Source organism: Dryobates pubescens, chromosome 9, assembly GCF_014839835.1.
Source record: "Dryobates pubescens isolate bDryPub1 chromosome 9, bDryPub1.pri, whole genome shotgun sequence".
Taxonomy (NCBI): domain Eukaryota; kingdom Metazoa; phylum Chordata; class Aves; order Piciformes; family Picidae; genus Dryobates; species Dryobates pubescens.
This window is the reverse complement of record NC_071620.1, coordinates 30,422,750-30,566,928: the sequence shown is the minus strand read 5'-3', so window position 1 is coordinate 30,566,928 and position 144,179 is coordinate 30,422,750. Positions and strand designations below refer to the sequence as shown.

The 144,179-nt window shown below is 42.9% G+C and overlaps 3 protein-coding genes across 3 annotated transcripts; 2 read left to right on the top strand and 1 right to left on the bottom strand.

Annotated features, from left to right (window-relative positions):
* Positions 1 to 43,076: 43,076 nt before the first annotated feature.
* On the top strand, positions 43,077 to 51,469 carry NRSN1 (neurensin 1). The gene is made up of 3 exons (XM_054164015.1): positions 43,077 to 43,229; positions 48,144 to 48,341; positions 49,910 to 51,469. The coding sequence occupies exons 2-3, from the start codon at positions 48,153 to 48,155 to the stop codon at positions 50,306 to 50,308; spliced, it is 588 nt and encodes a 195-aa protein (XP_054019990.1). The 5' UTR covers positions 43,077 to 43,229; positions 48,144 to 48,152; the 3' UTR covers positions 50,309 to 51,469.
* Positions 51,470 to 67,974: 16,505 nt separating this feature from the next.
* Positions 67,975 to 125,829, bottom strand: DCDC2 (doublecortin domain containing 2). The gene is made up of 11 exons (XM_054164014.1): positions 125,537 to 125,829; positions 123,309 to 123,360; positions 114,920 to 114,937; positions 111,027 to 111,103; positions 110,798 to 110,929; positions 105,314 to 105,460; positions 103,983 to 104,037; positions 101,169 to 101,370; positions 87,176 to 87,276; positions 69,335 to 69,673; positions 67,975 to 68,112 (listed from the first exon to the last, which is right to left on the bottom strand). Exons 1-11 carry the CDS (start codon positions 125,827 to 125,829, stop codon positions 68,005 to 68,007), a joined length of 1,524 nt encoding a protein of 507 aa, XP_054019989.1. The 3' UTR covers positions 67,975 to 68,004.
* Positions 125,830 to 130,496: 4,667 nt separating this feature from the next.
* Positions 130,497 to 142,838, top strand: MRS2 (magnesium transporter MRS2). Its single transcript, XM_054164017.1, has 11 exons — positions 130,497 to 130,708; positions 131,007 to 131,080; positions 133,019 to 133,055; positions 133,426 to 133,538; positions 134,007 to 134,180; positions 134,855 to 134,985; positions 135,664 to 135,780; positions 138,396 to 138,548; positions 139,671 to 139,788; positions 141,054 to 141,167; positions 142,257 to 142,838. The coding sequence occupies exons 1-11, from the start codon at positions 130,546 to 130,548 to the stop codon at positions 142,365 to 142,367; spliced, it is 1,305 nt and encodes a 434-aa protein (XP_054019992.1). The 5' UTR covers positions 130,497 to 130,545; the 3' UTR covers positions 142,368 to 142,838.
* The last annotated feature ends 1,341 nt before the right edge of the window (positions 142,839 to 144,179 follow it).

The window sequence follows — 144,179 nt, the reverse complement described above, 5'->3', positions numbered from 1 at the left end:
TTATTTGTCCTCCTCCTGTTGATATTAAAAATAAGGAAGTTTTCATTTGACTTTCAAATCATATGAAGATGATAATGTTAAGCTGTTCATCTGGTTTGTCTGGGTTTTTCTGGATACAGAAGCTGAGACATAAAGCACTGATTTGGGACTCAAAATACTACACTTCTATTCCCTGTCCTGGCTGGGGGCTGAGAACCATTGGTTTGGTTGGAAAAGGCCTCTAAGATACTTGAGTCCAATCATCAACCTAAGACCACCACATCCCAAAGTGCCATGTCCCTCTTTACACTTGTCCTGCTGTCCACTGGCTTCTGCCTTCCTTCAGAAATAACTTCAGATTAATTTAACTGTCTGCTCGAAACAATGTCTGTGCTGCCTGATACCACATTATTTGCTTTACAATAAGAAATTCCACAGCAGTCACAAAAGCTGCAGCTCCTATGGCACATTTTCCCACCTTTCATGCCTTTATTTGCACCACTTTCAAAGCCTCAGACAGAAGGGCTTTCATATGCAGAAATAAGAGAATACTTATCTTCTTTTCTAATCTATGTCCTAAATTAATTGCCAAAGTGAATCATGTCTTGTTTTCACTACTTCTCTCTTGGCAGTAGTCAGCTGTCTCATCAGTGTTTGGGAATATTTGCAGCCACCAGACTGAAGGCATTCTAGAACAGCAGAAGTGGAAGTGGTGCAACACTTGATCATTTAAAACCTTAAAGACTGAGTGTGGTAGTTTAGGTCACAGCAGTAAAGAAACAATTCATTGGGGTGTTGGGAGGAGGCTGCTGATCCTCTTCCAATAATAATGCCTTTGTTATAATTTAATGCAGAAAATGAATGATGGTTTATACATTGAGCCCTTGGAAGGAGTGTGACTTTTGCCCTGCTTGAAAATTAATCAAATCTTTAAAAGCACCTTGACAGAGCAGAAACTTCATTAATACACACATTAATACACATTTGTGCAACAGCATTCAAAATCATGTGCAGTAGGTAGCCCAAAGGGACAGGTGGTTACTCTGCTAGCAAGCCAGAGGCTCTTGAATGAAAACTAAATGATGAAATAAGACGACAAACCCCAATTTCTCCCCATTATGTGAAACAACACCCTCAAAATCTGAAAGGTCAACTGGAATGCAGCTTTACAGGCAGCTTCTCCACCTAACTGGGGAACTACTGGCATTTTTTCAATTATTTCTCTCATGCCAAATAATATTCATCCAGTAGAATATTAATAATGCAGTCTCAAATATTACAACTGAGATTATTATAACCCTCACAGACTGAGGGGTTTCTTTAGCAGGACACATTTCTCAGAAGGAACTATTTCACTTCCTTTTGTTGAATGGCTTTCAACTATCTTATACTCTCTTCCTACTTCCAAAAGCCCACGGAATTTACTAGTTATTTCCCTGTAATTTCATACATCACCCTTCTGTTCCTGCCTGGGCATTTCTTCTCTTCTCTTCCTTCCAAACCAACAGTTACCTTCTGTACATCAGCACAAGTCACACAGCTAGAAGTACAAGGTATGTTCATGGTAGGCATGTGTCAAGAAGTAGGTGCTAATTGCTTTTCCATAGTGTCCTGCGGCAATGGATAGAAACTGCAATACAGGAAGTTGTACCTCAACATGAGGATAAAAATCTTTACTGCAAAGGTGACAGAGCACCGGAACAGGCTGCCCAGAGAGGTTGCAGAATCTCTTCCTCTGGAAACTTTCAACACCTCCCTGGATGGGTTCTGTCCATGATTGTGCTTTGGCAGGGAGGTTGGACTTGATCTCCAGTGGTCGCTTCCAGACCCTGCCATTCTATGATTCTTTGTCAAGGATGAGACCTTGGGGTAGGGAGAAGCTCATTGCAATCACAGAAAATGGATCACAGAAAAATTAAAATCAAAAGATATATTAGGAGGTCTTTAGTCAGTTTATATTTGATATGTTGTCCTTCCATGACTCCCTACTGAAAAGCCTGGCTCCATCCTCTTGATAAGCTCTCCAAATGTATTGAGAGGCTGCTATTAGGTCCTCTTGATGTCCCCTTCTCCAGGCTGCACAAGACCTAGTCCTTCACATTCTTCTAACAGGGTAAGTGCTCTAGCCCTGACCATCTTAAGTGCCCCCTGCTAAACTTGCTCCAGTTTATCCACCTTTCCTTATATTATCCACATATCCTTATATTTGAGGTGGAGAAGAAACACAGAGTTCAAGATTTGGTCTAGTTCTATAGAATGTGATAACAGATTTGTCAATACTTAAAAGTAAATACATTCATTGCATAAAAGCTTTCAAAGGAACTTTTTCCAGCAGTGTGACATTGAACTGAAATGAGTCTTGCATCAGGGGAGGAATAACACCAGGCACCAGTACACACCAGGGGTCATCCTGCTACAAAGCATGTCCATGGAGAAAGCTCTAAGAATCCTAGTGGACAGCAAGTTATCCATGGGACAGCAATGTGCCCTTGTGGCCAAGACAGGCAATGGCATCCTGAGGCACGCTAAGGAAAGTGTGTCCAGCAGGTCTATGGAGGTTCTTCTCCGCCCTCTCCTTTGACCTGGTGAGACCTGTAATACTATATCCAGTTTGAAGCTCCCCAATTCAAGAGAGACAGAGAGACAGAGATCTGCTGAAGACAGTACAATGGAGAGCTACAAGGACAACTGCAGGACTTGAACATCTCCCCTATGAAGAAAGACTAAGAGATCTGGGACCGTTCAGTCCTAAGAGAAGGCTGAGAAGGGATCTTATCAATATCTATAAATATCCAAAGAGTGGGTGTCACAATGAAGGTGATAGCCTGGTTTTGGTGGTACCCAGTAATAGGACAAGGAACAATAGCTACAAGCTGTGGGTTCAATCTGCAAGCTCTACTATCTCAGGTGCGGCCAGCTGGGTCCTGGGGTGATGGACATGAAATACAAACTCACTTAACAAAGTTCATGGAGAAGTGGCCCTTGCCACAGGCAGGCAAATGACCCCAATCTGTGTAACAGGCACCTGTTTATTAGGAGATGTTTACACACTTTACTTCCCTTCCCACCACCTACAGACCTTCAGATTCACTGTTTATAAAACACACTCCTTCTCACACACTTAACAGGTGGTTTCCCAGCCTGCTTTTCATAACATTCTGCAGTACAGTTTCCCAGTATCATTATACTCTCATTCAATTCACACACACACACATCCCTCTTATCTAATGCTCAGCTCACATTCCTATTATCTGCCAACCCTGGGTTTCTGCATCTCCTCCTTTTCTGTTTTAGGCTTTGAGTCCCTGGCAATCATGGCATTCAGTTCAGATTCAGATGTTCTCTGATTTCATTTACACACAATCAGTCTCAGTTCAGTCTCGGTCAGCCTCGTTTTGTCAACAGACAATAAATCTTAGTTCAGCACAAGCGGTCTCAATTCAGGGCAACCAGGCTCAACTCAGGTGTCTCCTAGTTTCTTTTACATGGCAGTCTTTGCTACTGGATTTCAATTGTATCTCTTGTTCCGTAATTAATGACTCTATAGACATCACATTTAATTGGTATTCTTATTTTGCCAATGGTCTGCTAAGAGTTATCATATTAATTAGCAGTAATGAGACAGTTCTAACACCCACTGTCATTAATGTCTTAAATATGTACAATAAGATGCACACTAACGGTGACAGGTAATTGGTACCTGCCCACATTCTGCCTCTTAAAATTGCTCTGAAGTAAATCAAAGAGTTAATCATCGTAAAACTGTACGTTTTACACTGATCAAGTACATGCTTTTCAAGCAACACACTTCTGAATTCAAACTGAAACATGTTCTTTTATGAGAAGGCAGAATTTGCCTGTAGAATTCCTGACTCAAATATCTCATTATACAGACAGGAAGCCTAAAGGATTTTTATCCAGTTACACACTTTGTGGAAACCTACCCAAACCTTAAGAGAAAACCAAAAAAAAGCCTTTTGCATTTAAATGAGTTTGGTCAAAATATCCTACTGGGTATGACAGGCAGGCCTGTGCCTAATAAGACAGAAGAAACACCTACAGCATTGGTGATACAGGCATTTACCCAAGAAAGGAATTCAAATCCCTTTGTCTGAAAGGAAGAGCATGTGATTAAACCTGAGCATTCCCACCAGAGACCTGTTCCCCACATCTGCTCTGGGCCAGGCAGAAAGTGTCTATCATTCTGGTCTGTGGGAGCTGCTCTCCTTATTATTTGGTGACAAAGGGATAAAAGAAAAACAAACCCAGAACGGGACAGAGCTTCAAAACTGGGGTTACACCTCTTGCTCTCATTCTTTCTTTGTGTAAGTACCGATTTATTCATCATTTACACTGCAAATATTTTTAAAATAGAAACAGCTGCCCATGCTCCTCTGATTGTCTTTGAAGTTCTCCATTGATAACCAGCAGAGGTGAGTCAGTGCAGCAGGGACAGCCATCTGTTAGAGATGCTCACTGTGACTTGATGATTCCTCAGGAAACCACGAGGGAAATTCATCTGACAGACACAGGCTCTGTCCCACATCGCCACAGCCAAACCAGCCTAATAAAAGAAGGCAGCTGAATGCAGTGACTGAGAGATGTGGAAGGAAAAGGCCATTCTCTGTGTTCATCCACAGTCAGAAGACATAATATTCTAAGGACTGATAAACTTTTCAGCAGGAAGGGGCTGGAGGGAGGAAAAGAGACCTTATGCATACTTAGCTCCTGCCAATAATCAGATAGAGTTTTCTGTGTATCCTTAACTGTTTCCCTTTACAAGCAACTCAGTTTTAATGTAAACAGTTCTGTGCTCCATCTGCTTTTAGGCAGTGGGAGGTGGGAACAAGGCAATGCACAGCAAGAGGAAACCCAGTGCAAAAGCCACATTCTTCAATCTGCACAAGAGAAAAAAAGTCTTTCTTCTGTGTTAGATGAGTGTCAGGAAAACGGTTGTTCCAGCATGTAACATCCTATCCATGCTTGATTTGAAATCACATCCTACCTCCTATTTTGCTATCTATAAATGTATGCATCTCTAAGCACCTTCCTCTCCTCCCAAAGAATGCTTGCAGCAGGAGGGATATGGCTTCCTACAGCATAAGTCCCTACTTCATTTAAGAGTTCTAGAAAAGGAGTTACAAGCTGCTGAGCAAATTCTGTGCTGCTCCTAAACCCCTGCAGCTTTGCAATTACTCTGAATCTTGTCTCCTGCTTTGGCTGTTGTAGACAGACAGATTCTCTAGCCCTCTAAATTACTAACCTTCTACCGTCTTTTTCAGCTCAGTTTTCCCCATTGCTGAAGGGTCTTCATGATACGAAAGGAATTTCATGGATCACTTGCAAGAATCTTTACTTCCATGTGTTTCCCAAACCCAGCCAGCAAGGCCTTAGGGAACTATATTCCGTAACCAAAGTATCTTCATGTCCTTGATTTGTCGTCATAAATAAATCAATTATCTTTAAGGCTATTTTCAATGAGGGTGAACATCAATTCTCAATTGAGACCAGGGTTTTCACAATTCAGCTTCTTCAGTAAATCATTCTGTAGTGTTGTATTGCAACAACACTTCTTAGCATTTTAAATTCATGCTTCCAGACATTGGCACAAGAATTTCTTTTAAATACTACGAGTTTCAAAACACAAGCCTAATTGATGGAACTGACTTCAAATAAAGCACAGTCTGAAAATACCTACTTCTGATTTCTCTGCATACTTTTATCTTCAAGATTGCAGCTCAGAACCTCAGTGGGCAAGGTAAAGCAAAGAAGCCTCTGAGAAGACTACCACGGGATCACATCTTGACTCAAATGCTAATGAACGCTGTGTTCACATTCTAATGTCTGAATCAGGAAAGAAGTTTAATTCCTTTAGAATAGAATAGAATAGAATAGAATAGAATAGAATAGAATAGAATAGACCAGGTTGGAAGAGACCTTCAAGATCACCGCATCCAACCCAAAAACGCAAAATATGTGCCAGTTGGTGAAACCAAGACAGCCAACAAATCCAAAAACCTGCAGCTGCACACAAAGATGATGACCATCATGCCAGTATATTTTAATGAAATGAGCAGCTATTAAAGACTCTTGAGTGTGCTTTTTCACACAGTCTTATCTGAAACAAAGAATTCCAACACAAACGTTGAGACTTAGCTGAGGTATAGAGCTGTGGTAAAGGCCGCATTATGCCTAGAATTATGCCCCAAATATTGTCAAAACATGTCCCTACCTCTTTTGCTCAAATTCCCCTTCCCCCTCCTTTCTCAAGTGGGTACTCAGCCTAGAGCTGAGTAAACAAAGGGCCAGGTGTCGACAAGCCTGGGTAAAGAACCCAACCTGCTTTGTTTGGGATAGACAAGAGCATGCCCCACCTTGTGGGATGCTTGTGCTTCTTCCAAACATGAACATATTCTGGCCATATGCTTTGCTATTGGTTAATGATGTGTGGACCAAGTGTTTGACTATCAGCTAAATCCAAGCCTTGAGCAAATTGTAAATATTACCCAAATTGTAACAACTCACTCTTTCACTGTTAAGCTCTTTGTGCTCTCTCGCTTCTTGCACATGCTCTGCCCTTGTGCACGTGCTCTGCCTTTGTCTGTGGTCCAGAGAGAAGCCTTGCTACCCTGGAAGTGCCCTCCTGCCTCAATTTACCCAGAAACCAGCCAAGAGTTCTTTGCATAAGATGCCTGCCTGTGACACACAGTGGGGCAGCACAGCAGAGGGCAGAGGGATGGAGTACTAGTAAGGGCTCTCGAATTGTTGCAGTGTGGCAAGCTAGGGACAGTGCACCAAGATGCCCCAAGGGAATCAAGGGGGATCTGCCTAAGAGGGTGACATGGCCAGCCCAGCTGAAGTGCCTTTACGCAAATACACACAGCTTAGGCAATAACTAGGATGATTTAAGGGCCACTGCTGCTGCAAAGTCACAACATAGTGGCTATTACTGAAACTTGGTGGGATGATTCCCACGATTGGAATGTAGGGATAGAAGGGTACAAGCTCTGTAGGAAGGACAGGCAAGGTAGGAGGGAAGGAGGTTAAAAGATAGTTTCCAGAAAGCACTATCTGCCCTTGACAACTCAGAACAAGCTTTCTCAAATTCTAGACCTTTTCTCTGAGCATGTGTGCACATGCATAATCCTATATAGTCACAATGCACATTTGCACAGTACACATCTACAAACTCCTAGGTATTTTTCTAGCAAATGGTTATTCTCAAAATGTTAATGTCACTTCTTACAGTATATTGTCAAGTTTCATTCTAATACAGTAGATGCTTGTTATAAATGCTTTATCATACATAAACTATACAAATGAAAAAAATACATGCTATGCTGAAATTGTCAGTCTGTTATCTCCCCTAAAGACAAAAAGAATGGATTAACAAAGCAGTCAGAATATAGCCCAGTTTCACAGCTTCCTCTGTCCAGCAAAGCATGGGGGGTTTCAGTTTTGCTGAGAGAACAAGTTGGTTTGGTTTTGTATATACCTCCAACCACTTTACCAAAACAGTCAAAACAGCCCAAGACTGACTTCACTTTGACACTTTGAAGGTGAAATTTAACACACCAAGAACAGAACAGCTGACCACCAGCACTATTTTGTGAGCTTGACAGGCCTTCAAATCCTTGAAGCCTCAACCTGAGATGAAGGCAGAAGTTGCAGGTGCTGATGCCAGTTACCGGGCATGCTGAAGTGCTACAAACCAAGCCATCATTGTAACATGATGACAGAGCACTACTTTATGCACCAACAAAGAAACATAAACTCAGAGTATTTCAGCTAAGACACCAGGAAACAAGATTTTTAGTCTCCTGTTTAATTCTACTTAAAAAGGATTTCAGACCATTTCTGTACCACATACTGGGAAGACCTCTTACTGAAAATCCAGTTGTCCTTAGACACTGCAAAATTACCTTAGCAAAGAGCTAGCAAGCAGAATGTATATATGTGGTACCAACTAAGAAGGCAATGCATTATTAGTCAAGTAAGAAGAGTCTGAAAGGATTTAGCCTCCTATAGCAAAACCAGATTGCAAATACATAGCAGGAAGGCCACCCTTTGAACCTCCTTCCCAAGAGTCACAATTTGGAATTCAGGGTGACAACCACTGATTCTAAATCCATATTTCTGCCTCAGCCCAAATTACCTTGAAGGCTGCTTATTCCAACCTGACAGATTATAAACTGCAGTAGTTTAGCTAATCATTCCAGTATTAAAACCATGGATGAACAACCTCTCTAAAGCATCAGTCTCAAGACTGCTTTTACCAGAAGTAGATGATAAGCTTGATCACTCTGCAAAGATCCAAGATGCTCTCATAGAGGGTTTCTCCTGATCCTCAGAGTTACTAGCCAAACCCATCCTGAATCCTTCCAGCTGCAGATGGAAGAGCTCCATTTAGTCACCAGATGGCACTAGTACAGAAACTAAGAGACGTGGACAATCACGTTGCCCACAATAGCATAAGATAAAACCATCTGATGATTTATCTGTAAATATTTATTCTGAAAACCATAACTTCAAGTCAATCAGTGTTCTGAAAGCCTTGGTAGAGGAAGCTGCAATGCTTTCTGATCTTTAAATATAGATGAGAAACTTGACATAGCCACTGTGGATTTTGCTTGCTTTCTTTTAGCTACACAAGAGTGAATACAGTCCCCTGCTGTACCCGTGACTACTCATACTGAAAAATCAGATCACTGTGTTCTCATAATTAGCTGCATTTAATTCCACTTAAGCATCAGCTATAATCAGAAGTAACAAAAACTGAATCTTCAATGCAATTTCTATGTTCACTCATCCCAGCCTACTTCTAGCAACAGTAGAATAATACACGGTCATGTAGAATGAGAACAGCAATAAGAACAGCAGATAAACCCTTAGAAGGCAACAACTGCTTAGAGGGAAAACAAAACAAAACAAAAACAAACAATGGCATCATGCAAGCCCAAGAACATTGGCAAGATTTGGACACAGGTACAGAAACAACAGAGGCCACTCACACAGTATCATAGTAGTATCATCAGTCAGGGTTGGAAGGGACCACAAGCATCATCTACTTCCAACCCCCCTGCCATGGGCAGGGACACCCCACACTAGATCAGGCTGGCCAGAGCCTCATCCAGCCTGGTCTTAAACACCTCCAGGGATGGGGCCTCAACCACCTCCCTGGACAACCCATTCCAGGGCTTCATCACTCCAACGGTGAAGAACTTCTTCCTCATGTCCAGCCTGAATCTCCCCACCTCCACCTTTATTCCATTCCCCCTAGTCCTATCACTACCTGATATCCTGAGAAGTCCCTCCCCAGCCTTCTTGTAGGCCCCCTTCAGATACTGGAAGGCCACAATTAGGTCACCTCAGAGCTTTCTCTTCTCCAGACTGAACAGCCCCAACTCTTTCAGTCTGTCCTCACAGGAGAGTTGCTCCAGCCCTCTGATCATCCTCGTGGCAGTACAAGAAGAGTCTGACCAAGTTTGAAGAGAAGTCATCTCAAGAAACTGAAAAAATAATGATTTCACAGACTAATTGGGGCTCATTTATCTAAAGATTTGATCCAGTGTGAGAAGATAAAAACACCATTTCAGAATTTCAGAGAAATAAGCATAAAATAATAACTGACAATGGAGCAGGAAGAAAAGTAGAGAAGGGGGGGAAAAAAAAGAAAAAGAAAAAAAAGCAGCACCAAAACCCTGGCATAACTAAATTATCTTTGACTGGTAAGCCTCAGGAAAGTACCTAATTCCCAAATAGATTATGATGGGAAATTGACTGTTTAGTGCCTTGGTTTCTGTTTGTTTTGATACCCACTCTGAGAGAAGAAAAACCAAATGAGTCTAATACTCATTTCATGTCAGTGGAAAAATGTAATCTTTGTTAACATTTGTGCACTAATGAAAGTTGTTTACATATGCTGTGCTATTAAAGGGCAGCAGACAAACCCCTTTCAAACCTAGAGGGGTGGGGTGGGTTTTTTAAAGTTACCTTCAGTTCTTGAATGCATCAAAATAATCTCAAGATGTCTGAATATCAGCTCCCCCTTAAGCTCAATAAGCCATGCCCTTTGAAAATGTTGCAGCAGCTGAAGCAAGAGGATAAGATAAGAGAAGATAAAATGCAACTGCTCTCTATCAGGCTCCAGACTGTCCAGCCAGCTCCTCTGACAGCATCTGCCATAGTATGCGCAGACAGGAAGGGTCAGGCATGAAAATGATCAGAGAAGGGCCACAGAGATTTGGCCGCTCTTTGGAGGCAAAATCATTTCAGCCAAGCATTTATACATACTGCCCAGATTTCAGAAGGATTCAGGGCTTGTTTTTAGCTTCTTTGAACCCACAAGTATCGCTTCACATTTGTAAGGGTATCAGGTGTGGAAAGGTATGATTTTACCTTCACCCTTTCTCTGAATGGAGGGAGTTTAGTGATCCTCCGAGACAGGGAAACTTAGAGAAAAGAATCTGTGATGCAAAATTGTCCCCAAAATAGCTGCCAGATTTGGATTCAGCTAGAAATACTCTCATTGGTACTCTTATTTGCTCTCAGCATGAAGCAGCTGTCAAAGATGATAAAGATGAAAAATGTCACTCTGCTGCTTTCCACTCTCCCTTCACAGCCCTGGTTTGGTACCACACTAGAGCACTGCTGGAAAACTACACTCTTTAAGTACATGGCACTATGAAAACCTTGACAACCTCGGAAATCACAGCAAACATGCTTCTGCACAAGTACCTGGGTCTCTGAGCACAAGATTCCAAAGAAAACAAGATGAGGAATTGCAGTAGCAATAGGTAATTTTTCCACACGTGAAACAGGCAAATCAGCAGGCTACCACCATAGTCTTTCATCTCTGGATTCCTCCTCACTGGTCCTGATCCTTGACCTTAGGACTAAATTACATTTACTTTTGCAAACTACTAGTGCAGCCCCATGAGAATCAGCCTTCAAAGCCACCATCCTATCAATGTAAGGATAGAGGTCTGCTTGGCTCTCAAATTGAGAGCCTCTAGGAAACACTGTAGTATATCCCAGTCTTCCCTCCCTCTAGGGAGTAGCTTCTCTGATCTTTTCTCTAGCTAGGACACAAATCCAGGGCCTGAGTAGCAAATGGAGACAAATGAAGGAGACTACTTAGCAGTCCTGCAACAGTGAGCTAAAGAAGCCAGAGGGCAAGAGAGTGTGTGTAGACACAGCTGCCTCCATAAAGGCCTGGAGCACAAGCCCTATGAGGAGAGGCTGAGGGATCTGGGGTTGCTTAGCCTGGAGAAGAGGATGCTCAGGGGAGACCTGAGCTACCTGAACTACCTGAAGGGAGTTTGTAGCCAGGTGGGGGTTGGTCTCTTCTCCCAGGCAACCAGCAACAGAACAAGAGGACACAGTCTCAAGTTGTGCCAGGGGAGGTTCAGGATGGATATTAGGAAGAAGTTCTTCACAAAGAGAGTGATTGGCCATTGGAATGGGATGCTCAGGGAGGTGGTGGAGTCTAGACTAGAAGAGACACTTAGTGCCACGGTCTAGTTGATTGGACACAGATGGGTGATAGGTTGGACTGGATGATCTTGGAGGTCTCTTCCAACCTGGCTGATTCTATGATTCTACGATTCTAACAGTTCTGGGATCTTTCTCCACCTTCCTGGATAGTGGGAGCCCATTTTCCACAGATCCACTTCAGGTTTCTATCTTAATACACGCCTAGCAGTGGAAATCAGCAGACAGAATATTTTCAGTGAGTGTCCCAGGAACAATTTTTTGCTGTGACATTTCATGGTATTTGGTGATTCATTGGAATCTCTTAATTATGCACATTTTGATGAGCTCTTGTCATTGTGCAGGCTTGGGGAAAGAAAGTATAGATAGAAAGTAATGACAACGTTGTCCTAACTTTTCCAAGTCACTCCATTCATTTTGAGAACATCAGCTGTGATTACTGTATTCAGCTTCTCCTAAATGTGAATTACTTTTATTTAGGTTTGCTAACATGAGCTAAGTGGGGAAGAAGGGACACACATGACAGAACAGATATCACAGTCAGATTTACTATATGTAAAAAATCTCCCAGCATTCAATCAAACAGCAAATTCGGAAAGCCAAGCTCCCAGGGTTGGGAGCTAACTCAGAAGTTAGGCTGAAATCCTTTCCAATTCACTGACCCAGCACAACACCAAGGAGCATCCCTGGCAAAGGCTGATGGAAGTTGTGAGGTTTCTGGAGAAGGTGATGCCCTCTCTCTTCAGCAGGCAATGGAGTACATGTGAAACTACTCCACAGCATTAGTGTTAACAAATTTTAATTCAGATATTTTATTTCAAATTTATCAATCACACACCACTGTTGAGATATCCTCATATCTCAGGGTACTATAAAATCTTCTAGACAGTTTCCTTTTTTTTTTTACAAACACCCACAGGAAGCACATGCAAAGTATAATTTTAGTGCTACATAATGGAAACTGGTCCCAAATACACTGCCAAAACTATGAAAATACTGCCTGATGGCTGAGTTACTTACTAGTCATCTTGGGTGCAGTAGAAAACTTATTTATTTGCTTTTTGTTTCAGAGGATAATAAAATAGAAGTAGAATTGAATTAACCAGGTTGGAAGATACTTCTGAGATCATTGATTCCAACCTATCATCCAGCACTATCTTATCAACTAAACTGCGGCACCAAGCACCCTATCAAGTCTCTTCCTAAGCACCTCCAGCGAGGGTGACTCCACGACCTCCCTGGGCAGCCCATTCCAATGGCCAATCACTCTTTCTATGAAGAACTTCTTCCTAACATTCAGCCTGGTGCATCTTGAGGCTGTGTCCTCTTGTTCTGGTGCTGGTTGCCTGGGAGAAGAGACTGACCTTGACCTGGCTACAATCTCCCTTCAGCTAGTTGTAGACAGTCATGAGGTCTCCTCTGAGCCGCCTCTTCTCCAGGCTAAGCAACCCCAGCTCCCTCAGCCTCTCCTCACAGGGCTTGTGCTCCAAACCCCTCACCAGCTTTGTTGCCCTTCTCTGGACATGTTCAAGCAACTCAACATCTTTCCTAAACTGCGGGGCCCAGAACTGGACACAGGACTCAAAGTGTTACTGAAACGTTGCCTTACAGTGTGCCATCCTGAAACTGAGGATAATTTTCAGCTACTGTGGTTTTTCTGCCTGCTGTAAGTCTTTTTGATAAATGGCAGGCTAAAATATTTGACAGTGACACAGAAAATGATGCAAACCCAGTCCTGCGGCAAACACTAGACTGCTTCTGAACACTTAGCTGTAAAGCCAAAATCTGACACAGACTATCACCTGGCCTACACAGCCACATCTGGCATAGTGCATCCAGTTCTGGGATTCCCAGTTCAAGAGAGAACTACTTAAGAGTCTCCAACAGAGGCTACAAAGATGACCAAGAGACTGGAACATCTCCATTATAAGGCAAGTCTGAGGGACCTGGGCATGTTTAGCCTGGAGAAGAGCAGATGGAAGGGATCTTCTTAATGCTTATCAACACTTAAAGGGCAAGTATCAGACTTGATGCCCAGCAACAGGACAAGGAGCAATGAGTACAAACTGGAACACAGGAAGTTTCATCTAAACAGAAGAAAAAATGTCCTTACTTTGAGGGTGACAGAGTACTGGAACAGGCTACCCAGAAAGGCTGTCGAGGCTCCTTCTCTAGCCATTCCAAACCCACCTAGACACACTCCTGGGTAAAAACTGCCTTAGGTAAACCTGCTTTAGCAGGGAGATTGAACTAGGTTTCTTCTGGCTTCTACCATTCTGTGATTTGAGCAGAATGCCCCCAAGTTTCTCAGAGTAGGATGAAAAATCCCCCTATTTTACACCAGAGCTATTCTGTTAAACATGACAGTTTTATAAAGAAAGCTGCATAGAAAGAACACAGGGAAAGGTGAATATATGGATGTTAGGAAAAAGTTCTATACAGAGAGAGTGATTGCCCATTGGAATGGGCTGCCTGGGGAGGTGGTGGAGTCGCCATCATTGAAGGTGTTCAGGAGGAGACTTGATGGGGTGCTTGGTGCCATGGGTTAGTTGTTTAGGTGGTGTTGGATTGGTTGATGGGTTGGACGCGATGATCTTGAAGATCTCTTCCAACCTGGTTTATTCTATGTATTCTATTGTATAGATCCAGCATTCTATTGTATGGATCCCCACTTCAGGGGAGCTAGGCATTCATGAATTTTCTTGGCAAAAAAGTAATGTCTGCCACTACTAATAACTTCTTGGCTTTCATATACCCTGCAGAAGCACTCACTGCACACAGAAAACAGAGTACTTTTCTTTCTAATTGCATCAGTTAGCTAACAGGGTAGCACTTTTACAAACCTTTCCTCTAACCTACAATGGTTACAACTGGGGAAAAAAAATCATTACCCCAAAAAAATCTCCCATCACCCCTTAAAAGCTGCAAAACATAATAGTACCTAGACCAAAGCATAGATGAGAGAATGCATCCTTTGATCTCATTTCATTTCTAATTACAAAACGACATGTAAACAGAAATCCAGTGAGTCATATCTGAGTGACTGGATTTTGCACACCATAAGGGAAGAAACATTAAGGGTGGCTTGGTTTCCTTAATACCCAAAGCTAAAACTTACATGTGGATGAATTTAGGTCTTTTCAACGGTGACAGCAAGCATTGCTGTTTGGCTAGGTGAGAGTTAGAGAGATAGAATGAGCACAATACTAAACGTGGACTATTCCCCTAAATGCTCAGATTGCAATTCCTCTAGAGGAAACGTCCTTGATTACAACCTTTACTTAATATTTTTAATGATGTAGCAATAAGGGCACAGCAGCACTTTTCCACAGTAATCTTTCATCCAATCTTAATGATCTCCACAGATCAGCAATGCACAAAATTAAGAAGTAATTGATCATTTTGTAAAGCCTGAGCTGGCTGAGTCATTTCTGACAGACTATTAAACAGCATCAGGAGCTCAGCTGCTATAAAATGCCTAGAAATCCCCAGTTCTTTCTGCAGTCAGAGCTGCACTCAGGCTGAAGCAGTGAGAAAACAAACAAATTAAGGAAGGTCTTAGTGGTACAGGGTCTTTTTTTTTTTTTAACCACCTTGAGTGAGGGAGAGTCTTCCTTCATGCAGACTTTGTGCAGGGTCCTGGCACATGGCTTGGGGAAGGGTCCATGTGTCCCCCACTACAGTCTAGGAGGATAAGATGCCTTCCCCCATCCCTTTACTGTGCTTTTCTCTTTCCCCTATCCTGACTCCACAAGGAGGGGGAAAGAAGGGGTTTGAGCACCCTACCACACTAGGTGTTTAAGCTCGTGGAAAAACAGGTTTGCAAGAGTGAAATCTAATTTCATATTTAATTATCTATCATATCTATTCCTTTAAAGAGGCAGAACTTACATGTTCAGAAAAAATAAGGCAACTGCAGCACTTATTTTGAGGCATAATTTCACTCCAAAGTTTTACAGCAGCTTATGTGCTGTCTTCTATCTTCAGGAGATAGTAAAGTACTTCACAAACAAGATTAATTCTGTTAAAATTCTAGCAAAACCAAGATGCTCCTTCCCCAAGCACATCACAGTTGGTATATGACAACCTATACCAAAGTGCAGGACAAATGTATCAGGAACAGTGTGGCCAGCAAGAGCAGGGAGGTCGTTCTGCCCCTGTACACTGCACTGGTTAGGCCATACCTTGAGTCCTGTGTCCAGTTCTGGGCCCCTCACTTTAGGAAAGATGTTGACTTGCTGGAATGTGTCCAGAGAAGGGCAACAAAGCTGGGGAGGGGTTTGGAGCACAAGCCCTATGAGGAGAGGCTGAGGGAGCTGGGGTTGCTTAGCCTGGAGAAGAGGAGGCTCAGGGAAGACCTTATTGCTCTCTACAACTACCTGAAGGGAGGTTGTAGACAGGCAGAGTCTGGTCTGTTCTCCCAAGCAACCAGCACCAGAACAAGTCCTCTCATCAGAACAGTCTCAAGCTGTGCCAGGGGAGGTTCAGACTGGATGTTAGGAAGAAATTCTTCACCGACAGAATGATTGCCTATTGGAATGTGCTGCCCGGGGAGGTGGTGGAGTCACCATCACGGGAGATGTTTAGGAGGAGACTTAGTAGAATGTTCAAGGTTCTTAGTAGCAGAGCTGCCAGGTAGTGATTCCCATTTTTGCCAGGTAGTGATTTCTTAAAAGGAAAAAAGTGTTTCTTTTGTATTTTTAAATCCACACACCATTTTTTTTTCCCCCAATAAAAATATCTGAGATCAATGTGGGAGATACCTTAAAGGAAGGCTGTTTGCAGGATCATTGCTCTGCTAATGGCACTTCTTTCCCAGAAGATCTGCTTGCTAAAACTCAGTGGCTGTGAATACTTTAAGACAAGCAAGCTGTATATTTCTACCACACTTTGAGAGACAGGAATTCAATCAGGGTATGCTCTTAAAGAAGAGCTGATGGCAGGCAGCTAACTCATTCCCTCTTCCAGGCTGGTTGCTCATTTCACAGGATAGTTAACAGAGCCTCTCATGTCAAGGATGTCTGCTCAAAGCACTCAGAGTGATGTTTTAACACTAAATCTATACTGAGGTGGTTGACACAGTGACATGTAGTGCCTGAGATTTAACATAGTTCCCAAGAAAAAAAGAATCTTACAAAGGTTAGTGGGGAGGGACAAGATATGAAACTTAACAACATTCCTGAGTTTGCCAAAATGTAATTCCATCTCTTGGTGCCACAGATATTTCTCAAATATGATGCTTTCATCCAACATTTTAGAGCAAATATAACTATGCTCAGACCAATTTGCTGGATGAAGATTTCACATGCAAGCTCAGCTAATATTCTTCCAATTCTTTTAATCCCTGCATGTCTAAATATATGTGGTCCAAGATTGTTACCTTAAGCTTGCATTTCTAAGGCCAGGCCTTAGGCCTGCCTGCATCATCAAAGAGTAAAACTTTGGTGGTTGTTTTTTACCAAGCAAGAAAACATAATGTGCCCTTGGTACTATAAAAGGACATGTGAGGAGGGGGTCTGGGAGACTCCAGAATGCTTGCACAACAATTGACAAATAGGAAGGAAGAAGACGGCACCACATGCTGGAAACATCACAGGGCAACACAACAGATCTTGGACTCTGAAAACCCTCTCTCCACCTCTGACTGTTGGTAATATAATCCCTTTCCTACTTTCTCCTTCTTCTCCCTATTCCTTCTTTTTCTCCCTCTCTATTTTCTCTCTCTCTCTCTGTTTCTGATCCATTCACTTTATTTGTGTAATAAATAGTCTAGCTGTTGATATTTTGGCCTCGTTCGTGCCTCTAATTTCACAACATGGGAATATTCGAAAGAACTGAGTCTCTTTCCCTCTCCAGACCAAGACAGTTGCCCAGAGAGATGAAGGTCCCTTCCAGCCTAAAGCATTCTGTGATTATATGATTCCCTCCACAGCCTTTATTTTCATACACAATCTCATGTCACTTGGTCAACACAGAATGAGTCACTTGTTATGCTTCACCTTTCACTCTCCCGTTGTATTAGCAATTGAAAAGCACTGAGCATACGGATGCTGCAGAAGGTCACGGCTCAATTTTAACTCATACCTAAGTATTTGTTAGGAGCCACAACTGAACTGCACCACCACTATGGCATCTGTATGCCAAGTGAAAAACTTATATTACTTTTGTCAATACCACCTTGTTGCATCAACTACCTAGAAATATCACTTCTTTTTCACTATGGAAAAGAATAGAATAGAATAAACCAGATTGGAAGAGACCTTCAAGATCATCATGTCCAACCCATCATCCAAAACCATCTAATCAACTAAACCATGGCACCAAGCACCCCGTCAAGTCTCCTCCTGAACACCTCCAATGATGGTGACTCCACCACCTCCCCCGACAGCCCATTCCAATGGGCAATCACTCTCTCTATGAAGAATTTCTTCCTAACATCCAGTCTAAACCTCCCCTGGCATAGCTTGAGACTGTGTCCTCTTGTTCTGCTGCTGGTTGCCTGGGAGAACAGACCAATTAGATGCAAGTTATTTGGTCTGTGACACTCTGAGAGGGAAAAGTATTCAGTGTGCATAGAGGTTTTTTCTTCTACTTTATACCAGGGTGTATTTGGTTTGGCTGAGCAGGAGTTAATTTTCCTCAAAGCATCTTTCTAGTGCTGTGTTTTGCAGTGTGGTAGCTGAGTGTTGATAACACAGCAGTGTTTTGGCTACTGCTGAACAAGCATCCAGGCTGTGCTTTTCCAACATTTCCCCACCCCAATATTAAGCTGAAGGGTGGGCAAGATCTTGGGAGGGAACACAGCTGGGCCAGCTGACCTAACCTGACAACAGAGGTATTCTATGCCATATGGTGACAGTTCAGATATATAAACTAAGTGAAAGAAGGGAATAGAATAGAATAGAATAGAATAGAATAGAATAGACCAGACCAGACCAGACCAGACCAGGTTGGAAGAGACCTTCAAGATCATCTTGTCCAACCTATCATCCAACACCACCTAATCAACTAAACCATGCAACCAAGCATCCTGTCAAGCCTCGCCCTGAACACACCCAGCAACGGCGACCCCACCACCTCCTCGGGCAGCCCATTCCAATGGGCAATCACTCTCTCTGTGTAGTGTGGGGATATTCATCCAAGGCATCTGTCCTGCAGAGCAATCACTATGCATGTTAGAATCCTGCTTCCTGGGAGTGACCAACCACCATCTGCCGATGGGAAGTAGAGATTAACATCTCTGTTTGCTTTTGCTTCCAGGTGTGGCTTTTGCTTGTGCTTCCCATTATTAAATTGCTTCTGTTTTATTACTGGCTTTTTGTCATATTTTTCCCCTCTCCCCTGTCCATCTACGAAGGGGAGTGATAGTACACATCTTTGATGGGCATTTGGTCCTCACCCAGGGCCAAACCACCACACAGGGTCAATCCAAAATGCCAGCATTCACATGAGGTGTTGAGAAACAACACTAAAAGGCCTAAGAGGCCGTGTATTTTTCCTCCTTCACCTCAGATCAAATGAGGTCATATACTTACATCCTGACAAGCAAGTGTCATACTGAAGTCCCACTAGAAGCAAGGTAATGCTGCTGGAAGACTGCTGAGCTGCTTCCAACATTTGGATTAGCAAAACAATGAAGACACTCTTACATTTTAAAACAGTTCACGGCCTCAAATACGTTGGAATATTAAAGTTCTCTTTGGCCATCATTCAAGCTTCTGTTAGCTACTTTACGGCAACTATAGGAACTGAATCATGAGGCTTCCAGGGGAAAGCAGAGTCCCAAAAAAGCCTATGATTCATTCTACAGAGACCTGTTATTTCAGTGGGGGTGAGTACTATTGCCAGCACTCATGACAGTGAGCAAGCCTGATTTTTTCCAACTCTGATCTCAGAAACCTGCAAGAAATCTAACTCATGGTTGCAATGCTCATGGGCTTAGAGACTAATAGAACCAATAGAGAAACAGCTGGACTTTTGCAGCTGTGGTCATCAGAATGAAGTATGCCATGCATTTATTTTGTTAATGCACTTTCATGTTCTCTGGTTAGCTTGGGTCAGTCCCCACAGGAACCTGAAAGAACTTCTGTGCCCACTTCAAGTGGTTTGATAAGGCTCCTAAGAATCTAAACCAACATAAACATAAAGCAATGGTTCTATCTGTGCTTCTAGAGTAGCAACTGAAAGTCATGTTTTCATCTTATATGTTGTATCTCTTCAGAGTACATTAGTTGTCAGATTTTAAAGAAATTAAGAACAATCATATGAAGAAAAAAACCCCAAACCTTTCCTGGTGAACATTACAGAACTTTCCCAGTAACTCCCCACTGTATCACTACTGCCTTCCTTGCTGGTATTTTGATAATGACAATGCAGTGCAAGTTAAGAAAATAAGCCTTTCTGCAGACAGAAACAGACTTAGAAGTTGGCCTTTTATACATCACAGCAGGACTCTAAACAAGTGGAGACTGAAGGACAACTTAAGGACATTTGCCATTCACTACTACTATTGGGTTTCTGGATGCCTTCTTCCAGCAGGATGTGAGTGACAGAAAACCCAAACTGCACAGTGTCCCTTTGTATGAGAAAGGAATGTAGGACACAGCAGTACCAGTCACCTCTCCTCTGCCCACTGGAACAAGCCAAGGCATGAACTTGATGATGGAAGTTTCTAATTAACAATCCAGAAAGAAAGAAACACCCAATTAAAAATACAAAACTTAAGACAATTTCCAAACTGTAAAGCTCAAAAAGAGTCAGCATTAAGTATCACTGATGCACAAGCATGGCACAGCTTGAGGAGATTTGTGCTTCATCACACACCTTGGAACTCATAATATTGAAAGAACCAGAGAAAGAAATAAAGCTGGTCTGCAGACAAAGAGATTCCAGCCTACCTGCTTAGTGTACTGGGAATGGAATGAAGCTGGAGGTGGGAAGATTCAGGCTGGATGTGAGGAGGAAGTTCTTCACCATGAGAGTGGTGAAGCCCTGGAATGGGTTGTCCAGGGAGGTGGTTGAGGCCCCGTCCCTGGAGGTGTTTAAGACCAGGCTGGATGAGGCTCTGGCCAGCCTGATCTAGTGTGGGGTGTCCCTGCCCATGGCAGGGGGGTTGGAACTAGATGATCCTTGTGGTTCCTTCCAACCCTGACTGATACTATGATACTTCTGTCCATAACTCTAGCAGCTGGGGCTTTTCCATGCCATTGAAACTGCCATTGAACTGAATGCCTCAGTTGCCAGGGAAACCAAAACGGGTGGTGTTAATGGATACTATTTAGGACACTGAAAAGCTTAGAAAACAAAATTGCTTGACATTTGAAGCATGGTGTCACTAGTTAGTTAAACGCTACCTTGAGTCTTAGCACAGAAAACAGAACTAGATAGGATGTTTTTTTTTTTTTTTTTTTTCCCTCTATTTTTTTCTCAGATACTTATAACTTTACACACTTCAATTGGTTTGGCTGTCAGCATCACTTATCAGTCATTTTTCTAGCCTTATTTCCAAACACAGTCATTGTCATCCTAGGCAGTAAAGTCTAGACTCTTTTAAAAGCATCACACATAACAGAAAATAGGATGTGACTTTAGGAACACTGTCCAGAAGTAAGAATTAAGTCAAAGACATTTGAGATGCTTTCACCTTTGCCCTCGGGAGCTATAACTCACCAAATAAACCCAACCTACGTGTTATAAAACTATTATATTTTCAGGACCTTGTTTCCATTAAAGCATAAATAAACAAATAAATAAATCTCTGTTAAAAAGAGAGATTTCCTAAAAATGTAAGAATGCCTTGGGGAACTGTGCATTTTTTTCCCCTTTTCCACAAGTTACATGTTCACAGCATGAGTCATACCAAAAACAACCACACAATCTGAACTTCTATCAGTGAAGAATCAAGTTCCAGGCACATTTATTTACAGAAGGCTTAGGGAGTTATTTCTGCACTGGAGTCACAGATGACCCATAGTTAGACACCTTGTTGCCATGGAAATGTCACACCACCAGCCCCTGCCTTGCTCCCATGCAAGATCCTTTCTTGCATCCCTTGTGATCCCTGCCTGACACAGCTCCCATGGGCCCCTTGTTCTGGGCATGCAGCTGCTGTTGGCAGAACTGAAGCATATTTAACCCTGCCTGGCACTCTCAGTTGCAGGAAGATCCATAAAGAGAATCTTCAGGTTTACAATTCTTGACTGAAAATCCTCTGCCACCTGATATTCTTAGACACAGATGTCTCTAAAGTTGCGTCTTACTGCTTATCTAGTGTTACACCAAGGACATTACAAAAACTAGTGCCCCTCTGCACCAGATATGGGAGCTGCTGAGACAGTAGGGAGTCTTCACCAACCAACAAAAATTTATTCCCAGAGAAAGGGAAACAACATCCTACAGCTGCTCATTCACATAGGAGAGGTAGGCAGTGACTATGATATGACAGAATTTTCAATATGTGGTGAAGTTAGGAGGGCCATCAGCAAAACCTCTACCTTGGATTTCACCAACTTTGTTCTATTCAGGATGTCGGTTTGGAGAGTCCTTTGGGAAGCAGCCCCCAAAACCAAAGGGGTCCAGGAAGGCTGGATTTACTTTAAGGATGACATTATGAAGGTGCAGGAGCTGGCTGTCCCCATGTACTGAAAAACAAGACAGTGGGGAAAAACATGTACTGAAAAACAAGACAGTGGGGAAAAAGACCAATCTGGTTGAGCAGGGAGCTTTTGCAAGAACTCAGGGGGAAAAAAGCAAGGATATCAACTTTGGGAAAAGGCACAGGTCAACCAAGAAGCCTTTAAGAATATTGTAAGGTCATGTAGAAAAAGAATTAGAGATGCAAAAGCTCAGCTAGAACTTAAACAGGATCAGGAGTAAGGCCAACAAGAGTGAAACTGTAGTGGGAATCTGTTGTAGACCACCCAACCAGGATGAAGAGGTAGATGAAACTTTTTTATAAGCAGTTGAGAGAGATTTCACAATCACTACCCCTTGTTCTTGTGGGAGACTTCAACTTCCCAGCTGTCTGCTGGAAATACAATAAAGCAGGGAGTGAACAGTTCTGGAGGTTCCTGGAGTTTGTGAAGGATAACTTCCTGACACAACTGGTGAAGGAGTCAACCAGGGAAGGTGCCCTCCTGGACCTGCTTCTTGTGAACAAAGAACTTGTGGGGGAAGTAAAGTGTCTAGGGCTCAGTGATCATGAGATGATTAAGTTCTCTACCCTTGGGGAAACAAGGAGAGGGGTTAATAAAACTGTCACCTTGAACTTCCAGAGGGAAAACTGGCCTGTATAGGAGACTGATTGACAAGGCCCCTTGGGAGGCCATCCTGAAGGATATAGAAGTCCAGGAAGGCTGGACATACTTCATGAGGGAAGTCTTAAAGGCACAGTTGAAAGCTGTCCCTGTGTGCTGAAAAACAAGTTGGTGGGGAAGGTGTCTGGCCTAGCTTTGGCTGGACCTCAAGAATAAAAGGAAAGTCTATGTCCTTTGGAAGAGGGGACAGGTTTCTCATCAGAATGTGGATAATGCAGCATGATCCAAAGGAAAAGGACCCACCAGAATCAAAGTGTCTCTAGACATGGCTGCTATGAGGGGAAACTCGTGAGCAGTAGCACTGCGAAAAAGCCAGAGGTTTCACAGCAGGCAGGGTCCAGGAAGAAGCCAGGTCCAAGTGGAGCAAGCAAGCTGAAGGCAGGAGCCAGAGCAGGATGAGGGCAAGAGTGAGAGCAGGAGCACTGCAGCAGGATAATGGTGAAAGCCAGAGCAGGAGCGAGATGATGGTGAGACCCCAGATCACTTTCTGATCACTCTATTTAAGGCATTTCTAGACATTGTGTCCAAAGCCAATGTATAATGGGTGCAAAGCACCCCACTTCATCATAGATCTCAAACCCAGTGGACTTCCTCCATGGGGAAGGAACCTCTGCCCTGATGGGAAGAATGGGTGCTAATTACCTGTCCCAAGGCAATTTGCACCTTGGAAGGCAATTTTGTGCCTTTGTCTTTCCCCATTCAAACCTCCACTGATGGAGATGGAGAAAGGGAGGGTTGGAGCACACTGTAACAGAGTAGAGCTGTTCTGAGAATTGGAGCATGACAGTGTTTCCTGAAAAATGTGGTGAACCCTCTTAAGCCTATACGTGGAAGGGTTTCTATCACTGTACAGGTTTTTATCAGCAGCAATAGCTGTTGCTGTGGTGTGATCAATAGAAGAAGCTGCATTAAGATCAACAGGGTGATAAACAGACCTAAGTGAGCATTAGAGGTTTTGTAAAGACAGAGCCACTTAGCAGGCAGTACATTTCTGGTTTTTTCTCTCCTAATTTTCTCCCTGCATAGCTTTACTACATCTTTATAGTCTTGAGAACACAGTCACTACATCTTTATAGTCTAGAGGACACAGTCTCAAGCTGCGCCAGGGGAGGTTTAGGCTGGATGTTAGGAAGAAGTTCTTCATAGAAAGAGTGATTGGCCATTGGAATGGGCTGCCCAGGGAGGCTGTGGAGTCACCATCACTGGAGGTGTTTAGGAGGAGACTTGATGGGGTGCTTGGTGCCATGGTTTAGTTGGTTAGATAGTGTTGGATGATAGGTGGACTCAATGATCTCAACGGTCTTTTCCAACCTAGTTAATTCTATTCTATTCTATTCTATTCTATTCTATTCTATTCTATTCTATCTCTACTGTGGCAAAGGCCAATTTGAGTGTTTCAAGGAATGACAATTCATTTCAAGTGCATTTGTCCAGATGGAGCACTGGGCCTTCATTTATTGGTTTCTCAGTGTAAAGGGAAAGATACAGCTCACCAGCTCTTTCTGAAATGCAAAGAAAAGAGTGTCTTGGTCTGAAAAGGAATCATAAAAATGTCACTTTCACTCCTCACACATGCACCCAGACACACCAGGACTCTTCTCTTTCTGCACATTATGAACATTCAGGATTGCAATTTGGTATCAAGATTGGTTTTCATAACAGGGATAAGCATATAACAGTAAACCAGAAGCAATAAAGAAAATGGTGAAGTAAAAGTAGCAAACCAAAGAACCACTTCACAGTCTTTAGTCCTCCCTAGAATAATCTTGAGTGTAACTACCCTTACATCAGTAATATGAAGCTTGCTACAGTGGCACTTCATGCCTCTCAAAGCAAAATGTTCGCTTGCTCCAATTTCCCTTAGACCAAAATGTAGCCAAAAAAAGTGCCTTCTTTGCCCCAGTGTACAGACAGAACTATACTTAGATGTTTAACAGAAAGGAGCACTACAGATCCTGTCATTTCACATTAAAACCTTAAACTTTCACATAAAAGCAGTATCACTTAAAGCAGAAGTGCTGTATCATTATTCAGGCTTCTGAAATCCATTCACCATTGCCCTGGCACTTGTATACTAAGTTAGAGAAATGCAAGACACATGTAAAACATTAGAAAATCCTACATGGATTTACATGGAAATCAAAGTAACAGAAGGGATGAAGTAGTGCATAAGTGACATGGTAAACAGATTTTTCTCCTACCATGGACAAAAGAAAGCTTAATTCCAGAAGAGAGCATGGGGAAGAAAGGAAGACCGTGTGTATGGTACAGTTAGAAGCTAGTTTAAGGATTGGAATGCTGAATACACACACTTGCTTGATACTCAGAGGTGTACAATCAGTTTTCTTACTTCCACACTTGTGTGCTTCCCTTCCTAGAGAAGTACTGAAAACCTAAGAAAATATTTTTAACACACCCAGGAGGAGCTCAGAGTACAACAACTGAGTTTTACAAGATTACTTCAGATCGCTGTGAATCATTCAATCATTATTCACTACAAACTTTCATGAGGACCTTGGCAGTAGGTCAACTGCCACTCATGAAAAGCCAGGAAACAGAGTCAAGTGCTCAAGCAGTGGCAACAAACAAGGCCCACTTTGCTCACAGGTTTATAAGCTGCTCATAGGAAAATAGAAGGCAGGACACCGCTCTGGTTACTTCACTGTGAGCAAAAGGAAGGTGGGTGAAAAATGAAAATGCACAAGGAGGACAAAGGATCATCATCTGCCACCATTTGCCAACAAAACATACTTTTCAAAATCTTGGCTGACATGTAGTCCCTGAATTTCATCCCAGCTTTTCCTCACATACACCTCCCACACTGGCAGGTGCTTCCAGTATTCTCTGGATAGCTCCTGTTCTTCACAGAACAGGTGCTCAAGAAGGAAACACCAGTACCTCTCATTCCAGGCACATTGCAGAAGAGTGGTCTGCTTTTGAGTCAGGAGATGATGACATCAGTGGAAGAGCTGAATCACAGGTTCACTTTGGTTGGAAAAGATCTTCAAAATCATCTCCATTACCTAATTCTACCAAGGATGATCCTAAACCACATTCCTTAGCACTACATCTAAAGGAAGAAGACATGCTGGCTTTGAGAGACAGTGCCAGCTTGTAAGTGAAATGGAGTAAAGAACTTCTACCCTTGAAACTGAGCACATCAGAAATCTTAGTCAGGGGCCTTGATCCTCTCTAAACACCCAATCACAAGAGGATCACTTGTGCCTAAGTGCCTTGCCAAGGTCCATGGCCATATGGTTCCTAATCTCACATTCCAAACACCAGCAGAACCATGTGGGATTTAAATTATATCAGCAAATCAACACACAGCAGCACTATGATGAAAGGAACATGCAAGATGGGTCTTGATGGGTTTATTTGAGGATGTGGGGTGGGTATTTCTAATCTTCTTCCTACAATGTTCTGTCTTCATCTCATCTCATCGGGTTTTTTTGGAGGATGGGTATTTCTAATCTTCTTCCTACAATGTTCTGTCCTCATCTCATCCGAGACAGTTGCTCATATCAATGAAGGTGCCTTGGTGTTACAGTCCTTTCAAGATTATATGCTCTATAGCTCTACACTGCAAAGAAGTGTGATTTATACAGGAAGCATGCTACTAAAAGAATGAATTAGAGATACACACTTGCTCTGTATTGTCTACAGAGAACGATGAGATTTCTGTATTCTAGTACTGAGATTAAGAGTCACAGATGCTAGATGATTAGGATGACAGCTATAGATTTGACATTGAGCTGGAAGCATTTCCTCTCACCCTCCATGATTGCCGCACATATGCACTGAATATTTCTGTACCGTATCCCACCATTACAGGTTCACAGCTCTTACACAGTTACAAGGCCATCCAAACCCCTAATGCAGTTATCACCGTGCTTCCTTTTCTGCCTCCTGCTTTTTTTTTTCCCCCATGACTGTTTCCAGTTTGATATTATTTACTTCCATCAGTGCCCATGGTAACATCCATAGAAATAGCAGGCTAGACAGTGGCCACATACCACTCCCTAAACATGGAAACCTACCAACATTTATCACTAATATAATCAAATGTGTCAAGGAAGCAAAAAGCATAACAGCACTTCTTACAGTCTCTTGCATGTCCTTGACACATCGTGATAGCCAGAGCAATTTGTGAACATTGTGAGCCACCTCTCTGGCCTTTTTACATTCATAAGCATATGGATGCACCTTAATGGCATGCTCAAAGAATCTAGGACTATAAATACAACTAAACAGATACCTTCACACTAACCATCAAACACCTGAGTCACTGTGCTGTCAAAGATGCTACTATGATAAAGACATGCAACACATGGTCTGCCTCATGATGAAAGAAAAACTTTTACACTGGAAAATATTTAGGTATCAGAAATTAGGAATATGGCTTTGGGGCATGAGGGGTTGGTTGGATTTAAGTAACTTGTGATGGAAGTGATACCATCCCAAAGAATTGCCAACAATAGCCTGAAATCCTGCTGCGATTTCTTTTCTAATAAGCACCAGTTGCCTCCCAGAGTGTCTGTTTACTGAGAACATCAAATAATTAAATTTGCAATAGTGAATCAGAATGAGCAACAGACCCAGGCTTATTTGGAAAGCAACTGAGCTATATTTAGACTGGAAGATGATGAAGGTAATAAAACACAGATAGACAAACTGTTAGGAGGTTCCACACAGGGACTGGAACTTTCAGTATGCAGCAGCAAAGTGACCCATCTAGATCTGCTTGAGAACAAAGTCCAGATCTACATGCACTTCAAAGAGAAGCACAAAGAAGCCCATGCTTCACTGTCACATGACACTCAACTACTCAATTTTCTTCTCCTATTATTTCAAGATAGTTTGTGCTCTCAAGCAGAGTTTCATATCCCTTATCCAACAATCAAGTTCCTCAGTCACTGTTTAACAGGCCTTGCCTTGAAGTTACATTTTTTCATTTGAATGCTTTCCACTATTACTTGGAATGCTTAGCCACCTGTAAAAATGCTTCTCCTTTTTAAATCCCTGTCAATTTACAAGTTATAAAAGTCTGTGAATGCATCAAGCCTGGTACACACAAAAAAGTTTCTAATATGGAGACTTGCTAATTGTTGTATGTTAGCATTTCAGTATACAGGACTGCCACCTAGACATTACTGTCTAAGAAACTGCTGTAGAGTCGGTAATATCAAGAGAACTGTATAGTTAGTCTCTCCATAGTTTCTAGCACTTCACTAATTGGGTAAAGGAGCTGAACTTTTTCATACAGCTTGATATTACTGCAGAAATTTACCTGATGTAGTCTAAAGACTCAAGAACACTGCATTTCCTTAGGAGCTAAAGAAAGGTTAATATCAATGCTCAATGTAAAGAATTTTATTTTTTCAATTTAACTTTCATTGTTTTCTAATCTCTTAGGATTTTGAAGATCAAAACCTAGCCAGGCAGATGAGAGAACTTCACTAAGTAACAAAGCTGGAACATCAAGACAGAGTAATTCAGTACACTACCATCCTCAAGAACAGAAAACAGCAATAAATGGAAAACAAGTCATTGTAGGGCTTGAAGAAGAAGGGTTTATGAGCATTTTAAACTAGCAATGGAATCGTAAATTATCATAGTGATTTAAATATCAGTTATACACAGTCATAAATGTCAGTTATACACAGTCTCAAGCTGCACGAGGGGAAGTTTAGGCTCGACGTGAGGAGAAAGTTTTTCACAGAGAGAATTGTTAGCCATTGGAATGGGCTGCCCAGGGAGGTGGTGGAGTCACCGTCCCTGGGGGTGTTCAAGAAGGGATTGGACGTGGCACTTGCTGCCATGGTCTAGTCATGAGGTCTATGGTGACAGGTTGGACTTGATGATCTTTGAGGTCTCTTCCAACCTTGGTGATACTGTGATACTGTGATATACAAAAAAAGCACTGTTCCCTGGACTTCTGTAAAAAGAGCATCCTCAGAATGTGACTCAGTGGTTATGGAAGATTCCTCCTCAACATTCCCTTTCAAAAGCAGTTGGAAATTCATTACAACTCCCAAAACATTTCATATAGATACATGTATAAAAGCAAACACAAACTGCATAGCACTTTTTGACCATCTGGGCTTGGTTTTTATGTATTAGTTTATGTAAAGCAATTAAATTGCCAATTCCTGATACATGTGTGCAGCCTGCAACCTGTCACCAGGCTTCAGCTGCATGCATTTGTTTCAATTTTAAGAAAGATGTCACCTTAACCTTGAACCCAGGGAGCAGCTATCACATGGGTAATTGATGTTGGTTACTTTCTTCACTTGTTTTTTCAGTGAACACATCAGGGCCACATGCCCCTTTACTTTTCTTTTCCCCAAATTAACAACCTTCCTTTCCTTTTAACACCCTTTCCATTAAAAGTATGTTTGGCAGAAACAGTCAGGGGTTGAAGCTGACTCAAGAACACACAAGGCTGATTAATGACCAAGAACACAGAGGCTACCAGCACAAGTGACTTTGATGGAGGACACACACACACTTCTTAAAATGCAGCAAAGCATGCTGCAAACTGTAAGGGATAGAGACAGCATGATTTTTGCTACAGAGGGAGTAGTAATGTATGAGACAAAGCTTAATCCTAGTCCCAAAGGATTTTCCATGATCTTTGGAATAGCATTCTATTCTGAAGGACATGTAGCATCTACTATCATCACATCCATCACTTGGTTTTGGCATCTTGTACTCCAAAGGCATCCCAGCTTTAGAACACCTACACATCCACAAAAGCAGTGCCTTACACTTCCTTTACTGATGAAAACTACATTGTCACTTCACTTTTAGAGCTTGTCTCTTAAAGTCTTCTTCAGTGATAGAGGCAGAGCACTGCCAGATGGTGAAGCCAACATTGATTTTTAAAAAGGGCATAGCTCTGTAGCTATGAGAAACCATGGCTTTTGACAGGACTAGCAGGGGATTTGTTCAAGGTCTGCTTCCAAGTTTCATTTATGTTGTTCTAGACATAACTCAAAGAAACAATGCAAAGTACAATTCCTTGCCCCACAGGGGCTGCATGCAAGAGATCATGGAATGCTCTCAGAACATCATCGTTCCTTCTCCAGGTCCTCTGAGCCCCAAAAATCTCTTATGTTATGCAGTGAAGCTGCATGCAACTTCCATTTCTTGCACTAGAGACTTCCAAGCTCAAAACTGGAAGCCTACAGATTTAAGTTTCATGACAAAGCCTGCCCAACCTCACTGGAAGGAGATGCACAGACACTGCAGGAAGTAGAGACATTTGGAAGAAATCCTCTCCCCAAATAGAATATGTACTTACAAGAAATCAGTACAAGGAAGGAATTGAATTCAACATCTGTCGTGTGAAGATCTGAGAAAAACAGCAGAAGCCTTGCTAGCTAGCTTCAGCTTCCCCTTAAGCCCTCTCACCACAGCAAACAGTTTGCAGAATTTCAAACCATTCACTCTGATTTGGAAACAAGTAAATCTGATGCAGAGGGGCTGGGAGGGTTGGCAAGCTTAACATAGAGGTGTTGAGCAAGTTGTACATATGTACCAACATGCAGAAGGTACATGGTATTAGGAGGGCATCAGTGATGTTGATTATAGCTGTTATGAGACAATGAAAGAACAAGAGAAGCAAAGGTCATAAGCTCTATTACCATGCCTGACTATCAATCAACTCAAGAAGACCTCTGCAGTGAGGAAAAAAAAATTGCCTCACTGCAGGAGAGGTGTTTCTACGAGCCAACTATCCAAAGTAGGATCATCATCTTATAGTAAAATGGGCATTTCCAAAGCCAGCTGGGTTTGAATAGGAGTTGTAGTATCCTTGACAGAACTTCTAGTAGCCACTTTGAGGAGCACATGAGAAAAATATTTTCAAAAGGCACCTATGATGTGTTAAGAGTCAATGGATGTTAACTTTCATACATAGCATGGTTTATATGTCAGTTCATGCTAGTATATGGGACTGAGGACCTCATATCAGACATATCTTGGCACCCATACCACAGGAAAAAGTGTCTGAGGATGTGGGGGTGGACCTCAAAGAGCTAGAACAGCCTGTTGAGATATTCAGTACTTAATGAATTCCATTTTCAGAAAAATAGGAACAATTTATACTCCTATGCAGAATTCTGCAGGCATTGTTTTTAAATGATGGGAGGCCTCATATTCAGATTTCTCAGGGGGATTTTTAGTATTTCAATTCCATTATCAAGTAGGCACTTTCACAGATCAGCACCTCAGCATGTAATTCAGATTTCCAAGCATGCCTTTCTCCAATTGGCTCCTACAGGAGTTAGTCATTAAAATATATGTATATATAGGACAGGACTAATTATAGAGAAAACTTCATAGGGATGTTCTATCTTGAGGAATTTCTTTGGAATAACATTTAAGAACAACTATATTTAACCATATAGCTGAATTCACAGTTAAAAAGTTATCCTATTATTTGAGACAAACTCTTCCTGTGCAGCATGTCTTGTTCTCTGCAGCTGATTATCCCTATTTTTGTAGCAGTCTTGAAATCTTATGCCCCCACTTTAGTTACTTTTTTAAATGAGAACACGATTATGGAATTGTAGAATTACCAATGTTGGAAAAGACCTGTAAGATAATCAAGTCCAAACATCAACCCAACTCTGCTATTCCCCACTAAACCATGTCATAGAATGGCTTAGATTGGAAGGGGTCTTAGAGATCATCTACTTCAGCCTCACTGCCATTAGACTGAGACACCTCTCAACTAGACATGATTGCTCAGTGCCTCATCCAAGCTCACCTTGAACACCCCCAAAGAGCAGGCACCCACAACTGCTTTGAGCAACCTATTCCAGAGTCTCACCACCCTCATACTGAGGAACTTCTTCCTAAAATCCAGTCTAAATCTGCACTCCCTCAGCTTAAAACCATTCCTCCTTGTCGTATCACTAGACACCTTTATGAAAAATCCCTCTCCAGTTTTCCTCTAGGCTCCCTTCAGGTATCCAAAGGCATCTATAAGGTCCCCCTGGAGTCTTTTCTCCAGGCTGAACAACCCCAGCTCCCTCAGCTCATCCCCATAGCAGAGGTGCTCCAGCCCTTCAATCATCCTTGTGGGCCTCCTCTGGACTCATTTCAACAGTTCTACATCCTTCTTATGATTGGAATACCAGAACTGGAAGCAGTATTTGAGGTGGAGTCTCTCTCACAAAAAGTAAAAAAAAAGAGTAAAGGGCAAGAACCACGTCTCTTGACCTGCTAGACACTCCTCTTGATGCAGCTCAGGATACAGCTTGCCTTCTGGGCCTCATGAGCACACTGCTGGCTCATGTTGAGCTTCTCATCAATCAATACCCCCAAGTCTTTTTCTTCAGGGCTACTCAGTGCATTCTGCGTCTAGCCTGTATTTGTGCCTGGGATTGGCCCAACCAAGATGCAGGACCTTGCACTTTGAATTGCTGAACTTCATGCAGTTTGCACTGGCCTACTTTTCAAGCCTGTCAAGACCCTTCTGGATGGCATCCCTTCCCTCAAGTGAGTCCACTACACCACACTTCTTGGTGTCATCTGCAAACTTGCACTCAATGCCAATGTCCATGTCACTGACAAAAAATGGACCCACAACAGCCCCTTGAAGAACTCCACTTGTCACTGGTCTCCACTTGTCCATCAAGCTACTGATTGAACTCAACATGTTGCAATCATCTATCCAGCTCCTTATCTACTTGGTCCATCCATCAAGTCCATGTCTCCACATCTTAGAGACAAGGATGGAATGTGGGAGAGTGTAAAATGCCTTGCACAAATCTAGGTAGATGACATCAGTTGCTCTTTCCATGTCTACCAGAGCTGTAACTTGGTCTTGGTCATGTGGTCTGTAGCAGATTCCCACTGCAATGTCTCTTACCCTTCCTTTCATCCTTACCCATAAGCACTTGGTCTTCTTGTCAGGCGACACATCCCTTCCATGCCTGAGCCAAAGAGCACTGCTTAGACCAGAGTTACACAATGGTAGATCCCACAGTGCAATCCCAAGATGTGATGGCAAATCATACAGATACGTTCAGGGCAGACTTAACACTGGTTATGTGGCTCAGTTTCCGTGGTCATACCAAGCCACCACATTCTCACAAAAGCTCACTGGCACCTGCTTAATAGCTCTGAAACTAGGAATTAAGAGACCACAGCTATGCATTCATCCTAATGTACAAACACTGCAATATTTAGCTGCTAGATTCTCTAGCAGGTATCTCCTGAACCACTGGAAACAGAATCTTACATGTTTGCTTAGGTGAGATCTGTAGTAATGCCCAAACACCACAAAACATGAATAGGAGGTGTACAAGTCCGGTGTTTATATATTCTCCCTTAATGTGCATAGGGGAAATAGTTAAACAAGACAGTTAGGTGTTTTCAAAGGAACCCCACATTTGTTTCACATCATAGGATTCATAATATGCCTGTAGGTATTTGTCCACATTCCTGAAAATTCAAGTGCACAGAATCTGAGGACAGAGACCAAAGAAAGCAAAGCAATGAGAAATGTTGTATTATGACCTTACCACCTGAGGAAGGTGTTAATGCCTAAATGGAAGACATCTCTGGTAATCCAGTTAGCTCTTAAAGTTATTTGGTCCAGGCTACTGTAGAGTTATAATTCACAGCTTCAGTACTTCAAGGATTCTGGCAGAATCTTGGTGCAATCAAGCAACTTATTTCTTGATTAGCAATGAATTTAACAAGCACATTTGACATGGAAGAAAATATGAAAGTGTAGGCTTTTGAAAAAGTGAGTCAATTAAGGAGTTTATTAATTTACATAGTGAGTCGTGCTCAGCTCTGCTGAGTCAGACCACAGACTCTTTGCAAGTAACTTAAGGAGGAAAAAATTATCCTCTCTGTACAACTGGCAAAAGAAGTTTAACGTGCAAAGGCTTCAGGCGACCGAAAAATCATCCTCTGGCTACATTATAGCAAATACTTCAAACAAAATAAATTTGGAGCACGTCAAGCCTTCTTCCAGTACACCCTGACCACAAGGGCTATTTTCTTCAGCCACAGCTGGTTGATAAGCTCTTTTGGGCTCAGAGCTGAGAGAAAATTAAGGTCATTCTAACTCAGACAAATGATCTGCATGCGAACGCAGGAGCAGCAGAAGGAGGTTCCCCACAGCAAAGTCCTGGCCAAGCTGTCAGCCTGTAGCTTGGACAGCAGCATTCTGTGCTGGGTTAGGAACTGGCTGGAGGGCCGTGCCCAGAGAGTGGTGGTGAATGGTGCCACATCCAGCTGGCAGCCAGTCACTAGTGGTGGCCCCCCAGGGATCAGTGTTGGGCCCCATCCTGTTCAATATCTTTATTGATGATCTGGATGAGGGGGTTGAGTCAGTCATCAGTAAATTTGCAGATGACACCAAGTTGTGAGCAGATGTTAGAGGGTTGAAGGGCTCTCCAGAGGGACTTTGACAGACTGGACAGATGGGCAGAGTCCAAGTGCCAGGTGCTGCACTTCGGCCACAACCCCATGCAGCACTACAGGCTGGGGTCAGAGTGGCTGGAGAGCAGCCAGACAGAAAGGGACCTGGGGATACTGGTTGACAGCCAGCTGAACATGAGCCAGGAGTGTGCCCAGGTGGCCAAGAAGGCCAATGGCATCCTGGCCTGCATCAAGAATAGTGGGGCCAGCAGAAGCAGGGAAATCATTGTGCCCCTCTATTCAGCACTGGTTAGGCCACATCTTGAGTACTGTGTCCAGTTCTGGGCCCCTCAATTTAAGAAGTACATTGAGACACTTGAATGTGTCCAGAGAAGAGCAACGAGGCTGGTGAGAGGCCTTGAGCACAAGCCCTATGAGGAGAGGCTGAGGGAGCTGGGATTGTTTAGGCTGGAGAAGAGGAGGCTCAGGGAAGACCTTATTGCTGTCTACAACTATCTGAAGGGTGGTTGTAGTCAGCAGGGGGTTGGTCTCTTCTCCCAGGCAACCAGCATCAGAACAAGGGGACACAGTCTCAAGCTGCACCAGGGGAAGTTTAGGCTTGAGGTGAGGAGAAAGTTCTTCGCCGAGAGAGTCATTAGTGATTTGAATGGGCTGCCCAGGGAGGTGGTGGAGTCACCATCCCTCGAGGTCTTCAAGAGGGGATTGGACGTGGCACTTGGTGCCATGGTCTAGTCATGAGGTCTGTGGTGACAGGTTGGACTCGATGATCCTCGAGGTCTCTTCCAACCTTGGCGATACTGTGATACTGTGATACTATGACTTATGCAATTTATCTGTTATGTTTAAAAAGCAGTTCTACTGTACATGTTTTAAGATCTCATGGTTGCATTTTTGTATTAGTAAGGATATTCTCTTCCATGATATATAGGCACCTTGTGAAAGAGGAAACTGCTTACACTGTGTAATGAATTGCACAAAAATTGCTCTCAAATATTAGTGAAGGTAATTTCTTATTTGTGATTTAAGAGTACCAAGCAAGCTACAAAGACAATGATGTCTCAAAACCTAAGATATTTCTAGGCAAATGAAAGAAAGAATTCAATTCCAGAATCTTTGTAGTGAACTCTTACAAACATTTTGTTTTATGGATGTGTTATCAGGGAGGACTCAAAGTACCAACTGGCATCATATCCTTCTAGAGTAAATTGATACAGCTTAGTGTTTGTAACATGGATTAATTTAATCTCCTGGGACCCATGGCCATAAAACCAGAAACTATTTGAAGTTTGAACCACACTGCAATACTCTTTATCGTGTGTTTCAAGATGACTAGATCCTGAATATTGCTTCAGGAAAGTGTCTCAAGCCAGTGGCTGGCTGTTGGACTGCACTGGAATTGTTTCTTGACACAGTTACAGGAAACAGCTGTGAATGACCTCTAGTTTAACAGAATTGTCAGCACACAGTGTTGATGCTGAGCAGAGTATGGGATAGTCCCTTGTGTGGAGTGCTCAAAGCAAGAAGCCTTTGCCAGGGAAAGATCAAAATGATCCAGAGAAGATGCTTTTGGTATAAGACCTACCTAAAATTGGGTAGAGTGTGACAATACAGAGCTACATATTTAGCTACTGGTTTGTTCTTGTTCCAGCTGAGTACCCATGTTGGAAAGTTTCCCAGACTTCTTGTAGAAGTCATCTCCTCTTCTCATATCAAGTAAAATACAGTTTTCTTTTGTTCACTGTTGGAATACTTCAGGGAGTATGGAGCTGGTGATTAGCAATGCTGCTTGGGTGATGGGGCTCATCACAAACAATGCATCGCTTTGTTCTGTATGAGGAATGAGGCCTGAGATTTTTTTACTTCTTCTTTCTGTGTCCTCTGGTTAAGTTGCTATTTTGGGGAAGTGCCTTTCCTATCTGCTGACTCATCCATGTAAAAGATAGAAATGTTAGGCTTTTTTTAGCCCAAGGAAATGGCTCTCATTTTTATAGTACTTGGCATCTCTTGGAAACAGAAGCAATTGGCCCTGCAGTTACCAGTATTTGTATAAGGTACATGTCTCAGTAACTAAAATAGGTCAAGTCCTTTACTGTGGTCTTGAGGGCAGCTTGACCTGTCATGGCTTCTGTCTGTAGGGCTCTACACATCTGTCTCCACTTTTCCTGCCATGGATTCTGCATATGAGAAGCATGCTTTGTGACCATGTGTCGCATTGTCTGGATGACATGAACCAAAATGGAGTCAAGCAGCCTTACAGGTGTTAACACAAGACAGTGATCGTGCCTGTGCCCTGGCTGGTTCACACAAAATTCCAAGTTCATGCTATAGAGTCACTTGTTCATAGAATCATAGAATAAGTAAGGTTGGAAGAGACCTCAAAGATCACCAAGTCCAACCTGTCACCACAGACCTCATGACTACTAAACCATGGCACCAAGCGCCACCTCCAATCCCCTCTTGAACACCTCGAGGGATGGTGACTCCACCATCTCCCTAGGCAGCCCATTCCAATGGCCAACAACTCTCTCTGTGAAGAATTTTCTCCTCACCTCGAGCCTAAACTTCTCCTGGTGCAGTTTGAAAACAAAAATCTTGACATATTCATATGGATTTCAAGAGGATCTGAGCCTTCCATTTTGGCCATTGCTTCTCATGCCTTCAGGATAATGTTTGCATCAAAGGAAGTGATAGAAACTGTTCTCAGACCAAAAGTCAAGAACAAGATTCTCACACCCCCCACCACCCCACCCCTCAAGGTTATAGAGCACAGAGCCCAGTATCTCTTGCAAAATGCATTTAAAGCCTGTTGAGTAAAAGATACAAATCAACAGGTAATGTACTAGAGACAGAAGACACCAGGAATCTATAAAATACCTGGTCCAATTAAACAAAAACTGATAGCAAAATCCAATTTGTCTTAGCACTAATGGATTTCAGTACCATTTATTCCAAGTTTCCAAGATCAGGGTCAGAAAGAAACATGCATAAAGTATAAGAGAAAAATACCTACACATTTCTAAAGGTTAGCCTTTCCAGACCAACCTTTTCCTTATCAATAAGAGCACAGCACAAATGTAATTAATATACAAGGAGAATAAGAGTCAAAACAAACTAGATGAGGAGAGGATAACATAGCAGCAGTAAACATTAAAGATGCTGGCAAGACCCACTTCTCTGGCACTGCTGAAAAAATATTTATTCAGAGTTAAAAATACATAGTTAATGGTCAACTTACAATGGAAGCATTCTCCTGAATGGTAGCATTGTTAAGTGTACAAACTCAGTGAAGAAGTACATGACATTACAGCCAACTCATGTGACTAGTGAATGAGCTTTCTTCCATTCAGCACTCTCAGGGACCAAACTTCTTCATGAAGTAACTTTTATTACGCAACATATGATTTAAGCCAAGGCTTGATAAACTAATTAGTAGTCACTATACACACACACACACCAAAGAATGAAGAATGGAAAGAAATGGTGCCAACTGTCTCACACTCACCACTTCAGATTCTACAGCCCTTCTATTGACTTTACCAGGAAAGCAGGTAAACTTTTCTTCCCACATACTATGTTTTTGACTCAGCAACCCCCACAAAATTCCCCCACATTGCCCTCTGTAAACCATGTGAATAATCAGTGTGTGCTCTCCTCAGTTTGGTTTTGTTCCTTCTAAATATATGTTTAAGGTTTCAGAGAGCCTTGTAGCAACACAGGCACTGTCTTTGGGTTGCAATTGCATACAGATTTGCTTGAAAATAAATATATAGTTGGTTGCAAAAGCTGAGAAGGAACTAATCTAATCCTTCTCACGACTTTCAGGGAAATAATTGTTTGGAGACTTTCAGCGCTAAAATCCTGCAACATTTTCTAAACAAGAAATATAGATTAACAGACAGTCAATGACAGCTTGGGAATTAGCACTTGATATAGCAGCTAATTACATTACAAATGCAGCGTCATTATGCTGTTCCAGACAACAAAAATAGCTCCGTGAACCAGAAGATGCCTTTTCACAGCGGTTCATACAGTGTCCTCCAGACAATGTGGTTCCTGTCTAATAACAGCCACTTGCACACACTGCCAGTATACAGAGGCAATAAAAACATCACAGTGTCATCCTTCCCATCTTTGGCCCTATTAATAAAAAAATGCTTTTGAAAACTCTCTTAACACTGATCACTCTGCTGTGCCATCAAAGCTTGGAGTATATAAAAAGGTATATGAAAGACCAGCCACAGAGTAAATGCATTAAAAACTTACCATGACTGCTTTATAAAACCCATTCTGTATCTCAAGAGCTGATAGGAAGCAGTGTAATGACTTCTGGGCTAGTAATCATCTAGATAAAACATCAAGAGTCCAAGGCATTTGGAGAGCAGTTATTAATGTTACCTCATGACCCTCAACATTCCCAACAGCCATCAAGTTTTCAGATGACCCCATTTCCACGGGGGCTCCAAAACAGAAGAACTTGGCACATGGCATGTGGAGCATTTTTAGCAACCTCACCTATGGGAACCGAAAGTACATGCATGCAAGAGTTACCAAAAGATGCTTTGGTTCACAAATTTCCCTCACAAGTGCAGGAGGCAGGAGTACAGCAGAGAGAGAAACTCATCTGATGTAGCATAACCAACTCCAGAACAGTGACATGTGCTCATGATAGCCACAGCTCAGCACACCAAGAATTTCAGCCCCTGGCTGGTTGTCCCACTGAGCGCTGAGCATTCTTGAAAGTCTTCTTGTGACAGGGGTGTTCAGCACTTTGAATTTACCTTAAACCACATCTGCTCTCAAGAAAACAGAATTCCTTAGACTGATTCTGGATAGTTTCCACCCCCACCTGCCCATGGCTTTGAATTACACTTCCCTTAAGAACCCAAATTCTATAAATTAATCCAAGCTCCTAGGCACTGGGTCTTCCCAGGCAGTATATTTTAAAACAACACAGCCGTCTAGCGGTAATAATAGCTGCTGCAAATAAAACACTGTTGCACACATTTGCTGTCCAACACTTTGCAAAAATGATAGGTTTGATATTTTGGCATTTCATCTAGATCTAAATTAGGGCTTTTTGCCTACAGACCCTTTAGAGACACTGTATCTGTTGGAATGGGTCCAAAGGAGGGCCACAAAAATTATCAGAGGGCTGGAACACTTCTCCTGTGAGGACATGCTAAGAGAGTTGGGGCTGTGCAGCCTGGAGAAATAAAGGCTCTGGAGATACCTTATTGTGACCTTTCAGTATTAAAAGCGGCCTATAAGAAAGATAGGGAGAATTTTCTTAGAAGGGTTTGTTGTGACAACACAAGGGGTAATGGTTGAAACTAAAAGAGGGTAGATTTAGACTAAGATAAGGAAGAAATTTTTTACAATGAGGATGAGGAAACATTGGCACATTGCCCACAGAGCTGGTAGATGCTCTAACCCTAGGAATATTCCAGCTCAGGTTTGATGCGGCTCTGAGCAGCCTGATCTAGTTGAAGATGTCTCTGCTCACTGCAAGAAGTCCCCTTCCAACCCAAAACATTCTATGATTCTGTGATCTGCAACAATGTCCTGGGTTAACAAAACCCACTGTCACAAGACTCCCCCTCCCCCCATACAGATGAGAGGAAAAGTAACACAACAAAGTCTGGATTGAGATAAGGAATTGAGATAAAGAATTTAATGAGATGACATGATGCACGATTGCCTTAGCCTATTTGCAGAAAACTGCAGCAAAATGCAGAAGCAGCAGCAGTCAAGGCCTCCAGGTGAAGATGAACCATGCACTGAGAAGGGAAGGAGAGGCAACAGTGTCAATTATGTCATTAAAGCAGAACTATTTAGTCCATGCCTTTCTGTCACATGTTAAACAGAAGAGCCTTTGGAAGCATGCCCTTGACGATAAGCAAACAGGGGCAGACAACCGCAACTCAGTGAACATGAGTGTCATACCAATTGCTGCATTTTGCTACAAGAGAAATGTGTTTTCCAGGACCTGCAATTTCTTGTATTCAGCACAGGCTCTTGGAAGCTAACTAAGCTACATTCACCAAACTGGGTGAAATACTCACTTCACCTCTCAGTAAGAGAAGCCTGTAAATTTCTGTGGCAACCAACTCCACCATATACAGAAGTTCTTGGCAATGCAGGATTTTTTTTTCCTTGGCATACTCATTCTGTCAATCATACACATTTAGTACAGCAAGTAGAAGATAAGGAAAGCACTAGGTTGGGTGGAATGGGCTGCCCAGGGAGGTGGTGGAGTCACCATCATTGGAGGTGTTCAGAAGGAGACTTGATGGGGTGCTTGGTACCATGGCTTAGTTGTTTAGGTGGGTTGGATTGGTTGATAGGTTGGATGCAATGATCTTGAAGGTCTCTTCCAACCTGCTTTATTCTATTCTATTCTATTCTCTCTGCACAAGGGGGGAAAAAAGTCAAAATAACAACAAGTACAGCTCGAAGTGGAATATTATACATGCTCCTTATGCCACTCCCAGCTGAAGACTTCAGGATAAAATCAAGGTAAATTTTGTAAAAGCTGAAAACTGAGAAAAAAAACCTTAAATTTGGAAATTCTGTCATATATCAGCAGCTCACATCCTGAGACATACAATGACCTATAGGCTCTGGCATTCAAAAGTATCTTTGCATTGATGTTACCAATTTTAAGACTAAACAAGACATCTACACTCTTCTGTTTGACACCTCTCATAACCAAGCTCAGCTATACTTCAAGAACAGCTCTGATTTCAGACTGAACTTACAGCTTCCCTGAAGCACTAAAAGTGCCCTAAAAGCAACTTCTGAGATCATCAATAGTTAACCTTTAGGGTTGCTAATTCAGAGTTCACAGACCATTTGCATTACTGCAAATATCCTCATTGCTTCAATACTAATTTATCCTGGTTTGCTGAGCTGACACTATTGTGTAAGGGGGGAAAAAATGTACTGGGCCAGCACAGGTATTTCATATTCCTTTTATTTATTCTCTTTGTCAGTAGGTAAGTAATCAAAATAAGCTATCTTTGTGAACAGAGAGAGAGCAGCTCATATAGATTAATTGTATTCTCTACAGCAGACATCTTCCTGATCTGGGATAAAGAAGCATTCGGTCCTCACTGTGATACTACACATAAACCAAGTGTTAGTCTTACAGGACAATCAATGAGGAAATCTCTTTTAAGATTGATACTCCAACCTGTTTTTTACTCATTTATCACTTGACTGTATTTTCCACGATTTTCACCAATAATTGTCAGCTCATTACTTTGTTAGTTGTGATGGACTGGGGTATGCCAGCACTGCTCACTGAACAGCACTCTGCTGTGGAATTGGCTCTGCTTAGGTCAGGGAAAACACTTTTGGCATTACTCATTACTTGAAACAAGAAAAGCATAAGAGCTTTGGAAGGACAGTATGAAATCCACTGAAATCAGCATTTCTTCCTCCAAATGCAATTCCTTAGTTGCTCTTTTTCAGCTGTTTTTATGATTTGCAATTGCCCATCACATGCATGGTTTTTTTCCAAGGAGCTTGTGCATTGCTGTAAATGAAACCACCATTAATCTCACCTTCTTTATGTACTATGCTTATTTAAGCACTTTTAAAATGCCTTGTTTTTCTTTTGGCTAATAATTATCTATTTTGCTTTAAAGCACTTCTTTCTTTTTTTACCCCTGTATGAAATGATACTATTTCTGTGCATATTTCAGTACACAGCATTGAAATTCCTATCAGTTTTGCCCTTTATGTTGTCATTTTTTTCAGAGGAATTCCATATTGCCTCTCTTTGGGATACATTTCAGCAAGTTCAGCTCTTAGTGCCCTTCTCTAACTCTTCCCTCACTGGCTTCCTTAATCCTTGAATTTACCTATTTTTCCAATGAACAACCAACCTGTTGTTACCAGGGCAGACCCAAGACACTCATGTTTAGCTCTCAGCCTCACTCTGTTTCTCTTAAAAATCCAGGTATGTCTCCTGGTAGACTGATTTATTTCCTCATCCCCCAGATCTCAGTGCCTTATTCTTTGTAGGTCATGTCACATTATTGTGATGTCTGTACACTTAACATTCTATTAAATTGCTGGAGTGTGTCTAGAGAAGGACAACGAAGGTGGTGAAGGGGCAGGTCTCGTTAAGGAGCAGTTGAGGGAGCTAGGGTTGTTTAGTCTGGAGGAATCTGAGGGGAGACCTTCTCACTCCACAACTCCTTGAACGGAGGTTGTAGTGACACAGTGTTGGTCTCTTCTCCCTAGTGTCAAGTGATAGAATGAGATGAAATGACCTCAAATTGCACCAGAGGAGGTTTATATTTGATGCTGGAAACAATTCCTTTAAGAGTGGTCAGGCACTGCAACAGGCTACCCAGGGAGATGACGCAGTCACTGTCCCTGGAAGTGTTCAACCATGTGGACATGGCACTTCGAGCACTTCACGTGGTTTAATGGTAATGGTGGTGTTGGGTTGATGATTGCACTTGATCTTAGATGTCTTTTCTGACCAAATAAATTCTATGAATGACAGAACATTGAGTCTCCAAATTATTTAGCGCCGATTAAAGGGAGAAGAGAGGTGATTACAGACTTAGCCCCAAGGTCCCTCCTACTCCCACCACCCAGGGAGGACACCCCGGTGACCTTGGTGGAACAGAGGCATCCGCTCCGTGCCACCTGCCGACCGGCACGTTCCCGGGAACGGGCCCGCCGATGCCGCGGTCGGAGGGACCCTCCTCAAGGCAGCGGGCTGCGGGGAAGAGCCAGACATCCCTTCGTGTATCCCCTACTCAGCCCAAGCCACCGCCCCGGAGGAGCTGGCAGGGAGGGCGCAGACAGGCGCCCCTAGGCGCCCGGCGGCGGCAGCAGCGGCGGCGGCTCAGTGCGCAGGCACGGCGCGGGAGCGAGCAGCGCTCCGGGCCGTACATAATACGTGGTGTCTGGGGCTGTACGCGGCGCAGAGAGGAGATGGGACCAGGGTGGGAGAGCCGCAGCTAGCGCCGCTGCGGTTGCTCAGCCGGCTGAGGGGAGCGCCAGAAGGGACAGGTAACCCTGGCGCCGCCGCTCCTGGCCTCTCGGAAAACTTGGGCTCGGCGGTTTGGCAGGGACGGTAGTGACTCTTGTGACAGTCGGCGTCCTCACGGGGGGGAATACAGCGCCGAGGTTCCCGCAGGGAAGGTGGCGGAGAAGAGCCGGGCGCCAAGCCGCGGGGTGGGGTGACGGGTACGGCAGGGTCCCCGGACTTCGCCTCCCGGCTCGAGGAAGGAAGCGATCTTCCGGGGGAAGGCTGGTGCCGCGCTGACCCGCCGCCGGGAGGGGGCTTGCATCGCCGCCCCGCGCTGCAGGGCAAGGGCAGGGCAGGGCGACGGCCCGGCCAGGCTCTCCTCTGCCCTCGTCGTCTGGGTACGCGGGGCTGCTGGCGCCGGGCCAGGAGAGGTTAAGGTCGGCAGTCAGTCACGGGAGACGAGATCGCAGCCGAGGTGCCGGCGCTGCGGAGTTCTTCCGCTCCGCCCGGGAAGCGGACTGTCGAGTGTCTCCTGTTGTGCGGGCGGAGCAGCCCGCGCCTGCCTGTCGCAGGGGTCGCGACCTGGCGGGGTCGCCGCCACCCGCTTGGGAGGCCCCGGCCTATACCCCCGCGGGGCCCTGCGCACTCCCCGGTGCATGGCAAGGGCGCTGAGCACCTCAGACGTCCTCAGGGAACGGCGGCGGCTGCTCTTGCCGGTCCCCCTGCCCAAAGGCCGGGCACTGAGCCAGAGCCGCGGTGCCATGAGGGCTCGGCTGGGTTCTGGTGGGCTGGGTCAGGCCAAGGACAGCTTGTCTCAGCCTCTGAACTGGGAAAGTGCTGGACAATGGCATGACAGGTAGCTGAGGCATCAAAAAGCCCATTTTGGAAACTGCCGTTAAAGCCAGGTGAGTTATTCCAGTATTTGCCCTTCACAGGCTCTTGCTTTGTGCAGGTAAAAACTGGAAATGTGGCCTCTGAACAGAAGGATCAAAGTGTGTACATCTGGGAGAGGGGGGCTTCACCTGTGCAAACCCATGGGTATTAGAGGCTGTGTGGTGTGGAGGAGCAGTGGTGCATCCTTATTGGCTTTTCCTTGCGTTTCAGATGCTGATTCCTTACACTTCTTTAAATGTGTCAAATCTGTCAGTAAGAAGGCAAAGGAGTTGGAAAATTTATTGGGTAATTTTTCTTGGAGCTTGCTCATCTTTTCATCTTCCTGTTCACCAATCCAGTCACACCTCCCTAGATCAGTGGAGAATAGTAAACAGGACAGCTTTTGCCATGGAAACAAAAGTTGCTAGGGGATAGATTGCTACTATGCAGTGTGTGAAGCTGTGATCATACATCCCACATGCTCCTAGGCACCTCGGGTTTAGGTACTGGAAAAGTTTCAATGATTGAACCACTTTTGTGGCGTGGATGCATGTTCTGAGCTTGTGCATAACAGATTCGGGTAATTGACCTTCTTTTAGCAAAAGTTTCCCAACGTTTCAGTGTTTATCTTCTTAGCCATGAAGGTGAGACGCACGTCAACACTCAGGAAATCATAACTACTGCAGTATATATTCATCCAGTATAATTTGATGCTGTGACACATTTCCTTCTTATTTATGGAGAACTGTTTTCTCACACTATACTCTGACTGTTTCAGTTCCTCTGACCCGTCTGTAAGGAGCAAGAACAACGTAATTATGTTTACATTGGAGCTGAGGAAGGAGACCATCAAATTACTGGGCTGCTTCAATGACTCATATAGGGCTGAGAAGCCTTCTTCTCTCTAAGGGACAAGATATTTTGCAAAAGATAGGAGATTACTTAAGTGGAAGAGTCTGAGCATAAAGAAGATGTTCAGTAGCACTTAATATTATGCAGTGGTTGAAAAGAATGATGCTGGCAGTGGTTTGTTTTTTTTCCTCGCATTTTAAAAGGTCATGCTACTTGATGCTATCACAACTCTCTCAAGCCAAAGATCATTCTTTTGTTTTCTATTCCACCTCCTAGCTCTTATTTATCATTTTGCTCGTATGCCTGACCAAAACCACCTACTAGCATTTTAGATTGCTAAAGAAGAAGAATCCATGTAATCTGTGTGCAATGCAAATCATTCCAGGCTGTGTTCCTTACAGGCAATCCTTCACCAAGCTGTTAGAAACACTACATCCTCCTTTCTCTCTCTTGACTAAACCTACAGACAGTGCAGTGAATGTGTGATAGTGTTTATACAGCCTTCTGTCACATTACATTGAGTTTTCTGAAATCAGTTATAACTTCAGTTGCTAGTTCAGACTCAGCAAGTGCTTCATTTACTGGAGAAACCAAAGAAGCTCTAAAATTGTCTTCTGGTGGCATCTGGAGTAATGCCATCAAGCTTTGTTGACATTATCTGGTCCTTCCTTGTGTTGGCCTTATGGAGTTACTTCCACTTGGGGGAAATGCCTCCCTTTCTGCTCATTATATGATGCTGAATGTGTCTACCTGAATGAATTTAGTTGGCAATGACTTAAACATAAGTTATTGAAGGGTTAGGATTGATGCAAGAATAAACATCTAAGTAGGGACCTGAGAGAGTGAGTTTCTGCAGGGCTTTGATTGGCATCTTCCTGAAGTGGGAGAATGGGTGCTTGTTTACTTCAAACCAAAACAAATGGTGAGGGAAATGGACATAAACTGTTCTTATCCTTGAAGCATGAGCTGTGTAATCTCATATGGGAGAGCTGGGGCAGTTTTGATAAGCTACACTACTACTTCATCCTCTCCTTTCACCCTAAGCTAGAGGTCTACCTGTGGTCTGTCTACCTATGCAGTAGATGGAACTCTGGTTCTATGGAAATTCTTCTGTGCTTGTCCTGTGGAAGATGGCACCTAGCTGTTGAGGAAATGGTAGTGGCAGTGAGAAAAGAAAACTTCTTTTCCTTCCTTCAGGCAGGGCACAAACAACAGAAGGAGAGACTCCCATGGGAGGTGAAAAGCTCTTTCGCAAAAGAACCAACAGGCTTCAAAATTAGAGTAACACTCAGCATTCCCCCAGCGTTTGAGATTGTATACTTGTATCCATACCACTGGGACTTTTTTATACCTCAAAAAGTAATAGTGTTCAAGAGCTCGTAGCATTGTAACAGTACAACAAACAATCTTTTTCCCAAAATAGTAACTATAATGGGAAACATCACTGTTAGCAACTTGACACGGGGTGGCCCGTGTTCCAGGCTCTCCCTGCTCACCAGAGGGGAGTTCCCTGCTGTCTCAAGGTTTCTGTTCATCCTGTCGTAGTTCCTTGCCTGGGAAAACCAGCATCTTAAGCACACTCTGGAAGGCACTGATACTGTTACCAGAGGACAAAAGCCCATCAATGGAGTCAGAAAGCACTTTGACTTGTCAGAAAGCACTTTGACTTTCTGACACTTCATAGTGGCCAAAGTGGAAAAGAGGAATCCACAGGGCATGCAAGGGCAGTTCCAGATTCAAAGAAGGAGCTTCTGCCAGAAGCCATGCCTTGTTCTGTCCCTGCTGTTCTGCAAAGCTTAGCCACCAATACTGTCCCCTCTTCTCCTGAAGGGAGCTCTGGCCTGTGCTATGGCCACCAGCATCATGTGGGCCTCCTCCTACGCTTGGTCATGACTTCTGTGAAAGCCTTGAAAGAGATATTTGCAACTGTAAGATGCTGAGAATCACAAACTAAATATGTAGTAGCTATACAAAATAAATAGAAACTAAGATTAGTGGGGTTTTTTGAAGAGGAAAACCCACTTTGTCCCTGAGCCAAAAATGCAACCATATTCCAAAAGGCTGGAAGACCACTGCTTTGCCAGCCAAGAGCTTCATTCAAATTGTTGCCATTCCCTATCGATACTTCTCTGGCTTCTGTTTAATTTAAAGGCAGCAGTGTTTGTTTTTCATGCATACTCAAGAATTTCTTACCCAGAAAGATCAGCCATTCCTAAAGGGCCACAGGGCTGCAAAATCTTGAGGTTCTAGGTGCCGTGAGCGTGTCAAACCTTCCTCCCTTCCTTCCCTCCAAGTAAAATTGTTGTGGCAGTCAGATTAACTGCATGAAGCTGATATAAACGGAGCTGTGACATTCAGATGCAAGTACTGATTATGATCAGCAGTTTCCTTTGGACTAAGACTTTCTGAACTTCTTTAAGGAGAAGTCATTCAGCTTAAGTAACATTGACATGTTGCTTACATTTTTTAGAGGCGAGTAGAGAAGATTGTTGGTAGTTTTCACAGCACACTAACTTCATTTTATTATAGTCAGATGGAGTTTGGGCTTTGACTTCTCCATGGGAGCAGTGGTTTGCCCGAAGTTTGGTGTTTGCATTTTCCTCTCTTCAGTGAGCAGTTTGGTGCTGTGATGACATTCCATGTTTTCAATTTTTAATCATCCATATTTAAGTTCAGGATATATACAGTTTGAATCTGTCTAGGACTTAGTTTGCCTCTGTTTTTCATAGATATGAATGTTTTGTCAATGCTTAGTCCTGCACTTCAAAAGGTCAGGCAGAAACGTTTTAAAAATCCCCACCTTACCCAGCAGCTTGGCAAGTTCCTAAGGCTGCAAACTATTTAACTGATAGTAGCAGTCTGAATGAGAGGCAGTATGAACCCTTGAGGGATGCTGGCTTTTGTTACCTGATGTCGTCTGCTTCCTTCAGTCTCCATGGAAACACAGTAGCCTGCTGGTGCAAAATATGGGGAGCCAGCACTCTTGTGTATGGAAGAGAATGTTCTCTGCAGCACCTTTAGGCTGTGCTGAGCCAGGAAGCTGAGTGCCTTGGTTTTACTTGAGCTGAGTCACCACATGCAACTCTTTTAGGCTCATTTGTTTTGGAAAGAAGTGAAGGACAGGGCCCTCCTGGGCCGCTTTACTTTGTGTTATCTGGAGAGTTTGTAGGCAGCTTTACTCTTCTACCGCACTGATAACAATCTGCTTTGCATGGAACCTCTCATTGCAGGTAGGAAGGATGAGCTCCTATGCTGACATCTGCGGGTCCCGGCACACGCAGGGCAGCACTGATGGAGGCTACCAACGCTACGGAGTTCGGTCCTACCTGCATCAGTTTTATGAGGATTGCACAGCTTCAATTTGGGAGTATGAGGATGATTTTCAGATCCAGAGATCGCCTAGCAGGTGGAGCTCTACGTTCTGGAAGGTATTGCCCACTGCTGTTTCCTGAAGAGAAAAACGCCCACTTCAAGATTTTTCCCGTGCAACTAATGGGTATAGGTATCATCCAGAAGGTCCTTCTGTTGCTCAGTTTTCCCTGAGATGACAGAATAGCCAAGCAGGGTGCTCTTACCAAAACAGATCAGCTTCCCAGGTAGTTGTAGGGTCTTTGGATGCTGCCACTGAAACATCAAAGACTGGTGTAGGAAACCCCACCTATAGCTTGAAAGTGTAGTTTACCTCTTTCTGCACCCATAGTGGTACTGCCAGATTATTAGGAATAAAACTGGTAGGTTAACAGCAGTAACTCTGAGACTGTGTAACCTAGGAATCAAGCAAGTTACAAGGTTTCCATTAAGGTGAGGGAACTTGATGAAATTTGAGAACACCAGCGGTAAGAAAGGATGTGCAAGGCCATCTAACCCAATCCCTCTGCTTTGTTGCTGGGGCCATTCTATAGGAACTGAATTTTACACTTAGACTTGAAATGTGCTAGAAATATTCTGTGATCTGTTCACAAGAATAAAAACTTCCTTCTAATCCTTGCAAAGGAATTATTTGTATGGAGTGAAAGCAAGTGGTAGATGTGACACAGACTACAGCAGGGACTGAACTGTTGGTGCTAACCTCCACCTAATGCAAAAGGAATAGGCAGAAATAGCACAGCACTGGGATTAAATGGTGATCCTCTCTGTGATGGGGCCTTTGAACATGAAATGTTACTTATATGTATAAAGACATAATCTATTGTTTCCAGAAAATTCAGTACTGAGTTGTATAAACACGAGTTGTAAAAAGGCAGTTTCTCCCTATACAATAGAATAGAATAGAATAGAATAGAATAGAATAGAATAGAATAGAATAGAATAGAATAGAATTAACCAGGCTGGAAGACACCTCTGAGATCACGAAGTCCAACCTATCATCCAACACTATCTAATCAACTAAACCATGGCACCAAGCACCCCAGCCAGTTTCTTCCTAAACACCTCCAGTGATGGCAACTCCACCATCTCCCTGGGCAGCTCGTTCTAATGGGCAATCACTCTTTCTATGAAGAATTTCTTTCTAACATCCAGCCTAAACCTTCCCTGGCACAGCTTGAGACTGTGTCCTCTTTTTCTGGTGCTGGTTGCCTGAGAGAAGAGACCAACCCCCACCTGGCTACAACCTCCCTTCAAGTAGCTGTAGACAGCAATAAGGTCTGCCCTGAGCCTCCTCTTCTCCAGGCTAAACAATCCCAGCTCCCTCAGCCTCTCCTCATAGGGCTTGTGCTCCAAACCCCTCCCCAGCTTTGTTGCCCTTCTCTGGACACATTCCAGCAAGTCAACATCTTTCCTAAACTGAGAGGCCCAGAACTGGACACAGTACTAGTATGGCCATGTAGGACCTTAAGGAAAAATACATACCAGCCTTCTCCTAGGAGAGATAACAGTACCTTCAAGCTACACTGAAAGCTGAATGCCTCCTAGGGCCACTTACCAGCTGAAAACTAGAAACTAGACAGGCCTAATAACTGTTTCTTTTGTTTCTTTGTTGTTTTTTTCCCCACAGGTCGGACTCATCTCCGGGACGGCTTTTTTGCTGATAGGTTTAACGGTTCTTGTAGTGGGTTTTCTTGTGCCGCCGAAAATCGAAGCCCTCGGGAAAGATGATTTTGTTGTGGTGGATACCCGTGCCATACAGTTTAATGGGTCCCTTGATATATGCAAGCTGGTAGGTGCAGTCTTGTTCTGTGTTGGAGGGTCCACCGTCGCAGCGTGTCTGATGATGTCTGCTTTTGCTAAAAGTTACTCCAAAGAAGAAAAGTACCTCCAGCAAAGATTTAAAGAGAGAATAGCCGATGTGAAAGCCCACGCAAATCCAGTCACAAAAGCGCCAGCGCCGGGAGAGTCGAAGATACCTGTCACTTTGTCCAAAGTTCAAAATGTCCAACCTCTCTCTGAAACTTGACCCTGTCCTTGGGTTTTGTTTCTCACTTTAACTGGAAAACAGCAGCTGTTGTTGGCATATGTGCTAGTCAATTACAACATCGAGTGCTCTGCTATACAAACAGACAGCTGATGAGGAAGCCAATCCAATGCAAATTTAGGATTGAGAAAAGGGAAGTGATGTGATTAGACCGGTGACCAGTATTTTCAGTGTGTTCGAACTTCCTAATCTGTGTTGAACCAAATGAGTCCCTGCAACAACAATTTGCTGTTCAGCTTATAAGATTGCATCCCTACAAAAAAACCCCAGGGTGATTATGCCAGCTGTACTAGGAACGCCCTACATCCCATGGTTCAGAGTTTAGATGAGTTGGCTTTTTGTTTAGTTTTTCTTGCCTTTGAAATCCTGTTTAGTCTTACTTTCACCACCTGATTTTGCTGTCTGGGAAGCCAAGATTCTGCCCTTGTAATTTGCACATGTCCTTCTGTACAGTCTGTATCAAAGAAATACTGCACAGGTAAAGCATACGTGACAGTCAGTGGGTGCCCTCTTGATCCTGGTGCACATCACTTCCCAGCAATGCTGCTTTCTGGGAAAGGCAAGTTATACTTGATCCCAAGTTAGAATCAACCTGTATGAAACTGCCACTTTTGTCTTAGTCATTGCCATGTTACCAAAAAGTACAAAATCAAGGGAAGGAATTCATATGGGAGGAGGAACATCATACCTGCACCTCTTTGGTTTGATGCTGTTTCTTTCATTATGCTGCGTTACCTTTGAAGCTCATACAAAATGTTTTCGTTTTGGCTGGGTGTGGATTACTGAAAGCAGTTTGACACGCCCAGGTCCCATGTTCTGTCAGTACATGAATGCCATGTTAGATGACCTTAACCTATTTATCTAAAAATGTTTTGAAATGCCATTTATATTTTTATAGAGGATAGAAAAAGTTCTGCTTAACCAGATAACATTTGTGTGGATGCTTACCTGAAGACGTGTCCTTTCGTGGAAGACCCTTCGTTATTTTCCCAGCCAGGACAATTATTTCACTGTCTTAATCTATGGATTTAAACTGTACAAAGACAGATGTGACATTTGTACTTCCTGACAATATGTGCCACCTTATAGTTCTGTCTATTTTTTGAATGGATTGAATAAAATTCTAGGCGCAAGCCACCCATGGATTTCGTGAAAAGTCTATTTCTGTCAGACAGGTGTGCATGTAAAATTTGGGAGGGGGAGTCAGCAGTTGAAACAAATCTCTCTATTGCATTCTGTGTTCAGCTTTCACAAGTGGGGAAGTCACTTTAGAATAGAATAAACCAGGTTGGAAGAGACCTTCAGGATCATCATGTCCAACCCATCATCCAACACCATCTAATCAACTAAACCATGGCACCAAGCACACCATCCAGTCTCCTCCTAAACACCTCCAGTGATGGCAACTCCACCACCTCCCTGGGCAGCTCATTCCAATGGGCAATCACTCTTTCTATGAAGAATTTCTTCCTAACATCCAGTCTAAACCTCCCCTGGTGCAGCTTGAGACTGTGTCCTCTTGTTCTGGTGCTGGTTGCCTGGGAGAAGAGACCAGCCCCCACCTGTCTACAACCTCCCTTCAGGTAGTTGTAGAGAGCAGTAAGGGCTGCCCTGAGCCTCCTTCAGGCTAAGCAACCCCAGCTCCCTCAGTCTCTCCTCATAGGGCTTGTGCTCCAGACCCCTCACCAACTTTGTTGCCCTTCTCTGGACACGTTTCAGCAAGTCAACATCTTTCCTAAAGTGAGGGGCCCAGAACTGGACACAGTACTCAAGGTGTGGCCTAACCAGTGCTGAGTACAGGGGCAGAATCACCTCCCTGCTCATGCTGGCCACACTTCCTGATACAGGCCAGGATGCCATTGGCCTTCTTGGCCTCCTGGGCACACTGCAGGCTTCCATGGATTCCATCACACTAATAATGGGTATGTAGGTAAAAGCTGTGCCCTTTTCCTTCCTGATAAAACGTTTTGTGGTCTGTGACTCAAGTCATACTTCCACAACTTAAATAAATCAGAATATGCATCTTTGGAAGTTTCAGGTGAATCTGCAATTATTATTGTGGTCCACAGTAGCGTTGGAAGTAAAATTTTCTTCTGCAAGGGCAGTGCCTATGCTAGCAACAGAATTGCAGTGTCCAAACACTGGCACTGAAAAGATAGGCAATCAAGATCTCATCACACGCGCATGGTTACAGAGAATAATACGAAGCAGGTTTTGCTGCATCAAACAGTTCCACTGGCACATATGGATTAGAAGTGTAAAAGTGCATTGCAGCCAGTGCTTAAAAATAAGATTGCTATCTCAGTGGAGCAGCAGATGAAGCAGTGCTAAGGAGGAAAAGATGTGAAGGCTGATAAGGTGAGGAGCTGTGTGTTATTTATAAAGCAAGGCAGCAAGAGCAGCAGGGGTGATAGGTAGCAATTACTCACAAAGCACATGGCAGGACTAGGAGCTGCTGCTGTTCATTAGTTACTCCAGGCAGAGAGGGTCCTCAGCACTTTCATTTCAGGTTGGAGGGAATTTTGTTTACTGCCACTGGTTATCACTGCTGTTAGGTTATCGGTGTGTGGGAAGCAAAGAGTCAAGCTGTCCTGACCTTTTCAGTGGAGAGTTTTTAATTAAAAACTGTGCATGGAGGAAATGTGGCATTTTATAGTGAAGTTCACCAAAGGACATGAGAGGGAAGGCTTCCCGTAGCTATTATTGAGTCCCTTCTCTCCACCTACTGTTTGTTAACACTGTACTGAAATTTTGAATGAAAATCCATGTAGCAAAGAAAGCACAGGTTGGGCTTGTTTATCCAAAGTAGCTATATGGGTACATGGTTCTTAAAACACACCCCATGGCTCTGGGGAGACCTTGTAGCAGCCTTCCAGTATCTGAAGCGGGCCTACAAGAAAGCTGGAAATGGGCTGTTTACAAGGGCATGTAGAACTGGGCTGAGGGGGGATGGGGTTTAAACTAGAGAAGCATAGATTTAGATTGGACATTAGGATGAAGTTCTTTACTATGAGGGTGGTGCTGGAGGCCCCATCCCTTGAAACATTGGTCAGGCTTGGTGGGGCTCCAAGCAATCTGATCTACTTCAAGACATCCCTGCTTACTGCAGGGGGGGTTGGATATATGACCTTTAAAGGTCCTTTCCAACCCAACACATTCTGTGTAGACAGGGCTATGTAATTGTTGCTAAATTTTTGTACAGAGGCCAGCTGACCCTACAGATAGTGAATAGAGCTGACCCAAGCACCAGGCAGTCAGTCACACTGCAGATTTCTCCTGCAGAACTGAACGTGCTTTGACAGTACAAGAGAGGATGAGTCATGCATGGCATTACCCAGGTGCTAGGGAAAAAAGACAAATTCACATGGACCTTACTGAAGCTGGCAGGGATAGGAAATGCACTTGGGATTTAGCAGCAGCAAAGCTCTCATAGTTAATGTTGCCACACACATTTCATCTCATTAAACCTTTGTTTCAGCTGCCAAGAGCTTTTCCAAAATTGGGACCACTGGAGGCTGCAATCCTTCACAGCAGAGAATCAGTGCCACAGAGGGCTTTTGTGGAAATGCTAAGCAAAATATTACCTTTGTTACTATTAAGAAGCCACATACTGGAAAGGTTAAGATGCATTAGGAATGTTTTCAAGGTCCATTTCCTTGTAATGGTTTAACACCTTCATCCTTTGATGCAGGAACTGAAGCATCACCAGAAGAGCAGTGGAGTTTTGCTGTTCTCGTGGGAAATGCTTGTGATACGGCCTCCATCTGGGGAGCAGTGAGGGGCAGCCTAGCTCTCTGGGAACATTCTAGTGAGGCTGAAGGTCCCTGAACAAATACTTTCTTGACCATATATCTTCTTCCCTTTTCCCATGCAAAAAAAAAAAATCAGCACATGCTCCACTCCAGCACTGCCTGAGACTTTGGCCCTGGCTGCCATCACCTTCCCAAAGGGCACATTAATCGCCACTCTAGTGCAAACAAAATATGGTTCTAGCAGCCAAGCTCTTATTTTTCCAACCCGCTGAACTCCACACTTAAGGTGCTTCTTTCAGTTTCTTCATGCTTACCTTGTTTCTTGCCCCCTCTTTAGCCTCATTTGGCAAAGCATTACAATGCAACCCCTCTTGGCCCAACGCTACTTCCTCTGCAAATGTGGTGAAAGAAAGCCCATTTTTCAACCTGAGTGGTAATCTCTGTCTTCAGTTTGGTTAATACATGCTCTCCAGAAGGTTAGATCTGCATCCTCTACTACTCTGCAGAAAAGGCTTCTCTTTAGCATCTCTCTTGTCCTCCTTCCTCCAGGCTGTCTTCACCCCTTTAGTTTCCATCTAGCTCTCCGTGCACAGTGAATCACAGGCAAAGGCAGAGATGCAGAAACATCCCCTCCTCCTGAGCTGCCTGCAAGCAGATTTAATTTCCAGTTTCTGCAACAGCCTCAGCCTGCCATTTCCAAGTATTCCAAGAGATTTTTAATCATGCACAAGTGCAAGCAAAGAACTCTTCATGAAAGCAGCAGTGGCAGCAGCAGAGTGGGGTGGCTGCAGCATCCTGAGTGGTAGGCATCAGAGAGAGGCTTGATAGGGGGCAAAGCAGCAGCAGAACCTGCATGCTGGGCAGGCTGTTTAGCCTCTGAAGATGTGAAACCTAAGAGAGACAGCAAAAGACTGCAAAACCCTTAGTTGTATGGATGCACTTTGCCAGCAACTTTCCATCAAAGGGCTAATAGCAGTTTTGGTAAAATAAAGGACCTAGCAGTTTGGCTCATTCAGCACTGACTGATTATCCTGCCATTACACAGCAGGCTGCCCTCTCAGCTCACTGCATGTCATGGGTAGAGAGACAATGTGCCGCTCCCTGAGCATGCTTTGAAGGCACTGCCTCACTCCCTCCTTGTCCTATCACTTCCACAGATGACAGAAGCATCATCTCTGCAGAGCATTACCCCACACTAGTTTTTGGGGGTTAATGCCCATGCACCATTTACAGAAATGGTGTTTGAGTTTTGCCGTGTCATCCCCATGGCACAGTTTGTTCCTGAGGAACATCACTGCAAATGGGGAGATTCACATAGCCTCCTCCTCCTCCAGATATTTGGAGACCATGTGTGCACCCTCTGGAGCAGCCTGATCACTGGGCAAACAATCCATCCACACCCTGATTTTCCTTTGGCTCTGATCCGAATGCGTGGCAGACCACACAACGCCCATTTCCTGCATGAGTTCACTTGATGTACATTAAGCAGGGCAAAGCTCAGGTTTGCTGTCAGGTAATTTACAGAGAGGGATTGCTATGAAAATAATCCCTGCATATTAACAGCAGGTCAGGCAAATACTTCTAACAGCCCTGTGGACAGAAGAGACAGCACCAAATAACTTCTTTGACTGTTTTTCGAATCATTTGCAGCTGTTTTCTGAAAGCTGGGTTTTTTCCATGATTTACCATTCATGTGCTTTTGCCAGTACAGATGGGAGATCATTTTTAAACATTGCTAATGAGCTAATCAGTTTAACAACATACTAGATATGCTGCTCCAGCAAGTTCAGCCTCAGGACCCACAGCTTCAGGCTGTTGCCTAGCTGAAGGCACCCCCTAGTCTGAAACTGGGAGGATGGCAGACAAGAGGCCTTTCTAGAAGGCCATTATTTATCTGCCTCAGCTCATCTAATGGCTTCAGCATCTGCTGTCTTTTTCCTCCCTGCCTGCTTCAGGAACCTCAAGCCCTGGTATTTTCTTCTGAAGCCTCTGCATCTATTTTTGGGACAGTAGCAGGGGTGAGAGGTGAGAGGGACCCCTGCCTCAGGCACGTCTTGGAGGGGGTCCAAAACATCCCTCCCTGAAATGGTGGCACAGGGGAGGCAGGTCTGCAGCTCAGGCAGGTGGAGGGTGACAGGGGAGAGAGGTAATCCCAGAGGAATCCCCTGGGGAGAGCTGTCAAAATGTAGCATTTCAAGCATCAATATGGGACATCTGTCAGTAAATAGAAGAAGAAACAGACAGCAAATATGGAAAACAGAGAAAACCACTGCAGGTCTACTGCAGAACATAGAACACACAGAATAAACCCGGTTGGAAGAGACCTTCAAGATCATCGCGTCCAACCCATCAACCAATCCAACACCACCTAAACAACTAACCCATGGCACCAAGCACCCCATCAAGTCTCCTCCTGAAAACCTCCAATGACGGCGACTCCACCACCTCCCCGGGCAGCCCATTCCAATGGGCAATCACTCTCTCTGTATAGAACTTTTTCCTAACATCCAGCCTGAACCTCCCCTGGCGCAGCCTGAGACTGTGTCCTCTTGTTCTGGTACTGGCTGCCTGGGAGAAGAGACCAACATCCGTCTGTCTACAACCTCCCTTCAGGTAGTTGTAGAGAGCAATAAGGTCACCCCTGAGTCTCCTCTTCTCCAGGCTAAGCAACCCCAGCTCCCTCAGCCTCTCCTCGTAGGGCTTGTGCTCCAAGCCCCTCACCAACCTTGTCGCCCTTCTCTGGACTCGTTCCAGCAAGTCAACATCCTTCCTAAACTGAGGGGCCCAGAACTGGACACAGGACTCGAAGTGCGGCCTAACCAGTGCAGTGTACAGGGGCAGAATGACCTCCCTGCTCCTGCTGGCCACACTGTTCCTGATGCAGGCCAGGATGCCATTGGCCCTCTTAGCAACAACATTGATTGATACAGTAGCTAAAATCTTCATAGAAGCAGACGTTTAAAAAACACAATTCATCTTTTAACATTAATTATTCTGCCTGCCACAGATGGCTAGAAAAGCATGTGGCCATTATTGTTGGACAAGTGCATTATCTCCAGTGTGAGGACACTTTTTTTCTTCTCTTTAATACAGTGTGATAAAGAAATCTCTTCTGGTAGGTCTTGCTCAGACTGGGTTCCACCTCTCACCTAACCCTTTGCAAAGGCATTTCTCCCGGAGCTACAGTAAGCTGATGCCAAGACAGACAAACCCCCTCGCTTCAAAGCTGACAGTGCTGAACACTGTCACTGTCTCCAAGAAGTGTGTATCAGAGTCCATGTGTCCATCACATACAGGCTGGCCCAGTCTCTGGCTCACTGCTTTGTAAGGCCATAACCAAGCAGGTTCATCTGCATTTCCCCTTGCAAAGCAGAGGTGACTGAGCTGGCCCAGAGCAATGCAACTGTAGTGCAGAGCAGTCACTAACACCCAGGCTAGTCACAGGAGCTACTGTCAGCTCCTTGCAGCTGCATCCTGTAGCTTAGCTCCAAGGACAGGGGCAGGTCCAGCATATTTCCAAAACCACCATAAAAGCCACATGAGCTTTGACCTGCCTTGAGGGCCAGGTCTTGGATTCCCCCAAGGTAAGACATCACCATCTCTTGGAGTACTTATGACATGGGCTGTGGTAGGAGCTTGGTCCCTCATAGTGAACACCCATTTGTGAGGGATGATTTCAGCACATGGAACTAGCCCATGTGTATCTGAAAATCACAGAAGAATGGCCTGCCACTATCTTGTACTGATCTCCAGGCAATCATGTAACTGGAAAACAACAGGTCAAGTTAGTTGGTTGGTTCAAATGTGTCTTAACTGTATGTTTACATGAGCTGCTATCAATTCCTTGCTGTGACACAGAGCATTCTCTGAATCTTCAGCAGTGTACATTGCCCTCTGAAAAGTGGTCCATTGTGACCCTTTGAACTAAGCTCCAAGGATGAGGATTCAACTACCTCCCTGGGGAGCCTATTAGAGTGTTTGATAACCCTTTCAGTGAAAAAATTTCTTCTAATATCCAACCTGAACCTCCACTTGTGCAACTTGAAGCCATTCTCATCCTATGACTTATTACTAAGGAAAAGAGACCAACACCCACCTCACTACAACCTCTTTTCAGGATGTAGAAAGCAAGGTCACCCTTCAGCCTCCTCTTCTCCAGACTAAACCACCCCAGTTCCCTCAGCCGCTCCTCAGAAGACCTGTTCTCCAGACCCTTCACCTGACCTCTAGTTGTCTGGTATGCTGTCAAGTCTAGTCACTCAAGCAACCCAGCAGGCAGGCTGGTTGCAGGCTGGTTCCCAAACCACTGTCCAAGAAGGTGTGGACCATGCCACCTTCACAGCAACCATCTGTGAATCATACAGATGTTGGTTTAGAAGAACCCCAGAGTACACATCAAGGTATTTCCAGATCTGCTCTGCAAGCAGGGCAGTGGATCTGTCTCCTGCATGTCACTCCTGCATTCAGGAAGGTGCATAGCAAAGCTTCACACCAGAGGTGTCAAGACTACAATATGCATTTCCTAACTAAGGGAATTCATATAGTGCTGGCATGCTGCCTGTAAGCAGGAGTGAGCAGTAAAGGGAGCAGGGCTGCTGGGAGCATCATGTGCCTAGGAAATGAACCGTGGGTGGATGGAGCTGAATAGCCAGAGATACATGTGCTGCTGAGCACATGACATACATAGCTCCTTTGATAAGGGAGCCCTGACAGGGAAGTGTTATGCACAGTCCTTTTAATTTCCTAGTGGAAACAAACAGTCTTCCAGAGCAGGAGGCATTTGTCTGGAAGCAATGGCAGGCAATATGAGGTCAGTCAGCATGTCACTTGAGAAGGCTTTGCTAGGAAAGGACTTTAAGCCCTTGAGATACTCCTCCAGCAGACAGCTACCTCCCTTCAGACATGTGGGACCATCTGCAAGCATCAGCTGTGCTTAAGGGTAAAGTCAGAAGCACCCAGGAGGTTTAGCTACCTACCTTCCTGGTCCTGGGGTAAGCCACATGGTCAGAATACTTTCAATTATAAAACCTTTGGTCATCTTGAACTAGGATTTGTGTTACATGAAAAGGAGCCTTCAGCCACTTCTCTTTCTCTGCAGAAGGAGACTGCTTTCAAACAACAGCTGTAAATCCTAGCCCTTGGCTTACCAAGTTATTACCTACTTGGTGCTAATTCTGAGGGTGCAGTGGAAGCAAGAGGATGGCAGGGGAAGGTGTAAAGCTCAGGTTCCTCTGAGGATACCAGCCTTGCACCAATAATTTCTAAGGGGGAAATAATGTGGAGCACAGGCATTATTTTTAGAAATATCTTTTCACACAACCACAGTGGAAAAACTGAATGCAGTAGAGAAACAGAAGGATGCAAATATAGTATGTGGTAATGAAATCGCGACCTGTGAGCAACTTCTGCATGAGGATACTGAGCTGGGTATCTGAAGTGCAGCAGCTGCATGACCAATCATCTCTTACACCACCACTTCATCACTGAGACAGAAGAGTTTAAATCAGTCAAACCTCCAGTCAAATCTGAAGTCCTTCCCAACTGAGACAGGCATAAACATCTACATATCATTGGGGTCTGAAGATACTGCCTTCCATCAAGAGCAGGAGAATCCACTCACCCATGTGAGTGCAAAGAGATGGTACCCACCCCATAAGTACTTGCAAATAGAATAGCCTTTCCCTCCTACCTCAATACCAGTTTTGTTGTCTTACTAAATTCCTAGCTCCTTGCCCTTATGACATTCAACTGGTTCTTCCACAAAACTGCTTCAGCTGAAGTAGGGGTACTTATGCCCCCCCACCCATGGCTGGCTGTTCCAAGCCTCTCAAACAGGAGTCACAGAATCACAGAATTGTCAGGGTTGGAAGGGACCCCAAGGATCACCTAGTTCAAACTCCCCTGCCATGGGCAGGGACACCCTCCACTAGATCAGGAGTCCCAAACACTCTCACCAGCTATCTCCTCCCACCTGGGCTGCAGCTCTGAGAAACAGAGGATCTGAGCCTCAGTTGCACAATTCATCTGTGCCAGGAGAGTGAGACAAGGTGGGAGGTAAGGGGCATAGCCAGCCAGCACTGCTCCACAAGAAGTGTGGCTACAGCCAAAGCAAGGTTGAAGCCTGTAGAGCCAAGTATGACCCCATGTCCCTGAGAGCCAAAATCTCCACATCACAGGTTTCAGCTGGGAAGTTGCTGGAACAGTCATCAGCATGCAGCACACTCACAGTGTGGGCAAGTTTTGCTCAGCTACAGAAGAAATGGGGGTTTGGAGCAGTTTTCTTAATGACTAATTTCTTTAAGAAGGATCTCGTTTTAAAGAAGAAAAGAAAAAAAGTATTGCTTAAAAACAAATGATGTAATGTCAGGTTTTATCATTGGGACAGGATCAATCATACCAGATGATGCATTGGATGTGGAACAAGCACTTCTTGCAGCACTATTTCATTCTGCAGAGCTGAATAGGTTTTGAAAGAGAAGGAAACTCAAATGTTTTCACATGTGAAAGCTGAAAATCCAAACTGGCAGGGGTTGGTATCATAGAATCAAAGATCATCAAGTCTAACCTGTCACACAGGACCTCATGACTACTAAACCATGGCACCAAGTGCCACGTCCAATCCCTTTTTGAACACTTCCAGGGACGGTGACTCCACCACCTCCCTGGGCAGCACATTCCAATGGCTAACAACTCTCTCTGTGAAGAACTTTCTCCTGACCTCGAGTCTAAACCTCCCCTGGCACAGTTTGAGACTGTGTCCTCTTGTTCTGGTGCAGGTTGCCTGGGAGAAGAGACCAACCCCCTCCTGGCTACAACCTCCCCTCAGGTAGTTGTAGACAGCAATAAGGTCTCTCCTGAGCCTCCTCTTCTCCAAGCTAAACAATCCCAGCTCCCTCAGCTTCTCCTCACAGGGCTTGTGCTCGAGGCCTCTCCCCAGCCTCGTTGCCCTTCTCCAGACACATTCAAGAGTCTCAATGTCCTTAAATTGAAGGACCCAGAAATGCACACAGTACTTGTTTGTTTGTGATATGTATGGGATAAGAAAGGAGAAGGAATGGCCCTGAACTGGCCAGACTTGAAAACAATGCAGAGTCTTAAGAAATGTATTTTCCCTTAGACTCTTCTTTAAAACTTTCTGGTCCATTTCTCAACACAGTTTTTCCCACCATGAAGAAAATGTGATTTCACTACAAATAGTGAGGCTTGAAACATTTTAGACTTTGGGGCACAAGTCACTCGAGTTGTCAGTTCACCATGCAAGCACCAATTTGATCTGTAACACCCAGTTTGACTCTGCCTCCCTTCTTGCATGCAGCCAGCCAGAGGATGCTCTTATACCACTGCAGGCCAATCCACATACCCAAAGGCCAACTCACTGACTGTAAAAATGTTGAGTTGGGGCTGCAAGGCCTTCCTCTGTTTTGTCATCTCCCCCTTTATTTGAGCTGCTACAATCTGATTACTTACCATTCCATGCCTAACTTAAACCTCAGGAGGCCTCACACACCCAGTGTGTGGGAACAGGCTGAAGGAGAAGAAAACCCCAAACCACAAGTACCACAGTGAAGCATACAACTCTCTTTATAGATAAATGTCTTTTGTTAACAAAGTTTACATTCACACTTTACAGCACTGGTTTTCATTTACATACCACTTTTGCAAGATACACTTCATTTCACACTTGTTTTCAAAAATAAGTGCCAAACTTTGTGGCAAGGGCAGCTACAGAACAGCTCTTAACATTCCTTTTCTTCCTCCCTGAAAAGGAGGCAATCAGACTGTGTTGAGGAGGTGAGGGCATCATGCATCCAACACTACCAGAAGTTGTTACAGGGTCAACCATGCTTTGGTGGTTAGTTATTTATGCTTTATTGCATGTCATTATTGCCCTTTGCAAGTGCCAGCCAAAGTTTCTCCTTCTGTGAGTCAGCTTCTTCAAAGCAGGAGAGGAAGAGGATTTTGAAGCAAATACCAAGTGGACATTAACCTTCCACGTCATGGGATTTTTAGGCTAATTCTTAAGCTGTCTCTTCCATTAAGGGTGAATCAGACAAGATCTCAGACATTTTGCATCCTCCTCTGAAGAGCAATTTTTCTCCAGTGGTGGGCTGGAGAGCACAGAGGACCAGAGGCAGTATAATCACAAGGTCAAATCTGGTCCTTTTTTGCACACCTGGAAGCCTGGGACAGGGCAGGACCACTCTTCTGGAAATCACCCGATTTGAGGCTGTAACTTGGGTGTTCAAGCATCAGACAAAACTGTTTCATGTTTTATCTTGGAGGGTGAATAAAAGAAAATTACTTCCAAAATGATTCTACAGAGGGAGCTTGGATTAGGAGCTTGATTTAGAAAGTAGAAGCTGTCAACTAATAAAGCCTGTGTTTTGAATCAAGTTTTGGTCCTACCAAGGGCATTAAGGATAAGGAAAAGTCTAACTAGGGATTCATTTAATTAGGGAGTCATTTAAAAATCACAAAGCTATTGAAGCTAAGTATCACCACTGCTGTAGGTGACTGCAAGAAAAATACAAACATTTAAAGGCATGTCACATAGGTTGTTGGAAGGCTGTCTACCATGTCAAAATATCCCTTTCTTTAAATCAGGTGTTCCCTGCACTATAGCTAGTCCTAAAGAACTTTGACAACCTTGTTACCGTGTTGCAGTCAATACTTGCACTTTCTTTCTTGCATTTTCGAAATGCTGTCCATCTCCTTATGGCACACACAGCTCCCAGTCAGTTTTAGGCTATTTCCATTTTACTTCAGGGCTTCAAGTATTCTAAGATGGGCCCAGCAAAGTACCACAGTGTACACATAACTTAGAAGGATACGCCATCATTTTTATGAAGTTAGTTACTACTAGTTTTAACTTTATATTCTTACACAATTATAGCAAGTTTCAGCTACAATCGATAGCTTTTTTCTGATCACTAAGCACACAAGAGATTAGATGGTGTATGCCCATTATTTGTGTGCAGCATGTGTGAGCCCACAGTAAATGCAGTGGCAGTGTTTTGTTAGTGTTCACACACACGCTTGTAATTTAATGCATTCAAATGTGAACAGACACAATAATCTAGAGACAGCAGCCAGCTTCACTGCCTATTGCCATGTCTAAAGCACTTCTCTTGATTAAAGCTTGGAAGGCTATCAGCTGCACAAAAACAATACATCCTTGAGCTGCATCCCATTAAATCATTCTGATGGCTACTACTTAATGAATACATCCTTCCTTGAGATACTTCATCTTGTACTCACATTTATGACCTAACCATTATTTTAATGTACCTTTAGGATAAGCAAAACACCCAAGCAACCATCCCTTCCATATATTTTTAAGTAATCAGAATACTTACACATTCTTTTCTCATTCTGCACACAGGTTTTTGGGAAGGAATTCAGTTTTCCTTATTTTCACCTATTTTTTTTTCCTCCAGAAACTGACTTCATTTTAGTTCTGATATGTCAAAGCACCAGACCCTTAGATAAAATTTAAAGCAAGCTGCAGTCTTCAGGGATTTAAGCACATGCTGTCATGCTTTACTGAAATTAGGAATTTCAGCAGAGAGACATCTAAAGGGTTTGCTAGCTTTCTCAAGTATTGCCAGTGAACAGCTAAAACTAATGTTATTTGCTGAGTATCTGCCAAACAGTATAGATGTACCAATAATTCACTCCTAACTTGAAAGGTGACATTAAAAACCAGTGGCCAATTTAACTGCACTGTTATTCTTAGACTTGTAACAGCCAACATTTTCAGCATATTTTCTTTCACAGTTGCAATACAAAAAATCTACCAAATCTTATTGCTGTCTACAACTACCTGAAGGGTGGTTGATAGCCAGGAGGGGGTTGGTCACAGTCTCAGGGGGAGGACACAGTCTCAAGCTGCACCAGGGGAAGTTTAGGCTCGACGTGAGGAGAAAGTTCTTCACAGAGAGAGTTGTTAGCCATTCGAATGGGCTACCCAGGGAGGTGGCGGAGTCACCATCCCTGGAGGTGTTCAAGAGGGGATTGGACGTGGCACTTGGTGACAGGTTGGACTTGATGATCTTTGAGGTCTCTTCCAACCTTGGAATCACCAGGCTTATAAAGCCAGTCACCCAAAAATAGACTTAACATCAAACAGGTCTCAATATAAGACAAAATAGAATCACAAAAGGGCAAGGGCTTGAAAGGACTTCTGAAGATCATCTAATCCAGCTCCCTGATCACTTAAAATAAATCACACAGGAACATGGCCAGGTAGGTTTTGAATGCCTCAAGAGATTTTACAACCTCTCTGGACAGCCAAATGTTCCAATGTTCTGCCACCCTCAAAGCACAGATGTTTAGATGGAACCTCCTGTGTTCCTGTTTGTGTCCACTGCCCCTGAAGAGTCTGACTCTATCCTCCTGGTGCTCACCTTTCAGATATTTATAAGCATTAATGAGTGAGACCCCCTCAGTCTCCTCTTCTCCAGGCTAAACAACCCCAGGTGTTTCAGCCTCCCAGATACTCCAGTCCCCTCATTATCTCAATGGGTCTCTGATAAGACTCTAGTAATACCTTGTCCTTCTTGAACCAGGGAGCCCAGATTAAGACAGTATTCTAGAAACCACAGGAATATCTGTATGGTAGTTCTTTATTTTGAAACATAAAACCAAAGCAAGAAAACATGTCTTTACAAAAACTCAGAACATAAAAGGACAATACACAAGCTTCATGTCAAAAAAACCCATATTTCTCATGTAAAACTGAGTTAAGCCATAACACACAGCAAATCCAGACAGAAAAACTGCTAGCAAGACAATCTACGTACTTCTTTAATTTCTACTTTATGATCAGAATTCTGTTATGCGTAAACCAATTGCCCCTATATAAAAGAGCTTGACACAGAATTCATGTTGTCAGTGTTGTAAGGTGAATGACAAAATGGTTGTATCTCTATTCCCAAAAAAGAATTTTTATTTGCCATTATGAAGAAATATAGCCAGTCTTTCTTACAAGAAAACAGAGGGGGAAACATTATAAAGGCTGAAGAATGCTTAGAGGGATTTCATATTCCCATGAAAGAAAATCAAATTACACTTCCCTAGAATTTAGTTTCAGATTTTCAGTTACTCTTACTTGTCTCTCTGTCTCTTAAGCATGGAGGACACTGAACATTTGGGGGGAAAGGAAGAAGTGACAGAAGCTGTTGATGGACATTTTCAAGCAAACATTCTCCTAACTAAATATCTCCATCAGATATTTTTCAGTGTTGACTTCACCTCAAGCTTTTGAGAATGAAGAACATCTGAGCAGTTGGTTCAAGTCTTTATCTGCAATAAGATGACAGTAAGTACTTACTGCAGGCCAACTCAGAGTCAGCTCTCCTGGCTGACTCAGAACTGCTAATGGCTTGCAGCTCATGGCTGTCCCATGATGCTGTCTCAGCAAAACCAGGAAAATTTGGTACACAATTAACTTCTAGCAAATAGCCCATTCATAGTAGTGTCAATACAAGATTACTGCCACTTGTCTTGATTCAACAACAGATATAAGACCATGCTGAATATGAGCTATTCAGCTCTCAGTGAGCTGAGATGCAGCATTAGCCATTTACCTTGGTCAGCTTTGCACAAAAGGTTTAGTGGGCAAGTTTCCCTTAGCTCCCCAGTGAGACAGAGATGCCACCCCTGGCTGGTTATGCCTTGTATGAGGGCTCTTAATGTACTGCATCCCGTGCAGGATTAATTGTAAAGGCATCTAGAGGTTTTCTGTGTGTCATTTTCCCCCTCTACTAACAGGTACTTTATTTATTCTGTTGTATTTTGGTTGGGTTTTGTATTTGGGTTGGGGGTGAAGGGGTTTGGCTGGTTTTCACTTCTGCTTAACTTTAAATGTTCTCTTAAATCCCAGTGGATCATGGGCTTAATTGCTGTATCAAATAAAAGCAGCACACATACTTGGTTAAGAGCTTGGCTAAAGCAGGAGCTTATTTTGATCTGATCATAAATACAACATTCCCTCAGATCTTTGTCTGACAGTTCAGCAAAGGAGACACAAATCATAGGCAATTCAAAGATGCCACAGGGCAAAGTGTTCCAACCCTGCTCATATAAAAAATAATGTTGAAACTCACACTTAGATTGCAAATACTCAGAAACATGCTGAAGGTTTTCTAAGTATTTCTATTCCATTGGGGAAAAGATATTTAACATTTAATAGAAAAAAAGTGAGAATGTTTATGAGTTTCAGTCATGACAAGTGTTTCTTCACATTCCTCACACTGTGCTTCAAGTTCAATTCATTCATATATGTAATCTTTGTCTTAATATCATGAAATCACCAAAAGTGACAAGTTCTCCAAGTAATCATTCACCAGCATTAACAATAAGGAAACCTATTTCTTTTGCATAATTAATGAAATCATGCTCAGGGCTGTGTTTCTATGAACTACAAATTCTTCCCATTACTAAAAGAAAAGCTAAAAGCAACAGAATTGGTGTCATTAGGAGACCTACAACCGGGGATCAATGCCTTATTTGCTTCATCCAAATTAAACCACAGACTAGCAGGAGCCAGCTTCCTCAAAAAGACGACACGCTTCCAACCATTACAGCTATGTAAACAATTCATAAATGCAGTTGTGGCTAACTTTTACAGAAAACTGGCAGGCCTAACCCCTAACATGCTTCACATTAAAGTGGCTCCATTTACTGCTATGGTTTTATGGCAATTTCAGTCTGAATGCAGGCCCATTCATTTATTTTTTTTTATATTAACAAATTGAACCTCACATAGACAGACTTACTTACAAATCCATCCAAACTCCACTTCTGAAACTACTCTGCTACATACCTTTACTTTCTGCTTTCCCCTCCCCCCCCCCCAATATGATGAGTCAGTTTTTAGTCAATGGGTGCAGGACAATCAACAGCACTTCTTGCTGTAAATGGGAACAAGCTGCACTATGGTAGGCTGTCTACGTGCATTCATATTGTGAAATAAGTATTATTTATGAATGGGAAAATGAACTATCCTAATTAATATTTTGAAAACCCACTACCTAATAAGGCATCAGTCCTAATATTAGTAGAGCACACCATTTTTTATGGGACTAAGTCCATTAAGTGTGGAACATATTCTAACTGCATCATAATGTTATGTCAGGAAATCATACATATTGTGTGGAACCTCAAAGGGAAAAAAAAATACTTCTGTCCTTGTTAAAAGTCAATAATCATTTCTCTTTTCTGAACAAATCTGCAAAGAAGTTTTGACACTGATTTTAAGTGTTGGGTTGGGTTTTTCCTCCCTCTAAAACTGTAAATTTTGTGGTTATGGGAGGTTGTAGCCAGGTGGGGGTTGGTCTCTTCTCCCAGGCAACCAGCACCAGAACAAGAGGACACAGTCTCAAGCTGCACCAGGGGAGGTTTAGGCTGGATGTTAGGAAGAAGTTCTTCATAGAGAGAGTGATTGCCCATTGCAAAGGGCTGCCCAGGGAGGTGGTGGAATCACCATCACTGGAGGTGTTTAGGAAGAGACTGGATGGGGTACTTGGTGCCATGGTTTAGTTGATTAGATGGTGTTGGATGATAGGTTGGACTCAATCTCAAAGGTCATTTTCAACCTGGTTAATTCTGTTCTGCTGCTAGCCATCTTATATCACAGAATAGTTAAATTATTTCTAGTACTACTATACAGTACTCTTGTATTTCCCTGATCAAATTCTATTGGAAAAAAATCTCACTTCATAAAAATAATTCTGTGTTCTTCTAGTAGCTATTAATGTTTGTTTTTTCTACCAGCCCGTATGGCAGTATCATCTCAAGACTCAATATGTGGGCAGGCAACTTATCTTTCCCATCATAAGTTATCAATCACACACAGAAAAAATAACAGGTTCTATTTTTAAAGTACTCTAATGATTCATTTTCTGCTCATTACATTTTCTCTATCTATGAAACTGCAGCATAGTCATTGCTCTGGTCATTTTTTTCACTTTCCTGTGGGCTGGTGATTGTCACCCTTGGATTTGTGGATGTTTTTTCAAGGTGGGAATCAACCTAGAGAAAAAGGACAAGCACTGTTAACTTCATTAGGAAATAAAGATTTCACTTCATTTCAATACAGTGGTAGCACTTCATACTAAATTTCCCACAATGTATCCTTGATGTGAAAATATGTTTTCTGAGAGTGCTCACATTAATGTTTCCTTTTACTTTATACACCTTCCAAAGCAGAAAGCACTCCCATTAGAGGTTCCCTCCCAGTTCTCCCATCAAACATCCAGTCACCCACATATCCCTTTGAAATGAATTCTCACTCTCTCTACTTCCATAAATAACTTCAGCGTTTCTGAAACCAAAAGCCATAAATCAACGTATCAAGCATTGAATAAATTCAGGGCCTACTGAGCTGCCACTTGGTGCTCTTCATTGAAAAATGTTCCTGCCTGTCATACAGAGGCAGAGACAAGCCCAGATGCAAGGTGCAGGAAACCATTGCCAGTGGCAGAAGTCTGCTTCTCAGCAAGCTGTTCTGGTTCTGATACTGAAGAATCTTGCTTTTCCCAGATCTGAATTCTCCCCATCAAACAAAACGCTTTGTTTCAACCATTCTGTTTGTTGGTCAGTTCACCTGAATCAGGGTAGTCCACTTTCTTTTTCAGGGCTGCATGCCTCCATCTAAGCCAAACGCATGTTACCACATCTCCTAAGCTAACAGTGTACTTGCTTTTAAGCTGACTAAACCCCCTTGCTTTGAGAATCTTGTTCATCCCCACTGTCTTTTCCAATTTCTAGGAAAAGGAGATCAAATTTCCACAAAGCAATGGCAAGAGCCCTTTATGAATTGCAACTTCTATGATAGCCAACCCATCAAAATAATGAGGCACAGTGGTTGCCTCCTTACACCCTTCCTCTCCATACTAAAGGGCAATGGAGTGTGGAACTACATAATGATTATGCTTTATGCTTTTCTGGAGATTGCAATAAATTTTAAAATTCCCCCCCCCCCCCCCCCCCCCTCCAAAATTCAGCATAGTCAGGAAAGAAGGATATGCAGATTGATCAAATAGTGAGAAACAACTGCTTTCTCATTTGGAGGGACTATAATATAATTACTGATGCAAATGATCTATACAAGAGGTAAACACCTTTTCCACAAGATGATGTTGTCATAAAGGCTCTCAGGACCTTATCAGAGGTGAGCTGCTTAGACTAGCTAAGAAACCTAAGGCTGAGGACAGTAACTTCAGAACAACAAACTGAAAGCATAAGCACTTACCTGGTTCTGACTGTCAGAGTCCTCTTTTGTTTCCTCTTCAGCCTGAAGATCATTTTGGTAGTTGAAGTGTTCCATTCCCTCACTATTTTCTTCATTTTTCTTGCTGTTTAAATGGTTATGTTTCTCTTCCTCTGCTTGGTCAACACTCCCTGTTTCTAGAGCTTCATCTTCATAATTTTCATTTAATTTCATCCTGCTTTCTTCACTTCTTTCTTTAAGATTCTCCCCACTTTCCTCTGCATTCACATCTAGATATTCTTCCTCTCCTTTATATGCCTCCTCTCCCCTGTCAACTTCCTCTTCTGCATTTTCTTCTTCATCTACAGTTTCTGCTGGCCTCTGGGGAAAAGAGCAGCAGCATTATGAGGTATTTTAAATCAGAATGCTCTAGGCAATCCTGAAACGTGACAGACAGTTCCAGTGACATCATTACTGGGGAGCAAGTATGCTAATTTGAGGTTTGTCTACATGGACAGACAATTATACTCCTGTACAAACACTCCATGATACAATCTTATCCTACACAAAAAAATGTTAGCAAGATTTAAACGAACTACCCTGGATTAATCTGTTTTGGCCATACTCAAAACAACTGGAATGAGCTAGACTTAACCAATACAGCTATTCCAGGTTCTCCAGCAGTCTGGAATTTAGTGTGTACTTGTTTATAAAATGCTGTCACAATAAAAAGTGATACACTGCTAGCCCACAAACTGCTCTCTGGGAAGCATTGTGTGTACTGACCAGGCCATGCCACGCCACTTGGTCCTATGGTGTAGCCTGCTGCCTTTGCCGTCACAGAAAAGGCAAGATAGATAAGACAGACTTACTGGTCATTTCAGTAACTTCATTACCCTTCCCAAAGACCCCTGTGTTGGTTGGCATGATTAAGATCTGCCTGACATTTAGCAATTATTTTTTTCTACAGAGTTGGATCAGCAGCAGGGGGAACAAGGTCTTGCCCAATACTGAAGAAGATTAAGCAGAAACTTGCAATAGATAAAGCTGCTAGCAGCATAATTTCATGACACTCTAGAAGACTAATGCATATACGAACTAGCTTTCATCTTTTGTCTTCCAGTTTCAGCTTTGAAGATTCACTTGACTATTCAGTGAACCAATATCCCCACTGCCAAGTTGACTTATGCACTTGTGATGGTTTCAGGATGAGGAAAAAAATATCCCTTAGGAGTGACAGGGTGTCTGCCTCCCTCACAAAACCTCATCTTTAAAGCAAACCAGCTGAGCACAACAGATTCTCTCAAAAACATTTGGAATTTTGCTATCATTAGCAGCTTCTTTATGCAGGCAGCCATGTGCTACAGACCTGTAAGTTACATCTAAAATTCTCTTTCCCTCACTAATACTAACACCTCAAAATAATTCTCTCATTGCCTTCAACATATTAGTAAGACCCAGTTCAGCAATATCAACAATTCATTACAGCCTCTTGATGAAACACCTTGCTTTTGCTTTGGTATCTAGTAGCAACATAAGACCATTTTATTATGCCAATGCACAAGACTGCCTTGAGACAGCCCCCAAAAGAACAAGTCATTGCATTGTAATAGTCCATGGAATGACAAGTTGCTAGAAATATTACATGGTTACCTGACCAGATAAACAATGACTCAATAAGTAATTTTCAAAGTACAGTACTGTGTGTGGTTTTTATCCAAGCTTTCCTGACTCACTTTCATCTGGTAACATCAACCTGGCCTTACTGCTACTACAACAAAAATTAAATAAGCCAAGTTTTCACAGACACCTTCAAAGAAGCTGCCATCCAAAGCAGACTTGAGCCAACTTTGGTAACCTCACAGAATTGTTTCAGTTAGAAAAGAACTAAGATAGAGTCCAACCTCCAGTACAAAGACAAACAAACCTGTAGATCTATAAATTCCCAGATGTTACCTGCTACTCTTACACAGGTTACCTACTAATTTATTTTCAGTGTGCTAAGGACATTAGGTGTGGATTCTGACTAGGAATAGAGGGAGGCAGGACAAATTAAACACACCAGACACCACTAGCTAAAAGTAAGTGGTTCTGCTTAACGACACTTACACATTACAAATGCCAAGTGAAGAAAGGGTAAGAAAGAAGTAAAGCCAGGCTTTCAGTTAACTGCTGGAGTCATCCAAGATATTATCATTTACAACTTTATTACTTCCTGATAATGGGTACAATCAGAAGAAAATCTCTACACTTGCCTGAACTGCTCTAGCATGGTGGCTCATCCTGGGCAGAAGGTGTGTAGACTTTATGGTATAAACATATCTATCCTAATACACAAGCTTTTACTGATTCTGCTTCCACAGCAATGATCTTTGCCATAAAAGCACAGTGGATGTTCAAACAGCAGTAGCATCCTAAGGTGCTGTGATGGCTAGACACATTAGACCTCGCCTGTCTAAAATAGGAGTGGATGCAAATTTAAGTGTTAAAACTGTAACATAGATGAATACAGCATTACTGAACTGTATCCAGAAACTCACAAGGAACAGGCATGAACCAACAATTCACATTTCAACTGATATAGCTTGACTAGTCAAGCTAAATTGCCTGAAAAATAATACTGCAAAACAAGATCAGTAAAGCAAATCCCATCAGTGTAAGCGTAATGTTTTTATAGTAACTGAAAAGTTCAAGATAGCCAAGCATATTACTACAACAGCTATTGCTACTGCAGGCAAATAAGAAGTCATGTTTACATCTAGTAATTGGAAAGCAAAATTGTGTAATCTCCTTCCAAGCTGCCCTACATTAGAATGGACATTTTAAACAAGTTAAAAATCAACACTGATCCAGAGGAAAAGATCTACCATGAGGTAATTTAAGATGCAGGACGGTAGCCTTGGCATGCACAGTCACAGGCAACCTTTGAAACTGGAACACGAGCAGAGACAATGCATTTCAGAATGCACAGCAGACCTAAGACAACTGTAGGGAGGGAACTGAAAGCCAAATTAATCTACTAGCCATGCATAAATCAGTCTCTATTTTCATAGAATCAATAAGGTTTGAAAAGACCTCAAAGATCATCAAGTCCAACCTGTCACCACAGACCTCATGACTACTAGACCATGGCACCAAGCACCACATCCAATCCACTCTTGAGCACCTCCAGGGACGGTGACTCCACCATCTCCCTGGGCAGCCCATTCCAATGGTGAACAACTCTCTCTGTGAAGAATCTTCTCACCTCGAGCCCAAACCTCCCATGGTGCAGCTTGAGACTGTGTCCCCTTGTTCCGGTGCTGGTTGCCTGGGAGAAGAGACCAATGCCCTCCTGGCTACAACCACCCTTCTGGTAGTTGTAGACAGCAATAAGGTCTCCCCTGAGCCTCTTCTTCTCCAGGCTAAACAATCCCAGCTCCCTCAGCCTCTCCTCATTGGGCTTGTGCTCGAGGCCTCTCACCAGCCTTGTTGCCCTTCTCTGGACATGTCCAAGTGTCTCAATGTCCTTCTTAAACTGAGGGGCCCAGAACTGGACACAGTACTCAAGGTGTGGCCTAACCAGTGCTGAGTACAGGGGCACAATGACTTCCCGGCTCCTACTGGCCACACTTATTCTTGATGCAGGCCAGTATTTTAAGTACATCTTTACTGAGAAAGGAATACAGAATCATAGAATCACTTTGGTTGGAAAATACCTACGAGTTCATTGGGTCTGACCATTAACTCTACCAAGTCTGGTGCTAAACTATGTCCCTCAGCACCATATCTCTCTCTTTTAAACTTAACAGAAATTTTGGGGTTTTTTTTCCCCCATATTTAAGGAAAGGGAATGTTTATGTGCATATATACATGCAGGGAGGAAAACAGAAAAGTTAAGAAAACCAGAGGTTTTTACAGTCCAAAGCCTATAAATGCTGTACATTAACTTCACCTTCTTGAACAGTTCAAGTGATTGCAGTGAACCTGAAATAGTGAGCTAAAGCCCATATCAAAGTTCTTGCTGAGTCAGGATACTATTCACAGTACATTAGAGGTTGGAAGAGACCTCAAGAGATCATGGGGTTGAACCCCCTGGTCATAGTTTCATAGAAGGCTATCACATTAATCAGGCAGGATCTCCCCTTGCTAAATCCATGTTGGGTACTCATGATAACCATCTTGTCTTCCATATGGTTAGAGATGACCTCCAGGATGAGCTGCTCCATCATCTTTCCAGGGAAGAAAGTGAGGGTGACTGGTCTGTAGTTACCTGGGTCCTCCTTCTGCCTTTTTTTGAAGTCTGGAGTGACATTTGCTTCTTCCAGTCATCAGGCACCTCTCCAGTTCTCCATGACTTCTCAAAAATAATGGAGAAGCTCAGCAACATTATCAGCCAGATCTCTCAGCACTCTAGAATGCACCCCATTGGGGCCCATGCATTTGTGTGTCTTTAGCTGGTGTAAGAGATCTCTAACCCAGTCCTGACTGACCAGCAGAGTGCCCTCTTCGCTCCAGTTCTGCTCCCTTGCTTCTGGAGACTGAGATTCCTGAGAACTGGTCTTCAGAGTAAAGACTGAGGCAAAGAAAGCATTCAGCAACTCTGCCATCTCTGCATCAGTTACCATATCATTCAGTAGTGGTTCCACCTTTTGCCTGCTCTTCCTTTTCTCATTAATGTATTTGAAAAAAAAAACCAACCTCTTGTTCTCTTTTACCCCCTGGCAAGATTCAGTTCCAAGGCGGCCTTGGCCTTCCTTGTTGCATCTCAACATTCTCTGCTTATCTCTCTCTAATCCTCCCAATTGACTACACCTTTTTTCCACATATTGTAACCCTTTTTGAATTTTACTAAGAGTTCCTTGCTTATTGTTGCAGGTCTTCTGCCTGCCTTACTTGATTTCATTTTCAGGGAATATATTTCTCTTGGAAAAAGACAAACATTAACTTATACAACCAGTAGGTGTACAATAGACAAAAATACACACTTTCTGCTTGTGGTATTGGATTTCCTGTTATTCCATTTCCAGTTACTTCTCCAACCCCAATCTTGGTAGTTAGGTGCCAAATTTCCAACTGAAACAATTATATGGTTCTATAATAACAAGTCCCAACTATTTCTTGTCTCATCACAGAATGTTAGGGGTTGGAAGGGACTTCTGGAGATCAGAGTCCAACAGCCCTGCCAGAGCAGGGGCATAAAATCTAGTGCAGGTCATGCAGGAATGCATCCAGAGGAGTCTCAAAAGTCTCCAGAGGGGAAGACTCCACAACCCCCCTGGGGAGCCTGTTCCAGTGCTCCATGATCCTTACAGTAAAGAAGTTCCTCCTCGTATTATAACTCAAACTATTCTGTCCCGAATTATTAATCTCCAAGCTGTGCAGAAAGCATGAATAAAATGTTTGGAAATAAAAAGAGAGTAGCTTGGGCTCTACAAGAAGACTTAGGACTGAAAACCTCAGCTGTCACTTTAAAGAGATGCTAGAACACAAACCCCAACCCTTCCACACATGTGCAAACTCTCAACTGCAGCTGCAGTAAGGCTTGAAACACAAATCTGTAGTGATAAAATACTTATTATATCACAAGGCATGTTTCATTTTGACCTTGCTGAGAAGAGCTGCTAAAAAGTAAATGAGGTAATTGTCCTTCTTTACATCTTTATTTCTTACAGAGGCACAGCAGAATTCCAACAAGTTAATTTACTAAAGCAGTTACCATTTTCTTAGCTCAGAAGACAAACTTGATTTCTGAGGTACTATGAAGGAAGGCTTGTAAAGGAAAACTGTTTAAGTAAGACTCAGAAAATTTTGAGGTTAGCTGCTGAAATAATCACCTTTAACATATGTCTGGGGGAAAAAAAATTACATCAGTAGATAAGAGTATTTGTTTCCACATATTTCAGTGTGTTTGGAGGCAAAGCTAGCTATTAACAAATGCCTGTCACAGAATCAGGGAATGGTAAAGGTTGGAAAGGACCTCTGAAGATCATCTAGCCTAACTCTCCTAGAGTATCCTTCCTACCCTTTTTCTGAACCAAAACTATGGAGTCAGGCTGCAAAATTCAGCAGGGATTATGGAATTTTCTTTCTAGGATGACATAATTTAATATATTGTTAAAACAACTTGTCTGAGTTAGGAATTTACTTCAGTGTTTCCACCACCTACACTTCAGAGAAAGGCTAACTTTTGCTGAGCAATAGAATTGAAATAGCCAAACCCTTTCCACAAACTTGATGGGATTTCAAAGGGTTCACATGACAATTTTTATTCACTCTTGAATTTCACAGAATCATTTCATTTCTCATGTCAGCACACAGAAGACTATTTTTAAAATAAGGTCACTTCAAATCCAAACTCCAGCAGTTCATCATAGCCACCATATAATGTTTTGACTTCTATATACAGTTAAAAGACAACAAACAAACAAAAAACCCCACAACCTTAAAAGTGCTGGCTTGGTCTAGTGGAGGGTGTGCCTGCCCATGGCAAAGGGTTTAGAACTAGATCATAGAGTCATAGAACCACCAGAGTTGGAAGTAGCCCCTAAAGATCATCTAGTTTAACCTCCCTGCCACTTCCTGAAGTGGCACCTGCTCCATGCTCCCCCACAACTTCATCTTCCCAAAGCAGCTCCTGCTGCCTCTACACCATCCTCCACCCTGCCTCAACAGCTCCTGCTCCACCACTAACATTTTTGCACCCATCCCAAAGCCACGGGCAAGACCCTCGACCAGCCAAGATACCACACAGAGGAGCTCAGCCCCACTAAGGAGGCCCAGCCAGCATGATGATGATATTGGAGTAGATATTGATAATTGCCCTAGCTGACCGGGGGGCCACCAGGCCCCCCGGCCTTTGTTGTCACCACCACCATCACCCAGTGTGCACCATGGGTACTCACCAGTGATGAGAGGAGGATCCTCAGCCCAGAAGGGCTCAGCTTAGGGGCTCTGCCTTTCCTGGGCGCAATTAAAAAGGGGAGTGGGTGGGGAGGGCCAAGTGGCCACACCTGGGGTGGGAGGAGACTCCAACAGAGCCCAGGTGCTCTGGGATTTGAAGGGAAAAAGGGGCAGGTGGGGTGGATAAGGGGCAGATATGATGGGAAAGGGGAGGTGGTGGTGAAAGGAGGAGATTTTAAAATAGCTTTATTTTCCATAAATCTTTCATAATGCACAACTGCAGTTCATGGTTTGCTTTGCCTCCATGCAAAAAGAACAAACCCATCAATACTTCACAAAATAAAGCACACCAGTGGGATTTGAGGGGGAAAAAGGGGGGAAATGGGGTGGAAAGGGGGCAGACTGTGAAAGCAGTATTATTGAGAGTGGATATTAAAATAATATTCAAATATGAATTATTGACTTTTAGTGATTGGTAGATGCTTAACATGGCTAGTTTCAGGATCTTCCACTACTCTTGGGTATTAGATAATTTACTGACAAACCCAAACATGATTTTGATAGGCCAAAATTAAGTTCAACAAACAAAAAACCCACACACCTTCTGACCTTCTGCTAAGGTAATTGTGCAGCATATCATCTCAATAAACTCTTTATCTCAGCCTGGAGGGGTTTTGTGGGGGTTGTTTTCCCACCCATCTGTGTGTGGGGGAGGGGGCTTGCTTCTGAGAGCAGACTGTGCAAAGCCAGGACACTGTTACGCTTAAAATGAGCCAATGGGTTTAGCTAGCAGAGTTGAACTCTCCTACAGCTAAAAAGGAACAGTACATGCCACAGTGAACCCTGTGGTGTCTCCTGTATGAGTATGGAGACAATATGAGTATGAGATGGAAACCCTTTGTTCTACAGGCACAAGTGCACGAGTTAGAAAGAAAAGTAAATAGAAGAGAGAGTTCTTCCAGGAGGAGATCTGCCCTAGTCTCCCATGAGCGGTTCTCTGGTCCTAGTACATGGGCATCATATCCAAATTTGAGTAGGGGAAGATCTCAAGAACTGACTGTATTGGAGCCTGAAGTAAGCATAACTAGGAATAAGTGGGAAAAGCACCCCTGTAGAATCATAGCATCATCAAAGTTGGAAAAGACCTTTTATACCATTGAGTCCAACCATAACCCAACTACCATCACCACTAGACTGTGTCCTGAAGCGCCACATCTACATGCTTCTTGAACACCTCCAGGGCTGGTGACTCCACCACCTCCCTGGGCAGCCTGTTCCAACACCTCACCACTCTTTTTCTGTAGAAATTTTTCCTAATGCCACTCCCAATTGGATGCACTCCAGCCATCCCTTCACCTATAACTGCACTAAATGCCCACTTATGTACACATCTGAGTTACTGTAACCTGTAGTCTCTGAGTCAGAATAAATTGGGATGGACGTACTGTAAGCAGAGCAGGTATGCCAGTTCACCAAGGACATGTCCTTGCAGAAATTATCACCCATTGCTAGAAGCCAGCAATGATCTTGTATACTTTTAAAAATGAAGTGGCATTTCACGTCTTAGTTTTTAGCTTTTCATCAGTCATCCTTTAAATATCTGTAATATTCCCAGCAAGAAACTCCTTTATGGAGTGCATTGACTGGCCGTGTGTTGGCTCACAGGAAGTCATGCATTGCATTTATGATTCCTGTGAAAGCTCAGGGCATCTCAAATCCAGAGGATCATTTGTATGTCCAGACCTGAGTGACTCAGGCCTATCACCACTGTCTAACACAACTAAATGGACATGAGCATCAAATATCAACACACTGACATGAGAGGCTCCAGAATCAAAACAGAGAACAAGGGGCAGGGCAAAATGTATGCTGAAACCACCTAGGCCATTGTAGCCCAGGATAACCACACATGTATACTGCAACTACGGAGTAAGTTTTCCTGTGTTACTTTAGTCCACATGGCAAAAACCAACAGCATGACTTGAACCTGACAGCAATAAATTCAGGACCTCCTAGAAAAGCATGAGGTGACTACATTCTTATTCCTTGAGGAAAATTACACAGACAAGTGACTTCTAGGACTTTTCTGGTGACTGTGATGAATTACCCTCATTCCCCCTATAGTCAGAACTACTCTTGGTAAGGTTTTGTCCTGTTTTTTACTCAGATGGCAGCTGAGCCCTGGCAGTCCACTCACAATGGATGAAGTTTTCCCACCTTCTCTCAGGGTTGGGCAAGGAGGAAAGAACCCAAGAGGTGGAGCTGAGAAATTGATAGGAAGGTTTACTATTGCAGATAATAAAAGAAAACAAAAATACTGGCATATGGAGCAGCAGGGGAATAAACAAAATGAGAGCTGAAGTACAGGAAGGTAGCACCCCTGCCCAGAAGTGGAGAAAAAGATTCAAAAACCTGGAAAAGGAAACTTTACAAGCTACAGAATACACTCCAAATCCCACAACCCCTTTTGGCCCCAGCCAGCCTTTGTCTTTGCAGTGAGCGTGACATCAGCATGGTATTGAATAACCGTTTTGGCCTCCTGGCTTTTGCTGCACCACTGTGGGGAGGGGTGGGGAGGAGAGGTAGCCCTTCCTGTCCCCTGTCCCTTCTAGTGGGACCAGCCAGCTAAAACAAATACAGGTTAGTAATTTTGCCTTTTGTAATGCTGTTAAAAACAGGGAGTAACCTTTTACCTTCTATTGCTGGCTGCATCTTTTAAGTGAAGAAAATGCTTTTGCAGTTTTCCAGTTGAAAGTACAGCAGTTAAACTAAGAAATTTTCAAACAATACCTGCATGGATGCGAGCACAATGTTTTGCTTGTCATGAACTAGCAATAAAATCTCACTGACAAAAGACTTGTATATGTATGATGACAGACATATTCGATCAAAGGCACAGAGAACAACTGAAGTATTTCTCAGCTTCATGTTGGAAACAAGGATCCATCTTGCTTCTGGAAACCTGGCTTGCTAGCAGGTTGACAAGGAACAGAGTGAATTCATTTTTCATTCAAGAAGCATGATTGCTTGATGGTATTTTTAATCTCAGCAAAGCCATGAATGTTTAAAAAAGAAAGATGTATTCTAATTACACTCATCGTGTTGTCATTCATTAAGAGCTACATTACCAAATGCCATCATCATTCAAAAGCAATAAGTCAGGAAATCTACAGATATTGAAGCATTTGGCTTCTTCTCCTTTAGGGGTACTGATGTAACTTCTTAGAGGGTTGGTATGTAACTGGTATTAGAATACTGAAAAGTGCAATAACACAAATCATTTAAAGTGGAAATTACTTTGTACCATTAATATAAAACATAATTTTGCTTTATTGAAGCCATTTGGAAATGTTTACTTGGCTAATGGCCACAACAGACAAAAAAAAAAATGAGATAGACAATGAAAATCTTAATGATCACAAATACTGGCATGAAAACATCTCACGAATGCAGCATCAGGAATACTTAAGTTTGATTGCATCAAACCTCTCCAGAACAGAGCTATCTCTGCTTTTACCCAGTCAGGAATGTTTTGTAGCAGCACTGCACAGATTCCAACAGCAAAACATTTTGTTCCTGAACCAGACAGGGTTGCTAAGTGACAGCAGCCCTCTTCTCTTGCACATCATTTACAAAACCCAGGCTCTTAAAAACAAGCAAATGAATAGTTAAGGGTTCATCAGTCTTATACTTCCCACATAGTAAATGTGCTGTACCTGAAGGTGAAGATGTCTTTATCCCCACAACATTTAAACACCAACCTTTATATGAGTGTGTTGTGGGTTTTGTTGTTTGGGGGTTTTTTTGTTTGTTTTAATCAACAAATGCAGCACCTGAGTCTTAGTTTTTCAGAGGAAGCTACGTAGCTTGAAGAGTAGAAAACAGATTTTCAAACTCCATCCCTCAGTCTTGTGTGCTAACTGGATGCATGCATAATACCTTAATCACAAGATAACCATGGCAGAGAAGGAAATATCTGATTGGATTTTTACTCTTCTAAGACACATTCAGTCAACAGTATTTTTCTTCGTCTGTTTCACTGACAATCATTGCTAGTTTTTCCTTAACATTTTCTATGTGCACATTAAAATTTGCCTAAACTTCACGCCCTACAATACATTATGATCTGTTGAGCATCCTGTAGACCAGAAGTTTGGTAAGCATTAAAAAAGAAGTCCTACTGAGGCTGCACAAATACAGAAATGTGGTTTGTTTTTTTTCCAGAAACAGACTCTTCAACAGTGAATGGAAAATGCCCTAAAAGGTAAGCAGTTTGAGAGACTGTCTGCTCTAGGACTGCTAGATTTTTTTCAAGACAGGTGCACATAGAGAGACAAAACGTTTTTCAAAGTGGTATCACAGAATCACAAACTGTTAGGGGCTGGAAGGGATCTCAAAAGATCCTCCAATGATGGTGACTCCACTACCTTTCCAGGCAGCACATTCCAATGGCCAATCACTCTCTCTATGAAGAATTTCTTCTTCATCCAGCTTAAACCTCCCCTGGCACAGCTTGAGACTGTGTCCTCTTGTTCTGGTGCCGGTTGCCTGGGAGAAGAGACCAGCCCCCACCTGTCTACAACCACCCATCAGGTAGTTGTAGAGAGCAATAAGGTCTCCCCTGAGCCTCCTCTTCTCCAGGCTAAATCTCGCATTACAGCCCAGGGAATGGGGAATAACGAGTGGCATCAGGACTGCATTAATCACTGGGCATGTCTATAATAATAGAAAACAAATGGCTAGAGGAAGACCCAAGAGTGTGAACATCCACAAAAAGAAAAAAAAAATTCACTGCCTGATGGAGAAATTTATCACTCAATGATTTTTACAAACACAGAAAAAAAGAGGGAGATGAGGATGTTGAATCTAGAAGGGAAAAACCAAAACACAACAGATTCATTCTACATCACTTACATTTTAATAGCCAGTGTCGTATACCCCAAGGCAAAGCAGGCTGGCAAAACAACGTGCCTCAATACCATGTAGGAGTCACACACTGGACAACTTTGTATCTCATAATTCTCACACTTACACCACCTCCCAGGGGCTCAGTGTAGGAAAAGAACAACCATGCTTATGGAAATGGATAAATCGATGCAAACTTGCAGTGTTATTTCAATGCCATTACTACCAACTGCTGCCTTTGTATTTCAGAACCTACATAAAATTAAAGAAAAAGTAGTAGTTTGTTCTGAAAGCTTTACAAGACAGAAAATGTTCTGTTTCAGAAAGAGTTACTTTTAATATATTTATCAGTAAACTCAAAGTAACACAATTATCATATAAGAATCATAGAATCAACAAGGCTGCAAAAGACCTCAAAGATCATCAAGTCCAACCTGTCACCCAGGATCTCATGCGTACTAGACCATGGCACCAAGTGCCACATCCAATCCTCTCTTGAACACCTCCAGGGATGGCAACTCCACCACCTCCCTGGGCAGCCCATTCCAATGGCTAATAACTCGCTCTGTGAAGAACTTTCTCCTCATCTCTAGCCTAAACTTCCCCTGGCGCAGCTTGAGACTGTGTCCTCTCATTCTGGTGCTGGTTTCCTGCTTTTGTGTTTACATTAAAATATCCACAAGAAAATTGCTGCCTTCCTACCAAGGACTACAACCCAATCACCTTGTTCCTCTGCTGTTTGCACACTTAATTACCATTTTATCTAATAAATTTGTATTGTTTTCCTGCCTCCCTACCTATACCATCAGCCTGTTTCCTTGCTGTTTGCACAATTGATTTCATAGCTGCCATTAGTTCCCACAGGTGTTGACATAGTGATGCAAACAACCAGTCTGGAGTAAGTCTGCATGTCAAAAGAAGAAACTATCCATTTTGCATTTGGGAGCTAAAGTCTTTGTACAGAATATAGAACAGATGAGTCTGGTTTGGCTTTAGGCAAAACACTGATTTTTCTTCCTTGATGTTCAATTACAACTGTCAGCTAGTCAGGAGGAAAGCAAGTCCTGCCCTGTTAATGTATTCTCAACTGGCAGACAGCATTTTACAGAAGAGGACATAAGCAGGTGTCTAGCCAGCATTACATTAAGTTTAGTTAATGGCTAATCTGGCATTTGTTCAACTGTGTACTCCAAATGGCAAGACAGAGAAGGTGCATAAAAAGACAAAACAGTAAGCTCTATCTTCACCATCTCATTTGTGTGGCTGAAGGAAATGATGGCTTATCAGAAGTGTCAGCATCCTGGTGAAAGCTGGCATGTAGATATTTATGCATTAAGAGAGACAGTCAAGCCCTGGCTGTCTGTCCTTTTCCATGTTTCTAGCAATAACAGAAACTGCAATTCAGATAAGAAAAAGCCATAAAGCTTTATATCACAGAATTTAAAGTTATGTAAAATGGTCATTAATAAGAACCTGAACATGCAAAATGTTAAAATGCTTCTGAGGTTTCAGCAACCTCAGTTATCTGGGAATAAAAAGAACTCTGTGCTACTCAGAAGGCCCTGGCTTCTGACCAGATTACCTAGGAAACTATACATGAACTTTTAAAATTATAAACCAGACACAGCTTGAATTGGAATAAATTTTGGTGGTTAGTTTGTCTTTTTGGAAAATATGAAAATCAAATGATTAATAGTGTGCATGACTGATTTTCACAGAATCACAGAATCACCAACTTTGGAAGAGACCTCAAAGATCATAAAGTCCAACCTGTCACCACAGACCTCACGACTAAACCATGGCACCAAATGCCACGTCCAATCCCCTCTTGGACACCTCCAGGGATGGGGACTCCACCACCTCCCTGGGCAGCACATTCCAATGGCAAACGACTCTCAGTGAAGAACTTTCTCCTCACCTTGAGCCAAAACCTCCTCTGGCACAGCTTGAGACTGTGTCCTCTTGTTCTGGTGCTGGTTGCCTGGGAGAAGAGACCAACCCCCTCCTGGCTACAACCACCCTTCAGGTAGTTGTAGACAGCAATAAGGTGTCCCCTGAGCCTCCTCTTCTCCATGTTTTTTCCCCCCTCACATACACCTGTTTTCAGTTCCTCATCCAGCTAGCAACATCAGTTGGTAGCAAGTACAGAATATTTCCATTTGAGATAATGCATGGGTGTTGGTACACAAATTCAGAGGTACTGAGCAAGTTCCTAGCATTGCAAGTTTGCCAGAACACTGAATGTTCACTGGCAGCTGTGTCAAACACAGCAGCTACTTCTGCCAAGTACAGAGGTGGTAGTGGAGAATTAACTATTCTCCCACCCCTGATGATTTCCCCTCATCTTCTGGCTGAGACAAACTGGAGACACACAGCAGAATGGACAGAGTTGCTGTCCGCACTGTATGATCTCCACGGAGAAGTCAGGCAGCCAACTCTGGGGCTCTTGCATTTCATATGAATTGCAGTCAAGCTGAAAACTAAAACCTCACAACCTAATGTACACCATTAAATGCTTTTCACTACCAAGAAGAATTCTTTACTCACCTTCAGAGGCCAGTAAACAAACAGGCTAGTAATTTCTCCATTTGCTTGTTTACACTGTCAAGACCAGGGCAGGATATATTTCAGAATGTCATAAGAAACAGAAATTAAGATGACAGGTGGCATGTTCTTTCCCAATGTCAGTGTTATCAGTACAAGACAACAGAGCCTAATTATCTCAACACCTCATGAGGACAGCTGTGATTAACAGGACTAGTGAGCCAAATGGTGTTTAGGACATAAGCCTCCGAAGCTGGGGCAGGTATTTGCTGTGAAAAGACAGAGCTGTAGCATTCCTTATACCAGAGACCAGGACAGTCATGCTCTTGCCTCTTTCACTCACCTGACTCACACATCTTCAAGGACAATATCTATAAAATAGCACACTTCTTCCCATTACAGTGAATAAATGACTGAGAATTATCATTCTTAGAAGCAGCAGCTTAGAATAAAACTGAGAGACCTAGGTGGTTGGGGTTTTTTTTCAGATGGTATGGTGCCATTCTTCAAAATGGCTACAGCTGAAACTTCCTATGTGTTTTTTGTTAATGTACAGATTAGTAATACAGGCAGAAACTAACACACAAAGTAGGAGGTTATAAAACTTCTATTTTCCCCTCAGGAATGTTTTAAAAGGAGAACACAATGTATATATGATTAGTATTCTTTGAGTCAATGCAAACAAGTTGAAGAAAAAGCAGCCAATTAGATAGCAAGCATAAGAAATCAAAGCTTACTAAAAAAAAATGTTGATTATAGGACTGAGATAATCAAATATGGACAAACACAGAATCACAGAAGTTACACTAGAAGAGACCTTCACAACAGTGGTCTCCAAACTGTTCTGATTGCACATCCCTACCCTTAGAAATTATTTGAGCACAAACAGCCAGTATGCTTGTTCATTTGTTTATAAATCATATACATGTACTACTGAAGTTCTAACATTTTACTCCTGTACCCCAATGGATTGTCTTTCATTTCCCCTGAGCTCTGTACCTTCCACTCAGAAGACTGCTGCTCTAGAGGTCACTAACTTCCAAGTAAAAATAAGTCGTTTGAGGCCCTATTTCATTTAGTTGTAAATATCAACAAAGACAGAGATCCCCTATCCAATCTGGACAGAAAAGTGCTCATAGTTCTCATTGCTGAAAATATTTATCTGATGTCCCATTAGAATTCTCCTTGCTGCAACTTTTGACCATTGCCTCATCCTTTTGCTGTGCAACACAGAGAAAAGCCTGGCTCTGTCTTCTCTGTTACTCCATCTGTAGCTGAAGAGAGCAGTTCGATCTTCTTCCTCTTGCTTAGCCTTGTAAGATGAAACCAACCCAGATCCCTCAGCTACTCCTTATGTCATAAACTCTAATCCCCTAAACTCTTTGAGATAGTGAAACACCAAAGACTCACCATCAGCTTGCTAGTCACAAGAGCTGCATGGCCCTTTCTGCAGTTGTTCCCTAGCCTACCTGTGCCAACTGTTCTAAAACACTATTGCTGTGTTCCAGGTGCCCTACTTCATATTTTCTTTGTCAAACCGCATGAGGCTCAAGCTAGCCCATTCCTTCAAGCTGTTGAGATTGCTCTGAAAGGCAGCCCTGCATATAAGATGACAGTCTGGCATTACTGCTGGCTTGCACCCCATGCCATCATCCATATTACTGATGAACATACTAAAAAACATCAGAGCCAGTATCAAACCCTGAGGACCACCATCCATAAATACGTGTCAGTTAAATTTCAACCAATTGACCTTTTAAGATCCATGGAGCCAGACAGCTTCTCATCTACTTTGTAGTCCACAAGGCCAGTTCCAACCTGTATCTATCACACTTCTTCCAGTTTGTACTAATACAGAATCTACATTGAAAGCAAGATAAATGACCATAACTGCTTTCATCCAGAGAGCAAGTCAGAGCCAGCCACTGGGGCAAAGAGATTGGTTATATATGATTTGCCCACAGTAAATCCATGCAGGTTAATTCCTAGCACTTTCATGTTTCCATTTCTCAGCAAGCTTTGGCTTTCCCAGTTCCATCCCAGCATGCCCAGGCAATCTCTCTTTACTACTCCCTAGCAGTCCCTCACCTTTTCTACCAAGCACACTCTGCTTCTTTTAGTATGAGATCAGGAGTCTTCTGTTCAAACCAACCATGTATTATGCCTACTTGTTTTCTTGCACATGGGGATAGTTCTTGCACTTTGAAGAAGTCCTTGGAGATCAACTAGATCTCCTGTGTTCTTCTGCACTTTAGGGCAGCCCTGCAGTGTCCCAGAAAAAGACAAAGTCCATTCTCTTGAATTCCAGGATATTTATTGTGTTATTTTCCATTCTCACTTTCTTCAGGGTCTTAAACTTTGTCCTCTCATGGACACTGCAACTAAGGCTGCCACTTTACTCCTGAGTAGACACTTTACTCCTGAGTAGAAAATACAGCAGAACAGCTCTCCTAATCATGTATCCCATTGCCTACATCAGAAAGTTGTCTCCAGCACACTCCAGAAATCCCCTGGACTGTTAGTGCTCCATCACATTACCCTGAGTAATTATAGTGTATTTAAAACCAACTATTTTTAACTCTCTCCCATTTGTTTACAATCTCACATTAACAACTGTTCCTCAGCACTAAGCTGACCACCAGAAGTCATAAAAATGCCCAAGAATTCCTTATGTTGTCAGGATGAATTTTAGCCTTAGAAATCTATTTGGCAAAATGTGGTTCCTTACACTGCAGCATGGATCAAAAATACTATCCTGTGGCAGGCCCCAAACCACCAGCAGATACTAAAAGCACTATGCATCATATTAAGGGAACAAGCTGGCAAAGTCATAGAATCACAGAATCATAGAATCAATAAGCTTGGAAAAGAGCTCAAAGATCATCAAGTCCAACCTGTCACTCAAGACCTCAAGACTACTAGACCATGGCACCAAGTGCCACGTGTCATCCCCTCTTGAACACTTCCACGGATGGTGGCTCCACCACCTCCCTGGGCAGCACATTCCAATGGTGAACAACTCTCTCTGTGAAGAACTTTCTCCTCACCTCCAGCCTAAACTTGCCCTGGTGCAGCTTGAGACTGCGTCCTCTTGTTTTGGTGCTGGTTGCCTGGGAGAAGAGACCAACCCCCTCCTGGTTACAACCACCCTTCAGGTAGTTGCAGAGAGCAATGAGGTCTCCCCTGAGCCTCCTCTTCTCCAGGCTAAGCACCCCCAGCTCCCTCAGCCTCTCCTCATTAGGCTTGTGTTCCAAACCCCTCACCAACTTTGTTGCCCTTAGTCCCTTTACACTGCTCCACCAAGTGTAGGCTCTGACAGTAGAGCCTATAAAGGCTCTCAGAGCAGTTCTAAAGCTGATGAAGAGGTAACTGATGTCTGACACACTAATAAAGAAAGGAAGATTTGCCTATAGCTCCCATAAAAGAAGCCATCCCATTGAGCTGTTACAACCATCCCCATAGAATTCTGCTGTACACTTGAAGGAAACTGCAGTAAGCAAATCAACCTGTGATCCTAAAAGAAAAGCCGCTTATCTAAAGCTTGATCAATACCTGGTCCAGTGGAACTTCTACATGAGTATCTTCATCTTCCTGCACCTCAGCTGCCCCCCACATTTCAGACTCTTCTTCTCTTGCTTTGTAAAGATCTTCAGCTACAATGGGAAAAGATAGGGAACAGAACGTGAAGACCAATTGTGACACTGTGTGGCACAGCTACTGAACTGCAGTCGATTTTGTTTCTGAGAGCAGGTTTCTGAGCTGACCCACCTTTCCCTAGGCAGTTCTTCTAATGAAGTCTTCAATCTCCCATTATTGTCAAATTGATTTCCTTCCCTTTTTAAAAAGAAATACTTACATGCTACACCATTTAGGGAAGGGGGGAAGGGGAAGGGGGGAAGGGGAAAGGGAAGGGGAAGGGGAAGGGGAAGGGGAAGGGGAAGGGGAAGGGGAAGGGGAAGGGGAAGGGGAAGGGGAAGGGGAAGGGGAAGGGGAAGGGGAAGGGGAAGGGGAAGGGGAAGGGGAAGGGGAAGGGGAAGGGGAAGGGGAAGGGAGACTGAATAAATCTGTAGATCTGAAGTTCCTTCACTTCTGGCAAATGTCAAGAGTGAATCTGAATTTTATATATACATATTACTTCTATTTCTACAATCAGTGAACCAGGACAGGAATAGAAGATTAACAGAAAGAGTTGAGATGAATCCTACTTCCCACTCCTGGGCATGTGCAAGTAGAATTCCAGCTGCAACTCCACATCCACATTAAAAAAGCAAATACTCTTAGCTAATAAGGTTAATGGTTACAATAATATTCAATATTGCAAATATTTTACACTATTTCATGTGAGTAGTTTTCTCCTCCCAAGTGTAAGTAATAACTTCTTTGAAGTTTCTAATACAGATCTTTCAGTAAGACCTAACTTGGAAAGTGAAGACAGCTACATATGGAAAACAATGTCCTACTGACACACATTTCTCTTTCCCTTCCCCTCAAATTGAAAAAGACTCAGAAATTAAAAGCACAGGTTACTCCAAATCATCCCCCTCTTTCTCCATCTGCCTAGGAAAGGCATGGTCCTATGCTGATGTGTTCATATCCAACACAGTAAGTGGCTACATAAAGAGAAAGGAAACAGTATTTGTGCTGCTTCAAACTGTCTCTTAATTATTTATCAGATTATGTGAACTTGATAATATCAACTGACCATGCAAATTGATCTTCACTGCTGTTAAATAAAAAGTCTTAAGAGTAGCACTGAACCATGCACAGAAACATTAAGGAGTTCAAGTAATGGGGAGGGGGGGAAACAAGACTTAGAGAAGTTGAGTCCACTTGCATAAAAAGTCACCACTGACTACTCTGGAAGTTAGTTTTCCAGTTACTTTCTTATCACAAGGGCAATGGAAAGAGCTTATCATGGGAACAAAATTTTGAGGCATACCATACCACTGTAAATGGCCAACTGGAGGGGAGATGCCAGCTCATTCAGATGGCTTTACATGTCTACTGACAGGCCACTGACCAGAGGACCAGAAATGAAAGCCATTCTCACAGTTCAAAATAAAGAAGCAGAAATGATGAAGTCTGTGGAACATCACACTGATCTTCTGGAGTGCTACTGCTGGCTGCATCTTAGAGAGAGAATCAATAAGGTTGGAAGAGACCTCAAAGATCATCAAGTCCAACCTGTCACCACAGACCTCATGAATACTAAACCATGGCACCAAGTGCCACGTCCAATCCCCTCTTGAACATCCTCCAGGGATGGTGACTCCACCACCTCACTGGGCAGCCCATTCCAATTGCTAACAACTCTCTCTGTGCAGGACCTTCTCACCTCGAGCCCAAACCTCTCCTGGTGCAGCTTAAGACTGTGTCCCCTTGTTCTGATGCCGGTTGCCTGGGAGAAGAGACCAACCCCCTCCTGGCTACAACCTCCCTTCAGGTAGCTATAGACAGCAATAAGGTCTCCCCTGAGCCTCCTCTTCTCCAGGCTAAACAACCCCAGCTCCCTCAGCCTCTCCTCATTGGGCTTGTGCTTGAGGCCTCTCACCAGCCTCAGTGCCCTTCTCTGGACATGTTCAAGAGTCTCAACGTCCTTCTTAAATTGAGGGGCCCAGAACTGGACACAGTACTCAAGGTGTGGCCTAACCAGTGCTGAGTACAGGGGCACAATGACTTCTGTTGGACGTGGAAGCTTGAGTACCTAAGCATCAGTCCCACTGGAACCTAAAGATCTATACTACTGGTCCTCTGAAAGCACCAGTGTTGGAAGTACCTACCACAGGGTATTTAGCATGACTGGTTGGATTCTTATCCTTGAAAAAGGTCCCATCTTCATATTTAGCATTTTTCCTTTTCTTGTGGATTGCTAAATACAATATATCTGTTGCAGTATGTTCCACTGAAACCAACTAAGGACATCCAGTATTTGCTGGCAGTCTAGTAAATCTTGGACACTCTACGTGTACACATCTCATTACAGACCCCCTTGGCAGAGACAGGGATTTTTTGACAAATTCAGCAATAAAAACATGAAGCACTTAGGAGCAGCACAAAATGCATCTGAACAGGTGCAACTTGTACTTTTTCAAATAATCAGTGCATTTCACATTTTCCATTTTCCTGAGCTCCCTAAGGCACAGAAGGTTCTGTTTCTCTTATATTATCACTGCTGCCTCTCATCAGAGATACTCTATTGAGATATAGATCACCACCATACTCTGAGAGGAAATTGTAATGTGTTTCTTGAAAGTCATCATGATGACTCTCCTGATTCAAGACCTTCCCTTAAATACCTAAGAAAATAACCTTTTCCTAGATTCCTTGGCTCACTGAACTATAAAAAGTCAAATCATCATTTGACAGAACTCCATTTAATATCACCATCATTCCATTTATACTCTGTAATAACTCTGTAGCCTTCAAGATCCCTGAGTCTTTCAACCAAAATGGGGTTTGTCTGGCCTCTAGAGGTAAAAAGATTTTGGTGCAGAGGTAATTCTTACCAGGATCCTCTCCAGCAGGGCAGAAGTATAAGGGAGATGAGCATGTTTTGGCCCTATAGAACAAACCCACAAAATTCACCTCAAGATTCTCAAAGTACCTCTACTTAGATCAGCCTCAGGACTATGCTGAACAACCCAGTATAAGGAGACAGAAGTTGCAGTATTTATGAAAACCTTAATCATGAAACAAAGAGGGAGAGGGAAGAAAGGAGTAAGTTTCTGCCTGAGTCAGTTTCCCATTCAAAACAACATACCCAAAAATCTCCAAAGGGGGATTTCAATCAGCAAAAATTGAAATCCCCATGGGATTTCCTTCAAGCACTTTCTAACAAGCATCTGCTCAGAAAGCTGATCATAAATGGAGAGAGATTACTTGAAAAAAGCTCTGCACAACCTTCCAGCATCTCTCAAGGATACTGTTCATTGTCTTGCACAGAAAACACTCTAAAATGGAACAGCACTCCTGCTCTTCCACAGAGTGCAGGTTGCCCAGACTAGATGGCAGGCTGCAATGGGAAAGATTAGTGCCCACAGAAGTCATGAAAAAAACCTTCAAGGACACTGTTTTCAAACAAAACAGGGAAGTAGTTAAAGATTAGCATATTCCAAATGCATGCAACACAAAACAATGTTTGTTGGATTTTAAAAAGATGGCAGAAAACATTGTCAGAAAAGGAAAGCACAAAATAGTTTAAGGAAAAAAGAAAAATGACCACAAAAGGGAAATTAACTGTCCAACTCTACACACATATGAAAGTAGGGAAGACACACATCCAAACCACATGTACCATGTGGAAGGCTGGGGAGGGACTTTGTAGGATATCAGGTAGTGATAGGACTAGGGGGAATGGAATGAAGCTGGAGGTGTGGAGATTCAGGCTGGATGTGAGGAGGAAGTTCTTCACCGTGAGAGTGGTGAACCCCTGGAATGGGTTGTCCAGGGAGGTGGTTGAGGCCCCATCCCTGGAGGTGTTTAAGACCAGGCTGGATGAGGCTCTGGCCAGCCAGATCTAGTGTGGGGTGTCCCTGCCTATGGCAGGGGGGTTGGAACTAGATGATGCATGTGGTCCCTTCCAACCCTGACTGATTCTATGGTTCTAAGATTAATAGCCAAGGAAGGGCTATTTAGGTCTGAAATGTATCAAAATACATTAAAAAAAATAGACTAACCAAAAAAGTTGTAACACTTGAACAAAAAATTCTAAATGGCAAGGAATAAAATTAGTGTTACATTAGCACACACACAGTCTTTTGATACCAAAAGTGACAAGAAACACAGAAGTTGCAAAATAATTTATAAAAAAGTAACTTGATTAAACAGAACATTATGAAAATAGACTAAAATGTAGAAACTATTAGTGTTGCTACTGTGCTTCACCCAGAATTAGGAACACCTTTGGCACGTTCTTCACAGATAGAGTTGTTAGCCATTGGAATGGGCTGCCCAGGGAGGTGGTGGAGTCGCCATCCCTGGAGGTGTTCAAGAGGGGATTGGATGTGGCACTTGGTGCCATGGTTTAGTAGTCATGAGGTCCTGGGTGACAGGTTGGACTTGATGATCTTTGAGGTCTTTTCCAGCCTTATTGATTCTATGATTCTATGTTACTTTACAAATATCTGTAAAAGGGCAGCTAAGTGAAGGTGATTCTGTGTCAAAATCTTGTCAGCAGGAGCCTGCAGACACATGAAACACTATTATCAGTGCTGGGAGTTACTCAGCAGTACCTCCCAAGCAAGTGTGCAAGGTTGTGTAATTTTGCCTCATATTTCATCAGTACAATTGCAGAAGTGCTTTTTCGGCTTAGGGGGGAAAAAAAAGAGCACCTGAAAATTATTGAACTAGTAGTTCACATCTCTCTCTGAATTATTAGTAATTTTCTACACATGTCTCTAAGGAAGGGAAAAAAACACAAGCCATTTTACAAAACATGATAAATTACGTGACAAAAATGCTTTGCAAGTCTTCTTTCTGTATTGATAGGGGCTTATATTGCCATCTCTGCTGAAATTAGAAATGAGTAGAGTATCTCACTGTAAAAAGAATCCTCAGTGCTTCCATTAGATAGAACATTTACACAGGCCCATAATGATTCATAAAATACTGCAGATTAAACATGCTCCTCATACAAAAGCTAGTTTGGACTTTTAATGCCTCAAACTAATTGGGAATTGGCCACCATCAGGGTCATGGCAAGGCTGGGGCAGAAGCTCTCTAAAAGAAGATCAGACAGGAAGGTAGTCCAAGACTTTACATCTAAGCTATGACATAGGCTACCCATTTGCCCCAACTAGAGCAGAACATGATGGCAGCAAAGGATTCAAGGGCACTTTGAATTCCTACATCTTTGCTGACAAGCATAAATCAGAGGATTTATTTCAGTTAGGTTCTTGGTTCTGCATGCCACAGTAAGTGCTGCTTTTGTCAACAAAAGCTCATAGTTATTTATTCCTACAACAAACAGTATTTTGTAAGACTCTGGATAGTGGCTCTACAGTCTAGGGAAAGAACTGGAGCATTTTCAGGTTGAAAGAATGAATGGAAACTACAATGACAAGTGCTTTTCTGTGGAGCTTCTTCAAGAGTTAAGCTCTATCTCATCTCTTCTCCAGTTCCACAATCCCACAGAGAGAAGGACAAATGAAATCTCAAGAAGATCCAAGACTGCTTCAGGCTCCAAATTCCCCAAAGCCTTATGAGGGTTACCAGGAAAATAAATACTTGAAGCCTGACAACAGTTCTACTGAAGAGAGGTAGATAGTATCTCAAAACAGCAGTGAACCAACTGAGCCTGCCCTAAGCAGAGATGCAGGTACTGAAACATTGGCACCTACTGTATGGCTGAACTTCTAAAGCTAGCATCAGTGGAGTCACACAAATAGTAAAAACAAGAGAACATTTTTAGCAGATAACAGTGATGAATTCACATGAGGGAGGACATTGTCAGAAGGCTTAGTTCATTGTAAATCAGTCCAGAGGCTATGAGTAGGAGAAAGGCAGATTGGCCAGGTTTGGACCAGGGCTTTAAAAAGAATGATGGCTGATAAATAGGGTGTGGGCTTTCTGACTTTGTACTTGGACAAGGTCTACGTCATAAAGTAAGTGTCTTGGTCCACCAAAGATAAGTAAAGGGAATACTGCATTCCCAGAGTATTTTCACCTCTGTGACTTCGTTACAATGGACAAATAAACTCAATGCAATTTAAAACAGGAACACTGCAAGTCATTACAAAATGACTCTTAGTAGCCAAGGATCTTAATCTTCAGTTGTCTACTCTGTCCTGTCTCTTACCCATACCAGCTATGCTGGCCTTGCTGCCCCTGAGAATTCATTTGTGTGAAAGGAAGTCTAACGGTAGATATCTAGATATTTTCCACTTCTGGCTAATCTCCTGGAAGATACAGAACAGATTAATCATTAGCAACAGCAAATTTATAAATGCCCCAAACATTTTGACTGACAGTATTTCACCTGACAGGCGACCAGTTGTCTCAATACACAGATGTTCAGTAGATTGTGCTGTCACTCAGCACCATATGTACAGAAAGCAGCAACGAATTGGTGCATGTATAATTGAGCAAACCTTGGCTAAAGTGCCAAGATAATTTTCTGTCTGATGCCATTCAATATTGCAGCTGGAATCCTTTTGTACACTCGACAAACAAGGAAGTTATGACTTTATTAAATAGTAATGGAGTTATGCACTGAACTAATGCATAAAATAGCTATATATTTTAAATGATTAAGCAGAGCAATTAACAGCTCATATATAAGCTCCTTCCCTAATCAGCATTAACTGTAAAACACTTATTGTAGCACAAATTACAACATTATGCAGCATTAATGCATCTCAAATTTTCCACTGATTGAAGTTTAGCAGTAGGGATATAAAAAAAAAAATGAAATCATTGTAATAATAGCCTGCCCTGAATGTTTTATGAACATCAGAGCCATTTACCCAGCTCTCTATGTAAGCAAGGAAGTTAATGTGGCTATGAGAAACAAAAAATATTAATGTGACTTACCACAGAGGCTGCTCCATAAAAACATTAAGTCAAATTAACAACAACATGTAACAAATCTGTGGTGCATTAAATTGAGGAGATTGCTGCGAGGAATAGGCAGAAATGTGCATTTTTGCCTGTGCCTGTCTGCAACATTATTTTCTTTTGTGTTTTTTGGGGGTTGGTTGGGGGTTTTGGGGGCGGTTGTTTGGTTTTTTGGGGGCTTTTTTGGGTGGGTTGGTTCCTGTTTTCTTTTACATTTCAAAGTATCACTGTTGCACAAGGCTCGTTTCCAGAAAATCCCACTGCTTTGGTGATAGGTTATCATGGGTCTGTATGCCTGTGACTTCTGCCCTCAAAAAGTAATGGAATTAAAAAGAAACTGGTATAAATGTACATATGAAGCTGTTGGGAATACAAAGAAAAAAAAATGTATTTTTCCTTATCTCATCCCATTGCAGCCTCTAAGCAATTAGTTCCTCTCTTTAAAAAACACTACATTTTTAACAAGATTTTATACCATTATGGATTGCTGACATCTGAATACCTCAACAGAAACTGCAAAAGGTGCTTCTAGAGGTCTACCTTGTATTAAGCAGTCTCCTTTATTGATAGGAAAATTGATGGTGCTAGAACAAAGAAAAAGCTGCCTTAGCCAGGGCACCATCTCTGGAGGTGTTTAAGACCAGGCTGGACGAGGCTCTGACCATCCCGATCTAGTGTGGGGTGTCCCTGCCCATGGCAGGGGGGTTGGAACTAGATGATCCTTGTGGTCCCTTCCAACCCTGACTGATACCATGATGCTATGAAATAGCTCTGTGGCCGTTTGACGCTGTGCCTTTAAGAAAGGGGCACACTGGCTAAATGTTTGTAAAATATTTTGGTTTTCTAAACGAATTTCATTGGTAGGATTGTGGGAGGAGAGATTGGACCCAGGGGAGTTGGGAACTTTCTCTCAGTCTTCCTTCCTTCGCTGTCCCTTTCGGCTGGATCTGCTTCTGGGATTCTGGACAACTAAGATAAGATACTAACTCCCTGTGCAAGGCCTTTATTCTTTTCCTGCCCTGTTAACTGTCCTCGTCTCTTCTTCTACCTCTTTGGGGGAGAAGGGAGGTAGGGGGGTGAAGGGGGCACAGGGGGAAGCCCCTCTGTGGGGGGTCTGGTTTCTGGTTGAGTTTATTTGCTTTATATTTCTGTATATATTGTAAAATACCTGTATTTGTTGTGTTACATAGAATCTGTTTCCTTGTAAAATATAATCTCATTTCTCCGACTGGGTTTAGCCGTGGTCTCTTTCTCAGTGGGGGAGGGAAAGCAGAGCCTTTCCTTTCAAACCACCACAAGCTCACTCATTTTTATACATAAACAGGTAGAAAATTGAAGGTCTGAATCCCATAATATGAGGCAGTTTCTTCCTTCTTCCTACTTCAGTCATACACCTTATTTATTCTCTCCATGGTTCCAAGCATCTAATTTATTCCTTTATGTAAATGACAGATCATTGAGACCCCTTGCATTTTGAAACTAATTTAGTACCTCCTGTTCAACCACATCTTTTTTATTTCCATGCCTGTTGCAAAACTCAGCCTCCTCTTGGGTACAGCTGGATCCTAAGGGCTAAACTGTCACAAAACCAGTGCAAAAGCCCTGAAATATCTGTCCTGGTCCAGACATTCTAAACCCAGCATCAGTACACCTACACTTCATCCTGCAGCAAGTTAAGCAACATGGCTTTCCTTCTGCCAAGTACTATTTGCTCATTTTATGTTTTGCAATGTATTCAATTTACTAAATGCAAATGCAAAGAAACTCGTCATGTCATGTCATGTCATGTCATGTCATGTCATGTCATGTCATGTCATGTCATAGAATAGAATAGAATAGAATAGAATAGAATAGAATAGAATAGAATAGAATAGAATAGAATAGAATAGACCAGGTTGGAAGAGACCCTCAAGATCATCATGTCCAACCCATCATCCAACACCATCTAATCAACTAAGCCATGGCACCAAGCACACCATCTAGTCTCCTCCTAAACACCTCCAGTGAGGGTGACTCCACCACCTCCCCGGGCAGCACATTCCAATGGCCAATCACCCTCTCTATGAAGAATTTCTTCTTCATCCAGCTTAAACCTCCCCTGGCACAGCTTGAGACTGTGTCCTCTTGTTCTGGTGCTGGTTGCCTGGGAGAAGAGACCAGCCCCCACCTGGCTACAACCTCCCTTCAGGTAGTTGTAGAGAGCAATAAGGTCTCCCCTGAGCCTCCTCTTCTTTTTTATTTACTTACTTATTTATTTACTCCCTTTTTATTTTCCATACACTTGAAAAAGTGTAAACTCACTTGGTTTGAGTCTATTGGTTTGAAATTAAAGAAAAAAAACAACCCAACATCAGTGACAGCCAAATGCATCCAACTAAAGTCCCTAGAGTCTTTTTCACTGTCCATCAGGAAAAAAAATAACATAAAAATTGTAAGATGGTGATAAGTTCTTCCCCTACCCAAACCAAAGCCTTCAAATTGGAATGAATGGGTTTTTTTAATGAACCTGCAAAGCCATCTGAGGAACTGCAGTGAGCCTTCAGAGAAGACAGAGAAGCTGCACTGATCAAAGCAATACTTGGCAAAAATCATTATCACTGTGTTCCTGGAGCTGGCTTCTAGCTCTCCATCAAAAATACTTCTCAATTTCCAAGTAAGACTCCTCACTCAAAAATGAAACTGAAAATGTCATAATTCAAGGCAGGAATTACATACATGACACATCCAATATTTCAGCATCTAAAATATAAATCTAGTCTCAGGTAAAATTCTAATTTCACTGTCAATGGAGAGAATGGGCATCTCCAGACACACTTGTCTCTTCTTGACAGAAGGAACCTGGAAGCCCATCAAAAATCCATTACATGCCTCTGGATTTCTCCTCCCATACCATTGTCCAAATTTAACCTAGAGAATTCATCTCCCTCAACGACTGCTTGCATGACTAGCTAGATTTGCAGAACAGCACACATATCAAACTGTGTACTCCTGCTTCTCCTATCAGGACTTCATATACAGAGGGTAAAAATAAAGGGACACAGAAACAACAGAGAGCTTCCCCCAGCATACAATTTAGCTCAAACAAGAGAACTGGCTGCCTTGAACGGTTCCTCCTAGTTATGCACTACTCACAAAGCACAGAAAAGCTGCAGCGAGAAGCAAGCAGTCACTTCTTCAATAAACCTGGTGGATATCCAACCATTCCTGTCAGCAGGTGGAGTAGCAATAGCACTAAATAAGAAGAAGTAAATCTCTGTCTATAATTGTCCACCAAAGTAAGATTTGTCTCTTAGTCACTGCCTGCTGAAAGGACAGAAAAACTGCTGCTTCTGCTATTCCTCCCTCCACAGGGAAATGGAAGAAAGCAATCAGAAACCTCCAATAACCTAAAGCCAGGATGACAAAGGCAAAGAGTTCATTTCTCTCACCTTAGGAAGAGGAGTCCATTTGCTCCAAGACACTTCAGAAAATCTGCAGAAACTTTACTTACAAAAATCTTCAAGCCAAAAAAAAAAAAAAAAAAAAGCATACAGAAAATCACCATAATGGCAACACACCTGACAGGAAATGTTGTGTGGCTTGGCTGTTCTTAATGTAAGAGGTCTGCCTGAAATTTGTCTACTCAGTAGGCAGGTACACACCAATTCAATACTCTGAACAGGATACTAGATCAGAATATATAGATTTTGAGCTCTGTAGAAAGAATTTTGTACTGGCCCCTTAAAAACAGAAGCCAATGTGTCTGTTTAAAACCAAAAAACCACCAAACCAAACCAAAAACCAACAACAAAAACATAGTAACAATTAAAGATATGCATGGTGGGTAACAGCCTACATATAAAAGCCTTTCCCTGCATTCTTTGTGTCATCTGTAATGATTTTAAAATGGTATGGCAAGCATGCAAGGTGTGGGGATATACCATGATGATTTCAAGGAGAAGAATATATACAGTCACTCCATGAATAACATGGGACAAATGCTTCCAGTTACTTTCATTGCAGTATAATTGTCATTCTTCAGAATAAAAAACCTGACTGAAAAAGAGTCAGCCAATATTATGTCCATTTGCCAGCAAAAGGATAGAATGGTATCTAAATAAATCTGAAACTCAACAAAGATTAGAATAGAATAGAATAGAATAGAATAGAATAGAATAGAATAGACCAGGTTGGAAGAGACCTTCGAGATCATCGAGTCCAACCTATCATCCAACACTATCTAATCAACTAAACCATGGCACCAAGCACCCCATCTAGTCCCTTCCTAAACACCTCCAGTGATGGTGACTCCACCACCTCCCTGGGCAGCCCATTCCAATGGGCAATCACTCTTTCTATGAAAAACTTCTTCCTAACATCCAGCCTAAACCTCCCCTGGTGCAGCCTGAGACTGTGTCCTCTTTTTCTGGTGCTGGCTGCCTGGGAGAAGAGACCAATCCCCACCTGGCTACAACCTCCCTTCAGGTAGTTGTAGACAGCAATGAGGTCTCCTCTGAGTCTCCTCTTCTCCAGGCTAAGCAACCCCAGCTCCCTCAGTCTCTCCTCATAGGGCTTGTGCTCCAAACCCCTCCCCAGCTTTGTTGCCCTTCTCTGGACATGTTCCAGCAACTCAACATCCTTCCTAAACTGAGTGGCCCAGAACTGGACACAGTACTCGAGGTGCGGCCTAACCAGTGCAGTGTACAGGGGCAGAATGACCTCCCTGCTCCTTCTGGCCACACTGTTCCTGATGCAGGCCAGGATGCCATTGGCCTTCTTGGCCACCTGGGCACACTGGTGGCTCATGTTCAGCCTACTATCAACCAGTACCTCCAGGTCCCTTTCTGCCTGGCCACTCTCCAGCCACTCTGACCCCAGCCTATAGCTAGAGATACAACTAGATTATAAAGTATTGTATTCCATTAACCCTTTAAAACTCAAATTTACAAACTTGCCCCTGACTTAAAGTAAATTTACAATTCCTGATGCTAGATGGAGGTACAAACCGGTGCTATTGGACGACCTGTACTGAGGTTCAGACCGCAATTTGTTGTTGCACACTTCATTATTGACACTTAAACAGCAGTAAGAAGAAATGTCAAATGCTATGAAAAGTGTAACTTATTTCCTCATAATAATTGGTCTGTATACATGACTTCTGGAACTATCACTAATGAGGAAAATCAGGCATCCCAGCATGGCTGCCACATCTGTAGTGAGGGGAAGAGTTTTCTAGCCTTTAAAATAAATGGAGGGGAGGGAGAATATCACACCATAAGATAAGAAAAACAGGTTCTGAAAGTGGATGTTTACAACTGGATTTCTAAATTGCTGCCACAATACAGTGGGGGAGAAATTTTGAAAGTGCCTTCAGCAGCTGTGCTGTGTGATTAGTCCCAGCAGCTATCAGCTAATGGGAATCTGTGTTTGTGCTATGCCTCCAGGGTCTAGTCATTTTGTTATTCAGAACCATGTATCCTCAGGGACACCAAGGTGTCCTTCGAGTAAACCTGCTCCTTTTCTTCACTTTTTGTTGTTTTTTTTCAGACCAGAACAGTGGGGAAATGGTAAAAATAAGTTTCCTATTATGCTTTTATCAAAAGGAGAAAGGACAACAATAGTTTAACTTCCAAGGTATACTAAAAATCCTATGCAGCCTCTTGCAAATGAAGCCAGGAGTGTAGTGGTTAGGCAGAGACTCATAGAGCTGCAGAATTGTTTAGATTAGAAAAGACCTTTGAGATTATCAAGACCAAGCACAGCTAGTTCCACCACTAAACCATGTCCCTCAACACCACATTTAGACATCTTTTAACTACCTTCAGGCATGGTGACTCCACCACTTCCCTGGGCAGCCCAGTCCAATGCTCAAAAAACCCTTCTGTGAAGAAATTTCTCCTAAAGCAAACCCACACCTCCCTTGGAGCAACTTAAGGTTTTTTCTTCATGTCCTATCATTTTATTACTTGAGAGAATAAACAGACACCCACCTCACTACAACTTCCTTTTAGGTAGTTGTAGACAGCAATAAGGGGTTATTAGAATTAGAATTAGAATTAGAATTAGAATTAGAATTAGAATTAGAATTAGAATTGGAATTAGAATTAGAATTAACCAGGTTGGAAAAGACCTTCAAGATCATGGAATCCAACCTATCATCCAACACTATCTAATCAACTAAACCATGGTACCAAGCACCCCATCCAGTCTCTTCCTAAACACCTCCAGTGATGGTGACTCCACCACCTCCTTGGGCAGCCCATTCTAATGGCCAATCTCTCTTTCTGTCTCCCCTCAGCCTTCTTTTCTCCAGGCTAAACAACCTCAGTTCCCTTACCCACTCCTCATAAGACTTGTGCCATTTCACTGTTCTTCTTTAGATATGCTCCAGCACCTATATGGCTTTCTTGCAATGAGGGGACCAAAACTGGACACAGTGTGCAACGTGTGGTGTCACCAGTGCTGAGTACAGGGGAACAATCACTTCCCTACTCCTGCTGGCCACACCATTTCTGATGCAAGCCATGATGCTATTGGCTGCCTTGGCCACCTGGGCATATGCTGGCTCATATTCAGACAATTGTTGATCAACACCCCCAGGTCTTTCCCTACTGGGCAGCTTTCCAGCCACTCTCCCCACAAGCCTGGGGGCATTGTGACTCAAGTACAGGACCCAACACTTGGCCTTTTTGAACCTCATATAACTGGCCTTTGCATAGGTACATTTCCTGTGCAGAAGGCGTATTTTGTACATTAGTATCAGTCAGGGTTGGAAGGGACCACAAGGATCATCTAGTTCCAACCCGCCTGCCATGGGCAGGGACACCCCACACTATATCAGGCTGGCCAGAGCCTCATCCAGCCCTGTCTTACACACCTCCAGGGATTCATTCATTCATTCATTCATTTAGGCAGAGTAAACTGAAGAACTATTCAAGCAAATATTCCATTATTTCACTGTTTTCACAGAAACTCAAATGTCTGTGTGCTGCAACATTGTCTCAGTACTGACCCTGATCTTGAAGGAGTCCCATGGAAGCTGTGACTCTCACAGGATGTTTCGCTTTGGTAGTGTTATTAGAAAAGTGTCGTCTGGACACAGAATCCTCTGGATTCTGCCTTTTTTTGTCTTTCCCCTTGGGAAGTTGAGGTGAGGAACTGTTTTCTCCTGTGTCACTGGACCCAACAGTAGATTTAGATTGACGATCATTTCCCTGAAAAGAAGCGCATGGAATTATCACTGATGAAAATGACACAGTTAATGTTAAAATGCTTAGTATTATTTCAACCTTTCAATACTAAGGATTGGTATCACAGGATCACAGGATGTTAGGGGTTGGAAGGGACCTCCAGAGATCATCAAGTCCAACTCCCCTGCCAGAACAGCACCCCATAACCATATAATCTAGAGCAGGTCACACAGGAATTCATCCAGATGAAAGCCATGAAAGTCTCCAGAGAAGCAGATTCCACAACCTCTCTGGGGAGCCTGTTCTAGTGCTCCATGGACCTTACAATAAAGAAGTTCCTTCTCGTGTTGAGGTGGAACTTCCTGTGCTGGTCTTCAATTCTACAGCTTTGATGTATGTATAATCCACAGAAAGAGTGATTTGCCATTGGAATGGGCTGCCCAGGGAGGTGGTGGAGTCACCATCACTGGAGGTGTTTAGGAAGAGACTGGATGGGGCACTTGGTACCATGGTTTAGTTGATTAGATAGTGTTGGGTGATAGGTTGGACTCAATGATCTCAAAGGTCTTTTCCAACCTGGTTAATTCTATTCTATTCTATTCTATTCTATTCTATGCTATGCTATGCTATGCTATGCTATTCTATGCTATTCTATGCTATGCTATGCTATGCTATGCTATGCTATGCTATTCTGTGCTATGCTATTCTATCCTATCCTATCCTATCCTATCCTATCCTATCCTATCCTATCCTATCCTATCCTGTCCTATCCTATCCTATCCTATCCCGGGTGTGTTAGCCAGAGATTTCATTATTTAGACACATTTTTCTTCAGTCTAAATCTGTTCACAGTCAACACTGTTAAAACCTGAACTGCATAGAGCAGCCCTTTGGTCTGTATTGTTCTAGGTTGTATGACTTTATCCATGGAAGACCCTCCTCATTGCCTCTCATTAGAGGCTGTCAGCCTCCTTCTTTTGGCAGTTCTAATAGCACGTGTCATTTCTTCCTAGTCCAGTTCTATCAAAACACTCCATATAACAGCAAAACATCCATGCAGATAGGGCAGAAAATCCTATCAATACCTGGCATTGTTCACCTTATCACAGACTTAGCTGAGTCACAGAAGGCAAATATATTCCTCATCATTGTTTTGCTTAGTGTAGCTGCATGAACAGTTTATGCCATTTTAGATCTTGCCTACCAGAAAGGCCTGTCATCCTGCAATGGTCATGAACAGTTCTTTTCACCTTACTGGTAAAGTTAAAAAGTAATACTATATAAAATTAATATTTTTCAGAAAAATAAGTCCCAAATAAAATCTCACCTCTCCCTAAAAACTCCTGCATGCATTACACTTCTATGATTCTAATAGTTTTCACATCACCAGTAGAAATCAGTTCTGTTTAGAATATCTTACTTAAATACCATCCAGCTTTTACCACCCAGCCTACCATTTATCTACCAGTGCCATCAAATCTACCATTGATCCTTTCTCTGTGAAGAGAAATGAGGGCACAGCAGTATTTCAGGCTCTTCTAATTCAAATTAGAGATTGCTACTCCCAAGCAATAGTTAAAAAAAAAAGTGCAGACATCAAATTGAAGCAAAGAATTGCGTGATAGATACCAGCTCAAGGCCTGCATTAGATATTTAAGAACAGCAGTACATATTCCTGCCTCCTTAGCACTGGTTATCACTGTGTGTTGCAATCTCAGTGGAATAAAAGCGAATATCAAATAATTTTCTGTACATATAATTAATTAACAGTGGAAGCAGCAATAAGTTAATACTCTTAATGAGTTCTTTTTAGAAATGATAGAATTGCCAAGCTCACACTTTCAAAACAAACACCAGTTGAAATTATGTTCTTTACTGAGCTTGCATCTTCTCCTGAATTTCAACAGAATGGATCAGAGTCTTGTCTGGTTTGTTGCTGCTTTTATTTAGTGGCTCCAGAGGAGCTTGTTCTGCAAACAGTGTAAGGACCTGATCAGCCACCACAACTGTAATGACAGCCTGCAAGTCTGACTCGCCGATGTAGTGCACTTGTACAACAAACTGCACTTGTACAGAACTGGTGCAAACAGATATATGCTGACCTGGGACTGTTTTACACCCACAGTGGATTCATTTTGTACACACATAAATAGATACAGGGGATACAAAGCAGCAGAGGCCCAAGGTCTGTATTTAATGCTTCGCTAGGTCAAAACACATAAGATAGGAAACGGGTTTAAGGCCTTATTCAGACTCAGCATGCAGAAACACCATCTTCTGCGAGATGTCTGGTAGAAGGGTCTGTATTTTCCCTTTAAGTGTAGAATTTCAATAAATAAATGCAAAAAATACACAAAGATAGTTAACCAGGTTTATGGGAAAGACCTCAAAGCAGCAGGTGATCTCTGATATGGAAGGTCCTATAAAAAATAAAGCAGCCATTATTGCAGCAATACTCTATCAGATCTCTTTTGCCTAATTGACACCGCAAGTAACTGCAGAATCATCAGGCTTTAATAAGAATACCACCAGGTGGCTGTGGATTTTTTTTCTCTTCAGATTTAATTAAAACCCAAAGGACAGGGAGTTTCCATCTGCTGGAATTAAGCTAAATTAGAAGCAAACTTGATACTTACACTGCCTTTAGACTTTTGAGGTCCTGCAATCGGAGGTAGTACGGAGGTTTTGGAACTGCAGAAATAAGCCACATCTTAGAATCATGTACACGGTCAATATGATGTATCTACAATCAAGTCAGGTAACACCCAGCTGGCAACAGAGTTAATTGCTTTATTGATTGTGCATGTTGACTAAGAATCCCTCATTTCTGTTCCCTAGACTATATTTAAACACATATTCATTAATTTATTTAAACAAATGCATTACATTTCTTCACAATGTATACTTTACATACTGAAAATCTGCAGAGCAGTACTCTCTGAATTACCATGTGAAAGAACCTTGCAACTATTATCACATATATTATACATATCAACTATAACCAAATGTTCAAGCAATTTCAACAGAACCATTTACAACAATCGATGAACACAACTTTTCGCCGTCCTTAAATTCATCTGCTGCAAATGCTGCTTCCTAAAATACTTCCCAGTTATTCATGTTGTCAACAGCTGCTCACTAAAAAAAACCCAAAACTGTATAAATCACACTCAAGTTTCTATCCAGAATATGGGACAAATTCTCTAAAGTACCCCACTTAGTGGGGAAATTTTTCATTTTCCTATTTTAATCCATTTCAATAAAAGAGCTCCCAATTTTTGTGCTTTCCAAAGCTACTAAAAGACACAATTTCTTACAGACATCTGGTTTAGGCCTCTGCTGTGTGACAATTCTAGCCCACAAGACACATACCCAAACATAAAGCAAACTTAAGGGAGCACATATTCCACAAAATATAACCAAGCAAGAGTAGATCTGAACTGCATCTAATCCCATCCAGCTGTACACATTTGTATCCCAAGGGGGAAAAAAAGACAACCAAACAAATTAAGCCAAGTCAAAACAATCCTTTTCTTTTACATTGATTTTCTGATATACATGATCAATGGCATGTTTATGAGGTGAAACAGCTTTCTGAATTTCCATATTCCCTTTTGGATTTGTATCTCAATTTCCCTAGAAGTTGTCAATAAATGTTTACATTCACAGTATCACAGTATCACCAAGGTTGGAAGAGACCTCAAAGATCATCAAGTCCAACCCATCACCACAGACCTCACGACTAGACCATGGCACCAAGTGCCATGTCCAATCCCCTCTTGAACACCTCCAGGGATGGTGACTCCACCACCTCCCTGAGCAGCCCATTCCAATGGCGAACGACTCTCATGCTGATCCCTCCATCCACTGTGCTTGGTATTATGATTTTGTACTTTACTGGTGGGACTTTGTAAATGTACTGACACACAAGCACATGAGAAGTATATCATACATTTACAGAACTTACCCTGGTGGCCTTCTCGCTGTAGATTTGCTAAAGAGCAGATCAGCGTATGGCAACTTCTTAAACTTTTCTCTACCCACTGCAACATAAATTTGCCCATTCTCCAAGTCTGACCCATTCTGAAGAGGTTTTCCATCTAAAGTATAAAGTCTGAAAAATACAAAAATGCTTAATACAACAAACCTTGACATGGAGGTCAGATATATTAAGATCCTTGAAAACTACATTAATCTAAACTCACTAATGCCTGTTGAATTTCCAGATATGAAACCAAATAAAGTACAGTGGATGCCATCAGTCACTACACTAAAAACAAAGACAAGTCAGACCAAACTAATGACCTAAATCACAGTTTATATAAAGCTAATGAGTTATGAAGCACTGCAACAGATTTAAAACATAACTTATAAAATGAAATTAATTGATTTGTACTTAGAAGGTCTTTAATGCCTTTCCCCTGATGCCTTGGATCTATTCCATGAGTCCTTGACTCCTCTCTTAACAAGTTCCACATCCCATCTGTGCTCTGGGCACGATGCAGTAACTTGGGAAGAACAGGGCATTCATGGCCACATGACTGAAAACCCAGGACCTGTCCACCTAGCACAGACTAATATGATAGTTTTCATAGATTCATAGAAGGTTTTGGGTTGGAAGGGACCTCAAAGACCCTTTAGTTCCAATCCCCATCCCATGAGCAGGTTGACCTTCCACTAGACCAGGTTGCTCGAGGTCCTGTCCAACCTGGCCATGAACACCTCCAGGGAGAGGTCATCCCAAGACCTCCCCTGGCAACCTGTTCCAGTGTCTCACCACCCTTATGTAAAGAGTTTCTTCCATATATCTAGTCTAAATCTGTCCTCTCAAACTTCAAGCCATTCTCTTTCATCCTATCATTACAAGCCCTTGTAAAAAGTCCCTTCCCAGCTTTCTTGTAGGTCCCTTTCAGGTACTGGAAGGCTGCTATGTTGTCTCCCTTGAGCCTTCTCTTTTCCAGGCTGAACAGACACAGCTCTCAGCCTGCCTCTCAAGAGCCTGCCCTGAGAACATCCCTGACATGTAAAATGCAAAGAGTTTCCACTTCATAGGGAAGACACTGATTAAGTTCATATACACAGTGGCACTACCCTGAATAAACACAGGGGGAGAAAAAGATCATAGAATCAATCAACCGGTTTGGAAAAGACCCCAGGGATCATCAAGTCCAACCTATTACCTGACTCCTAACACCTCATGACAACTAAACCATGGCTTCAAGTGCCACATCCAATCCTTTTTTGAACACCTCCAAGGACAGTGACTCCACCACCTCCCTGGGCAGCCCATTCCAATGACAAATTACTCTTTCTGTGAAGAAAGAAAGATGCTGCTAAAGAACCAGGAAACACCAAATAGCTTAGGTTGCACATGAAGTCTGGACACTGCCTAGTCCAACCACTCAGCGCAGAGCAAGAGCACTGTGTGCTGTGTCCAGATGTGTTCTGGATAGCTGTAAGGATGGAGACTCCACAGCCTCTCTTTGGCCAACCTGCTCCAGTGTGTGATGACCCTCACAATATTTGTTTCTTCTGTTCAAGTGCAATTTGTTTGTATCCAATTGCATCTGGTCCTGCCACCAGGTACCACCAAGAAAAGCCTGGCTCTGACTTCTTCACTCATTCATACCAGGCATTTATACACATTAGCAAGACCCCACTGAGCCCTCTCTTCCCCAGGCTGTAGAGTCCCAGCTCTCCTAGCCCTTCCCACAGCAGGTACCTTCTTCATCTCTGTATCCCTTTGTTATGCTTGCTTCAGTGTGTCCATGTCTCTTATATTCCCCTCATTTGCTTTTACAGGTGCTTCCTGCCACGTAGAAGTACCTTGGTTTTCATAAAGACTTACAGTTCTCAAAGGTGAAACTGCAGCTGATTCCTTGCCAAAAGGTATGCTAACTCTGAAGCATCCCCCTTGTATTACTCATTTAATTTTTAGGGCAAACATTTCACAGGTATACCAGCAATTCGAAGGGCAGTTCTTGTTTCACTACCAGAGACAACATCAGTTACACACAGACAAGGAAAATAAAACAAGTAATCCAAAAAGCCATCAAGAAGCCTATTTCTGAATTAGTCTCACTGTGTTTTGGTAGATTACATTTTGCTTTGGGAAACTCAACAGAAAAAAACACCTTTTAAGAACTGGATTATATCTTTGTATGGTCCTGCAGGTATATAGAGGCACATACAACCATGACTGTAGGGTTTTGCTCCTCATCTTTAGCTTTGCTTGTGTTTAAATATTTTGTTTTCTGCTCAATGTAACTCCTGGAAATGTTATGAATGATCTGAAAATCTCTAGTTTTATTTCTCACCCTGAAAATGGTAATCACAATAACTGCATCCAACATAATCAGTCACTGAAGATGAAAGTGAAATTTAAACAGCATTTAAAAATAAAGAGGAACTTAAATAAATAGATTATTGACTTAGCAAGCATTACACAGGTTTGGAGACATTTATCATTCACAGACCAGCTGGGTTCTCTCTGGATAGCATCATGCAATAAAGATCTGCCTGTGGTATCATAGTATCATAGTATCAGTCAGGGTTGGAAGGGACCACAAGGATCATCTAGTTCCAACCCCCCTGCCATGGGCAGGGACACCCCACACTAGATCAGGCTGGCCAGAACCTCATCCAGCCTGGTCTTAAACACGCCCAGGGACAGGGCCTCAATCACCTCCCTGGAGAACCCATTCCAGGGCTTCACTACTCTCATGGTGAAGAACTTCCTCCTCACCTCCAGCCTGAATCTCCCCACCTCCAGCTTCATTCCATTCCCCCTAGTCCTATCACTACCTGATATCCTGAGAAGTCCCTCCCTAGACTTCTTTTAGGCCCCCTTCAGATACTGGAAGGCCACAATTAGGTCACCTCAGAGCTTTCTCTTCTCCAGACTGAACAGCCCCAACTCCTTCAGTCTGTCCTCACAGGAGAGGTGCTCCAGCCCTCTGATCATCCTCGTGGCCCTTCTCTGGACACCTTCCAGCACGTCCATATCCCTCTTGCAATAGGGGCTCCACAACTGGATGCAGTACTCCAGGTGGTCACTTCTTGTGGTCACTGGGGAATGACCTACGGCTTGCCCTGTGGGATATCAGTGGCCTTCCATTTCCACCAAAAAGGGGCAGCCAAAACAAAGCAAACATACAGGCTGACAAAGGAGACAGCAAAGTCAGAACCTGTCGGACCAATATGCCCAAATTCTGAGGTGCTGATGCACTGGTGCCTGCCCATCAGGATAGAATAGAATAGAATAGAATAGAATAGAATAGAATAGAATAGAATAGAATTAACTAGGTTGGAAGAGACCTTCAAGATCATCATGTCCAGCCTATCATCCAAAACCACCTAATCAACTAAACCATGCAACCAAGCACCCTATCAAGTCTCCTCCTCACCTCCCTGGGCAGCCCATTCCAATGGGCAATCACTCTCTCTGTGTAGAACTTCCTCCTAACCTCCAGCCTAAACCTCCCCTGGCGCAGCTTGAGACTGCATGCACCCCAAACCCACGCACAAACTGGCAAGCAGAAAAGCTGCTTTCTCACTGTCTCCTCTCTCATATTTCTTTCTTACATGCCTATTCTGATGGAGATTATTTTTTAATATTTTTTTTTAAGCCACATCTAAGACCTGGCAGCTTTGGGTATCTTTTAATAACACAGAAAAGAAAAACTGTCATCTACATAAAGCCAGCTCTCATAACTGCACTTATCCTTCTTTAATGAAAAAATAGATCTTCCCAGCATCAGTGGCCTTACAGGGCCTCCCCTAATGCTGACACAGTTTCAGCAAACCCCAGCAATTAATGTGTAGCTTATTAAAGAACAATGATCACTTTACTAACATATTTAATATGTATTCCTAGCATTTTATGGAAAAGAAAATGAAAAATGGGTTAATAGCAAACCACAAAAAGGAAAGCATTAAAGAATTCAGAATGACACATACATTATCCTAAAGGATTAAACCTAAGCACTGCAGGCAACTCCATAAAAGCAATCTTAAGATACATACAGAATGATTTATGCTTTCATGTACATCATTCAGTTTCACCAGGGAGCAACATCAAGTAATAAGAATAAAAAGTGATAGGCTTTTAAACTGTTAAGCACCTCAAGAGCAGAAAGCATTAGTATCTTGTAAATGGTTGTTAGTTTGCTCACTTCTGAATTACATCCAGAAAGCTCCACCACATGTGCAGGTTTACTCCACTGCAAGTAAAAGTACTAAGCTGCCAGATAACAAGAGAAGAGAAACACAGAGCTGGGAGGAAAAATTAGACAAGAGCTAATAGTCAACAGATATAATTAGGGTAATTTTTTTATGTCTGTAACAGCTCTGGGAATTCATCAGAACTGAAGGACTACCTTATCTTCACTGATTTGAGAAATATTTTGTAAGCTTTGCCCAGACATTGCATAAGCTGTGAAGAATGATTTTCCACAGAAGGCCCTTTCCCATCTGAGGAACATATTCCTGCAATGTACACTGCATGGGGCAGCGCTGGAATGCCAACAATTTGCCTGCACGCACCCTGGCAGCCTACTTAGACTGCAGTGTTTCTCACGGAAACTGCATCCATCATTTTGCTTTAAAACTTGCAACAACTACAAGATCCTATTTTAGAGATAATATTTTGCATTGCAAAAGACTTAAGGGACTGAAAGTTACCTATCGCTTCTTATTTCTGGGATAACAAAACAGCTCAGAGTAGCTGAGGTGCTGGAACTTGCAACCCCCCGATTACAGCTTTGGCCGTGGCTCTTATTAGGAGGTTGAGCTGGATGAGTATAAAGTACAGCCTAGTCATAGCACAAGTCTTCCAAAGAATCTATAACCTTTTCCTTGAAATTGCTTCACCCAATGAATGTCAAGAAATATCAAAATTAAAAGGTAACATGGAACACATCCATGACTGCACATTCATAGTATCATAGTATCATAGAATCAGTCAGGGTTGGAAGGGACCACAAAGATCATCTAGTTCCAACACCCCTGCCCTGGGCAGGGACACCCCACACTAGATCAGGCTGGCCAGAGCCTCATCCAGCCTGGTCTTAAACACCTCCAGGGATGGGGCCTCAACATCCAAACATCTTCACCAGCTTTACCATGTTCATTTCACTCTAACATGTAACTTAATTTTTAATACTACATATACTGCATTATTGCAAATGCTTGCTAACCCGAGTATTTAGTCAACAAATAACAACTGAAACAAACTGACTTTTTTAATCTGTTTGCAAACAGTAGTTGAAATGAAACCTGAAGCTGGCTTGGAGCCAACATATTTCCATTTTGTAGCTTTTTGCTCCACCTCAGTTTTCTTACAGTGGAATTCCCCGTGAAGCAGGAATGATCCATTATATCTACCTATGGAGTTTTAAAAACATATCTACACATATCAAATGTGTCTTGCATATATCCAGCTTTGTGATACCTGTGAACAGCTCCACTTCTGAGGGTAACTTTTCCTGTAACCATCTCGAGAACATGATCCCAGTGATTCAGTGTTTTCCTGGGAATGAGGAGGCGCACTACAGGGCTAATAAGGTCTCCGTTAGCAATCAGGCTGAAACAAAGCAAAGTAAAATAATTTGGAGGAGCTTTTTAAATAAACCTCACCTGAAGTGAAGACACCAGTTCATTCTACTGAAAATGCTACTTACAAAATAGTGTAGGGCTCCTGGAGTGGTTTCCGAAACCGTGCTGACACAGTGATCCTACTGTGAGTAACTGGCTTGACCTACAAGGACAAACAGAAATTACTCAGCCTTCACACAGGGAAAGAGTTTGCCCTGACCACCACCAGCAAGGAGAGGAAGTGTATCTGCAGAAAGAAGTTCCTGATTTTAAAATATGCAAATTATTCCATTCCAGCTTCACCTTCTGCAGAGCATATAGAATTACAGCTGCAGGTTTCACAGAATCACAGAATGCATTGGCTTGGAAGGGGTCCTTGAAGGTCATCTTGTGCAAATCCCCTGCAGGGGTATTTCCAACTAGATCACATCAAGTCTGACCTTGAACATCTCTGAGGATGGGGCCTCAACCACATCCCTGGGAAAAACTATTTCAGTATTTCACCACACTCATTGTAAAGAACTTTCTCCTTATGTCTAACCTAAATCTAGCCTGCTCCAGTTTAATGTCATTGTCCCTCATCTATCACTGCAAACCCTTCTAAACAGCCATTCCTCAGCCTTCCTGTAGGCCCCCATCAGATACTGAAATGCAACTGTAATATCTCCCCAGAGCCTTCTGTTCTGCATGCTGCACATCCCCAAGTTTCTCAGTCTGTCCATGAAGGAGAGGTGCTCCAGCCTTCTGATCACCCCCATAGCCCTCCTCTGGACTCATGTCAGCAAGTCCATGTCCTTCATGTGTTGAGGGCCCCAGAGCTGGGCACAGTACTCCAGATGAGGTCTCACCCAAGCAGAGGGGCAGAATCACCTCTCCTGATCTTCTTTTGATGTCTGGAAAATAGGTCTTGTGAGCAGCAGCTGAAGGAACTGGGGTTGTGGAGAAGAGGAGGCTGAAGGGGGACCTTATTGTTCTGTACAACTACCTGAAATAGGGTTGTAGTGAGGTGGGTGTTAGTCTCTTCTCCTTAATAACAAGTTACAGGATGAGAGGAAATGGCCTGAAACTGTGCCTGGGGAGGTTTAGGTTGGATATTAGAAGAAACTTCTTCACTGAAAGGTTTATCAAACACTGGAATAGGGTCCCCAGTAAGGCTGAATCCCCATCCCTGGAATCAGGTAAAAGATGCAGAGATGTGGTGCCAAGGGACATACATGGTTTAGCACCAGACTTGATAGAGTTAGATAATGGTTGGACTCAATGCTCATGAATGTCTTTCCCAAGTGAAATTATTCTATAATTCTATGATTTTGTTTCACATTTTCAGATTCCTCAGCTACTCCTGATGTTCACTTATGCTGTTTATACCTCTGCTCAAACTCTCACACACTCCAAATAGTCCATGAAACAACTTTAAGTTCTTTGATCCAGTCTGCAACACTTTCACGCTTTACTGAAACTAGTTAGTAAGCATTTACTAAGCATAAAGGAGCCATTTAGGACAGTCCCAGTTGTGCCCAATTATTTAGCCCATCTTGCAAGCTGCTGAAACCATTAATTTTGTTGTAGGCTTCTCAGAAGGCACCTTGTTATTGCCTGCAGCCCAGTCACTGGCTCCTGAGAAAACAAGCAACATGACAGATGTAAAGAGCTCATTTATTATTCAAAGGATTGTATTTCTGCCAGTAATAGACAGCATGGCATCAGCTTGCAAACCTGTGTCTCGGGTTACTCTCTTAAAGAGTCATTAATATTTCTAGGAGCTTTTTGTCTGCCTTGCTCTGACACAAGCAAACTGCAGGAGCATGTAAGATAGGACCAGGTTGCGCAGACACTTAGTATTTGTCTTTTCTGCCTAAATATGGCCTAAATGAGAACCAAATGCAATCTTGAGTTGTTTTGCTAAGTGCATCTAAATCAAATGCACTTCCTATATTAAAATGTGAAAAGAAAGACTAGACTGGACTGGACTGGACTGGACTGGACTAGAATAGAATAGAATAGAATAGAATAGAATAGAATAGAATAGAATAGAATAGAATAGAATAGAATAGACCAGGTTGGAAGAGACCTTCAAGATCATTGCATCCAACCCATCATCCAGCACCATCTAATCAACTAAACCATGGCACCAAGTACGGCATCCAGTCTCCTCCTGACCACCCCCAATGATGGCGACTCCACCACATCCCCCATAGGGATGTGTCAGCAATGGGGTGCTGCAAATGAACTGTGTACCATACCTTTCATTTTGAAGTTGGCAAGAATGCAGACATACAACCAGTTATGGGCTGCCCAGGGAGGTGGTGGAGTCACCATCACTGGAGGTGTTTAAGAGGAGACTTGATAGGGTGCTTGGTGCCATGGTTTAGTTGATTAGATGGTGTTGGATGATGGGTTGGATGCAATGATCTAGAAGGTCTCTACCAACCTGGTTTATTCTATTCTATTCTATTCTATTCTATATACTGCATAGTACATTAAGCTCTCCAAGCACAACAGTGAGAAAACTTGGTACAAGCAACCCTAGCCTGATCTGAAACCACACTTTTAAAAAAGAGTTTGGCTAATCTATGCTGCACTGTGGTTAGGAAGAAAGAAAACAAAATAAAACAATGCCAAGATAGCCCACCCTGTACACTGTTCTTAGAATTAACCTGACCATCCTGCTTTGGTTTTTTTTGTCACAGTCTTCAAGTTACCACCATTTAGAACAAGCTCTGAGTAGCATTAAACTATTTATGATTACAAAAAGCAAGCCACGTCATTTCAATACACAGAAATACACATTAACAAAAGACCAAGTGCTCAGCCGCTGCAAACCAGTCTAGTTCCTTTGAAGCATGTGGAGTTACTCCAAACCAGCCTAGCAGAAGACCTGATCCAGGATTTAACTAACCTTCTTTGCAGGAGGTACCACAGTGTTGCAGTGTCTGGAATAGCCTGACCTCTCTGGCACTGCAAAGTTACATATTAACAAGGATGCGGTCTTGGGTGAAAACTTGTGCTTACATTAAGAGACCAGCAGTGCAAGCCCCCTAAACCCTTTATTTTCCTTTAATTTCACCAGCCACGTTCTCAGCTACTGTAAATCAGCACTTGTACGTCAGCAATGGTAAGCAGAGTTACATTAAGCAGTGGTCTGGTCCCATTGTGATTTTATCTTTCCATTTCATGTGTTTCCAGTTTGTTTGATAAGACCCATTCAAGGGCAGCTTCCATATCCTGCTGAAAAAAATGTTGCAAGTATTTCATAATTTATGGTGAGATTCTGATCTATTACATGACAACATACAGCAGCAACATGAAGTATTTAGGGGGGGGAAGGAGGAACTTTTAAGTAAGCTGGAGACAATCAGTAAATGAGAATCTGCAAGGCAACGAGAGCTAAACACAGCTGGATATACACCCTGGGATTACAGACGCTCAAAACCACATAACTTTGACCTTTCTACTCCACAAAGAATTTGTTACTTCCCACAGTGCCTCTTACACCACCAGCAGTGTGGATCTTTCTGCTTCAAAGAGGAGTTACCACCTGTGACATAATTTGGTAAAGTACCTTGCACAGTCTGGGAAAAACAAAGCAGCTAAACTCACCACAGGCAGTGTGGGAGTGGGGATCAATCTGCAGCGTTTGAGATCTCAATAAACACTAGAATTTCAGGATACATTCTACACAAAGTCTCTCACTGCCCAGCTTTCACCTTCAGTCATAATTCACTGTGGCTGAACTCATGTTGCTGAGTGGTAGCTGCAGCTTTGAAAATACAAAGCCAAGATGCGGTTCAGCATCTAACTGAAACATGGTAAAACAATCCACACACTCACAGCTGCTTTATAACAACATTTCACATTATTTGCACTTCCCTTACAACAAAAAAAAAACATGCTAAACATACACAAAATGTAGCAAACATGAACAAAACGCTCAGCAAATTCATGCAATGCATTGAACAACCTGCTTTAGGATACTTACATCTTCCACTGTTGACTGCTGGCAAAGAAAACAAACAGAATGATCAGTAGCCAAACCATGACCTCAGGTATTCTCATGTACACATGCCAAAAGTAGTTTTTGCAAGACAGCAATTTTGAATCAGTGTGTGCATAGCCACAGGTATACATGCATATAATATGTGTGTGTGTATATACAATAACTGAATACAATTTTTCCTACCATTTTTTCTCTTATGTTTCTGTTCAGCTGGCTACCTGAAAGACTGAAGATACAACTAAACCCATGTTGTTCTTTAGAATACAACAGGTGGGCGGGTGGGTTTTGTAACTCAAGAAGTGTTACACTGGGAAGAGAATGTTACACATTTGGTATTACAAGGGAAAGCATCACTGGGAATGGCTAGTCATGTAGGGACTCTGAGCAGCCCACAAATTGGTTTGAAATACACAGATAAAAAAGAATGAACAAGAGGACACAGTCTCACACTGTGCCAGGGGAGGTTTAGGCTGGATGTTAGGAAGAAGTTCTACACAGAGAGAGTGATTGCCCATTGGAATGGGCTGCCCAGGGAGGTGATGGAGTTATCATCATTGGAGGTGTTTAGGAGGAGACTTGGTAGGGTGCTTGGTTGCATGGTTTAGTTGATTAGGTGGTGTTGGATGCTAGGTTGGACACAATGACCTTGAAGGTCTCTTCCAACCTGGTCTATTCTATTCTATTCTATTCTATTCATTCTATTCTATTCATTCTATTCTAAGTTCTTCACAGAAAGAGTGATTGGCCATTGAAATGGGCTGCCCAGGGAGATGGTGGAATCACCGTCCCTGGTGTGTTCAAGAGGGGACTGGATGTGACATGTTTAGTAGTCATGAGGTCTTGGGTGACAGGTTGGACTTGATGATCTTTGAGGTCTCTTCCAACCTTGTTGATTCTATGATTCTATGAAAAAGTGTGACTACCTGATTTATTGCCTTTTCTTACCAGAAGCTCCCCCCATCAAAGGGGGCAACCAAACACAAAGCTATAGTGGGTGGCAGCAGAACAGCCAAAAAATGCAACCTCTCTGAACCAGATGTTCTGGGCTGGGTTGATTTACACGGGTTTAAGAGCTGGCCTTTCTTATTGCTGTATTAATATAGTCTTGGACACTATGAACATCTCATTCATTACTTATGTTACTTTATAACTAACCTTTTGAAGTTTCAAATATTTCAACACCATGTCACATTCCAAATTTATCAGCTCATGCAATGAGCCATGGCTTTGCCAGTTTGTTACAATGGCCTGTTTGTTAATCAATGTGCCCAGGAAAATTGAGAACAAATATTTGCTTCCCCTTAGGGCAGAACTGGGGTCAAAAGAACCAAAACTTCATTTATACACACCACCACCATCCTGTGATGTGAAAGAAAGGAATGTTCAAGGTTCAGTGGTCAAAAGCAAAGCAGAACAATAAGTTTTCTAAGCTACTATACAGCACAAGAAACATCTCCCCTATTGCATAGAAACGTGACTTTTTTAATGGGCATTTTTATACACTTCAATGAAACATGCAGAATCAAACTCACTGAGGTGTTTGGTCAGCACAAAACCAGTTCAGTTATCATATACAGTAATTAACCTGGAAAATCTGTGTTTTCCTGGGTACTTTGCATCACTAGATGGTACACTGGATAATACAAACCAGCCTTGAGCAAGAGTCTATTAGCCTTTCTAATGGTGTAGATACAAAGCACCATCCAAGCAGCTATTAACTGAATGGAAATAAGTCATAACACCACAGCAGTACACAAACTTCTCAGGCCACACAAAGCACCAGTGAGTCAGAAATTAACTATGCCAGTCACATATTAATTCAGGGAGCCTTCTAGACAGCAAAGCTCCTACAAAATTTCCAAAGCCACTATGTTCACCTCCAAGGGAAATCACCCTACTTTTCAGTCATGGTAAGTGAAATGGAGTTCATATCTCCTGTGCATCTGCGGGTAAGTCTCAGTCCATCTAGCTAAGCACCAGAAAGAAGAATGTGCCAGGGGAGATTTAGGCTGGATGTTAGGAAGTTCTTCATAGAAAGAGTGATTTGCCATTGGAATGGGCTGCCCAGGGAGGTGGTGGAGTCACCATCACTGGAGGTGCTTAGGAAGAGACTGGATGGGGTGCTTGGTGCCATGGTTTAGTTGATTAGATGGTGTTGGATGATAGGTTGGACTTGATGACCTCAAAGGTCTTTTCCAACCTGCTTTATTCCATTCCATTCCATTCCATTCTATTCTATTCTATTCTATTCCGTTCCATGCTATTCCATTCTAATTTGCACATGCTTCTCTAATTTCTAATACTTCTAATTATTTTGAATTATACTAAACATTTTTAATATTCAGGCACTTCCTTGCCCTCAAAGCTACCAGAGAAAATATCAGTGAATGATTTCTAATTGATAGGTAGAAGTTACAGTGAGCCATTATCCCACTCCTTGAAAACTGACGTGTTTTTTCACATGATTATAGACATTAGACACACACATTATTTGTCAGATGTGATAAATGATAGTTTTGAAATAAACAATCATTATCTTGGAATTTTTTTAAAACTGGCATTTTTCTTGAGAATGCACTTGGGAAAAATACACCAGTATCTTAAGGACAAGGTGTATCTAGCATAAAGATACAAAATTAGCCTGTGAAATCAGGACAGCAATAACAAATTCCAGAATCAAAATGTTACAGATTAATCAGATCCTGTCACTGTCAACAGATGAGTGGTGACCCCACTGTCTAGTAACAGAGAGGCACTCAAAGGGAACAGAAGAAATAATTGCCATAGATGATACTAAACTAATGTAATTTTAAAATATGGAGGAAAGAGAGGGAAACAGAGAAATGGCAGCGCCTCAGAACACTTTTATAGTAACATCTCAGAGGCTTTCTTTGAAAATTATGATGGCGAGTTCAGATCTACCAAGTCTCAAACATTGTATTGTCCACCTCACACACCTCAGTCATGGTGCTTGCCTCCACTGTTAGCACTGGACAACTAGGGGACTCTTCCTGGCCCGAGGTCTCACAAAAACCACAGTGGCAAAGTGACCCAGGCTGTGATCTGCCTGTTAACTTTGTCCCACAGGACCCTGCAGCGGGAGTGTGCATCTGGAGACCAGAAGTATAAGGCACACTGCCAGTCACAGTTTGCTTCTGCACTCATGCTTCATTACAGGAAGATGCACTTTGTGAAGTTCCCTGACAAGCAAGCGGTCTAGTCCATGTCCTAGTACATGTCTGTGCCATCCAGCGTGTGATCAATGTGAGGACTGACAAGCACTGGATCAGAAAAAGTTTCCAAATGCTCAGACACTCATTCAAATCCTTGTCAATTTCAAGTGTTTTGGCTAGTGAAAGATGTTCTGGGATGGCATGAAGATACAAACACTCAGGTCATATATGTGTGAAAGCTTTGAGGAACCTTTACTAATCCCCTGAAGAACCATTAGTAAAAATATTTATTGTGACATGCTACACATATTCTGCCAAACACGACCACACCTAAACCACCTGATAAAGGAAAAAGCTGCAATTGAAATAACAATCATGGAACAGTAAAATATGTTTATGCAAAACAGTGGCGGGAAAAGTGATAAATCATTGGAAAACCACAACCAGAACACAACTACTGCATGGGAAGCAACAGAACTGCAGAAGGGTATTCAGGCTGAACATGGAAAGAACCTGGAACTGTAAAGGTAGGACAGGAACAAGTGAGAGATGGGCACTCCTCACACTAGGGCCCCTGACATGCACCACTGAATCTGTCAGTCCAAGAGCCATACGCAGCCACTGTAATGCTAAATGACCACACTCTGGAATGAAGCCACCACTCAAAGTATGGAACCAACTCTTAAAGGTGCATTATGTAGAGTAAGACAATCAAGTACAGTTTTGTTACATAGCTTTATTTTCTAGAATCTAAGTCTGTAAAAAAGATCCCACAGAAATGGCAATGAATCTTGAGCAGCCCAAAAAACACTTGTCTCAGACAATCACCTTGTCCTAGAAGCCCAGAAGAATGAGTGAAGTGCCAACAAAAAAAACCTCAATGGTTTCATTACCTAAGAAAATCTTTCTTGCTCTCAAGCAAATCCATCTATATGGTCAGTAAAGCAGTTTAATGCAGGCCTGCTATGAACTTTTGATAGTGGATGCTGTTTCATACAGACACTTGATGGGGTGCTTGGTGCCATGGTTTAGTTGATTAGATGGTGTTGGATGATGGGTTGGATGCAATGATCTCGAAGGCCTCTTCCAACCTATTCTATTCTATTCTATTCTATTCTATTCTATTCTATTCTATTCTATTCTATTCTATTCTATTCTATTCTATTCCATTCCATTCCATTCCATTCCATTCCATTCCTTTCCATTCCTTTCCATTCCTTTCCATTCCATTCCCTTCATTTTTTCTTTCAATTGCAAGAGGCTGATTCTTCAGTATCAAAATATATCTGTTTTCCTTAGGTGCCTGTAATGTTTTGCTTTTACAATAGCACATTGCAAGCTCCCTTTAACCTCAATGTGTTCAGAAAACTGTCATAAGAAGGGATAGACAAAAGGAGGCTTCAGCTGAACACATTTTTGAGAAGGAAAGATAGTTTAAAACAAATAATTGCCTACAGAATTTGCAAATACAAAAGCTCAGTTAATCCTTTGGCAGCTTACCTAGCCCAAAGAACAAGTGAAATTTATCTTTCAAAGGGCACAGAGACTCTCTAGATCAGAAGCAGTGCCTAGAAAAATAGAAATGTCCATACGTTGCACATTATAACTGGAAAATAATATTCAGTACCTTTTACAAACAGTTAAGCTTATCATTAACAAATGGTAACTCTGTTGGCCAATGCTTCCTCAAAAGATTGTAAGATTCCTCACGAATATAATTTAAAGTGTACTTGTACTTGCAGATCACCTTGAGTGCAAAAGGGATCTCTCTTGCAAAACAAGCTCAGTTGCCAAAAGAAGTGATGGATGGAAACACATCTAAGAAACAGTTTGTTTCAAAGCTTGAGCCTGCATGAGGATGAAACCTTTTTACTACCTTCCCTACCAGTAACTGCAAAATGTTTTGGCACACATCATTACAGCGTGAGGACTCTGCCAGAGGATTTAAAACAGCCAGGAGTCTGGTGGCCATCTGTGGAGACTGACACACTTTTTCCCCATGCTTCTGGGCAAGTGTCATCTTTGACCCTTACTGTTGTCCTTGGTTGAAAGAAGGAGAAGGTAGAATCTGAACTTGCTATCTACACCTGCTCTCTTCCTAAACCCTCTAAACTAAGATGGGGTGTGACAATTCTAGGGGATTAGCATACTGCACAGCCCATTTGAAAAATCTGACTTTTTCTGGGCAACTTGTTTCAGCCTTCCATGCAGAACAACTACCACAACACTACAGTGCAAGAGACGTGTCATAACTTACTTGCTGGGATAAACAGAAGGGAAAGAGTATTGCCATGTCAGTAGAACCCTTGAGCCAGATACAAATTTGCTCATACAGGCAGTTTCTTTTTCCTCTTTGTAACCTGCAGCTCACCCTTCCAATCATCATGCACACTCCTAGTCAAGTGAACTTGCAGCCCTGTGAAAAGGCGCTGAGGCACACCAGTCTGGTGGGACAGCAGCATGAGAACCAAGCAGCTTTTCCTAAACTGCTGTGCTGATGTTATTGCTCAGGAGAGCAAAGAGCAAACAATAAAAATACCTTTGTGGGCTAACATAAAGGACTGCTACATGCACATGTAATAGTGCATGAAGTGACAAGCCACAAAGATGTGTGTTTAAAATGCCACTAGCTGTGGTAGAACATGGCAGGGGACGACGCATGAGGATGTGCCTGATAATTGCTCAAATGTTACTGCATCACAATGCTCTCAAAAACCAGGGAGCTGAAACTGGATGTTAATGTGCAGACTGATGTTCTGAAGTGAAAAGGATCTTGCAGGTATTATAAACTCCTGCCTTCTGCATAGTTTCAGTTTTCTCTTGAACTATTCCCTTCATCACATGAATATGTACAACAGCCTGAGGAAGATTTCCAAAAGCAAAATAAGGCACCTAACTATCTTTTTAATCCAGCAACTGGATTATCACTCAGCTCCAAGCCTGCAGAGTTGCACGGGGTTGTTGTGACCCAACTGCAGCACCCAGCATGTGGCTTTGTTGAAGCCCAAATGACCATCCTCAGCCCATTGATACAGCCTGTCCGTGTCCACCTGAAGACCCTTCCTACCCTCCAGCAGATCAACATTCCCACCAAACTTGGTGTCATCTACAAACTTACTGAGAGTGCACTCAAGCCCCTTGTCCAGATCATTGATAAAGATATTGAACAGAAACGGCTTCAGCACTGTGCCCTGGAGAACACCACTTATGACTAGCAGCCGACTGGATTTAGCTACATTCACTGCCACGCTCTGGGCCCAGCCATCCAGCCAGTGTTTGATCCAGCAAAGTGTACCCCTGTCCAGGCCCAGGGCAGACATGTTTTCCATGAGGATGCTGTGGGAAACACACTCAAAGGCTTTATGGAAGTCCAGGTAAACAATATCCACAGCCTTTCCCTCATCCACCAAGCAGGTCATTTCATCACAGAAGGAGACAGTTCATTGAAGACCCAAGACTGACTGATGGTTGAGCCTCACAGACTAAGACTCGAGTTATTTTGCAGGATTTTAAAGAGCACTATAATTAGTCAAAATTCAACTACTTTTAAACCTTTTTTTAAACTTTTCTTTTTTAAGCCATCAAAATTAAAATGCTGTGTGCAGTTTTTACTAGACAAAAAACAAGAGATGCAAGTTTTCATGAGTTGCTCTGTTTATCTGCTCATGTGCTTTAGGATGCTATTGCTACTGACAGGGGACTTCTTTATGAAGATCACCATATTAACACATTCTCTTGAACATTATTCTTTTGCTTGTTTTATTCTAGTTTGACATACATGTTCTAGGTATATGCAGATTTAAAGCAACTGAGATGCTGTCTTCGAAGAAAAACATTAAACTACTCCCAAAAGCAAACAACAAACAATTGGCAGCTTAACACAAACATAAACAATTGACAGCTTAACACAAACATCAAACAATTGACAGTTTAGCACAAAAGAAAACCTACAGCTCCATACAAATATACAATGTACAACTGCTGTATAACATTTTCTTCCTTCTGTCTCCCTCCTCAATAACCAGAACTGAAAATAAATATACTGAAGAAAAACAAAGGGCAACAAAGAATGGCAAAAAAGTTATGGAGGGGTTTGGAACACAAGCCCTATGAGGAGAGGCTGAGGGAGCTGGGGTTGCTTTGCCTGGAGAAGAGGAGGCTCAGGGGAAACGTTATTGCTCTCTACAACTACCTGAAGGGAGGTTGTAGACAGGTGGGGGTTGGTCTCTTCTCCCAGGCAACCAGCACCAGAACAAGAGGACACAGTCTCAAGCTGCACCAGGGGAGGTTTAGGCTGGATGTTAGGAAGAAGTTCTTCATAGACTGATTGCCCATTGGAATGGGCTGCCCAGGGAGGTGGTGGAGTTGCCATCATTGGAGGTGTTTGGGAGGAGATTTGATAGGGTGCTTGGTGCCATGGCTTAGTTGATTAGATGGTGTTGGATGATGGGTTGGACGTGATGATCTTGAAGGCTACAACTGGCCTACAACCTCCCTTCAGGTAGTTATAGAGAGCAATAAGGTCATCCCTGAGTCTCCTCTTCTCCAGGCTAAGCAACCCCAGCTCCCTCAGCCTCTCCTCATAGGGCTTGTGCTCCAATAAAAATACCTTTGTGGGCTAACATAAAGGACTGCTACAAGGCTCCTTGGAAAAAATATGATGTTTTTTGTTTGCTGATGCAAATCTGGCTGAATCAAAGAGAATATTGATGCCCTGCCTGTTCCCCAAAATTTTACCTACATTTTGATTTCTAAGTTAATGCCTGAAAAAAAACCAAACCCTGGGAAACACATTTCAACAAAGTGTGATTTTAGTTTTTTTTCAAATCTCCCTTCTCCAGAGCAAATACCAAGTGTTGAAGACAACTTACTGATCTGAAACATCTAAAATGATCATTCTCACCATCTTTTACTGCACTAAATGAAGTTCCCTTAGATTTATCAACAGCTCCATTGAAGACACCAGGAGGTTGGTTTTTTGCCTAGAAGTTTTCGACTGGATGTGACAATTCAGAAAGCTGAGCACATCATGCTCAGAGCAGTCCAGAGCAATGATCACTCAAATCATATGTTGTGAATGGTAGATCATTTCATTATTACTATACATAATCAATATATATTATTAAAAAATTGAAATAAATGCAGGTCTTCCACTAATATTAAATGCAGGCTAGCCTTAAATATTTCAGACATCCTACCTCATTATTGGCTTCAGTAGGTTTTTTCTTTGTTTCTCCTATGTCCAAGTAGCTGTGGGAGGAAAACAGTTTTGATTATCTACAGAAACATCTAACTTACATAATACAAATATCTCTGTGGGTGTTTTTTTTCATACATTAAACCTTTTAAATTTATCATGCTTCAAAATAACATAAAAAGTAACTAAATTGTAGATTTTAATGAAGGACTGTTAATATAATTCTGCAGGGTATCCCTCTGGCTTAGCACAGAACACAAGGCAGAACTAACCATCTACCTTGAAACCACTGGTGATTAGAACAGACCATCAACAATCCCCTTCTCAGAAAGACACTCACATACTGCTGTGAGGTGGATCAACAAATCTCAGCCTGGGATCAACTTACCTGAGTTTCCAAAGTCATCATCTTGCCTCTGGGTTTCCCACAGTAAGTCTCTGCTAGATTTAAAGGTTTTCCCCAAGCCCAAGTTTAACCCAGAGCATCAGGTAAATTTTAAAAGGCCCTACAGTACTTGTACTTCAACAGGACATGGACACATATGAACACTGTATATTCTGTTTTCTCACAGCTGTGATGAGCCAATGGCATTCACAAATTATTTTGGGATTAGACAAAACACAAGCCTCAGCTGCACAAGAAAACAGAACACATCCATTTAAACAATACTGTGCTCCATCAGAGCACATAGTCCCACAATAACACTTCATTAACACTGAAGTGTTAGTGTTGGATTAGCTCTATGTTGCCTTTCCAAAGAAAGAGAATTAAATAAGCCTTCAAGCATGAATAACCCATAGACTGTTAGATAGGCAACTGTCCAGGTACTCAGACTACACTAGCTCCCTGGTCAGCACTGGAGGAAGAATGCTGCTCCCAGGAACTGCTGGTACTGCAAAGTGATTCTAGTCCTCAGCGCTGTAGGAAGTGGAACCTTTGTGGGCAGTTATAACCCAGTACAGCAGCACCTTTCAGCACCTTCTGCCAAGAGCCACACATAAGAACAAAAATAGATGGGGCAACTACACTGTGCTGGGAGCATCTAACCAAAATTAGGTGATGGGCACCTGTTACAGGTTGTCCCTATGCCCACTTCCACTGTGAAGTCACAGCTGCTTTGCCAGGCTATTTGGGTATCTTCTATCAGGCCTGTAGTACACACAACTGGCATAACTATTAAGAACTAAATGTAGCCACCCCTAGCCCCTCTAGTCTCTGAGGACCAACTCAAAAGCAAAGGGATTCATCTCTTACCAAATGTAGCCTTCCCTAAATGCAACATTACACAGAGAGTTCTGTTCTGAAACTTAACGTGCTCTGCTCAAAAATGTTGTGTCCTCAATTCTACAAAACCAAGATGAGAAGGGTGCTATAAAACTGGTAGTAGTTAAGCACATACATTCCCAACCACCTCCAGAAGCAGACTGCTAATTCTGAGATTTATTTTTTTTTAATTCAACTGTAGGAAAAATGCCCACAAAGACTGAGCAAAACACATAATTAGCTAACTGAGACCATGAAATTCACTGCCAGAATTAAGAACCATTAGTAATCATATGCAGAGCCACCCAGGAGACACACCTAACAGCCCAGATCTGCTCCACAATACTGTTCCAGTCACTCACCAGAAAACAAATGAACTATCTGCTTAATTCTTAGTATCCAGGCAGGAAAAGGAAAGCAGTCAGTCATCTTTTAAACAAAGGTAGGGATTATGCCTGTTCTGGTCATAAAAAGTGATGGAGAGCTGGGCAGAATATTTTAGACTTCTAACAAATAAGCAAGAAAGGAAGTGGTGGGAATTAAATTCCCAAGCTCATCAACTCCGTGGCAGAACTGTCAACACTGCAGATTTCTGCAGATTTCTCTGCTACTACTAAGCAAAAATACTGACACCTCAGTTAAGCACATACATCACACCAAAATGTCATTGCCACAGTTTAAAGAGCTGTTTCTCCTTCTCTACCATCCTGTCAAGGATATGGCACTATTCAATTAATTGCAACAGCAGCCTTTTTGTCTTTCCCCTCTAAAGCCCTTTTGTGTTTTTATCTGTTACAAGTACCCTTCGGTTTTGCCATGGGTCACAGCCTTTCAATCTTTCTGCAACGCCTAAGTAAAGGGGGGCGGGGGAGAGTGGGGTCCTATGAAGTATTGCCACAGTACCAAACTCCAATTTCTGATATCTAAGTACCAGATAAATCTTATGTTACTTTTTAGTCACTCACTTGAGTTTCTTGAAGGCCTCCCTGCCACCAGCCACATACTGTTCTCCACTCTGAAGCTCCTCCAGCTGCCGAACACGATGCCCGCCTCGGGGTGTATAGATGTTACGCACAGCTCCATAGGGTGCCTTCACTCTGCCAGTCACCTCTTTCAGGAATACCTCAAAGTTGGATACTTTTTTCTCATTGATGACAATACGACGCCCTGGGAAGAAAGGGTCCCCATTGCGATACACCAGCACGCTCTTCACCGTCGGCTGCGACAGCCACGACCCCTTCGTGCCTGCATTTGTCATGCTTGGTGGCTTTGGACCTCCTGTGCAGCCCAGGCACTGCAACGCTCTGCCTGCGCCTGTTTACACAGGAGAGGGTTCCTGTCTGAGCACCCTCTCACCTCCGCCCTGGCAACTCTTTACAGGGGTGAAGCACCCACACCCACCCCGAGCTCTGGGCACCAGGGCCCACCTCCAGGGAGGCAGAGGAGGGAACCCGGCGCCGCGGGGAGGGATTACAGCCTCCCCCAGGCTTGCGGCACTGCTCTGCTCAGCCTTGCAAAGCGACTCCTCCTAGGCAACCAGCTCTTGCTGCTCTGTGGTGCCAGGGGAGGTTAACGGGGATTACCACTTACCCAGGCAAAACAAAAACATTACATTGAGCTCCATGGCCTACCAGGGGCTTTTTTTCTCCATCTTTGCCATCGCGTAGCAGCTTGTCGTTCCCGCCCTGGTTTCCACGGGAAACTTTATCCCGCGTGTGCTTGTCCTCCCCCCTGTCCAGCCAGGCAAGAGCCTGGCAGCAGCCCGACAGACCCAGCGTCACCGGCCACACAGGATCAGGACAGTATAGAGGCCGACACAAAACACGGATGGCTGGGGCAAGGAAGATGAGGAGGCGGCGTGCCCAGAGGCAGGGAGCGGGATGCAGAGGCAACGGGGGGCAGAGGGAACTGGACCGAGAGCCCCACACCTGAGCCAGAAGACGCATGGATGTGATACTGAAGGACATGGTGTAGCACCAAACTTGGCAGAGTTAGATAATGATTGGATTAGACGATCTTAAAGCTCTCTCCCAAGCGAAATGACTCTATGATTCTGAGAAACCGCTCTGCCTTCTCTCCGGAGGCCGCGGCCCTGCCTCCCGCCGCCGGCCCCTGCAGCGCGTCGGAGCTCCCGGCCACACGGGAAGGGCCTGCGGGTTGAGCTGCCCTCGGGGGAAAGCAACGCAGCAGCGACGGTAGCAGCGGGGAAACGCTGAGGCGGCTCAGCGCTCCCAGAGCGAGCACCACCGGCGGGGCGGGGAGAAGGCGGCCGCCTGGGCGGGCGAGACGAGGTGGTGCTGTCGTGACACGGCAGTTCCCCTCCGGGGAGCGGCCGTTACCTGCAGGTAACGGTGCCCCGCAGTGGCACGGAGGGGCTGCCCTTCTCACGGGCGTCGGTGAGTACACTATGAACCACTCGCGCGTCTGGCCTCTGACGAACCCCGCCGTAAGGTGCCGGGAGTTCGAGGCGGTGGCAGGCGAGGCCGGTCACAGTGCCAGTTTGGCTCTGCCGGGGCGGGCGGAGGAGAGGGGGGTCTGAAAACGACGCGTTTCATTCACGACTGGGCAGATCTTACGGGGATTTCTTATTAAACGGCTCAGTTCTCCCCCTCCCAAGAACAAACCAGACTTGTGCTAGATCCTCCAGATCAAGATCATGACAATGCCAGGCAGCTGTCCCGGCGTGGAGGTAATGGCAAGCCACAGCTGTAACTAAAAAGTTTCTTCAACTTCAGCGACTGTTTCGGGCTCCCTGCCCAGGTTTCTTTTATATATGCCGATTCCGATACATGCTTTCTTGTCTGGAGATGGAGTTGCGTGGTGCCTGATTCTGCCTTTGGTTCATTACTAATATCTAACGATTACCACTTGTTTGTGCAGGATAGTCCCTGTATGAAGCAAACGAACCACTGAAAACCACTACTATTGTTGATTCCCTTCTCACTTTCCTACCTGTCAGTTATTAAAAACCTCATCTGAAAACTGGATCTTTGCTCCAGGTCTCCTGTTGCCACTTGCTGTTTACATTTGCTGCAATTCAGAAATAAAGCTGGGTCGTGATCTTGCGGGGGGGGGGGGGGGGGGGGAAACAATGGAGGTGAAATCAAGCACTTGGACTACACAAATTAATTGCATGTATGTAAGAGCAATTTATTTATTTATTAAGTTTAGTCTTGTCTACTAACTTGATGCCTTCTGACTGTGGTTTTGAGGTTTTGTGTAAAAGTTACGTACACCATTTGGGTGCTTTTCCTCCATCCTACCATCTGAATAGATAAAATTTGTCACTAACACAAAACTGAACTGCACTCCTTTGGTATTTGGGTGCATTTAATTTGTTACTTGCATTCCTGAAATACGTAAAAGCTTTCCAGTAGGCCTCTCCTTCTTTGACTGAGTCTGTTCTCTTTATGAATCCATGATCTATCACAAAAGCTAATACCACTTTTGCTGAGCTGGCCCAGACCTGGAGTTCTGTCTGGGTAATTTCAGTTGATAAGACTCAGAGGTGACTTGCCACACTAAACTAAGCTGGAAATAGAAATACACCATGAATAGTAGCACAATAAGTCAGAATATCCTTGAGCACCCAAAAAGTATATCAACAGAATAAACCAGAAAACCAATAGACAGAAAATGTTAAATAATTGTGATTTAAAGAGCACAATGTAAAGTCAAATTGGGTTAATGTTGCACTCTTTCCTAAGTTTATTTCTGTAATTCTACATAGTAGATGTTGCAGCATATATAAATAATACATTAGTATGCATATTAAGGACCAGGTCTAACTTTACCATCAGACCTGGGGGTACTGGTTGACAGTAGGTTGAACACGAACCAGCAGTGTGCCCAGGTGGCCAAGAAGGTGAGTGGCATCCTGGCCTGTATCAGGAAGAGTGTGGCCAGCAGGAGCAGGGAAGTCATTCTACCCCTGTACTCAGCACTGGTTAGGCCACACCTTGAGTCCTGTGTCCAGTTCTGGGCCCCTCAGTTTAGGAAAGATGTTGACTTGCTGGAATGTGTCCAGAGAAGGGCAACAAAGCTGGGGAAGGGTGTGGAGCACAAGCCCTGTGAGGAGAGACTGAGGGAGATGGGGTTGCTTAGCCTAGAGAAGAGGAGACTCAGGGGTGACCTTATTGCTCTCTACGACTACCTGAAGGGAGGTTGTAGCCAGGTGGGGGTTGGTCTCTTCTCCCAGACAACCAGCACCAGAACAAGAGGACACAGTCTCAGGCTGTGCCAGGGGAGGTTTAGGCTGGAGGTTAGAAGGAAGTTTTACACAGAGAGAGTGATTGCCCATTGGAATGGGCTGCCCAGGGATGTGGTGGAGTCGCCATCACTGGAGGTGTTTAGGAGGAGGCTTGATGGGGTGCTCAGTGCCATGGTTTAGTTGATTAGATGGTGTTGGATGGTGGGTTGGACACGATCTCAAAGGTCTCTTCCAACCTAGTTTATTGTATTCTATTCTATCAGGAGACTTTGATTTCACAGATAAATGCATCCAATCATGAAACCATCCTGACACCATTTTCATTTTAAACTATTTTTAAGACTACATAAACAAATGATCCACTTGAAGCTGTATTTTTTCCTCTTTCCAGAAAGCTGTATAATAAAACATAGAGACTTTGATTCTGCACAATTTTTGCCATACCTTGGGTACAAGAAGCCATTAAATGGGAGAGAAAATAGACAAAAAAATGCCTTACATTAAAACAATTCCTCTAACAGCCCTTTCCCCCCATTGATTGTCATAAAACTAAAGCTGATGTAGACCTTCCTGTCTGGAATTTAGTGTACAGTAATGATTCTTCTTCCAAACAGATTTCAACATATGTGATGGAAGGAATTTTTCTTTCCTTCTATCTTACCTCTTTGATGGGAAAATTACCCCCCTGCTGTGAGTTACAACAGGGCAGTTAACCATTAAAAAAAGAGCAATTTCAGGGTGAAGGAAGTCAAATATGCCACTGTTACTGGTTAACAGTTAAATTTCTCTACTTCTTGCTGGTTTTTTTTCTAACTGATAAAGGGGAGAACCGAGCCTCCAGTGTGGGTCTCTTCTACCAAGTAACAAGCAATATGGGCTTAAGTTGTGCCAGGGGAGGTTTAAATTGGATATTAGGAAGCATTTATTTACTGAAAGAGTGATGAGGCATTAGAACAGGCTGCCCAGGGAAGTGGTGGAGTCACCATCCCTGGAGGTGTTCAAGAAGCGTGTAATGTGGTGCTTCAGGGTATAGTTTAGTCATCATGGTAGTTGGGTTACAGTTGGACTCAATGATCTTTAAGGTCTTTTCCAGCCTTAATGATGCTGTGGTTCTAAATAGAGTTTGGCCATCTGCCCTGCTGTAAGGCTTTGAACACGGATTTTGCCTTCATGCTCACTTACATGCTTCGGCAGAACCAACCAAAAGCATACTACTATCAGCATCATCATTTTGGTGCATGAAGCTGCAGTTTAAAAATAATGTATGAGGAAAACGGTACGTTACTCATTAAGTTTTTAAATCTTAACTAGCTTGTCTATTTTAGATACAAGAGTAGGTAAAGCAAATTTAATTGCACGACCTTCCCTGAGGGCAGAACTGTTCTGTGGTTGGGACGCCCCTCTCCCCATTTTAACAGTAAAACCTTCAGCAAGTGGCCGAAGGGAGCGAGGCAGACCCCAGCCACCGCACGGCGTACGCGCGGTTCGGGACTCTGCTGGAAGCCGAAACACCACCGCGCCTGACACATCCGCACATGCCACAGTGGCTGGCGGACACGCTCGGTAATCAGCTCCACACGCAGACGGCGAGGTCTAACCCTGCCGGCAAGGGCAGACGCAAACCGCACGGACTGGCGCTGGCGCTGGCCCTGCCCCCCTTCTCCCAGGCTGCGCAGGGGTAATCCCGCAGCCTTCCGGGCTCCTCCTTCGCCGCGACTGCGCGCTAGGAAGCGGGCCGGGTCGTGCCAGGCCGTGCGGGGGCCGATGCTGCGCGTCGGGCTGCTGCGCCGCGCACTGGGCCGCCCTCGCGGCTGGGCGGGCGAGGGGTCTGCCCTGCGGGCCGCCCTGGGGCTGACAGTGCCGCCGGGGCTGACAGTGCCGCCGGGGCTGACAGTGCCGCCGTGCGCTCGGGGGCTGCGCTGGGCGGGTAAGTGGCGGGCTGGGGCCGGCTTCTTGCCGGCCGCCCCGTATGGTCGGTCCTTGGTGTGCGGGCCCGCGGCAGGGAGGGAGGGTGAAGGACACCCTGGCTGGGGACTGGAAAGCCAGATCGGCAGTAGCTGCGCACGCTGTTACCGGCCTCCGTCCCGGGCGCTGCTGGGCGGGTGTCAAGTGCGTAGCGGCCTTCCTTTCCGTGCCAGTGCATTCTAGAGATGGCTTAGAAGAGGGCAGTGCGTAGGTGGAGGTGTGCAGTGTGCTGCGAGTAGAAACGTCTTGTTTTTCTTCAGGTAAATTTTATCAACGTGTCACGACAGAGGCCTCCCAAGCCACCTTAGCTAGCGTGTCTCCCGTTTTTGCAGTGGTAAGTATGTGCAACTGTTTCCATCAGTAAGGACAGCTTTTGCAAGATGATGGTGTGCCTTTTCTTTTTCCCCTTAAAGTATCACAGAAGTAGGTGGATTCATCTCTCAGAGAACATTCCTAGTTCAAAATCGTTGGTTTAAGGTGCTCTAACTTGACTAGTTATGGTATACAGTGTTCATCAAGATTTTTTTCTCTATGATCAAGCATCCACTGGAAGCCTCTTGCTTTAATTGTGAAGGCAGGTCAACTGTTTGAAGTGCTGCAGTCAGGTTTGTGAATGCCTTTACAAATGTTAGTCCTGTGTCTTGGTAGCTGCAGTTCTAAACAAGCCTAGGCTTTGGGGAAAGCCAAACTCTGCACAGGTTGGTTGCTTTATTTGTTTCAAAATGAGTTTGAAAGCCATTTGCATCCTGCTTCAGTGCCTGTGAGGGAAGGTAAGCCTTCTTGCTGAGAATGAAAAGCGGTCCTTCTGGACCAGAGTGCATGCAGCTAGGTTCTTCTGACCATATAACCCCTGTTGAATCTCTAGTGGAATGTATGCTTAGGTATGTTTAATTAATGGAAAACTCCCAGTGATACAGAATTAAGCTACATAGTTTATGAGCAAAACAGTACAAGGGGAGGTTTAGACTGGACATTAGGAAGTATTTCTTTACCAAGATGGTGATCAAACTCTGGAACAGGCTTTCAGGAGAGGTGGTCAGTGCTCCAAGCCTGTCAGTGTTTAAGAGACATTTGGACAATGCCCTTAATAACATTCTTTAACTTGGTGAGCCCTGAAGTGGTCAGGCAGTTGAACTAAATGATCATTGTAAGGCCCTTGCAACTGAAATAGAATAGAATAGAATAGACCAGGTTGGAAGAAACTTTCAAGATCATCACATCCAACCTATCATCCAACACCACCTAATCAACTAAACCATGCAACCAAGCACCCTATCAAGTCTCCTCCTAAACACCTCCAGTGATGGTGACTCCACCACCTCCCTGGGCAGCCCATTCCAATGGGCAATCACTCTCTCTGTGTAAAACTTCCTTCTAACCTCCAGCCTAAACCTCCCCTGGTGCAGCCTGAGACTGTCTTGTTCTGGTGCTGGTTGCCTGGGAGAAGAGACCAACCCCCACATGTCTACAACCTCCCTTAAGGTAGTTATAGAGAGCAATAAGGTCACCCCTGAGTCTCCTCTTCTCCAGGCTAAGCAACACCAGCTCCCTCAGTCTCTCCTCTTAGGGCTTGTGTTCCAAGCCCCTCACCAACTTCGTTGCCCTTCTCTGGACACCCTCCAGCAAGTCAACATCCTTCCTAAACTGAGGGGCCCAGAACTGGACACAGTACTCAAGGTGCGGCCTAACCAGTGAAGTGTAGAAGGGCAGAATGACCTCCCTGCTCCTGCTGGCCACACTGTTCCTGATGCAGGCCAGGATGCCATTGGCCCTCTTGGCTGCCTGGGCACACTGCAGGCTCATGTTCAGCCTACCACTGACCAGTACCCCCAGGTCCCTCTCAGCCTGACTGCTTTCCAGCCACTCTGACCCCAGCCTGTAGCACTGCATGGGGTTGTTGTGGCCAATGTGCAGAACCCGGCACTTGGATGTGTTAAATCCATTTTGTTCTGAGTCTGATCCTCTGTAAATACCTTCTTCCCAAGTGTGAGGTGCTGTTAAATACTTCCTTCCCAAAGTTTGCATTAGAGGGTGGTCATGCAGGTGACACTGGTTGTGTCCCACGTGTGTACAAACACAGTGAAATAAATGTCAAACTAGTGTAATGTTTTTCTTATTTGATATGAACTGTGAAGAGGGGGCATAAAAAGTTGCCTTTTCTCTATGACCTATTTTCCCTTTGATTTCTAGGCAAGTGCAGACATTTGGGAATTGATTTCTTGTTTTATATTAGCTCTGTGAACTTTTTTTTTTCTCCCCCCCACACCTTTAGATGAAGCTCGACAAAGAGGGAAATACTACCTGTTTTGGTAAGTTTTCATTATAGTTTTGTTTGTTTGTATTGGTTTTGTTTGTCTTTTTTCCCTTGTCCAATACAGAAATGACCAACTGGGAATCTACATGAGGTAGATGATTTGGGATGCTTCACTGTATTCATTTGGGATATTGCAATGTATCCTCTGGTTTGCTGCCTTCTATTCTTCTTAGCATCTTAAATATTACCATTTTTATACACTCTTAAATAATAGCCTAGACTGTTTCTCACAGGAAGTTGATTCTTACTTTATCTTTTCAATTTTTGACCAGCATGCTGCTTTCCCTGCCTTGTGTTTCCCTTACTTGTAGGACTTTGCATGCTTTTGCCCTAAATGTCTTAATCTAAAAATATTTCTATGGTAGAAAAGAAGAAAACTGAATTGTATCAGGAATTGGGTCTTCAGGCTCGGGATCTAAGATTTCAACACCTAATGAGCATTGCAACTAGGAATAACAGGATCATCATCAGAATGGAGGTAATGATTTCCCTGTAGCCGAGTGTAAGCTTGAGCTGTGTCTTCTACTTGCCACTTTCCTTTTCTGGCACAGTTCTTTTGATACCAGTTTTCTATGGCATGCAGTCCAGCAGTAGATCTGTCTTTGAAACTGTGCTTAGCAGTCAGAGGCACAGGTTTACCAACAGTACATGTTAACGACCATGTTCCTAGTTGAGCATAGGAGAAACGTTACTAACGTTGTCATAGAAGTAAGGACCTGGGAGAAGCCTCTTCGCAGCCCTACCACCACTAGCAGAGTGCTGTGTCTGAACCATGGGGAATCCACTTGTTTGTAGTTAGCATGAGATTCTGTCATTTTCCTACCCAAAGGGATTATTTGAAGAGTTGCTTTATCAAAGCCTAAATTATCAAATACCCTACAGAATTACGACAAATCCTCACAGAGCTTTTTTTTATTCAGGCTCCTGTTTGTACTGTCTTTTCCAGCTCTTGAAGGCTGTCGTAACACCAGAGTGTGTTCTGATACTAGATTATCGTAATTTAGATCTGGAGTACTGGCTTGTCAATGAACTAGCACCTCAGCTGGCTGGGGAAGGCCAACTAGTTACATATTCCCTGCCTTTTGAATTCCGAGCCATAGAAGCAATCCTGCAGTACCGGGTGAGCTACGTCCTTTGTACTGAAATTATTTTTGAAGCTGTTGCTTCATAGAAAGGACAATATGATTTTATTACTGTGTTAATGTTTCTATGCATTTGTTCATGTATTCCACACTTGCTGTAGGAGCTCTTTTTTCTGTTTTGGCTTTTGTTGCCTGCCTTTCTTTTCTTTATGGGTTTGTGCGTATGCATGATTTCACTCCTGTCCCAAGAAAGTGCTAATTGGATGCAAGGGCTTCACCATCATTTGTGCAATTAAAAACCAAGTCAGGGTACTTTTCTAAACACGTGCTGTAGCTGAAATTGAAGTAACACAAAAGCACTGAGCTTTTTGGACTCCTGGACAAGAGTCTGGTAATGACTTCTAGCTATCTTTAAAAATCTATACATACAAATGCTAATAAAGGCATTTGTAGACAAATAGTGGTTTGAACTTTTGTCAGCCTTATTGGTGTGTTTGTCAATGGGTTTCAGTTCACTGCAAATCCATTTTACAAAATACTGTTTTGCACTGGTTTTGTCCTGTAAATGGTGTCCCTATAGCAACTATTTCCCAGGCACTGGAAAACAAATTGCACTAACTGTCTGTTACTGTGCTCAGAGACAGAACTTGGATGCCCAGGTCATTCTAAAGGGATTGCTTTAATTCTTATGAAGGATCATGTTGTTATCTAGATCAGCAAACTGCAAGGGAGACTTAACACTTTGCAGCCTCAGATCCTTGAGACACTGGAAGCTCTAGTGGACCCCAAGCTTTTGTCTGTGGATAGGAGTAAACTACACGTTCTCCTGCAAAATGGCAAGAGGTAAATAAGAGTAAGCTGTGAAGAGCCTGCAAGGTGGCCATAGAAAATTATGTGCAATGAAATATTAGAAAAATGGTATTGATTTTCTAGATTACTGTGATGCTGGGTTGTGCAATATACTTGTAAAGGTAAAGATCAGCATATTAAATACCTAGCAATACGGGGGAAAGCAGGAAAAGGGAAATCTCTTCCAAGTTGTCAGAAACACGGCTGAGCTGCTTAAATAGCATCTGAAAGAACAAAATAATAACTAATTGAAGAAAAATAGCATCATGAAAATGTTCCCACAATACAAGACTAGCCCCTGGACCTATGCCTTAAGGTTACTAGTACTAATACACTAGTACTTTCATATATTAGCCTCTCTGATATGTCAGTGCAGATATGCACTTACTACGTGCTCATGGACTGCTTGTCTTTTCTGACTTATATCCAGAAAACATCATCTGAATCCTTTTTCACTTGTTTCTGTAACTTGCTGGTCCCCAGACAGATCACTGCCACTGCTAAATGTGTGGCTTGTAGAGAATTTTTCAAAGGAACTCTATAACCCTGCAAGGAAGTCTTCCTTGGCCACTCCATCTGGCAAGGGTGCTGGCTGGCAAACTCATTTAAAGATTACGTTTGTGCTCTAGTGCCAGTGGGGATTACTTCACCTTTTGCCTGTTCTTTCTTCAGCTTGTCAGAACTGGAAACAGATCTTAAAGTTTTCAAAGAAACAATTCTGGAGATCTTAGATGAAGAAGAATTAATAGAAGAGCTCTGTCTATCTAAATGGACTGATCCACAAGTATTGTATGTATATTTTGAAACCGCATACGTTTTTTAACAGTGTGTTTTGCTTAAGGAGAACTTGAACACTAAACTGAGTGTTCCCTGCCAAAAAGCAAACAGACAAACACTTTCTAATTTTTTTAAATCCTAATGCTAGCTGCTTTAGAAATCATTACATTTACCATTTTGGAGAGGGACTTCATTAGCTCTAGTCACATTAGGCAGTTTCAAGTAGTTCCTGGTGTCACAGGCCACCTCATCTAGGATGTAATGGGAGATGAGCAGGGTGACAGGAAGAGAAAAGGCAGATACAATGTTTTGATACAAGTTAACATTTTGCGGAAGAATTCACTTCCCTTTCACCAAAAGAGTAAGAAACAGGTGTTAGGGTCTTGAATAGGTCGGACACCACACTTCCTTTTTAAGAAGTGTTCTGAACACCTTGCCTCTAGCTTTTTGCTCACTAGCAGAACCTTAAGGAAAGAGACCTTGGAGCAATCTTGCTGAGCACCTGAAGAGCAGCATTTCAGAAGAATGTATATGCAGAAGTAGTTCTGGTGCAGTCTCTCAAATTCAAGTGGAAGTGCATAGCAGCACCAGCACCAGTTGCTTTAACAAAAAATTAAAAGCAAAATGATAGTCTATTGGATTTCAGTATGGTTTGGGCTGAATTGTATGTAAATCTTGGGCATATGGGGGTGTTCTATTTTTAAGCAGATAACAGAAACTACATTTTGGAGTCTACTTTGCCTAACCATATTGCTTTAATACTGTTTTGTACAGTAGCATGGGTTTGAAATGGGGAGATAGTTTCTTGCGCTGCAGAGCTTTGTCTAAATATGCAGCAGATTGGGACACAATTTGCATTTGTTATGCATCTGTTGGAGCAGTAGTGGGAGGGCTCTGAATTCAGACTGCTCCTGATCCAGTAAACAGTCTTCATCCTGTTTTTTCTCACAGTCTTCCTTTGGGCTTAATACAAGCTACTGCGTCATGGTAGACAATGTGTAGGGAACATCTAGGAAAGATAGCAAGGTCACCTTACACTCCTAAAGTCGTCCCTTCTTTCAGACACCATTGCACAAGAGTGCAAGAGTGGTGGAAAGTTATGCAGAGAGTGCTGGAGCCATGCTACAGGATGCAGTAAAGCAGACCATTTGTAAAGCATACCAGGAAACACTAACTGCAGCAGCACATTTGCAGGCAGGCTAGTAGTTCATGGGACCCAGGACTGATGCAGGCAATGTCTGGTATTTGATGAACTCCAGAGGCCTGATGTATGGAGGAAACAGTTAGGCATATAGGTGCCATCAGAGGTGATATGCAGCAGGGATGGTGAGCAGAGCCCAGAATGGCAAGATGAGGCAGATTTTGTATCTTTGTGTGAAAATTTGGCAGAATGTTGGAGGCTCATGACACAGGTATGGGCTAATTAATGAAAGCAAATCAGATGGCAGTTATTTTCAAGCCCCTGTGCCTGTTTCCCTTTATATATTCACAGAGGAGCTGACACAAAGATACTTGTCAAATAAGACCTTGAGTTGATCTGCAATACAGCAGATAGTGCTGTGAGATTCTCAGGTCTGCAACTCCTCTCATTTGTGTGCAATAAAATCTTCAGGGTTTGAAGGACTTTAAAACCAGCCTAGCTGACCCAAGGTTTCTGCCCCATAAGAGAGAAAGTAAGGGCTCGCTTAAAGGTCCTCAGGAAGTAAGACATACAGCTTTCTTGGAAAACCATTTCAGAGAGCAGCAGACAGCAATGCCAGGAGGAGATTCTTGAAAAAGTTTAGTCTAAGAAATTACATCATATAACAAAGGAAAAAAATGACAAAGAATCTTCCTGGCTTTGCTGCTAGTTTCTAAGCTCTTGTAGATCTCAGTGCTTCAGCTTGCGTCTGTCAAGCATGAACAATCCTGTACACTGCCAGAAATGTACATACCTGTTCCAGAGGAGGCTGCTGTGCCAGCAGTCAAAACCATGAAATTGGATTAAATTCCCTGACAAAGTTGACTTATGAGAGCAGCATCTTCAGTTGGTTGCTCATTCTTCAGCTGCTCCATGATCCCAAAGTGTTTTGCAGCAATTACTGTGTACAGCTGAAACACCTGACAGCTAAATTACTTCAATATACAGCCAAGACCTCTCTCTCACTGTGTAATTGTTTTGTGTGTTGACTTACATGGTTATGTTTGAGTCTTGGGAGTTTCTGACTGCACTGTTGCCAGCCTCCATCACTTGAGGACTTCAAGAAATTAAGCATCTTCTTTCAAAATTGCCAGTAATTTATAATAGTAATAATATAAACATTTGTGGTAATACAAACTTTATAAATCATATAAAGTCTATATAACTTTGTAACTTTTTATTATATGAGAAAGTAAGATTTGTGTTGTTGTGCATGCCTTGGGCATAGCAAATGCTAACTGCTCTACCCAGTTGCCTCCACTGATCAGCTGATGGGTATAAAAACATGCCTTTGTTTTAAGCAGTTGGTATTGATGGAAGCTCCTTACTGAAAAGATTGGAATTTGAGATCTAATGTTCCCTGCAAACCTTATGTGCCTTAACACATCAGTAGCACACTTCTGTGCAAAGTGTAGCTAACCAGAAAAATACAAATTGTTGCTCACAGTGAGGAGAGTGCATCTGGGATTGACCATGCAGAGGAAATGGAGCTGCTGCTGGAGAACTATTACAGACAAGCAGAAGATCTTGCAAATGAAGCTCGTGAGCTCAGAGTGCTGATTGACGACTCAGAAAGCATCATCTTTATCAACCTGGACAGGTTAGCTACCTATCTATTCTGGACTGCCAGAAGTTGAGCAGAATTAAATGCTGCCTAGTCCTTTTCAAGTCTGCCTGCAAGGAAAGTTGGGGAGTTCCATCTCCCTGAGGGTTTATATGGATTTGAACTGCATAAGAAGCTGCATAGCATTTCTCTTATCAGTGATCTGGCTAAAGCAAAGCAACAGGATGGTCTAATTAATATGTGTGAAACCCTCTCTGTTGCCATCAATTTTCTCTAGCAGGAGAAACCTAGCTTCTCCTGGGTCCTTCTGGACAGCTATTCACCAAAGGAAATGTCTGCAAATTCAGGGACAAAGTAAAATTGTAATCAGGAAAGTTTACTCTTAATTCAGAAAACCAACAAGAGTTATGTAAGAGTCTGGTTAGGCTACTGAGGTGTTCAGTACAAGCTGCATTATCATGTTGTGGCATAACAACTTTGGAATGAGGATCTTGCAACAAAAGTGGGGTTTTTCTCTCTGTACTCTAAAATTTCCACTGCTAGTCTGCTTTCTTACTAAAAAATAATTGTAGCTTGCATTCACCAGCATGTACCACACTCTCTTTGAGGTCAGAGTTTCATACTCTTTCTCCACCTTATTGGGGAGTTATTAGTGGAAGCAATTGATAGATGCTGCATCAGGAAACCACAAAAATCCTTTTGGGGAAAACTTGAATAGAGAATTCTCCAAAACAGGCTTGAAGTTTATAATCTGCAGCACTTACTCTATTTCTTGTAAGTAATTAATTTGCAAGATAACAGTATTTTTTTTTCTCTTGTGAATATGGACATGCACATTCCAGGCAGTTAGTGGTGAGAACACACTTTCCCATGGAAATTTGCTGTTGCTCTCTGTGTATACATCTCTAAGCAGTGAGTGATGCTGGGAAGCGTGCTGATGATTAGGCAGAACCTGCTGCTTTAGAGGTATCCTGGTGCAGCAATTTCAAAATGGTAGTCTTCTTTTGTACTGTTGTTTCATGAGCTTTGTCACTGGGTTGCCTAATTCCAGCATGACTCTTTCGCTCTTTGGTGTTAGTGCATGCTGTATGGAATTTGAGGATTGAGGCAGCAAATCAACTTTTGGGTTCCTCTTACAGATGTTTCTCCCTTCTTTAGCCACCGTAATGTGATGATGAGACTGAACTTGCAGCTGACTATGGGGACTTTCTCTCTCTCTCTCTTTGGACTGATAGGAGTTGCCTTTGGTATGAACTTGGAGTCATCTCTTGAAGAGGTATGGAATGAATGCTGCGTTTATCGGTGACATAAAACACAGGCCCTACTCTCACGGCACATTTTGTACTCAGTACAACATTGTTCCATACGTAAAGCTCCAGATTCATATTCATGTGTGAACATTATTTAGTTCAGTGATTCCTATGTTCACATACACACTTTTTTTGTAACCAAATTAGTATATGGCTACCTTCACAGTATTGCAGCCTTTTTTCCTATTTAATATCCATGGGAAACAACAGATCTGCAGTTGCATAAGGACTGACTCTTAAGTCAGCATTAAGGGTTTTGTAATGATATCTGTTCTTCTGAAAAGACCAGTTTTGTTTTCCAGATAACAAAGGTATCAGGCAGGCAGCCAGGGCATTTCCAGCAGGAGAGGAAATACTCTATTGTCAATTACATGTTTGTACCCACACTGGAGTGTTGTGGGTGTAACGTCTCAGGTGTACAAATCCAGAATTGCATATGCTATCCTTAAACAAACAAACAAAAAACAACAAATAAACAAGCAATGTCCAAATGGAGACCAGTGACAAGTGGCCCTCAGGGGTCAGTACTGTTTTACATCCAGGTCCAGAGGAGGGCCATGAAGATGATCAGAGGGACGAAGCATCTTCCCTGTGGGGACAAGCTATGAAAGTTGGAACTGGTTCCAGGGAGACCTTATAGCAGCCTTCCAGTACCTGATGGAGGGCTACAAGAGTGCTAGAAAGGGACTGTTTGCAAGGGTTTGTAGTGATAGGATGAGAGGGAATGGATTAAAGCTGGAAGAGGGTAGATTTAGACTGGATATTAAGAAGAACACTGGAACAGGTTGCCCAGGGAGGTTGTGGATGCCCACTCTCAGAAGTGTTCAAGGCCAGGTTGGATGAGGCCTTGAGCAACTTCATCTAATGGAAGGTGTCCCTGTGCACAGTAGGGGCTTGGAACTAGTTGATCTTTTAAGATCTGTTCCAACCTAAACTATGATTATATGAAAGCAAAGACTTCTTGCTTTCCACATTCAATATATAAAGTAGTTGAATTTCCAAACTTCTGATGAAGAATGGAAGGAAAACCTTCATGGGACAGTAACAGAATACACTGATTTGCTAAATAAAATGTTTTGCTGTGGAACAACTCTCTTCCCAAGGTAGGGCTCAGCTGTTGATGGTAGTTTACCACTTCCCATACAGGAGATCACTGGTGCAGAGTGAGAGATGTGGATAAATCCTGTTATGAAGAGAGACTGTATGACTAATAGGAACATTCTGTTGGTAGGACCCCAGAATATTTTGGCTGGTGACGGGGATTATGTTTCTGGGAAGCGGTCTGATATGGCGACGCTTGCTTTCCTTCCTTGGGCGGCACCTAGAACCTCCACTACCTCCTCACGTATGTACGGCTGACTAGGACTTCTGCTTCAGGCTCTGCATGTTCAGTCCATTTCTAAACAAAATAAGCTGTAGTAGAGGGGTGGGCCATAGAGCATGGGAGAATTCAGCTGTCTGCTCCTTGATGAAAGAGAAGGTTCTCCCTAGCTGGATTGAATGAGATGGGGTGCCCTGGCAAAGATGTGCTTGAGGAGTAAGATACTGCTTGCTGTTGCCAGAAGTGAAGCTGCAGGCTCCTGACATATGCTGTATTTACTGTCACCTGGAAGTTGAGGTTAATGTTAGAAGCAGCCCTAACTTGCTTTCTCAGGCTGCTGCTGTTCATAGTGAGGGACATAAACTGATGCTGCCTTCTTTCTCCCACCCACATACTAACTCTGGATCTCTAATCCCTGTCTTGTAAAAGAGGAGGTAACGATAAAAGGATGATGAATATGGGTACTACCTGTAGCATCTCTGGAGAATGATGCCATGGTTGTGATGTTCTGACTCCCAGTATGAGGTTTGTAGTGGCTCCTTACACACACACACACAAACTGTCTTTTCTTTTCCCTTGACACCGATGGCATCTTAAGAGCCCTATTGTAGCAAGCTGCATGAAGATTTCCATCTTCAGATTAGCAACATTTTTTACAGGCCATCTTTCCTGGTGACCACCATTTCCTGATCAAGCTTGCAGGACTGCATTGTCTACCACTGCTTAGCACTCTGGTATTTATAATAAGGCAGTAGCAGTAAATTCAAAAGTTAGGCTGCTACAAGTGACAAAAATGAGTAAACTCCCTTCCCTACTCTCCCTTGCCATGAAGAGGCAGATAAAATGAGGCAGATAACTAGTTCATTGTGGATTGTTGACTGGCTATGACTAACTGAATTTTCCTCAAGTGTTGCTCACAATCAACCCCAGCAAATACTGACTCTGTCTTGGAGAAATGTACTGACAGGGGATTAGGTTGGAAGCCACCTCAGACAATGTCCTGGAAGTTAGAGGAGAAAAATCAGAATTTGGGCCTCTGTGAATCTCTGTTCCCTTCTACTGCCCATAGAGCATCTTCTCATGTCAACACAAGCTATTTTGTATTTTGTCTAGGTTCCTGAAGTTTTGAAAAAAACCCAACCAGCAGCTGGAAGAGTGGAGATAAAGAACAGCCTTAAAGCAGAAACATTTGGGCTCAGCAGAAGTGCATTAATGAACCGATAGGAAGAGTAGGAATAAAGAGACTTTGTTACAGGGCAGACTTTGGATACTGCCCCTTCATTTGTTCTTCCTTATTGAAAACCACAAGAATTTTTACATTTGCTAATTTAATATATATATATAGTGCCAAAGAAAAAAATATGGCGAGATTTTAATTCTTGTAGAGGAAAGGAGAGAAACACAAGGGAAACTGGTAACATGCTTTCCACAGTAGTCTCACCTCCACCCCATGTATGTTCCATTAGGTTTATGAGTCACATACACAGTATTGCTAGCTTAAAGGATGACAGCAGTCAGCATTCATCAGTAATTCTGGTTCTGAGCTGCAGATTTAGGAGTCCAATTTAAGTGTCAAAGGAAAATAATCCCAGATGTGGCCCTTTTAATGGAGTTTTAAGGCCATTTCTCTTTGCAGAGAATAGGTTTTCTGAAGTACATTTTTGTGAAGCATCATGTCTAAATCAGCAATAACCAAAAATAGTTTCCCTGATTGTGAGTGAGCAGTAACACTGGCTTTGAAATGTAGCTACTTGGGTGTTTCCTAACACTTAATTTAGGCTCAGAACATGCACTTTTAGTAACAGAAAAACCAGGCTGATTGTAACACACGTTTGTGCTTGGCATCATCCATGGAACAACTTCTCATGTTAATGGGACTGATTGAGATGCTGGTGGAAATGAAAACTGAACAGACCAGTTTCTCTTGAACTGGGTTCTGCTTTCTCTATTTTTCTCTGAGAGGACAAGATAAAGCATAGTCTAGCCTGCATCACAGTAAGTACCTGGGTTGGTTAATAAAGGGTGTGGAAGCCTGGTGTCCTGTGGTGGACTGGAGGAAGGAGGAAAATTTTTGTGCCCACTAGTTTTCTTGACTTTCCTCTGAACTGTGAGGGTGAAGTTTTGCACTACTGTCTCAGTCTGTAGAGGGAGCATGACCTCCTTCTAAATCAGGTCTCAAATTCTTGTTTAGGTTTTTTAAATCTCTCTAGCATGCAGTGAGCAGCTCCTTAGGTGACACCATCTGAATTGCTCTGCTGGCAGAGGTTGAAAAGACCATAGTTGTGGCTGTGAATATATTTACTCAGGACTAATGAATCAAAAATGAAAATAAAAAAGGCACATACATTAAAATTAGACAGGCCTGTGATCCTTGTTTGGTTAAAATCCACTTTACAGATTTGTTCTTGCTCTGTGTGACACTTCAACTACAGATATGGAAGACAGGTGAAGGTGAAAAAATGAATGGCATTTGTAATGTTTTTGAGGTTTTGGCTGATCTTTTTTGCAGCCTCATTGCTTAGCAGTTAGAGGTGTAAAAAAACCTCTAAACTGAGCAATTCAGTAGAAAAAAACCAGTGGTTTTACATACCTTAGACTGGTGGGTAAAGGGATATGGATGCTGATGTTTTCAACCAAGTTGTATTAGGCCTCTACTGAAATGTGCAGCTGCAGCTGTCTGGGATGCTTTCATGTAAGCTTTCCAAGCTCTGTCTTTTGTGCAGAGAAACTTCTGTGAACCGTATTGGCTTGTTTTCCTGTACATGGCTGATGAAAAGCACAATAAAAGCACTGAGAGACACAACTGCCTTTCTCTCTACACACACATATGCCTATGTTTAATGGTTTTCTTACAGTTCAAGTAACCAAATTGCACTCATGTGCATTAAAACTACCTTCACAAACAAAAAACCCCCACAAACAAACAAAAAACCACCAAAGCCAGTGGAGGCTGTATATTGTCTCCGTGTGTGAGAGAGAATTCCTACAAAGGTAAGGTAAGGAGTGTCACCTTGGAGTATAGCCTCCAGAATTCTG

Coding starts and splice junctions, on each gene's coding strand:
- NRSN1 (XM_054164015.1), top strand. CDS start 48,153: ATGAGCTCCTATGCTGACATCTGCGGGTCCCGGCACACGCAGGGCAGC. Junction 48,342..49,909: donor GGAGCTCTACGTTCTGGAAG/GTATTGCCCACT, acceptor TTTTCCCCACAG/GTCGGACTCATCTCCGGGAC.
- DCDC2 (XM_054164014.1), bottom strand. CDS start 125,829: ATGACAAATGCAGGCACGAAGGGGTCGTGGCTGTCGCAGCCGACGGTG. Junction 123,361..125,536: donor GAGGCCTTCAAGAAACTCAA/GTGAGTGACTAA, acceptor TTCCTCCCACAG/CTACTTGGACATAGGAGAAA. Junction 104,038..105,313: donor ACAGCGAGAAGGCCACCAGG/GTAAGTTCTGTA, acceptor TTATTTCTGCAG/TTCCAAAACCTCCGTACTAC.
- MRS2 (XM_054164017.1), top strand. CDS start 130,546: ATGCTGCGCGTCGGGCTGCTGCGCCGCGCACTGGGCCGCCCTCGCGGC. Junction 134,181..134,854: donor AAGCAATCCTGCAGTACCGG/GTGAGCTACGTC, acceptor GTTGTTATCTAG/ATCAGCAAACTGCAAGGGAG. Junction 138,549..139,670: donor ATCTTTATCAACCTGGACAG/GTTAGCTACCTA, acceptor TCCCTTCTTTAG/CCACCGTAATGTGATGATGA.